Genomic DNA, 106,865 nt, shown 5'->3' on the forward strand with positions numbered 1-106,865 from the left:
CTGTACTGGCGTCTCTTCATTGGCTGCCCGTTAAATTTAGAATAATTTTTAAAACTCTTCTTTTGACCTACAAGGTCCTCAGAGGCCTAGCTCCATCCTACCTGGAGGAGCTAGTGACACCTTACCAGCCCAATAGACCGCTCCGCTCTCAGAATGCTAGTCTACTTGTGGTTCCCAGAGTCTTTAGGAGTAGAATGGGGGGCCGAGCATTTAGCTACCAGGCCCCCCTGCTATGGAACCAGCTCCCTGTCCAGGTACGGGAGGCTGACTCCATCGCTACTTTTAAGATCAAACTTAAAACCTACCTCTTTGAAAAAGCTTATTGTTACTAATTCTGTAGTTCCAGTTACTATCATAGACAGACAGATTATCATACCTAGGGGGTCGTCTAATCATTAGGTCACATCTTAGTTATGCTGGTATAGGCCAAGGCTGCCGGGGTCCGGAAACATGATCACCTGACAGGCCTCTGTCACCCCACTGGGTCATGGTTTCCTCTCCTTTCCTCTCCTTTCCTCCTCCTCATCAAGCCGACTAGTTATGCTGATTCTTGTGTCGTTTTTTTGCTTCTCCCCCCCCCCCCCCTCTATTTATTTACAGGTATCACCACCTTCGGAGCTGCATAATGACCTCTGGCCCCGCTGAAGTGATTGTATATCGTCTTTTTGTGTGTGTTTCTGTGCTCTGTGTCTCTCCTCTCCTCTCCTCTCCTCTCCTACCTATTCTATCCTCTACCTGTCCTCCCTCTCCTCTCCTCTCTTTACCCAGCCGGCCATCAGCAGGAGGGTCCCCCTACATGCGCCTTGAAACAATTTTGATTGTATAAGACGCTATATAAATAAAGATTGATTTGATTTGATTTAATAGGATATGTTTAAATTTGGAGTTAAATATTTGGAGTTATTATTTTAACAGTCATGTTAAATCAGATAGGGGCTTTTATTCGCTGCGTTGATTAACCAGCTACTTCTAATTTTAATTTAAACTCCCGTTATTTCTGCAGTGGAAAATGTAAATCCTCAAAGCACGAGTGTCTCTAAGGCAATAAACACAGAGGGAAATAAATCGCACCAAAAAACATTTTAATTCTATAAAAGAAGAAGGGAGAAAAGGGGGCAAATAATCACAACTGTACAGGGAGAAACTGACTTTTAAACACCATGAGTCACAGTATCAAAAAGCTCATTTTCCTCACTGATCTTTACACATTTGTTCTGCTGTACAATACAAAACAGAAAAATATTATTAATAACTGTAATATTCTGATAACTGCATTGCACTGAGTAAATATAGTACTGGCCCGTAAGTTACTGCATTCAATAGAAAAGAGCTGAACGTTGCAGAAGACGTGATTGGTTTTGAGTGGAGGCACGCGGACGAGGCTCGGAACGGGGCGTAAAAAACTGTCCGATCACAGGAGAAACACAGAATACCAAACACAAACCGCCAAAAGAACCACAGGAAGCAGGAAGGACGCATGCGTCGTCCTCCTCGGTGTGCTTGTGAAGCGAAGAGTTAGTTTCGGGTTCGGGTACGTGTGCTTTTGGGTCGAAGGTTTGGAAAAATGGAAAAGACGTCTGCAATATTCCCGACTTTCCAAAGTTTCGGAAAAGCGCTCACAGCCTGGAAAAACATTGGGAGGGAAATCGAGGCCCGGCTTCCTCCCAAAATGAAAGATTTTAATCGTAGGTTTTCTTAACTCATCGGTGTCGACGAGAACCCACCGTCTCACGCACACACACACGCGCACACACACACACACACACACACGGACATGCTCAACGACATCACGAGAAGGGTACTCTCCACATGCAACGAGTGTGCACAACACGAGTGGGACCAACTTTTTTTGTTATTTAAAGAAACTACCAAAACAAACGTGTATTATTTGATTTGATAAAAAGACCACGTGATGAAACACATTTCATTAAACCAACAGAGAAAAGAAGAAAAGGACATTTTTCACATTAACTAGTCAGTGTTAAAAATAGAAATTCACCCGTTACATTTACTCTGCACTTTCTGATTATATACAGCTATGTACATGGATTTATCTTAATTATTTTTCTTTAATGTCTTTATCAACAGTTTACAAAATCAAATCAAATGCATATAACTCTCCTAGAAAGATGTGCTTAGTAACTATGGTTGTTTTTTTTTCCGTTGAAGCAGAGGGGGATGTTGGAAAAGGGATCGTTGCATCGCTCAGGACTGGGGGGAAAGAAAAATCCCTCAAAAACTGAATTTAGTTGGATTCTTGGTTTAAAATGGGAACAAAAGCGTGAACGTCAACATCAAGGCAAATCTTTAAATAAAAAATATGTTCAAATGGAACAGCAACTCTGCTAAGACATATAGACTTTTACATTTTTTGCAGCGTGCAGATCAAACAAGAGTCTGCCTCGTTCGTGCACGTAGCTCAGCGCGTCCCGGGTACCACGGCAACGGAAGTCGGGTCTAACAAGGATTAGCCTTTAGAAATGGCAGCAACGGGAGCTCTAACTGGGGGGCGCGGGAGATCTGCCAGGATTACAGTGCAAAAAGCCAGATCTGGAGATGGAGAACGCCTCTGCAGAGCTTCACCGTTCTGTCAGAGGTTCTCGCTGCTCATCTGCAGCCCAACTACTGATCTACAACAGCGTCTGGAGCGAGGTCAGCGTTTTTGTTGCATAATCAAGTTCAGTCCAGAATCGGAGCTGGAAAACAGCCCACTTAAGACATGGACAGCGTCAGTTTAGGGGGGGGGGGGTCCTATTCCAGCTGAAAATGTGCTCATGAAATGAAAGAATTTTCCCATCTTGAATATTCGTCTCCAGGCAAACGCCCAAAGACTGACTTCTTTGAAAGTAAGCTGGGAGTTGGTTCTTTGGGCCCCCACCCTGATAGAAATGCTGGCAGGAGTTCCCCCATGACGTGAATGTTGGCACTGCGGAACCTCAAAGTGCCAGTTTTCTTCCAGAGCAGCTGACGGACAGCGTGGCCGCTGGACGCGCGTTAGCGGAGGCCACGTTGGCTCCTGCTGCCGATGCTCCTTCAGCTGGTAGCGAGGGTCTCCGGCCACCGTTGGTCCGTCAGCAGCTCCGGCGTCTTTCGCCCTTTCAGATTGACTTCGGTTATTAAGGCTCGACGGGCAGGAGATAAAAGAACAAGTGCCCGGAACGTAAAAATCCTGAATTCTGATTCCGTTTCTCCCCCACACTACGACAAGAAAAGCTCAGCCCTGTTCCCCGCACACCTGCTCTACCGCTAATCTCAAAACTATTTTGTCTCCTTGTTTATTTTCACAGCCTCAGAATACGACAAAATGATCTGAAATTACGGATGTGAGGGGGGGAGGAAAACCCCCGCCCGGTGAAACAACTGCAGTAACACGTAAAATAAATAAAATCAAATACTGTTTTAAAAAAGCAAGGAAAATGTGTGAAGGACATAAGCCTATGACAACGGCGTTATTCCTGAAACAAACGCAGCTGCAAGTTCACAGTCTGGTAGTTCCCTGTACCGGGGGGTGGGGGGGGGGATGTACTATCAGCTGCTGAGGACAGGTCACGCACTGGAGTGTTGGTGCGAGATTCCAACTCTTTAATTCACAATCTGGTGCTTCCAGAAGCGTCCGTGAGGAGGAAATTCCTCCAGATTAACCTCAGAGGGAGGATCACAAGTTTGGTCTTGGGCTTCAGAGCTGAAGCGACATCCTGCACACCACAACCTGCTCCTCCTCCTCGCCACCAGACCGAAGATGGATGGACAGACAGACGGATGGAGGGATGGGTGCGCCTCCATCCATCTGCTGAGGGTTGAGTGGGAGGGTGGACGGTTGATGGTGATGGTGATGATGGTGAAGAAACAGCAACATCTGCCCACTGTGCATTCCTGATATTCCCGTGACCTTCACAATCAGAGAGGAGGAGAGAGGAGTGCTTTCTATCTGCTGATGGAGGTCAAGGGGTCGGAGGTCGCAGGAGTCAAAGGGGTCCAAGTTGTGCTGCGAGGTCTGAGCTCACATCATGACGTGGCGGCGGCGGTGCAGGGACAGGTGGTCGGATCGGGAGAAGGAGCGGTCGCACTCGGTGCAGCGGAACGGCTTGATCCCCGTGTGCTTGCGGAAGTGTCGGGTCAGCTCATCGGAGCGGGCGAAGCGCCACGTGCAGCCCTCCCAGGTGCAGTGGTACGGCTTCTCACCTGGAGGGGGAGCAAGAGAACGGTGGTTAGGCCACCAACACACCAGCATGTTTGGGTTCTAGCTGTGGTGGTTAACGGCAGTGGTGGCCCGTATACTCTAGAACCGGACCTTCAAATGCCTTCAAGCCCGCAGGCGCATCGACCCAATAACGGCAAAAAAACAGAGAACTCCATAAAAGATGTAAATATAACTTATTTTACTCACCGAAATTTACTTGTAGACAAAATCTATGCTCCTTTCTTTCCCCGCGAAGCGCTCAATTACTCTGTCGTACAGCCACGCTCCTTTCAGCTCCGCTAATAAGTTCTTTTCAATCGCCATGGAGGCTAACGCCGGAACTCGCCTCTGTCCGGACGTTTGATTTGCGTACGATTTAATCCGTTGCAAAGCCGAGACTGTCCGCTCGGAGGCAGCCGACCCCGGGACGGTCACTGCCAAACATGCTAGTAAGTAAAGCTGCCCCATGCTCTCACCCAGAGCCTTCCGATGAAGGAAAGCCAGCAGCTCAGCGGGAACTTTCCCCTTAAAATGAGTCATGGAATACATCACCGTCAGCTCCGTTTTCAACCGGGGCAGGTCGAACAACGTCCCGTAACTCTGCCCTAGGCTGGAGAAGGCTGTCTGCGGGAATTTTTTCTGGTAATCTGGGAACTGCTGGGGGTCGAGGAGGGAGAGGAAGGTTAATTTGTCCTGGTCCTGGAACCTGTTCTGTATCTGGCACCTAACATTGTCCAGAACTTTTTTGTGGAGTTGTCGGTAATGTGCGCGAGCGTCTCCTTGAGGGTTTGGGGCAGAGGAGATGCGCGCGGTTGCCTCGTAGATCTCTTCAAACTGCTCCCGCTCTCGCTCGACGGCGTCACCGAACTCCTCCACTCGCGCCCGGCACGACCGAGCATCCACAGCTTTGCTCTGCAGCACTGAGGAGAGCACGTGGGAATTCTGGAAAATCCCATTAAACGTGTGCAGCAAAAAACAAAAGCCAAAATCCTCCAAACGGGCATGAAATCCATCAGCATGGCACAGGGAGTCCTGGTCATAGTCATCGTGACGCTCCAGGATGTGGCGGAACAGCTCTATCAGGGCCTCTCGCTCTTTAAAGACTGTTCTGACCAATTGGGACGTGTGTTGCCACCGCGATGGTGCGACATGAGGAAGTCGTTGCTTCAGGAGCTCCGAGCGCTTTGAAGATCTGGAGAAAAAGGCAGCCAGACCATTGAGGTGGGCGAAAAACAGCTTGCATTCTTTAAGCTTTGAGGCCCCTTGGCTCAGGACCAGATCGAGTCTGTGAGCGTAGCAGTGGAGGAACGAGGCCAAGGGTGCCCTCTCCTTAACCTTCGCCTCAACCTCATTGAGCCCAGAGGACACGACCGCCGCGCCATCAAAGCTTTGGGCCACAACCTTATCCAGACATTCATATTCCTCCAGAAATCGGACGACAAGAGCAGCTACGCTATCGGCATGCCTGTCGCTGGGAGCGTCTTCAAACCTGATGAAGCGCTCGGTGACGACGGCGTCCGTCACGTAACGCAGGACCAGCGACAGCTGCGCCGCCTCGTCGGCCGTCTCGTCCACCATGATGGCCACGGCGGGCGCTTTTTTGACCTCCACCTTTATCTTCTCTCCCATCACTTCAGCAATCGCGTTGACCAAGTCGGTCAGAAGCCTCCCTGATGCTCCACTGAACACCTGATTGGTGGTCAGGTGATAATGCAAGTCGGAGTCTGTTTCAGCCAAAAAACAAAGAAGCTCCTCATAGTTGCCTCTATTAGCAAATCCTCCATCGTGTCCACCTAATGCTAACTCTTGTTTAACCAAGAATATGAGGCAGTCTATCAGCCTTTGCAATATCTCCCTGTTCTTCTTCACCCTTGCGTTATGGAGCTCCTTGTTCTTGGGCACTTGGTCACTGGGCTTTAGATCCACTCGGGTTTCTCCGAAGGTTTTAACTAGTACCGTTGCATGGAGGTGCCCGGCCGTGTTTTGGTGTCTCAATGCTGCCTTAGTTAGACAACTCAAGTTTGCAAACCCAGTGTGGCTCCAAACACCGAGCTGATCGTTGGCTAATAATAAGCATTCCCAGCAGAACAGTTTACACTTCTCCTCGGAGCCCGTCAGCCAGGGGTAGCGCTCATAGTTGCTGACCTGAAAGCGGCGAACGCACGTTTTCCCTGGTTGGCTCAGGCTCGCTAGCTCTGGGGTCGGCCGGCCTTTTCTCACAATATCCAGCTTTTCCTTGAGGGTCCGGCTTGAAAATGGCTTTCTTAGAAGATCTGCGACCAAATCACTATCGTCTCCTCCTTCTGTCATTGAGGGTTAAAAGACAACTATTAAAACTTTACCAGAAACAACTAGCTAGTGCTGCTCGCAACAGTTATGAACCGCCAGGACTCCATAAAAGACCCCGTTTTTGCACGGGGGTGGGCAAACTCACAACAATGTGAGCCGCTAACTCTCTGAGCTGTTCCTCCAATCAGAGGACCGTGACACTACCGCACCGCAGCAAAGTGGCTCGGAACCTACTTACCATATTCTCTGGACTATAAGTCTTGTTTTTCATTGGTTTCTTTGTCCTGTGATGAATCTCTCAAACTGACTCATATGACAAATAACCTCCATATTGTATGTGGCCACAAGGTGGCGCCCTCTATGCTCGTAACACGGCAACACCTCTGGTGTGTACCCGAAGAAAACCAGAGGAAGAACACAAACAAAACGCTGCCAGAAAAACAAAGCTGCAGAATTTAAACTCCGGATTGGACCAGCTGAGGGAGGGTTTGGCTCGACAAAAAAAAAAAGCGCTCACTGACTGCTACGAGAAAGAAAGAAGGCGAACTGTGGATGGAAAGCTGATGCAGTTTTAGCCTCCAGTGAGACGTATAGTCCGGAAAATACGGCAGTCAGAACCCAATTGGATAAGGAAACTGAGTCACAGCGGATTTTTCTGGGAGCGGAGAGAAACTATGAGCAGAATATTGTGATGTCATTTAAAATGATGAAATGACATCACGATACTAAATGTGATTTAGTGACACTGATCGAGCAGAGAAGGCTTTGAAGGCCCTGACGGCACACCACTGGTTACCAGTAACCGGGCTCTGGACTCACCCGTGTGTATCCTCCTGTGCGCCTTGAGATGGGAACTTTTCGTGTAAACTTTTTTACAGCCTTCATAGTCGCACATGTGGATCCGCCTCCTCTTGACATCTGGTGAATCCGGATCTACGGGCTCCAGATCCATCACTGACCTGGAAACGATAAAAGCACGTTCTCATCCACACATGCGGAATATTGTGCGTCCATGTGTCACAAGGGGGCGCCAAAGAGTCGCCCCGCTTATCTGCCACACAATAGATGTTGATTTCGTTAGTTTAATCACACTTCCACAGCAACAACACCGAATCTCTATTATTAAACGTATATCATAAATAAATCTTCACGTCCTGGTGCCATTGTGTAGCATAAATGTATATTTTGATCACATTTTTAATGTGAATAGAGGCAGTGTTTAAGCAAGTGTGATGACCAAGCGTGTACGTTACACAATCATGTTTACACCTCTGTTCGGAACTGCACTGTTCTGCCCAAACGGCACGCACACACACACACATACACAGCAGATTACTGCACTAAGCTAACTGTCAACGCCCACGCCTTGGATTTCAGTTAAAAGTCTGGCGACCTCGCCTACTGGGTGTGGCGAAAGCTCTGTCGTTCCTGATTTATTAGAAAACACACAGGCGCACACACAAGTGTGAGTCTGTCTTTTCATTTAACAGCATTTAGGATTAGTGTGTGACACACATACACACACACACACACACACACAGGATACATGGGCTGTGTTTTGTTGTATAAGGGTTATGTAAGCTTTGACGTCCACTTGAGGCAGTGCTGCAGTATTACAATTATTCAAGGACCGCATTTCCCAGAACCCCTTGCTGTGTCTACTGAAGTAGTCTTTAAATTTAGGTCACTGGTAGATTCTTGTGTGATAAAGGTCAAAATCTACATGAATTGCTCTCCTTTCACCTTTACCCTTTGGGGTTCGGCCCACAGGCCCAAACACATGGTTCCAGGTCAAACCCAGCCTGGTCTGTTCTGACTGGCACCCTCGCAGACTAGAACTTACCCAGCGTCCAGACTCTGGGCACTGAGGGAAGCCGACCCAGACTCTGTGCCGCTCTCCGCATCGCTGTCACTCTGATACTCTGGCGACGTTGAACCCGGCTTGATGCGAACTGTGGAAATGGGGAAGAGAAGGAAAAGATGAGGAGGGGGGCGGGGTCAGGAGACAAGAGAACAGCAATAACTTCTCCACAGTGGTTCCAGGATTCCTGCAGCTTAAGTCTGACTTGATGTGTGGCGATGTGGGTGTGGTCTGCAGATTCAATGGATCAAACTGGGAGAATTCCATCTGGGATTTTTCTCTAGCTTTCCACTTTGCCATCACAGAACCAGCACAGTCTTGTCCTGCTCGGCTTTCTTCCCCTTTTCTTTTAACCATCTCAGCAGGAGGATGAACAGCTATTAACGAAGAGCCTCCCACTGGATACAAAGAACATGCTAATGAGCAAATTAGCAAAAAGGAAGCTGCAAAGTTTTCCAGTCCGAACCAGTCCGGGTTTCTGCAATTGAGCAGGAAAATAAATGAATGCAACAAGCTGGTGGGGAAAAAATGGGTGGAATCTTCATCCCAGAGCAGAAAACGACGGGGAACTTCAATTCCCATTCCCCTCGCTGACTCTTCCATCCACAGGAATGTGGCAGCCATACTGATCAAAGTCCAGCTCACAGAGAGCAAAGAGGGAGGGGTGGGTGGGTCAGTGGCTGGGGTGGGTGACAAGGAATTTGGGTGGAGTACTGGGGAAGAGGAGGAGGGGGGATGTCAGGCCCCAAAAAAGTGTTCTTTGTCCCTGGAGACAATTAAGCCACCTCATATTCAGCAGCAGCACCACCTTCATGACCCTGTGCCCCCCCTTCCTAACACCCCCCCACAGTTCATTCACACCCCTCCTCCACCCACCTATCCTCCCGTCACCAAACAGAACCAATTCCTTCCTGCTGTTGCTCACCAGGTACGATTCAGACTTCCAGTCTGGATTCATCTTTGGCTCCGCCCCTTCCCTGTCGCACAAACGGCGTAGCACCGTTCAGACCGTTTAGACACGTGGGGATGGGGGGTTACTGTCTAATCTGTAATCCATCCGGGTGATGAGGAAGCAGACGAACAAAGAATCATCTCCGACACCCAAGAAGGGTTAGCGCTAACGTTAGCATCCCGACTAGTGTCGCGGGAAAGGAACATTTCAAACGGTGAGACTTCTTCTCAAACGCCTGAACTACACTAAAAGTCCTGACTGCAGTTTGTGCACAGGGCCTCGCCCATTGCACAGACCTGCCAGAGCAAATGTCCACTTCCCCTCGTGTTTGTTTAGGATGGATTACGGCCTCCACGCCAGTCGACCTGACCGGCCTGCTGCGAAATCTGCTGAAAATGGGACAATTTATCTGGGGCAGTTTCCCTGGCCACAAGTCAATCTGTACTTGGGAAACTTGTGCTGCTTACTCAAACATTTTCAGCGTACGACAACTGCAAAAACATGACACGCCACACAGACATCCGTTTTTTCTACGCTTGCTAACATGGAGAGCTTATGACAGACCGGCATTCAGGGGGTGGGCGTTGGTTCTAATCTCAAACACGCTGGTGAGAGAGACCCGCTGATCATTAATCAATGTGGAGAATGGAAACATCTCCGCCTCACTGCCACGATAACATTTATTATTAAGATAATATTTCAATATTTGAAACAGCAGATAAAAGAATGAGTCACAGATACGGTGTGTCTCGGAGGGTGTTGATTTGGACGGAAGCTACTTCGCTACAAACACGTCAAGTATGCAGCTCTTAGCGCGATGATATGCTACAAGCCAACCTACTTTATAGTAGTGGGCTGATGCCGACAGCTGCTTTGCAGAAACTGGGGATATAAGCTTAGGAAAATGTTTATGTGTTGAGTTAAATAAGCAACTTGAAGCAGTCTGAGGTAGAAAAGTGAAAATAACAACCAGAAACAGGAAGTAGTGTTTCTGTTAGGCGTTGTTCACACTTACAGCGTTGTTCACAGATACACCTTTATCACTAATTTTATTATTAGCTGGGGATGGGATGAATTCTGGCGGAAAAAGAGTATTTTCTCTGTTAATGTTGGTTGTAATTGTTCACCTCTCCTAGCTAACATCTGACATGCGAACCCAGGATCTGCCACTGCCGGCTAATAGCTGCCACACATTTTCACTCCAGCAGGTGACTGAAGTGAGATCAGCCTGAAATGAGTGGAATTATTACCTACTGATACAATGCCAACATTGACCTGATAGCCTGGCAGCTGATACAGGTTGCGGTAATTCCCCCACCTGCCACTAGGGTGCGCAGCACTCACCTGATCCTTCGGAGCGTCCATCGCTGCCTATAAGCGGAACCGTGATGGCTGCTGTGGCGACGCCGTCGGTGGGCACGGTGGTGTACACGACGGGGAGCGACTGCACCACCACAGGGATGGTCTGCAGCTGGCCCACCTTACTGGGCATGCTGACCGAGGGGATCGTGTGGATCACGTGGAGGATCTGCTGGCCGCCGGCGCCCTGAGTGGCCAGGATCGACCCTGGAGAGAGAACCTGGAGGGGCGAGAGGAGGGTGGAGTTAATGCATGGTTCATTCATGGCACTTTCAGTGGGGAAGGAGGGGTTCCGTTACCATGGAGCCTATGGATTGTACTGTAGACGGGACCGGCGTGGCCGACAGGCTGGGCTGGGTACTGCTGGGCGCAGGGTTGACTGTGGCGCTCGACTTTGATACTTGAGCTGAGGAGGAACGCGGCTTGTTGAGCGACAGGTCAACGGGCTCCGTCTGATCCGGCTCCGGTGACGTGCGTTCCGTTTTGAAGTCCGGTTGCTCCAGTTTGACCTCCAGGTGCATCGGCTGGCCGTAGTCTTCGCCATCGTCGTCCTCCTGGAGCGCAAAGGTAGAGAAGTTAAATGGTGGCCTGGAGGAGGCTCCAGTGGCGGGAAGGCTCCAGCCTGTGTGGATGTTAACACGGTCGAAGGATCTGATCCCTCGAAGAGATCCGTGTCGTGTAAATGTGCGAAAGGTCGCCCGGCATGACGTGTCCGCCAGTGCTGGTCACGATCGGCCACCAATCCCACCAATCCCATCGATAACTCTGCAACGTCGGGAGAATTGTTGAGGACGTGCGAGTGTTTGAGACGGTGAACCGGCCCTCTGAAAACAGATGAACCCCGCGTCGCCCATTTAGGCCTTAAAGGCTTTGCACAGATGCATTCAGTTGCATCCGTTTTTCCCAGCCTCCTCAGGCGAGTCGGGCCGGGCGACGCAGCCACTCGAGCCTCAGCTGCCATGGAGCCGGACGGGAACAATGGTAGCTGTGTGAGAGTCTGGGGGAGGCGGAGGGGCGTCGGCGAGGAGGGTTGGGTATAGAAAGAGATGCTGGCACAGGAGGGAGCTCCCGTTCCAGCCGCTGGCCGCCTTCCAGGTCAGCTGAGCATGCTGGGCGAGGAGGTGGGCGGAGCCTCTGCAACGCCCCATGCTCGGGCCACGCCGAAACGCGGAGCCTCGGCGCAGTGGCGGCGAGACAGCATAAATACCGAGGCTGGTAAAACATCCCGCCTGGTGTCATGTGACATTATGATGCAAATGGACGCCGATCGGCGGTTCCGCACGATTCAGAACCTTCCAGAAGGGAAGCGTGGGGTCGTCTTCCAGAACCTTAGTTCATCATCCAGGTCATGCAAGAAATGGGCACAACTGTTCTTTAGAAAGTTCTAGCATCAGCAACAGTAGCATAGAAACCACAAAACAGGGCCACTAAATTGGTTTGGAGACAAAAAAGGGGGAACAAAGAGAAATAAAAAAATATGTGAAAGTGAAGGGAGTTGATGGTGGGCAGGGAAGGGAGAAAGAAAGCAGAGTGGGTGGGAAAAGCCTGGGGTTGCCAATGGAAACTGGGAGCTATCAGCTATCAGACTTTCCACTGCCCCCCCATCCTTTTCCAGTTCTTCCACTCTCTCCATCACTTCGTCCCACCCAGTCTTTTTTTCCCGCCTTATCTTTTCCGTTTTCCTCACGATCGTTCCACTTTTGTTCCCTCCGTTTACCTCGGCCACGCCCTCGTTTCTCTCTACCTCACCCTCTCATCCATCCGCTGGCTTCACTCCCACCCGCCCACCCCGCTCTCCCTCGCTCCCATCTTTAGGTGGCTCAGATTAAGTCCAAACTCCGATAAATCCCCAAAGGAAGAAGAAGTTTGAGAAGCCGGAATGCTGCGAATTCCCACGTTTCACTAGATTATTCCACCTTGAATCTCTGCCGGGATTCTGGGAGAGCCTCTGAAACCGGAGCCGCTGTGGAGCCAAAGACTCGTTTTTACAGAATCGGACAATAAAAGATCTACCCGAAAAATCTAAAAATAGAGCGTAAAGCAGAAAAATGTCAGTCGTGTCACAAATGTTTCATTCAACCAAACAAAAAGTTATTGAATTAGTGTGAGAGATGAGATGGCAGAAAGCGACAACTGGAGGAGAACCCCACACCCCCATCAACCACACCCCCACCCTGCTGTTATCTTATCTCTCTTGCTCACCCACCTGTTAGCGGGCTAATCCCAGCTCGGCGCTCCGGCTAATGTGACCTAGCACGCACTGCTCGCTTCTCCCTCATTTACAATTAGCTCAGCAAAAGCTGCAAAGAAAGCTCTAATATTTTTACATATGTAATGATTTTGTTAGAAAATAGCTTTTGCGACGCCTTAGCTAGTGTAAATCTTGTTTTTGGTAGAAACACATTTGCCGTGAACTGACAGGTTTCCTATTATGAGCTTAAATGTGGTGAATCTCCGACTAAGGGTTATTTCAGCAGACAGATTGACACAGACAGATTGATCTCCATGACATAAACACATCAATTAATCTTGTCAGCCATGTTCTCAAAGCCAACTAAAGCTCCAGGTCTCTGCTGCGTTGCCTTCACCAATGAATCAAAATCAAAGGCGCTTTAATTATTTCGGTGCAAGTTGTCAAACTTCTCGCTTCCCCTTATTGTTCCGTCAAACTCTTGGATTAATTTCCCCGAAGAATTCCCAGCATGCTCCTATTTAGCTTCGCAGGAATGCGCCTGAATTTGTATCCAGCTGTGGCTAACGCAGGGTAGAGAGCGTGTGGGCGGGGCTTGGAGCCCAGCGGTTCCTACTTAACCGAGCTCGCGACTCGTCGCCCATAGTTCCCTGCATCTGCAGAGAACATGTGTTCAGTGTCGCTCAGAGGACAGAGCACCTCTTCAGTGTTGAGGAATTTAGTCAGGATACTAAATCTGGAGCCTGAACAGATTTAGATACAGATTTAGGATCCGGCCCCCTGCTGGCCGGTCGCAGTATATATGGCTAATCTGGTTACAGCCCAGTCTGAAAACTCTTCTGTAGGTGACATGGAAAAAGGACCAGGAAACATCTCTCACTCACTCACACTCTCCCACACACACACTCACACTCTCTCTCTCACACACACACACACACAGCTGCTGCTCTTCAGCCAGGAGACAGGGACAGCCAACTATGACATCATCCTCTACCAGTAGAGGGAGCCGCATCTGTCTGCCTGCACAACATCATCATCATCATCATCATCATCATCGTCATCATCATCGTCATCATCATCGTCATCTTCATCTCTCTGTGGTCCAAAAATTTGCAAAAATTGCGTCATTTCATGGATGGGCTGATCAAAACACACAAACAAACATACACACAGTGACCAACACGCAAGGAAAACCCTCCTGGCAAAAGCACAGCTAATAGGCCTGTGTGTGTGTGTGTGTGTGTGTGTGTGTGTGTGTGTGTGTGTTGTGACCTGTCTTTGTGCATGAGTGCTCTTATTTACTGGAGGACAACAGTCTTGTTAATGTGCATACATCAATGACACACACTCATGCTCTCTCACACGCACAGAGGGAGTCATTGTGTGTGTGTGTGTGTTTGTGTTTGTATATGTGTGTATGAAAGAAAGAGATTACAGGGCTATTCAGTGTGTGTGTGCGTGTGAGTGTGCGCACGTGTGTGTTCGCCTTTGGCTGAAGCAGTGAGTTAGAGAGGCTGGTCTGGAAAGGTGGAGGAGGAAGGGGGGGGAGGGGTCAGGCTATACGGTCTTTTCGGCAACTCCCGCCAGAGCCATGGTTGCCATGGCGATGGGGCGAGCGGAAGCAGAGCCTCCCTCAACATATCCTATTAGAGCGAGAAAAAGAGATGAGAGAGAGAGTGAAGTGAGTGGATGAGAGAGGAAGAGAAGAAGGATGAGAGGAGAGGTGCAATGAGATAAAAGTGTGTGTGTGTGTGTGTCTCGGGAAAAAGAAAGGACAAATCTGAGGAAGTTGGCAACAAACTTTTGCCACAAACAAGCCTGACGAATGTTTCCAGCGTGCAGCTCTGCGTTCTGGCTCGTCTGTAAATCAGCTCCTGAGACGGTTCTCACAAATATTCCTGTTCTTCCGGGAAAACTCAAGACTCCCTGAGCATCACCTGATGGGAGGGGCTCACCTGCATCGGCCTATTGTTTCAGTCTCCGGAACGCCGTACAAATAAACAACAAAAGCATAACCACCGCCTGACTGGCCGCGTTTTATTATTCTGAGTTTATTCCGTTGCTCGTATTAACGCGATTTACGTTTGCAAACGGGAATAATTTGTCCCGAGTTCATCAAGGACAAACCTGCATCCCACCAGTGTCGTCGTTTATTAGTAGTGTTGAATGAGAGACAAATTCATTCCTGGGCGTCATGTGGATCTTTAAGGTGTGTGTGTGTGGGGGGGGGGGGGGGGGGGGCTGAATGTGTGTGTGGCTGACTGTGTGTGTGTGTGTGGAGAGAATACCAGCAGGATTTACTTCCTGCAGACTTTATCTTCAGGACAGGAAACTGAAGGCAGCTACACAGGGGGTGTGGTCACACGCACACACACACACACACACACACACACACACACACACCCCTGTGCCTAATGAACCCTTACGCAATACTACCCCACCCAGCCCCCACCCAGCACTAACCCAAACCATGCGGCCACACTCGGAGACCCCTCCCCCATCCCAGCCTCAGTGATCACACCTACACATCCCGGGCTTCTCTACGTGACTTTAAATCGACCATCAAGAGGTCATTGTGCCATCAGCAGGTGGTCCTCGCGTCTCCTTAAGTTCACCTGTGCAGTGGGGCCCCTCCCCCTCCCCACGCTCACAGTCACCCTCATGACTTTAGTGGAGTGGCGCCGTCGGGGGGGCGTGTCGGGTGTTTCCTGTTCCCGGCGTGCTACAGAAGTGTTTTTGATCTTCGCATCGAATTCCACTTTAACCCTTATCTCCTTGTCCAAACACGCCCCTCCCCGCCTGGCCACATTCTCACATACCATCACAAATGTAATATACAGTTTCTTTCATATCGGGGGGGTCACGGGTCCACCTGTGCCACAGGTGGATCAAACAGAAACGCACGCTCTGGGATTTTTTGAACATTCTTTCCAAAGGATGATTCTAATCTGAGCATCAAAAATGAAAAAACTCCTCGTTTTCGACTCCTTAATAGGCGCCAAGCGTGAGGAGGCTACGTCTTAAGATTTCTCTCGCCGGTAGCAGCTTTAGGACACGGTCAAGGTTGCGAGTAGCAGAGTTACGAAAGATAGCCTGCGTACGTGTTCGCAGCGCTGGATGACTCGGGATCATCCCGACCAGCAACACGGTCCTTTGATTTCTTTGTTCCCGTCTTTGTTCTGTATTGCAGACATCAAAGCAAATTTCTGTGCAATGACGCCCAGCGGAACCAGCGAAACGTTATCAAATCCTCTATTTTGGAAGAACGTGACTAAGATCCCGATAATTCCGGGCTGATGCTGAGCCGACTGTCCAGTTGAAAACATCGGCGTCAGATGGAGAATTAGCTCCGGGATTCTTTCCAAAGGAAAAAAACAGAGGGAAGCGTCTGAGTGTTCGTGTTGTTGCTGCCGGCTGTTCAGACAAACTGGGACAAAATGGATGGCACTCATAATCCTGCCTTTCCTTATCGGACTCTCCACACCCTCCACCCATCGCTCCTCTCTCCATCTGCACTCCTTCCTCATCTGTCTCCACCGCTCGTCGCCTACGTCGTCGTCTGCCACCTTTAGAACTGCATCCGAACCCCTGACTCAGCATAACTTTAGAAGCGTGGTACCATTCCTGCTAAAGTGATTATGTCTAAAAAAAGGTTCCCGAGCTCGCAGCAGTGGAACAGTCAGAACGTTGAGCACGTCAGAAAACGGACCGGCCGCCTTCTTTTTCCCAAAGTTCTGAAGTGAACAATGAAGCTGGCGGCCAAATATAGGCAGAGTATACAAAGAGGAACAGCCGTCCTGAGCAGGAACTAACCGATAAAGTTCCTGCAGACGTAAACGGTTTACGCAGAGTTCTACCAAAGAGCCCCATGAATTAGTTTTAAAGGCACGGTTCAGTTTAGGGGAACCGTTTCCTCCAGCATCAGGCTGGCAGGATGAGCGATCGGGGCTAACCGAGCTAACTGAGCTAGCTAATGTCGAGCAGCCAGCACCTCCTCCTTCCTCCTTTCATCATTTGCTGCAGTGCTATTGAGGTCATCCGCTTTCATTTCACTTCTACTGTGCCTCTGATTTTTGGGGTTTGGGGGGAAAATTTTGATATTTTCATTGGAATTTTGATGACGTTTGTGTTGACTGATGAATGTAAAAAGAAAAAGATGAACGCCCTGACCTAGCTGCGGCACACCCCATCGTCGGGTCTCCTTGAACGTTCTGCTACGCCACCCGCCTGTGACGTCAGGCGAACGATACCAGCGCTACTCTGCTACACACACCACGTAAATCACAAGGACGCTGCTCCCAATTAGTTAAATTTACGGCTAAATTTACAAGGAGACCACTGAGGAATATAAACACGAAGAGTGCGTTCCTGCCTTGATAAAGAACCAGCCGTCCCCGGCAGTGACCTTTGACCTCCATGAAGTTGCGTAGAGAGGTGTTCACAGAAGTGGCACAGACGCTAGCGCAGGGCTGGTAGTCAGAAGACCTCCAGCCACAATCACGTGGCTACGACGCTAATTGGTGTCAATCAACTGATTAACGAGGAAAAAATGCAAATTCACGTACAGACAGCGAAAGGTGGAGGTTGCTTCGTGTTTTATGCTGTAGGTGCTTTTTGGGGGATTTACTGCGATACTTTGACCCCTATAGAAACTCCGCCCACTAGCCCCTCCCACCGCCACACCTTCTGTCTCCTCAGTTGGTCCTGTTCTTCCCCTCCTCACCTTGGTCTTTGTCATGCACTCCATCTCCTCCGGCTCTGGTTTGATCTGCACGACAGGCATGTCTGGCTCCGCCTCTTCCTCTACCTCCTCCTTCTTCTTCACAGACTGTGACGCCACTTCCTGCTGCTCGTCACCAGCTTCGTCCTCCTCGCCCTCCGGCGGCGGCCGAGGCCTGGTGGCCGACAACTCCTCCTCCGGCAGCTCCTCCTTGGATGCGGGCAGCGGCGATGACGGTGGCATCTGCTGATGCGTCAGGGCGCTCTGTTTGGCCGGACTCCGCTGCTTCTTCTTCTGCTTCTGAGTTGACTGGCACTGAGGAGGAGAAGAAGAGGCAGATGAGAGGAGCGAAGAGACGGAGGAGCGGCTGGAAAAACGTCCAGGGATGAGGGAGCGATGGCGGGAGTAGGGGGGACGCTGACGAAGTTGAGGACGAAAGTGGGGTTAAGAGACAAGTAGGGACAGGAAGTGAGACAGGAAGTGAAAGTGAAAGAACATGACAACAGGAGTTACCTGTGAAAGTGGCAACAAAATAAACCCTCCCTAAAAGACTAGCCCAGAGTGAGGGAGGGAGTCACGCACACACACACACACACACGCACACACACACACACACACACACACACACTTGAACAAAACTTAAAACTAAAGTAATAAGCGAGGGGAGGCTGAGAAACAAAGGCCCAATCCTGAGGCTGCCAGTGAGGGAATGAGAGTGAAAGAGAATAACAGAGAGAGGGGGTGAGCAGGGAGGAGTCGCTGTGAACTGACCCCTCCCTCTCTTTCAGTGGAAGCTAGGCGGACACACCCTTTTCTGCAGGGCGACACACACACACGCACGCACACACACACACACACACAGGGTGAGGTGGGGAGGCAGAAACACTCCATTTTGTCTCTCAGTGCTGCCGTATGTCTTTGTCACATAGTTTTATTCTGCCAAAAACAGACACGATGGGCCGAGTTTCCGCCAAAACTTTAACGCACGATGTCAGAATTCGCTGGGCCGAACCGAAGCCTCTGCCGGGACCCTGACCATGCTGCACGTACAGGTTCTTCATGCGTGGAAAAGTTTGAAACAGGAAGTGATGGCAGAAGTGTGAAGTTATTCTAAAAATCATTCTCACGTCGAGGCCGAAACACATTTCTACTTCCTGTCGTGGTAGCAAGGCCGCCGTTCGTCACGTAGCGAAATGTCTTATTTGCAAAAGCAGCAGAACGCAGCAGAATAGAGAAGTTGTCGCACACCACAGTCTACATAAAAAACTCCCTTTACCAACAAACTCTCATCATGCTAGCAGTTTTTTTGAGCTCATACATGTTTAGTAGTAAAGACGGTTGTTCATGTGTTCAGCACCAACAAGAACTTTGGGTCCAGTCCGGTAGAAGGTCCAGAAGGCTCCTCTAAGGTTCCTAAGGTGCTTTGCGTCTGGATAGCGAAACAAAACCCCTTGATTTTCCAGCGGTTGGCTGGCAATGGTGGAGAGCAGAAAACAACAACGTTAAGGTGTGTGCCGGGTCACACCTGAGCAACCACGTATTCAACTGCACAACAGACACGAGAGAAGAAATAAGAGAAGAAGAAATGACGTCAGTCTGCCTTTATGCTGACGGCCAGATGCTCAGGCGTGACCCAGGGGACGAGGATTCCTGGGCGGGGTGTGGCCCCTACCAATCAGCCCGGGTGTGGCTGCGAGCACCCCTTCCCCCAACACACACACACACACATACACACACACACACACACACACACACACACACACACCACTCTCTCACACACACACACACACACACACACACACACACACACACAGGCCTCTCAGTGGCCTTTGTGGTGGGACAGAGCCCCTCTGTGCCCCCATACAAAGGTAAATCCCCCCACACACAGCATTAACACACATACATAAACACAAAAGTCACACAAAAGTCACATCAGGAAACACTTCCGAGATTTGATTTCCTTCTTATTACTCGCAGCAGCAGGGGTGCACGGAGGAGGGGTGGCCGGCCAAGGATCACCCCGAGTCCCAGTGCGAACACACCTTACTCATTCTCATGCTTAAAAAGGCAAAGTCATCCAGTCAGAGGTGGAATTATTTCATGACAAAAGGTTCCTGGCCTTGGCACCATAGCCCCGCCCCTTCAACCAGCTGCTGGTTAATTAAGTGTAAGTCTCACTTTAAATCGGAAGATCAAAAATTATTTTGATTTTGTCATGTTTTCACATACTTAGCATGTTAGCAATTAGCTCCACTATAGTTCAGCTGCATAAATAAAACTCCAAAGACAGATTTTGCTCTTTCTGCCAACACCAGTCATTAGCACAGTTAGCCTAGCTCACTTTCAGGCCTTTCTGGGTCTTGCATTAGCATCTGTGTGCTAACAGCACATGTGAGCACTTGGGATCAGCGTAACAAGATACTCAAGCCGAACGTGGATGAAAAAGGATTTCTAAATAAATTTCCCATCGTTCACAATAACCATAAGTGGAGCTCAAGTGAGGTGGGATTTAAGCGCCCTTAACACTAAATCAAAGTCGGGGGAGGAAGGGGGGGGAAAGAAACTTTTATTTGTTGTCTGAACTTTCTGCGTTGACACTTCGGCCACACCCACACTAATACGGCGAAACAGTGAAGCAAACATGGAGAATCTGCAGCAAATCCCATTTGAGCCACATCTGCTGGGAGAAGTGTGTGTGTGTGTGTGTGTGTGTGTGTGTGTGTGTGTGTGTGTGTGTGTGTGTGTGTGTGTGAGAGAGAGAGAGAGAGCAAGGAGGGGTCTTATTCAGTTCCTGGAATAAAAGGGGTGGAGTAGGTGTGACCCTGTCAGCCTCTGATGCCACCACAGGAAGCCGGTACGGGGGGATCGAGAGGGCTGAGACGTAAACAGAGACGGTATTTTATCACAAACCGAGGAAATGTGCAGCTAATCTGCACAAGGAACATTTTCAGCTACAACAATATGCACAATAATCAGAGTTCTGACTCAACACTGGCAGATTTGTGCCAGAAGAAAATGCTGATTTGGGGGGGGGGGGGGGGGTAACCGACTTTAGATCTTGTTATTTGCTCTTCATGGTGTCGACTCTTCGTCAGCCTTCGGTCCCGGCGTCACGGTCCCATCTGCATAAACGTCATGACATCAGCGGACACTCGTGTTTGACCTCTGTCTCGTCCTCACCTGTCCTCCTTCATGAAAACATCCTGCGGCTGCCGGTGCTCACAGACCCACACTCACGACCTGAGACGCACCGATAAAGTGAATTTAACAGAAGCAGAAGAAGACTGTACGGTTCGGACTTTTTACAGTGTGCTGAGAGAGAGAGGGGCGAGCGAGAGACACTATCTGGGTCAACACTGACACTGCTGCAAACCCCAAGGCCCTGTGTGTGTGTGTGTGTGTGTGTGTGGGTGTGTGTGTGGGTATGTGTGTGTGTGTGTGTGTGTTTTGGGTGGGGGTAGGGGATTGCCCCAGTCAGCCGCACTCTGATCACACTCAGTTCACATCTGGTTGTGCCCACAACCATGATGGACGTACACGCAGCCATTTTCCCAAGAACACACACACACACATACACATACATACCCACACACACACACACACACGTGCACAGACACACACACACTTATTTAATTTAAGCATCAGCAGGTTCATTCGAGGGCTGGCGGTCACGCGATCTCACTGAATCGACTTCGGTGTCTTCACACTTGAAAAGGAGGGAGAATTTAACGGAGGGCAGGAGGCTTTTTCTTCCCCCTTTTCCCAGCGACGGCTCATTCCGCTGTGGGTTCAGTCTCAGTTCACACCGTCGATGCCGTCTGCCTCTCAGAATCCGCCTGACAGACGATGATTTATTCTGAAACAGGTTGTGTCTGTTTCCATGGCATCTTCGGGTTCAGAGGGTGGGCTCCTGAGGGTGGGGCCGGTCCAGGAGATGCGACCCACCAGCTTCCTCTCAGAAGTTAGCCGCTACGTCGCCTGACCGAAATGACCGACCTTTCAGGGTGTCGCCTGGAACTTCCCCACCATGGGGAGGTTCCTGCAGGTCATCCCATGATCCCCTCAGAAGGTCCGAGGAAGGCGCCATAGACGCCACTGAACCGTTTGTCGGTTCCGCCATCGCAGCAGTTGCGCCCAGAATTTTCCATCGTTTGAATATTTACATTTGGAATTGTTTTTTTAGTCTGGGGAAACAGCCTGACTCCGCATCAGGCCAGGCAGAAAACTCAGACATGGAGGTTTTCCAAAGGTTCCACAGGGTGGGACTCCTTCCTGGGAAGCCTTTAATAGCTCCACACCTCCAAAAGGCCGCACGTTCCGCTCTTACAAGAACAGAGATGCTGTCAGACGTAGCAGGTTCAGCCCCGGACACGCCCTCGACCCAATAACTCAGCCCGGTTCTTCGAGATGTTTTCACACCTCCAACCAGCAAAACACCACCTGCTGCACCTCTAATAACTAAAATTTATCTGCGAGTTGACCTTCAACAAGAGATGAATTGAGCTGGTGCTGATTCTTGGACATGATGAGTTCAAGCACGGACTGGGGGGGGGTGGGGCGTGTGTGTGTGTGTGTGTGGGGGGGGGGGGGGGGGGGGGTGTCAGAGAAAGCTCCACCTCTGTAACTAATTATATGGACAACGGGGTGGAGCAGATGAGACAGAGGAGGAGAAGTCAGGTCCCATCGGTTTCCACTGGTGCTTCCAAAAGTTACACAACTCATGTAACAGGAGTCTCACACACACACACACACGCACACACACACACACACACACCACACACACACACACACCTTTCCACCCTTGCTCAGAAATAAAAGATGAAGTGATGAGGATATTTTGAAACAAAAAGATAACCTGCATCATTTTATTCTGCTCTCTATAGTTCCGTTCCGTTCTCCGTCATCAGACTCTTCGTCTTTCGCCTCCCAATGCGCCCAAAGACCATTAAAAAGACCCAGATGTCTCACTCTTATCTAAAACTGGATGGATGGAGTCAAAGGTAAGGGATGTTGGTTTTTTTAAAGACATTCTGACTTTTGAATGTTGAACTTCTCAACATAACATCCATCTTGATGACGTTCTTCAGAAAGTGAACGCCACCCCAGCTATGACCCCCCCCACCCGCCTCACACTCGACTTCTGGATCATCTCCTTTCTGATCAGTCCTCATTAATAATAAAGCTGTAAACAGACGCAGAGGTGAAGGTGGTCACATGATGCTGTAATGGAACACCCTCACGCGAAGCCAAAGAGACAAACTTATCTCCTTCCCCAACCACTCCCCGACAGCCCCCCCCCCCGACCACCACCACCCCCGCCTCAGTCGAGCACAGGCGGCCGCCTCTTAAAGGGCCAGGCTCCATCGGATCGCGAGGGGGGCTCACACAGATCCAAGAAGGACACAGTCGGCACTCACTAGCGCCACCCACCTGCAGGCTGAAGGTCAGAGGAGCAAAGAGTCTCTCGGGACAATGAGCTGAACCCAACAGGAAGTCGGCCATTTTAGAAGCAATTTTCATTCTTTGCAATTCTTCTTTCAGGGTTTCAGCCATCGTGCCGGCTGCCAGAGTTCAAAGGTCACAGCTGTTACACAACATGTCAACATGTCACGAGCATGAAAACACGTCACAGGAAAAAGACCTTTTATAACTTCTTGGTTTCATGTAGACAGTAGAATAAAGTCCAATTGATGATTGTTTGGATTTAGAGGAAGCCAACCCAGAAGCCCCGCCCACTTCCTTCTCCAAGGTGATGCTATTCATTATGCCTGAAACATGCGCTTCATCAACGTTTCCTCCTCTTTGAAGTTGCTCCTGCAGGTTTACGTTGGAAAATCTTCATTTGAGGAGAACAGAGGTGGGCCGGGCGTGTCTGCGTCTCACTGCTGACTGTTATCACACGCCGCCCTGCTGACGCACAGCTGGCTGACACTTCCCACCACGCCCTCTTATCTACACACACACACACACACACACACCAGACAAAGGTAGAGTGCTCTGCGGTGTGTTAAACACACGTTGCTCCAGTCTAAGCACAAACGTGCCAAAACCCCACTCACACGCAGATTAGATTCCTGTTGGAGCAGATCGCTCCGCTCCATCTTCTCGCTCACACCGGCGTCCCGGCCAGACTGGAGCACGTTTATACAGGAGCACGAACGCCAACAACGGCCTTTCAGATCCAGATGGACATCCTCTCCTTCTTCACCCTCAGGTATTTTGTGTTCGTCACGCCCGTTACGGCCCTCTACGCCCCAGCAGACTCCTGGATCCAAATATGTTTACAGACCATTTTCACACTGCAGGCAACAGGTTAATCTGGTTTAAAACAGTCGGGTCTACAACACGCGTGTGCCTGGGCTTTAAACTGGAGTCCCGAGTCCCCACGACTCTACAACATCTCACAAACATAACCAGAAACCTCCCAGAACTTACGGCATGTGCCGCTCAGGTGGAGAGGCCCAGCGCTGCCTGGACCCAGGTTGTGAGCCCTGGAACATGAATGTGAGCAGTACCCCCGCAGCTCCACTCTCATTCAGGTCAGACCTCAGCTGGCGCCTGACCTCTACTGACCTGGAAGAAGTACCCACCTAAGATTCAAGCTATCACGCTAACACGATTAGCAAGCCCTCTAATATTGATATAATAACGTTGGGTATCCTCCTGTTATTTCAGAGAAGCAGCCAGTGGCGACGTTTCTCCTGCTTCTATCAACACCACAAACCAAACAATTGCAAAGAAGAAGAAGCTTTTCCCTCCAAACAAGACGTCACCCCGAGCCAATCAGACGCGGCGAAGGTTCCCGTCTGTACTGGGAAATGTCTGTTTACAGAATCAGTGCAGAGGATTCCACAGATTGAAGTGGGGGAGGTCCACTCTCCGAAAAACCAGTCCGCTGACACCCGTCCGCAGGCGGTCATGTGACCATCAGCTGACCTGCACCACCTTCAACCCAATTCCAGTTACAATCCAGCCTCAATTGGCCTCACCAGGTAACACACACACACACACACACACACACACACACACACACACACACTGAACTCCCCCTCCTTCTACCCCCTCTCCTTCCTCCCAACTCCCACCCCACCCTCCCATTTCCCCTCAAACGTTCCCTTTTCTCTTCATTGTTGGCTGCCTTGGCAGCGTGGCCGTCGTTGCCATGACGACGAGATTCTTTCCCTCGCCACTAATGACTGTAGCATGATTGGTGGAGGTGGTGGCAATGGGGGGGGGGAGGGGGGTCACCCACGACCAGCATCACCCCAACCTCTCCCGGCATCATGGCCTAATCTGAGGTGACACCCCCCCCCCCCCCCACACACACACACACACATACACACACACACTTCCTGTCCTTTCCTCTCTTTACTAAAGACGCCCTTTATTAATGGAGTCAATAAAGTATTTTGAAGGTGTTTGTTGTTAACCGTTTGGTGGGCGTGGCACGCCGTAGATGCTAATAACAGGACCAGTTCTTCCAGCTCACCAGTAATCTTAAACTGGATGTGCGTTCCAATCCAGGGAAACACCACCAGTAAACAGCAGTGGTTGCTAACATAACAGCACACAAGCTTTTTAATGTTTGTTATGGTAATATTAATTGCCACTACTGTTAAATACAAATATTTTTTTTGTCAATTTGAACCTTTTTCCAGATTTCTTATAGCAGATAACGGATGAGGGTTGGTTTTTTTTTGTAAAAGGTCAACCAAAATTAAAAAAAAATGCTAAACACGTGATTCTCATCCGTCAATCTTTCACGGTTTCTGAGTGAAGGTCCGTTAAAAGTTACTCTGACGCTCACTGTAATGGAGGGGACCGCCACGTTAACATGCTAGCGTAGCCACAATGACGGCTACCAGCCTGAATGACTCGATCAGGTCCGTTCTCATGACCTAGAACCTTAACCTCACCACTTCCTCATCACCCCCACAGGGCATAAACAGTCAGTTACACCGCCAGACCCTGAACTGGTTCCCAGTGAAACTCACAGGAACACGGTGGAAACTCCGAGGACTCCAGTTCAGAGTCATAAAACACCCAGCAGCTGCCACAGAAGACGATTAATATTTGTTAACATGCAAATGCCATGTGTTGTTGTCAAAGATTAATTTATAGTCGAGGAACTGGGACTGGCAACACTTGGAACAGGCGTGCCAAAAGAAACAAACACTTTTGATCCGTTTTTTGGAATTAACAGCACACGACCCGTTACAGCCGGCTAATGGTGATGAATTAAAGAATGAATAATTGATGTCAGACACTTTTACCAACTCTATAGCCACTCTGCTTTTTATCATGGTTTTATCAGGCTTCTGTTGGTTATTTGTTGATTTGTTTGCTACGCTAAGATTTAGATTGCTGTCGGAACACCCAGTCAAACCGGCCAACAGGTGATGGAAAAGAGGCTTTTCTGGGGTTCTGTGCAGAGACAACATCCACCAGTGGGGACCAAAGCCTCACATATTTGAACCCTGTACTCATCGGGGGTGAATTTTGGTTCCACGGCAGGAGAATCAAGCAGCTCTACTCTGCTTTTACCATATAAACACTGTTGAGGCTCTAAAAATAGAGCTGAAGCCGTGGGGCAGGCCAGCCTGAGCGAGGCTGCCCAGCCCAGACAGGGGGAAAAAGCTACAGTGAGACGGCAACAGCTCCACGGGTCAACAGCTTTAACCCTCCTCTGGAGCCAGCAGCTAATTAGCAACCAGCTAACCTGATGTAACGATGCTTCTCTTCAGGTTTTCCCCCTGTTCTTTACCCTCCACCAAGTGTGGTGGTAAACCACCAACATTCTCCACCTTTGAGTCCTCAGTTTGTCTTTTCAGACTTTTTGAGCCTGGAAATGAGCCACACCGCGTCGGATGATGAGGCCTGGCTCGCGTTCAGGGTTCTTCTGGAAGGTCGCGGGGTCGAGGTCGAGGCCCTGCCAGTCACGTTCTTCCACACCAAACTGGGAGAAAAACCGGAGTTTACGGGTTTCAGGCGCTGAGATACTGAAACAGCTGACTGCCACAGAGGCGAGGTCACTTGAAAATATCGATGCTCGGCGTTAACCTCTTCGGAACGCGACGAGGACGTAGGTTTGACTCCACTTTAGTTCTGATGGAATCCAACTCTATTTACAGCTCCTGCCTAAAACTCTGTCAAACATCTGACAACCTGCTTCCTGTCAAACATCAGTGGTCTGAACATCTGACACTCAGAACAGTTCCAGGCTGTAACTGTAACTGTAACACACACACACACACACCCACACACACACGCGCACACACACACACACCCACACACACACACACATACACACACACACACCACAGCTCCATCAACTCTGCTCACAAAAGAGGTCTGAACATGTTTGAGGAAGCAAATAAATAAAGACCAAGTTCGAAAATTACTTCCAAATCCTTCAAGTGGAGACATGTAAGTGAAGAGTTGACGTTAAACTGTCAATATTAGCTCAGGTATAATTTGTCCTCCAGCGTCCGTTCATGTTCCGCACCTGTCAGGGCTGAAGTTCACACCTGCCCCCAGGTCAGCGACACTAACGACCTGGTTAATATCTGTGACCTATTTACGTCAGACAACACAGCGCTAACGTGCTAACAAAGCCAGACGAGCTACAGCCAAACCTCCATCAGACCCCCCAATCAGACCACCAAGGAGCCCATCAACTTTGAAGTCTATGGGACCGTCACACAGCGAGAGTCTCTTCACGTTTGTGTGTGATTTATCGTGGCAAAGGTCACATCAGAAAAGATAATTCTTTAAAAAAATCAGCATAAAGATAGAACAATAACATTCACTCTATATATGTGTATGTGTGTGTGTGCGTGTGCGTGTGTGTGATAGAGAGAGAGAGAGACTAATCATTAACTTGGCTGAACAAAGTTTGACCAAACTACTGAGATAGTGAATGTTTTCCATATTCATCTCTTTCACACACACACATTACACTTTCATCTTTGTGAGGACCTTCAGAGACATAAACCATCTCCTTCCTTCTGCCTCCAACCCCAACCATCCTAACTAACCTCAAGGCTCACTTCACCTTTGACCTTGACCTCTAACGTCAACCTTTACACACACCTTTACACACACCTTTACAATTGTGGGGATCAGACCAAATGTCCTAACTTTGTGAGTGAAATGCGCAACCTGGTCCTCACTTAGAAGCATCTACGACACACACACACTTCGGTCACTTAAGACTGGAAGTAAAATTTCTCTTCATTATTTAACACATGGAAAGGATAGAATGTTGGTTTTGGGTGTTTACGTTTCCAACCTGTAAAAAAAATCCAACTCAAAGGGGTCAAAGTTCAGGCTGATGCGCCTGCTGTTGCACACGATCCAGCCTTATATTCCACGTTTGGAAGTGTTCAAAGCACGGGGAATGTTTCGGATTTAATGGATCGAATCTTTTTACATGATTTTCCTCTGCACAGGAATCCTCCGGTCAGTCGCCCTGCTAACGAGCCAGTTAGCTGCGCTGCTCTGAGGAGGGCTCGTGTCCCCTGGTCTAGTGGACACCGTTGTCCTGAGTTAAAGTTCTCCTGGTGGCCAGAGCTGAAAGGTGACATCATCGTTGGCTTTAATTATTTCTGCTCAGCTCACACCCATTTCACTGTGGTAAAACGCTGCTGAGGATTATGGGGATTTTCTTACTTCCTTCAGATTCCTGTGGATTTGCTCCATTTGACTCGTGCGCATTTACCGCGTTACTGACGTGAGGCCGGGTCATAAATGCCGCCGTTGTAGGCCGGCTAATGGATTAATTGAGGCTAATTTTAATTATCCGAGGGTAACCATGGCAACGACTCTTTACATGCGCCGAGCACTCGAAGCTTGTGTGCTGTGGTTAGGCTACTACTTGCCAGATTATGCAGTTAGGCGAGCGTTGGGGTAAAAGTGGGCGTCTTCAGTCACAAGGCTGGGGACGGTGGCTACTGGTTTCCACTTGGTGCTAAAAGCCCCTTATTGAGTGGAGCGGTCACATGTTTCCCCCAAAGCGTAGGCCGACCCTTCATAGAACTTCAGGGTCCGCTAACTTGCTCCAAATTTCACTGGGAACATTTGGAAGAGCTCTGTGATTTTCTAGTTCTGAACGCACCTGTAAGAGGATAGATGGTCCTCCACAGAGGACCAAGTGGGGCCAAAATGAGAAACAACCTGGTGTAAGTTAGCATTTTAGCTGTTTTAGCTGTTTACCAGACTGCAGTGGAGATGTAGCCAACAAGGGCCACAAGAATCTTTATGTTATGGGTACAAAACAACGGGTCCATTTGATTAACAATGGCTTTTTCGTACCATTGCCGCGTCACCGATGATCATAGTTTTAAAATACTGATCCAAGACAACAAAACTGTCGGGTACTGGTCGCTGTAATCTAAGCCAGAATTCCATCCTATACACAAAAACCATCAGATGTTGCCGCTAGGTCGGGCACATCGGTGGGTCTTTCTGGGTGAACTGATCTCCATGGTCTCCTGCAAACACCACTCACACGGATTGATCACCTGCCAGACTGAGTCTGACTGGAGTCCCGGTTCAGGTGTATCTGAAGGCTGAGCACCTGGCTCTTCTCCCAGGCTTGTTGTGTTTGCAGCCCCGGTTGCCGCTGCTGCTGCTGGCCCTTTAAAAGCTAAGATGGTGTCCTACGAGCTGCAGTTTGTACCTTCCGTTTCCTCTCAGCCTCTCTGAGATCACACAGCATTTCCAATTGAACCCCAACTAACCTCCGACGCGCACACGGGGGAGAAGACACGTCCCTGCATGACGCGTCAACGCGCCCCGCGCCGTGTCCGTGCAAAGCTCCGCTGCAAAAACTCTGGCACTAATTGCAGAATAAAGCTGTGATACACCTTGAGTGTGACAGTGACATTCACATGACAGTGTCGGCTCTGCGCACAGGCATCCGCGCACGCTGACAGCCACCAGGGGAAAGTCAATAAGGTGCACTTACTTTCTTGTTACGGGTCTCCGTGTGCATCTCGGCTGCCGGAGCGGTGCAGCGGCGGAGGGGTGGAGCAGCAGGATCGGGAGGGGGGTCGGCCGGGTCTTTGGGTGTAGCTCTGTGAACAGTTGGGGGGAGAGAGAGAGGAGGGTTTGGGTGTTTTTACCCCCACCTTTACATGAAATTGCACGGGCTTTGGAGCGCGATCCCTGTCACTTCCAGCCTTGTCTTGGTCAGTTCATACCAGCGGCGTCGAAGGCTCCTTTCACGGCTTCCACACTTGGAGTCGGCCGGTCTCTCGGTGCGCCTCTCCTCTCTCTGTTGTTGCCGTGTATTCAAGGGCTGGGCTCTCTCTCTCTGCCTTTTCCTCCTCCGCCTCTCCCTACTTATGACCCCACCCTTCGTCCCCACCCCTCATCTCTCTGTCAGTCAGGAGCTGCGCAGCCCTGCAGAGGAGCCGGAGCGGCCGGCGACCCGACCCTCACCGGCTGCAGGCATGCGTGCAGGCAGCCTGGAAAATCGCAGTTGCAGGAGCAGCTATAATCCACGTCGTCCCCATCTATCCATGCCATGTTGCAGCGGTTGAAAGGTGGGAGGCACCCATGTCACCTTAATGACGTCACTCAGCAGGCTAATTGAGGACACTTGAGCTGGACGGGGAGGGGGCGACAATAAGAGGTTTACAGCGTGCATATATACGCACGGAGGAAGGCTTTGCAGCAAAACACTCTGTAAAATATCTCCCATTAACTCAAACATGCATCCTGAAAAATCGCACTTTCGTTACCACACCCTTTGTTAACAAACAGGGCGGGGTACAAACCAATAAATCTAGTATCTTTTTAGACGACATTGGATTAAAATATCCCCCATGGTATAAAACCATCTATTTTAGACATCTGTATTTTGAAAATTTGTATTTTGAGAATTTTTCCCGTTTTAAAACGCGAACATGTTAAAGTGCCCCAGATTAAGCGTGTCGCATCATTTTATTCGATTTATACAAATGGCGATTTTACTACATTTCCCATGATTCAATGTAACGGAAACAGGAAATACCAAGCGGAACTATGCGAAGGTAAACAAAGCTGTTAGCTTATTACGGTAGTTTGTAAAATATGTATTTTAAAGAAACACGTTTGTTTGTAAGTTTTGTAATAACAGAAAAAAATGAGAGGATTTAATTTGTGTAATATTTTTTCGCTTCACTAAAGTCCTGTTATCATGGAAATGAATATCGCTAAGAGCTAGCGTTAGCTCGCCTTCACAAATCGAATTCCATGTGCCATTAGATTTATAAGGCATTTAACTTGATTTAATAAATTAGACGCAGTTTATAGTTTAACACTGATTGTTGTCTTATTCGAGCAATTATTCTCTTTCACGTCCGACACTGACGTTTACTGGACCTTTTAATGTAACCATTAGAAATAGACTTTATATCTGGATTTACGCGTTGATGTTTAATTTAACGCGTGTGGAGCGTGTGAAATCCATTTTCAGCCTTTTCTACTGTTTTCAAACCCGAATTATTCCAATTAGTGCTGACATTGGTTGTTCCCTACAATTTTTTCTTTAATGATAATAGGACCTCATATTGCCACTAACTAACTCTTCATGTCGTGTTTATTTGTTTGTGTGGGAGTCAGAATTAATTACTGATAACAGTTTTTATTCTAGGAGTCCCCTTATGAGGACAGAATAATGTCCTGAGTCCCCTGAAAAGGTGTCACATCTCCTGCTGTGCCTGTCTTCCCTCTGTCCAGAGTGAGCCGGCAGCCCTGTGAGGAGGGCCCGCTGCTGGACGACCAGGAGACCGAAGGCCAGCGGCAGCTCCACAGCCTCCTGCTGCAGCAGCTCCACACTCAGGCTGACGTCGAACGGTCAGAAACTCCTTTGGATCTCCAGACGATGATTTGTTGTTGAGCTGCAACCGTATATCTTGTATTTAATTCCCAGAGCCTATTGCAGATGTACGATCATGAAAATCTCCAAATGAGCTGTTAGCGTTTTGTGTTTCCTTTTTTTCATTTCCTTCTTTTTCAGTCCACAATGATGCACAAATGATTGCATTTATTTCTGTTCCAGATGTGTAGCCAAGAAGCAGTGCTTCGCCCCGGCGACGCTCTATCGGCCATTTGGGGAGCAGGCGGCTGGAGTGAGAAGCCTGTCCCAGTTTCAGGCCCTGCAGGACGGGGAGCAGGAGCTAGTTAGTCTGCGGGAGCTGGGACTCACAGATGCTGAGATCCAGCTGTGGCTAAAGAGAGAAACATCAGAGCAGGATGAGAAGGTACAAACCTGCGCTTATTAAGGGTGCACAGCTGATCATCATGAATAATAAATACTAACGGTATCATCTAAGAAACAGCATTTCACTGTTGTCGGGAAGATTTAGACACCAGCAGACACTGGTCAGGTCCCAGTTAGAGTCCTGCATTGTAAATGTGTCAGTCTGGTTTGTGTTAACGGGATTTTTAAATGTGTTTATTTAACCACATGCTTTGTCACCACGCAGCCACACGGTGTTCATGCAGCTCCGGGTGTGAAACAACAACGTCTGCAGGTCATCAGGGACAAGATCGCAGCCCGGGCAGAGCTGCTGTCCCGCCCTCAGCGGTTTGCCACCAGCCAGCCACTATCACGCCGCGAGATGGAGATAGAACAGGCGCTTTTCCAGGGAAAGGATCGTCTCGGATTCCTCACAGCACTTTATCACAGAGGTTCAGAGTTGCCTCTATGCATGAATATTCAATAGCGTGGGTTACTATTTACACTCTTGGTGGAGCTTTTAATAAGAACATTACATATAATATCAAAAAATGAAGTCAGTGCACCTAAATTTATCCAGAGTCCAGCTCAGAAAAAGCAGATGGAAGTTTTGTCCTTCACAGATGGAGATCACCAGAGCGGCCAGCAGGGGGATCCACCTCCTGACCCAGTAGGGTGTCTCTACAGAGACGTCCTCACCAAAGACAGACAAAATTCACCTGAAGCATCACAGGAAGAAACTAGCAGAACTGAATCTGTCCAATCAGGAGACTCCCGGAGTAGTGAAGAGACCTTCATCTATCAGCCTGAACCACAGGAGCAGAATGAGACTGCGTCACTTTCGTCTGAGTCTCAGTCGGATGTAGTTCAGGCTGGATACGACAGACCACCTCCTCCTGTTCCACGCCAGCTTAATATAAACCAACCAATCAGGAGTCTGCACGGAGCGGTGAGGACGGGGTCAGATGGCCCGCTCACCATCACCGGGGCGATCGAGACGATCTTGGATGAAGAAATCCTAAAAAATCGTGAATCCGACGAAGGAATCCGAAGTATCCCAAGATTCCAAAAGTACCAGCCAGGAAAACCATCGAAGGTATCAACAGTTTTATCTTTTGTGTTCCCTTGTGTTCCCATGGAAACCGGGTTTTCATATTGAGCGACTGAGGTAAGTTTCCTGTCTGCAGGTCCTCTGTGTGAAGAACCTGAGCAGACAGGCCTCAGTGGCCCAGTTGGTGGCGCTCTTTTCACGGTTTGAGAGGGAGAACCGGCCCCCGGTGCTGTACCGGCTGCTGACCGGGAGGATGAGGGGCCAGGCCTTCATCACTCTACCAGGTCAGAATATGTTCCACCACAGATGAGGGGCGAGCGCAGAACGACCTTGCATCTGCGTCTGTTTGTTTTCCACAGATGTCGAAACGGCCCAGAATGCTTTGCAGATGGTCCACGGATATCGTGGCCTGGGGAAACCTTTGGTGGTGGAGTTTGGTCGTGAACGACAAGAAGAGGAGAAGCAGGTCAACAGATAACGTCTCCAATCATTATGTGCTGCCATTAATTTATTTTTCTACATTAAAATATGTCACATGACTTCAGTCTTCTTCCTCATTTTTTTCATATTTCAACTCATCGTTTTATGATTTTTTATTTAAAATCCACTTGATTGTTGACAGTAGTTTTAAACTGGCGTCCGAAACCAGGAAGTGACTCTCAGCTCGTTGAGCTTCCTGTTGTGGCCGCTAGATGGAGACATTTAGCAACATCAGCATTAATTTAGAAAAAGAAAATTAAGTTAATGTCACAGAAAAATGATGCAGGAATTGTAAATATACTAATATATATATATTTGTATACTAAATATACAAATATACTAATTAATCGTCTCAATTGATCTATGAAAAACAAAAAGCTACAGCACCCTGTAAACACACCACAGAGATATTTAAAGTTGTTGTGGGAGAAAAAGATAAGTACTGTGAATAAATATATGAAGTCAGTGTACTTTTCATTTGGGTCAACTGACCAAGTAAATCTGACCTTTGGCCTAGTGACCCCGTTGCATCAATTTAGCTTTTATTTGTTCAGTTGTGTTTGTGTTGATGTGGTGTTTGTCTTCGGTTCAGGACTCTGAACTCTCCAGTCTCCTCATAGAAGATTATTTTTGACCTGGTTTTCTCACCAGCATCATAAAAAATGTCTACTTTAGTGTTTATTGTCTGGAATTCACACAATTGTTCCATCAATTAGAGTTGAAATATCCCTTGAAATCAAATTAAAGAGCAAAGAAATGTGGAGAAAAAAATCAGCGTCAATGTTACCAACAAAGAATTTAATGTAAAGAATCTGAGAAAACAAACTTACTTCCTCGTTTTCCCCCTGATACAAACTGTAAATGAAAATCACCTAATTAAAAGGCGTTTTTCCTTCTGTTTTAATTTGTTTTGAGCCCATCTGATGATTTTAGTCCAATAAGAATAAAAACAAACACTAAATTCAGGATTTAACATGAAAACAGGATCTGAATCCAGTCAGGAACGCTGACGTCTGAATTTCTATGTTTTAAACACAATATAATCATATTAAACACATTTCTTTAATCTGCTCTTGATTTTTCACACATTTCTGAAGAATCGTTTGGTTTTTCTGATTCCAAAAAGTTATTTACAGGAACAGTTGAGAATCAAGTTCTTTCATTTTCCTCCAAACTTTCTTCCTTTGAATCAATCGAAGCTGGTCGACAAACGTCGTAAAACCCGTCGTAGCGGTTCTCCCATCGACGGATGATTCTGAACCGTGGCGTTCTCCGGGTGCTGATGTTCTCCCGTGGACGGTTCCGCACTGACTTGTCCTCCGTCAGGGTTTTGTCCTCACTTTTCTCTCTTTTTGTCTTTACGTCAAACAAATGGTGTCAACTTTGGGTTGAATAAAGATTATTTGCATACAAACTAGTTTCACGGTTAAAAGTCTCAGACGTATCCTGTGATGTCATATCCTGCCGCTGCAGGCTTCTTGCCTCCTTGGTTTCCATGGAGACTGGGGTGGGAGCTGTCGCTGATAGTGCGGACCACCGCGCGGCCCCTGTTGGCGGCGCCGATGCCTCCTACCTGCAGGGTGGGGTTCCGGTAGGTCTGCGATGTGGTCCGTACGTTAGCCCCCACCGGGTACGGATACCCGCGGCCGTTCCGCCGCCTGCCGTCGTTCTCCTCAGAGCAGGACACGCACAGCATCCCTCCTCCCAGCATGGACATGAGTGACGACGCCAGGCCGACGTACAGACACTCCCCCAGCTCAAACTTCAGGCTGGAGGGTAAGTCCGGCCGGTAGAAGGTCTGGACCACCTCGTGAGTGGTCCACGCCACCGGTATAAGCGACAGGAAGCCCGCAGTGAGGAATAAGCCCCCGCCGACGCCGGCCACGCGACCCTTCACTGCGCCCAAACCCTCCAGGCAGACGGTGCACTGCATCCCCAGGACAGCCAGAGCGATGGCGAGGATGGACAGCACCAGCGAGATGACCATAAGCGCCCTGGAAGCCTGCATGTCGGAGGGCAGGGCCAGCATGGAGTTGTAGGTCTCGCACTGGAAGGCGCCGGTGCTCTGGTACACACACTCCATCCACAGGCCCCTCATGTTGCCCACCGCCGTCACGATGTTGGAGCCGATGTGGGCAGAGATCTGCCAGTAGGGCAGCACGGTGGAGACCATCGTTCCCAGCAGCCCGAACAGACCCAGGAAGAATCCCATCAGCTCCAGAGCTGCTGATGCCATGGCAACTGCTGGGAGGGGAGTGCAGGTAAATGGTCAGCTTCCTTCAGGCTGGCATCATCTGAGCTTTGATGTCGCCAGGTTGTATCCCAGAATTCCAATTTAGGTCCGTTTTAATTTTAAATGTGAAACCCTAACGACTAACATGGAAAAGCAGCTCTTTGATTTCTTAAACTTCAAAGAGATCGTTCCGAAGTGCAGCGCAGCAGATGGTGAGTGAAGGGTTAACGTAACGCATCTGTAAGAACCTCAGAAACACCTTTGTGCCTCACCTGAGGGTGAAGTTGTGAGGTGGAGGTGGAGAAACTGTAGCGACGACACCAGCGTGGTTCCACTCAGCTGCTTCGCCACAACGGTTCTGGCTCAGGAACGTTTTCCTCGTGTTTTGTCTGAATCCGCGTCCTCAGACGTTAGCTTCTCCAGAACTCCTCTGACGCTCCGAAATCTTCATCAGGCTGTTGGAGATGAGAGCTGCTCCGGGTTTGTTCTGACAGGTTCTAGTCCAGGATCCTGCCCGCGTTGAGAGCGACGCCGTCGGGCGCGTGTGCATCGTCCAGCAGGTTAATCATTGTCTCGTCGGTCATTTCCCCCCGAAACAGCAGCAGAATCCTGCAAAGAGCAAACGGTGGGCGGAGGAAGAGCATGAATATTTCAGCATTGTTGTTATTACTCAGAGTGAAAATGTTTAATTCAGGAAGTGTCGTTTGAATACAAAGGGCCCCAAACAGCAGCTTTCCTTTCATGGTGCTGCTCAAGTGTGAAGCAATCCTGAAAAATCCCCTTTCTTGGTGATTTAATTAAAGCGGTCCGAAGAACCAATCAGGAAAGAAAAGAGTTCTGAGGTTTTTTTTTCCTTTCACAACCCAGATTTCACCAAAACGTTTTGCTGGCGTCTAAACTGAGACCTGAGATTTGGGTGGAAACAGCCAAAAACAGCTTGGGATTTCTAAACTTCATCCTAGTTCTGATCCATTCAATTTTTCTATGTTTCGGGTTTTCAGAGAGTAATGACGTTCAAGTCAGTGTTGCTTGAATAACTGATGTAGAAGAGATGGAACAACAGAACCTTCAATTCTGATTATGCAGAGCTGGAACCAGAACATCAGAACCACTGACGTTCCACCTGACCTGCTCTCAGAACCCGGGTCAAAGGCCACGTTTGACAGTAAACACGATGGGTTCGCACTGTCATCACGTCCTATCTTAAAAACCTGACCCCGTCCATACAAACGCCAAACCACAAACACATACCACGTGACTGCAGGTAGCCCCGCCCCCTGGTGTCATCACAGCCTCCCAGGGTGTCTCTGTGGGTGTCCGTCGTGTTCCGCCGCTTGTGCTCCCAAACCAGCGGCCTGCGGTTCCTAAAACCTTCCACCCAGCAGCGCCAGCTCCATAATGGGATTATGATGTAATCCGGCCATTTTCCAAACGAGAAGTGAAGTGAGAGGGCAACGTCCACGTTCCCAGAAACACTGAGCCATTATTAAATTCCACACTGAGCCTTTATCCACTGGGTCAGGCCAGCACAGACCCGCCGGCGCACCACAAGGCCAGCAGTACGTGGACATTTGGACTAATCTGGACAGAAAGGAAAGGAAAAGCTTCGGAAGTGTGACAGGAAGCATCTTATCAGCGGTCAACTGTTCCAGGCAACGAAGTTGCTGTAATTCTGCATCTGCTGATAGACAGGAGACCAAAAACAACCTACATTTGGATCGGCTGCTTCGTGTTTAATTATTACAGAAACAAATGAATTATTAAATCAAACCATCTGAAACAACTGAAGCTTTTTTTTTTTGTTGGTTTCTGAATAATAAAATCAAAAATTTAATCTGGGGCTCTAAGGAAGGTGTGATTCTCATCTTTGTCGATAGGTGGCAGTACAGAGGCGAGCTGACGCGTCTTCAGAAGACGTTTAATAAGTGATTTGAATCCTAATAAAGAAACTTTAGAGAGTTTGAATAAAGTTATTTGATCTTGTGTATTTTTTTTTTGGGGGGGGGGGGGGTTGTTTCTAAAATGCGCATTTGTATCAAGTTAACCGGTTACATCAGCTGGTCGGACGTCAATTATTCATTTCTGAGAGTACAGCGACCCCCCGCGTCAAGGACGTATAATTGCACCCTGTAACATAAAAACTGGTCTTTGTTGGGGATTTTTGTTATGGGAAGCGGAAAGATAAACATTTAAAAAGTGGAGGCCAGTTGTTCAGCTATGATCATAAATATTATTCAAAACAAATCATGTTCTTCCTGTGGTGCCCACATGTCCCAGCACTCAAACTGGACCTGACTGGTGTGACGCCATTTTTTCCCTGTGCACAATAAGCATCAACTGTACCAAAGTCAGTTTTTAAACTAAACCTAAAGTGCTGACAAAACAACTCTAGTGATTCTGACAGCTCTGATGCAGTTGTTGACCTGATATTTGTGTGTTTCGGGATGTCTGCTAGCTTCGCTTAGCTTAGCTCACATCAAATGTAGCCCGTATATTTATAGCCACGAGGTGTAGAGCGACGTTTTATGTGCGTTTAAGTTTATCTGGAAACTTGACATTTACTGGACCAGTTGTATTTCCTAGACTCTAGTTGGTCCCTGAATGCATCACTTTCGTGCTAGTTACAGTAAACTGGGACTCGTCCGGTCTCACACGAGGCGACCGGTCCGTCAACAAACCGGAAACTCGGAAAATATGGACGCTAGATATCTTCGTTGAATAAAACAGAATTGATTAATTTTGGTCCTCTCAGTCTGCTGTAGATTAAAACTCGTTTGGTTTAAAAGCTCTCCATTCTAGAATGTATATATTTTAAAATATTTCAAAAACTTTTTTTATATTAAATACAATTTATATTAATTTATTGGTAATTTAAAACATTGGCTGCCTTTTTTCATCCATTCGGCTATGTAAAAATTAAAATGTCCTTCCAATAATGCCCATTTTCCTCCTTAATTTCTCTGTTGGAGGCTTTTCCCTGCAGTGAATTCACTTTAGTGTTAAATGGCGTTTTAATGTTTAAAATACGTTTGTTAATTTAACTACTGGTGCCGAAGGTAAAAGCTTCCCAAATGTATCGTAAATGTTTTTGAGCCCCGGTGAGAAAGGTCAGCGTGTTGGCTAAAACTCTCAGTAAAACCTAAATCCGATGAAGTTTGGTGGGAGTCCGCCGCTGGGAGAGGCTCGTTGTCTCTCGTCGGTGCCCCTGGAGGCTGCGTCCCGACCCCTTTGTTCAGTCTCGCCGGTGGGTTGAGTCACGGGGAGGCTGAGCTTACCCGACAACCACACTGCTGTCTGCGGTGCAACACCGACAGCGCCGAGCTCAATCTTCCGCCTCTTTTAACCCAAAAACGCAGTTTCTTATGCGCGGCGGTTCCGCGTCGGACCCAGTCTGCCGCCGTCGGCGCTTCTGTTCGGACTCTCTGCGTCCGCGTCGCAGCTGCTCCGGTTATCTTCCTGTAAATGACCCGGCAGGCTAACAGTTAGCCGGCGCCGGTTGTTGCCATCCTCCTCCCGGATCCACGCTGCTGCTGCTGACTCTGCCTCCCAGCTTCTGCTCAGCATCCATATTTGCATCCAGGGAGTGGCAGCCGACAACCGCCCTGCTCTCCGCCGACAGACGCAAACTTGGCCGGCTGTCGGACACCCCTCGGGCGGCGGTGATTTTGCGTGAGTATCTCTCATTGATTGTTGAATATTTGGGGTTTTATGGGGGTTTGGAGGGGAGGACGGCGAGTGTGGAGCCACGCTGCCGCAGTCACTACAACAATGGACCAAACCGGCTGCTTCTGTCTGAGCTGCGCGTTTCTCGTCATTTCAGCCGCTTTTCTGGAAAAATACTGACAGAAACGACAAAAACGGACAGAAGAAAGAGCCGAGACTGGATTCTCAGGCCTGATTTCTCACTTCAGCTGCGGGGAAATCATCCCTGTCGACCTGCTGTTGCAGCTAAAACCCTATTTGATTTATTTCTTCTCCTTTTGCTGTGCAGATTGTGGCTGAAATCGGCCCGTTCGCGTAATCCAGCGGTTCCAAAGCCCCAGACAGATGTGCTGGTTATTGAATGCATGAGCGGAATTGTGTCTTCTGGGTGGTTTGGGGCCACGGTTTTGTAGGCCAGGCTCCACTTTGACAGTCTGTGTTGCCTTGTCATGATTTTCTCCATTAACCAGCTGAAATGAGGTGAACTCGCTGCAGCTGTGTTATTGACACACTTCTAGAGCTTCCTGTCCAGATGTTGGTCTTCTTCTACCCAGTCCTGAACCTCCAGTAACACTTAAGGCAACAAGATCCGATTTCGCACTTAAATGCTCCAATTTCACTTTGATCTTTAAAGTTCGAGAGATTTTTGGGAGCCACATTAATGTAAATGACAAGAGAAGAAGAGTTTGGGACGTTAAATTGCGTCCAACTGTTCACCAGGAAGAAATCCAGCTGCTTTATGACACCTTTCTACTCCTTAAGGTTTCCTTGTTGCTGGTTGAACTCTGTAATTTCCCTGACCAGCAGGTGACGTACAAACGCGTGACGTGGCCTCCGTCTCCGCTCTGTCCTCCTACTCTCAGGGTCATTATGGGATCTGTTTACAGCAACGTTCCCAGTTGAATCCGGCTACGTAGGAGAGAGACAACGGAAAAAAACGACCCTTTTTTAAACAGTTTCCAGATCAACGTGGCTGGTTTACTTGGTTTGGAGGTTTAGCCTCACCTGAGGACATCTGAGACACTGAAAACCAGGACAGTGCTACTCCACACCAGCAGGGGGCGATAGTTTGTGTATGTAGTCCACCACGATGCGAAGACCTGTGCACGTATTTATCATCTTATTGGATGTCAACGTATTTAAATATTTAAGCAAGCTGACGACAGTTACTCACTTGAGCGGAGGAGTTGTTAGCATTTAGCAACGACTTTTAACTTGTGAAGAGGATTTCAGCTGAGGAATTATCAGTGAAGGTTCAACAGTTTGGTAAAATATGGGTGATTTCATGTCGAGGTTAAAGTCCTCCGGTGGAGGAACATCACAGGACGGGCTGCGATCATACACGTTATTGATCTGTCATCCTTTAATATCCTGCTTTTATCCCTCCATTAGATGAACATGGAGATCGGGAGCCACCTCCTCCACGTCTAGTCTGTGATCTGTGATCTTCCGCTGGCCCTGGGCTCCGACCTCCTCCGTCCTGCTACTGTAGAAAAAAACATGCTGAAGTCCAGTGGACTGAAAATCCCCGGCCGGGGGCCCAAACATTCCAGCCCGATGGGGAGAACCTCCGCTGGTGGAACGTCCAGCCCCGTCGTCCCTAAAGACAGTAAGGACCCGAGGAGCTAATGTGACTGGTTTGTTCCGTGTCCTCAGCGGAGGTGGTTTCTTCCGTTTGTGTTGGTGACTCAGGAGAACGCAGCTGTGTCTAGTTACGCAGGACGTCTCCGCTACGACCAGTTAGCATCTGAAAAAACAAAGATGCCTCTGGGTGCGCTAACGAGGGTTCCTGTTGCGGCACGCACCGGGGATTGCGTTAGCATTGTTGCACCACTACCACCGCGCTTAGACGTGTGTTAAGACGTGTGCTCTTCTATCTGCATAGCGGCAGCGGTTTAAAAAAAAAAAAACCCTGCCTTTAACAGGCTGAAATCAGTTTAGACCCCGTTGTTGTTTATACGAAGAAATCAGTGAATTTCACTGATATGAGCTCTGATCTAGTGTTGCTGTCGGGACGTAAACAGGAAGTTGATAACTGCTAATGCTAGCTGCCGCCCGAGGACGACTGGCTGTGGTGTGAAATGCGACGCGGCGGCGCTCCGACTCCTCGCTATCAGGCGTCTGCCTTTGGAGATTAAACAGGAAGTGGTGAGATTGGTGAGCGCATGCGTGACTCAGCGTTTTCATCTCCGATCCTTGTGAGAAGGGTGGAAAAGGGCAGAAACTTCCCGGTCAAGCTACCGGGAATCCCGCCGTTAGCTAAAGCGCGCCAGCGTGAACACCTCTTAAATGACTCACAGCTGTTTGCTGGTCCGACTCCACGTGACGGCCTCGACCTCGTTAGTTCTGCTGAATTACATCAGAAGAATGGAGGCCTGTTAGCATCAGAGTGTCCGTGGAGGCTTTTATCTGAGGCAGCTGAAGTGTGTCATGGTTCACGTCCAGGGAGGAATTTGACAGGAGCAACGGGGGAGAGCCGGAACGCAGGAAGTGTTTCCGTTACTGGACCTGAGAGGCGCCGTCAGCAGCCACATTTCGCTGCATCCTCCCGCTGGATCGCCCCCCCCCCCTTTAATCTGAGCAGAAGCTCTTTTTTTCTCTCCACCTGTGACGCTGCAGATTCTGAAATGATCCTGAACTGCTCTGCTCAGCAGATTAACAGTTGATCTCCTCCGGTTGCTCGTGGGCCTGTGGGAATGCGTGTTTGTTGCTCTTCCCTGCTGATTTATGAGGTCATCCACTCACATCCTGTTTGGAGATCCACAGCGATGACGCTCACTTTTGCTTCCTGGTTCCTCTGACTGGCGGGATTATTTTCCCAACCCTCGTCACTTTTTTTTTTGCTCCGATCCACAAACAAACTCAGAATTTAACCTGGTTTTCTCCGCTCGCTGCGTAAAGCAGCCGACCGAGGGAGGAACCGGCTTCTCCAGAGGGTTATTTTCATCTGAACGGCCTCCTGACCTCAGAGCCTGACCTCAGGCTCCTGGTTGTTGGTTTTGGCTGGAAGGCTGGTGGTGGGAGGCCTCCGTGTCTGGAGCTTGGCAGAGTTTAGTGAATTAAAGGAGTGAAAACAACAAGGAGCCAGTTAGAAGAAGCTGCTGGAAGCTTCTTCTAGCTCCCGTCTGGTCCCACTGTGTTGCTGCCTCAGAGTTTCTGACTTTAATACTGTCTTTGCTGAGCTAATACGAGGCTAACTGCAGCTGTGCTAACAGAACTTAGTATGGGAAGATCTGTAAGTGCGTGCAGAACGTTGATGTAATCACAGCTGTCCTGCCGCCTGGGGGGGGGGGGGGGGGATCTTTACCTGGATCGTGATCTTTTAAAAACGACCCTCTGTTGTTCAGAGACACAGAATCAGCCTCACGATGGACCCTGCAAACATCATGAATGAACAGTCCAAACGGAGAGACGAGGGGTGAGACGAGGGGTGAGACGAGGGGTGACGGGGTGAGCTGGGGGGGGGGGGCAGCTCTGGAGGCCTCATTGTGCAGCCCTGATGAATGGTGGGATTCAGATGGTGGTGGGAGGTGTCCGTGCACAATAGTCCAAGTAAGGGTTGCGTGTTCCCCTCGCTCGACCGTTGCCCCGGCAACCCAAATCATGGGTCGGTTCAGGTTTTTTTTTAAAATACCTCCCCGCGTCCGCCGGCCAGGATCACAAGTTGCTGCGGCTGAGGCGGCGCTCTGCACAAAACGACGCTTGTTTTGTGTCTGAGCTCGCCGCTCCTGTAGCCGCTCCTGTAGCTGCGTATCAGAAAATACGGATTGCGGTTAAAAATAAGCACAAAGCACTGAAATAGTTCAAACGAGACATTTATCAAACCGGAGAGGCTCCTCCAGCTACATCAGACGCTGGCACAGTTTAAAACTAACCCAGATAAGCCTTCCACCCCCGGTGGCGATTCTAGGTACTGCATGACACCCTTAAACCAGAGTCAAATCGGCTTCAGACGTCTCGTTAGCGTGATTGTTCTGGGCTACATCTGCATTACTGCTGCTGTGGGTGGAAGTAATGATACAGCTGTGCATCCAGCTGCAGGGAGCATCGCAAACAGGTCAGAGCCAGACAAGGTTACCCGCGATGCTAATGCACCATGACAGCGCACCCCGGAGTTAACCAGTGACCCGTTTACTCCTGTTATGATTATCAATAGCTTTTTGACTGACCGATGCGACCACTTCCTCTTCCGATAAGTTGGCAGGGATAAAATCAGTTCCAGTTTTCATTTCAAAATAAAAGTTTTTACTCTCGGTGAAAACGCACGCCGGTGGAACCTGACAGTTAGCGTAATTAGCTTTAGCCAGCGCAAACAGTTCAGCCACCGCCGATGAGGCTGCGTCCTACGGAAAAACTCACATTTATTCCAAAACCTCATCTGCGAGGGCCCCAAAAATGAGCAGTTTTCTCTTGAAAAGCCCCTTCTGAAGCGGCATTTGCTGCCAAACGCGTCTCACATGGCAGCATATGGGAGCAATTGAGGCAGAAAGTCCGACCAATGAGGCCTGCGGCGCCCCGGGCGCTCTCCGAGGGTGTCGGCGAGCCGATCCTGGCATCCGCCGTCCCCGCACACAAACGCAGGCTTTTGCTGGCAGCACGGTGCAGCAGACCGCATGCTAATGCTGCCTGCTCCGTTTAGAGGCCGCGGCGGTGGAGGAAAACAAAGATCATCTATCGGGCTAACGGGCACCTTCACAGGCGGCGTGATCGCCGGCCCGTCTCTGACCCAGATGAAGAGGAATGGACGTGATGAACTGATGAGACTTTTCCCCCACCGTTATTTATTTATTTGTGTGTGTGTGTGTTTCTGCAGGTTGTCCCCTCAAACCCACAACTCCCACCAAACTCTCCGAAGAGGGCGACGACATTTTAGGGGATTACGCCGTCGGCGAGCAGGTCTGGGTCAACGGCGTCAAACCGGGGGTTATAGCGTACCTGGGGGAGACCCAGTTCGCCCCTGGACAGTGGGCGGGGGTGATACTCAACGACCTAGTTGGCAAAAATGACGGCTCAGTGGGAGGAGTGCGCTACTTTGAGTGCCAGCCCCTCCAGGGCATCTTCACCCGGCCCTCCAAGCTCACCCGGCAGCCCATCGGCGAGGGGAGCGACAGCCAGTCCACGGAATCATTGTCGGTTCAGAATCAGGCTCAACAGGGCGGCGGCGGCGGCGGCGTCCCCCCCGGCCAACGGGTGGTGGTGCCCCTCAGAGAGGGTCTGCTGAACAGCGCGGTGAAGACGGGAAACGAGTCGGGGTCCAACATGTCCGACAGCGGCTCGGTGAAGAAGGGTGGCGACAAAGACCTTCGTGTTGGAGATCGAGTTCTGGTGAGTCGAACAGCCCAAAATCTCTGGGATCAACGTAGAACGAACACGCCGGCATGACGTCGCCACCGGCCTCGAAGTTACAGGCGCTTCCCGCCATTGAGCTAAGCTGTTAGCGTTAGCTAACGATGCTCCCGAGGTTGGAACGCGACAGCGCCGCAGTTTAGCCGGCAGCGTCCCCAGATAATCACGTAGAAGCTTTAATCTTCGGCACACGGGATGATTTTACCTTCCCCCTGAATGTCCAGCGTCACCGTTTTTGTCCGCCAATCTCCCGCCGAGGGTCACGTTTCTGTCCATTACTGACGGACGCCGGGGACGGTTACATCAGATCCTCCTGGAGGGTCAATAAAATCACTCTGGGTCACTTTCAGCACTTAAGAGCCGAGACGCCGTCGCTGACACATTGATCTGTTTCCAAAAGCCGAGTCCCTGTGATCCATCTGTGCTCCTGCTGGCGGCGCCTCCGGAACAAACGCCGTCCCGTCTGTACGTTGGCTGTACGGTCACGCACGGAAGAACGGCGCCCTCGGGAGAGCGTTGGCGAGCAAGAGGAGGTTCTCAGAGGACGCTTGTTTGACCTTGGCACGCCTTTGACCTGGCGGCGTGGAAACTCCGCCCTGGCGTGCAACCGGAGGCGGTAATCAGAGAGCTGATGGCGTTTGGATCTGCTGTGAAAGCAGATCTCCTGTGGATCATAGTGTGAAGGATCCTGAGAGCTGGTTCAGCGGGTGGCAGACAGGGGGCGCCGTTCTGGGACAAACCTTCACCTCAGATCCATCAGGATCTTCCCCTCATATACACGATGTCATTCTTGAAGTTCTGTTCAGCACAGCGGAGCCACTGGTTCCACTGGTTCCACTGGTGCCAAGTGGATCAGCTGCCGTCCGTGAGATCATTATTTCAGTCCGGACCGGCGTCATCCAGCCAGCCGGAACGCCGTTTCTGCCTCCGAGGAAGATGGGACGGAGCCCAAACATCTGCGGATCAAAGGAGATTAAAGTCTCTCCTCACGTTAATGAACCTGAGCTCCAGACGGACTTTTGATCCCATTTTTAATCTGAATGTTTTAATCTGACTCAAATTTCCCCAGTAAACTGAAACACGAGTGTGTGTGTGTGTGTGTGTGTGTGTGTTCAGGTCGGCGGCTCCAAGATGGGAGTCATACGCTACATAGGGGAGACCGACTTCGCCAAGGGGGAGTGGTGCGGCGTGGAGCTGGACGAGCCGCTGGGCAAGAACGACGGGGCGGTCGCTGGGACCAGGTAAACACACGCCTGTTTTTCCACCTTTGTGAGGACTCCCGCTCCAGGACGACCTCCCGGAGCCGTTGCCGACCTCGATGAGCCTCAGCTTTTCCTCGCCGTCTCTCTCAGATACTTTCAGTGTCTTCCCAAGTTCGGCCTGTTCGCTCCCGTCCACAAGGTGATCCGCATCGGCTTCCCCTCCACCAGCCCGGCCAAGGCCAAGAAGAGCAAGAGGATGGCCATGGGGGTGTCGTCGCTGGCCCACAGCCCCAGCAGCTCGTCCATCAGCTCCGTCAGCTCGGTGGCGTCCTCCGTGAGCGGGCGGCCGAGCCGAGCCGGCCTGGTGAGAGAGCTTTTGTTCCTCAGCAACAATTATGAACCCTGAATGTTGTTTCTTCTTCTTTTAAACCAAACAAAGGCAGTTCTCCATACAAAACACAAAGATACGTACAGATGACGTACGAGTACGTAATATTCCTGAAACACTACCCGCCTACCAACATTTATTTCTTGATTCTGTCATTAAATCAAAGAGGAGACGCCGCAGATCAGAGCAAAGCTGTCAAATGCCGCCATCTAGTGGCCAAAGACGAGTGATGCGCCTGTTATGTGTGGACAGGGCAGATCACGTTTAGGCTGGATCTTTAAATATGTCTGACCGTGGAATCACCTCCACATCAACAAGAAATAATCACGTTTGACGTTTCTTCTTCTCAGCTGACGGAGACGTCGTCACGCTACGCTCGTAAGATCTCTGGCACCACGGCGCTGCAGGAAGCCCTGAAGGAGAAGCAGCAACACATCGAGCAGCTGCTGGTCGAGCGCGACCTGGAGCGGGCCGAGATGGCCAAGGCCACCAGCCGCATCGTGGAGGTGGAGAAGGACCTGAGCGTCCTGAAGACGCAGCACGTACAGGTGAAACAGAGAGGACGTGAAGGCGTGAGCGGCGGTGTCCTAAATGTAAACGCGTGTGTCCTCCACAGTACGTCGCAGAGAACGAGAACAACCTCCTGCAGGTCCGAGGTGTGTTGGCCAGCGCTCAGAAAGACAAGCAGGAACTGGCCAATCAGCTGGAAGAGGAGAAAAGGTGCGCGTGACATCACAGTGAAACTTTAAAGATCGCCTTGGGTGTGTTGTCTCCCCCTGGCGTTCACTCATGGTACTGCACTGTTCTCCAGGAAAGTGGAGGATCTGCAGTTCAGAGTGGAGGAGGAATCCATCACCAAAGGAGACCTGGAGGTACTGATCTTCATTATTGATCACTCAACAAGATCTATAGTGGAATAAAATGCCTTCAGTTCTCTCCTAAAGGTGCAGACGCTCAACGATCTTCACGGGTTTTTTTCAGTAAACCTGAATTTAAGATTTGTATCAAATGATGCTGCAGGTGTGATTTAACAAAACTAAAAGTTCTCCAACTGGACGGCGTCGGGGCTGTAATCTCCTGCGGCGCTCGTCCTCAAAACGAGGACGTTTGTATTCCCAGGTTAGGGCAGCGTAAATTGTGGAACGTTTGCAGTAAGATCTGCTTCTGCCAACAGGGACGAGGTTCTAATGAGGCGGGTTCCGTGAGGTGGGGTCAGAGAACCAAGGTGACCAAAGCAAACGGGTTTGATCTTGATGTGCTGACGACCTGTCCTTGACCTTGAGGACATTAACCTTGCATCCTCGCTCTTCTCTCTGGTGTGTCGTGCTCTTCGGGAGCCAGTGAGGAACTCTGGTGGATTCTTCTCCCAGAGGACTGAACTGATCACATGATCTCGCTCTCCTTCTCTTCTTCTCTGACTCGTCCATGAGTGTTTGGACTTTTAGCTTCTCAACGTTTGCTCTGCTTGTAGATGACCAGAGAATGACTCCTCTCCTCTCACTCCTCTGCACGTTCTGAGCGTCGCAGGTGTTTGGACAGTGACGCGCCAAACCGTCGCCTGGTTCTTTAGGTTATCCTCTCTGGCGCCGCCTGACCTGTGACCCCGTGACCACTACTTCCTGTTGCGCAGCAATGTCGTCTCCATCCCCCCCCCCACCCCCGATTGGCTGAACAGCGCAGCAGGAAGGTTGAAGGTTCAAACGTTTTCGGGCCGTTTCCCACCTGAGGTGTCGCAGGAACGAGGGCGTGAATGCTGCGGCGTTCCGGTGGGCGTGGCCTAGATCGCGCTGGACGCGAGGGCCGGGACGCTCCCGCAGGTGTGCGGTCCTCGGCTCTGGTGCGGGACGCGGCGCGGTCTCAGGCGTGAGGAGCCGGAGCGGGTCACTGTCCACATACGCGGCGCCGCGTTTAGACGTTCTCCGCCTTCCTCCTCTGCTTCCGCCTTCTGACGTCAGAATTGTTCTGCTCCGCCGGCCGTGTCCAACCTTCCATGACCACTCTTCTTCTCTCCTGAGCAGCAAACCACAGTGGAGGAGCAGAGCCGCATCATCCAGCTGGAGGAGGAGCTCGGCCTCCGTAAAGCCGAGATCCAGAAGCTTCAGGCCCGACTCGGAGGAGCCGACGCCCAGTCGGAGTCTGTCCGCCGTGAGCCGATGAAGGAGAGCGGCGAGCTTGGAGAACAGCGGGAGACGGCCCTGGCGAGCCAGCGGGAGGTGGAGGCGCTGAAGGTGACGGTGGAGAGCAAGAACCAGGAGATCAGTGACATGAAGCTGAAAATCCAGCAGGTCTCCAAGGAAAACATGGAAATGATGGACATGTGGAAGGTATCTGCTCTTCTTCTGCCTGATTTTAGGGAAAGATGGAGAAGAAAAGCATCTCCTCCGCCCCCTGCTGGCGGCTGCAGACTCAGTTTAGGCCAGACTTGGTTCTTCTCAACACTATTCCATCAGATCCACCTGGTTTACTCTGATAACCTTCTCCCTCCTCAGGGTAAATTTGAAACTTTGGTGAGCGACCATCAGCGATCCATGGAGGAGCTGAAGGTCACTCTGAACAGCAGCCCCACGACACCGGCTGGCCAGGAGCCGGACGCCCAGGAGCTGAAGGCCACCCTGGAGGCCCTCAAGATGGAACATCAGCTGGAGATGGAGAACCTGAAGGCCAAGCACAAGATTGAAGCGGCCCTGCTGACCAAAGAACGAGAAGACCTCAGCACTCGTCTTCAGGAGCTGAAGGAGCAGCTGGCTGATCCCAACCAGGCTCGGAGGTCCGAACCAGAAGCCAGGAGCGGGAACCAAGCCCTGGAGGAGGTCAGCGAGAAGCTTCAGAAGGCCGAGCGAAGAGCCGCGGAGGCGGAGCAAGTGGAGGCGGAGCTGCGGCAGAAGCTGGAGCTTTCAGAGAAGAAGATGGTGGACTACGGGTCCCTGCAGAAGGCCCAGAGGGAGAGCCAGGAGGAGATCCAGAAACTGGAAGAGAAGCTGAGGGTGACGGCAAACCAGCTGCAGGCCGTCCAGGCCGACCGCTACAGCTCCCAGGACGCTAACGTGAGAACCGACCAATCGGGAAGCGGCTTCGAGTGCGGCCGACCTTCTAACGGCTCGTCTCTTCTCCAGGTGATAGAGGACAACGAAGTCTCAGAGGAGAAGATGAAGCTCAAGCAGAGCGTAGAAGGTATTGTCATGGCTACCGGTACCAGGGAGGGGGCGGAGTCACCGGGGAGGCCGCGTCACCGCCGCCCTCGTTGATCATTTCTCTTGTCGCAGAAACGATGGAGAAGTTGCAGAAGCGGGAGAAGGAGGTCTCGGCTCTCACGTCTCAGGTTGAAGGCCTCAAATCCCAGCTGGCAGGTAAACGCCGTGATGTCATCGGTCACCTGACCTTCTGACAGGCCTCACCAACGCCGCTGTGCTTCTCAGTTCTGGAGGGGAAAGTTCGCTCTGGGGAGAAGAAGGCCGAAGCGCTGGCGAAGGAGAAGGTACGCATGGAGGCGGAGCTGGAATCCATGACCAGGAAGTCCCATGATGCCTCTGGGCAGCTGGTCCACATCAGCCAGGAGCTGCTGAAGAAAGAGAGGTACGGAGACGCTGGCTAGCGCTGGCTAACACGCTAACCTCTGCAGCTCTGATGGAACTTCTGGTTCTTCTGAAACCAGGAGTCTGAACGAGCTGAGGGTGCTGGTGATGGAGTCCAAGCGCCACTCGCGGGAGCTGGAGAAAGACCTGGCCAGAGACGTCCACAAGGCCGAGTGGAAGATGAAGGAGCAGAAGCTCGAGGACGACATCAAGACGCTGCGCGAGAAGCTGCTGCTGCTGGTGAGCGTCTGCATTTGTTCTCCGCTGTTCTTTTAGACCACGTTTGTGCCTCCGAACCAGAAGCCGAAACGCATCACTTCCTGCCTCCAGGATCGAGAGAGGTCTTCTCCTGACCACCGGCGCTACTCCATGTTGGAGCCGTCAGCGCTGGATTCGGAGATGAGCCGCCTGCGCCAGCGTCTGCTCAGCACCGAGGACGCCCTGAGGAACGCCTTAGAACACAACCAGCAGGTGGACCAGCTGGTCCAGGCCATGAGGAGACACCCAGAAAAGAGCCCGGTAACGCTGGCGGGTGGCTGGAAAAACACGGAAGGACGATCCACTCACATCCCATTCATGCTAAGCTAACACACGCTAGCTGTTTTTGCGTTTACAATGCTAATGTTTTCGCGTTTACAATGCTAATGTCGTCACACGGTTGATTGCAGCGCATTAAAACATTTGTTCACCGTTCCTGCATTGTAGCGTCGCTGCCATAATTGTGGCTAAATCCGGCTAACGCTTGTTTTCAGGTGCGCGGCGCGAACTCCGCTAACGGGATCCATCACCAGGAGACCGACGGTCCTCGTGAAGTTGGTATTTCACCGTCTTTGACCGCGTTTGGACGCTCTTCTTGAATGTCCGGACTAACGTCCTGGTTTTGTTTCTGGCGCAGGAGCAGCACTGATGTGAGCTTGAGCGAGGGGGCGGGGCCTGAGGCGCATGGAGGCGGAGCCTCCGGTGAGGAGGAGGCTTCAGTATAAAAACCAAAAGAGCCGATCTCAGCGAAGAACTATGTAAAGAATGTGGGAACGCTGGAACCTTCCTGAGAACGTTTCCGGACATCCAGCCTCCACGCTCTTGTTTTATTTATTGTGATTCTCAGCTTTTGTAAGGAACCGCAGTGACGGAACGCCGGCGCCGGCCTGGGAACGCCGCCACGCCACCATAGTAGTGTCTTTAGAGAGCAGCTGTCCAGTGTTCACTCTTCTGAGGTTCTGGAGTATTAAAGAACCGTTCTAACGTTGATGTTCTCCTGCAGGTTCTTTAGTTTTCACCTTTACTGACTTTTAAAAAAAAAAAATCAGAATTCTGAGGAGAAGAAATTTTAGACTTTATCCGCCAGGTTTGAGTGTCCAAATGTTCTGATCCGAGCCGTGGGACCGGATCTAACCACATCCTGTGTTTGTCCTGGCCTGGTTCGCTCATTCTGAGCAGGTCGGGTCAGAACCGTGTGCTCTGGTTCTGACCCGGGCCCTCTCGTTCTCGCTGATGATGAAACCAAGAAGGTGCATTAATGGATCTAAAACGGATCCAAAACTTCGCCCCTCCGCCTGCGGGATCCGATGGGTCCGGTTAGCCGCCGCTGATGCTCAACATTCCCTGAGACCCGGTTCAGGTCCCGGTTGTCCCGTCCGTGTCTTTGCACCACAACATCTGGCCACATCTGGATTTGCTGATGTTGGAACTGTAAAGTCTTCCACTCTGATCCGAGCTCCTTCTAGGTTGCTGTTGCTCTTTATTTTATTTTATTTGGGGGGTGAAGATGATGCGGGATTGACTCATTAAATATTAACGAGGCAGAAACATCTGGTGGTCTTTTATTTCATTCATCTCTGAGGACGGGGGTCCAGATTTTGGGTTTAAATCCCGAGCTTTCTTCTGGGTTTGGTTTCGAATCCACCCAGAACCGATTCAGGATCAAACAGATGTTTGTTGTTGGAGATTTGGGATTTTCAAACTCCGGATTTTCCTTTTTTCCCAAATCCAGGATGCGTCTGCAGAGCTTCCAAAACCCGGAGTGGAAATCTGGAGCGGAGTGGACCGAACCAGACTTTTGGGCTCTGACCTTTAGTCCAGATTGATCAGATTATTTTTAGATCGCCCGAGCGACGCACAATAACGCGCACGCACATTTGCCGCTATAGAACAGCTAAATAATTCCGGATTTCTTGATCCTTAAACCTCCATCTAGGAGATTACTGGAGATTAGAGGGGGGGCGGGGGGGTCCAAAAGTGTCGGCTTCTGACACGATTCTGCCAAATATTCTGCGTAAATGTTGCTTTTTGGGCTCAAATTGTTCCCAGAGGCCCTTTTTTTCCCAGAGGTTCTTCCCTTAATCCTGTATGTAAATGGCAGCCAATAGATGCTGTTGTTGAGCTGGGCTGGGATTAGCAGGAGGCGAATGAGTTTCAATTTTACTGGATTACAGAACAAAGAAAGGGGGAAAGGGACACCGGACCGAGTTAAGGGGGAAAAACAGGAATAAACTGACTTTAAACAGCGGGGCAACAGTGCGGGGAAGCAGCCGTTGGAGCCCACGTCGAGATGTTCCAGATTACGGTGGTTTAGCGGACGGCGCGGCGACATTGTGGATGGGAATTGCGACCGTTTCTGATGGATTAAAACGGGGAATAAACCTATTCCGGGATTGACAGCAGCAACAAGGCTATTTAATCGCTAATTAAGGTGGGACTTCGCAACCTCCTTCGGCGCACTCGGGCGCTTTAAACGCGTGCGTTAACGCGGCGCGCTGTTGTTTTTGGATCCGCGAATTCAGAAATTAGAGATTAGAAGCTAATTTCTGGTGGGGGGCGGCTGATGGCAGTGCTAGGGCTAGCCAGCTAAAGAGGCTAACACCGTGAAAAGCTAACGAGTTTACAGCTAGCCAGTTAGCTAGCTGAAGGCTGCAGACACCGTTAGCTAATTAGCAAAGGTTGACAAGCTGGAGAGGAACAGACGCGGCTATTGTCTGTTAGCCGCTGAATTAGCCCGCAGAGACGCTTCTGTAACCGTGTGTCCGCCCGATAAAACCCCCGTTTCTGCTCGGCGGACCGAGCCTGGTCGCTAAATGTGCTTCCCTGCGGTGATATCGGTGATTATATTAACGAGCTGGTTCAACAAAGACTGCTAACGTCGGCTAAAGTAGCCCCCAATAACCGGGGAGGACGCGGATGGTCTAAACTTGTAAAAGACCAAACTGCGATAAACCCCTCACAATTCAGCCCCAAACTCCCTTTATTTACTCCTGAAATAGAACTTGTCTGGTTCCAGTCTGTTACTGCGGTAAAAGTTATTGCAAACTTCATCTTTTCGTGACAGGAACCCAGAATCAGCACCAGATTTATTAGAATGTTCACATAAAATGAACAGCAGGTTTAGCTGCTTTTGTAAAAATATCCATCAAATCTTAAACGGAGCAAAAGTTTACACCACAAAAAAGGTTCGAACTCATCAGGAAAGTGAGAGTTTTTGTCTCATGAGCTGTGTCCAGAAGGATGTTTGTGCCTAAAGATATCTATTTTCTGCTGTAACTCATTAAAACAACCAAGAATTTGAAAATTACTTTGCATTTTTATTAATTCTTGCGTTCAAAAATAGATAAGTGGTGTCTGCAGCGTTATTTACATTATAGTAAAATTGACACCTGGTGTTAATCTGATTTTAAATGTTTTCAGTCCACATTCAGACAAACATCTAATCCAACTTCAATCAGAATATATTAATTTACAACTAACCAAATGTGAATAATGTAAATAAATGTGATCAGGTTATAAATGTTCAGTTTCCCCTTTTATTCAGATTATTAGTAGTGGCCTAAATATGTTGACATCACTCCGTTTGGAGTTGTAAATAAACTCAACGTTGTTTTGATCTGATTAATTTCCATTTATTGTTGATAGGAGATTGTTACTGCATCTCTCTCCAGGAAGTGTTTGATGGTGATGTCACAGGTTCTGACCCAGACGGGTCACCTGAAATCAGCTCCAGTTTAACTTTATCCAGAAAAGAAAAACACCATTTCGATTAGTTTAATCTGATTTAATCCAGAACACATCACTTGATCCGGTTTCCAAACTCTAAAAGAGGTGATCAGTGATGCTGGACTATTGATCAGTTATTGATCCTCCCCTTATTGATTGAACATTTATCTTCTGTTGTTGGTTTTTATCTGCTCTTCTGTTTTTCCCTCATTGTGCCCATTTTATTTGGTTTTCCCTTTATTGCTTTAAATATTTCTTTTAATCATTTACCACAGAGCCCACCCCACCCTCCACACACACACACACACACACACACACACTTCCTGTGCCTTCTAAACACGTGGGAGGACGTGCCGTCTATTTCCAGAGAGCAGGATGTGCCCCCACCATGAGGCAGATTTAGATTCAGATGACCAGAAGACCTTCAGACCCCCCCATACCTGTCTGTCTCTCTGTCTGTCTCTCTGTCTGACTGACTCCGTTTTCCTCTCTCCCTTTGACCCCGCCCCAACTCTCTCTCTTCCCCTCTTCCTGTCTTTCTTTGATCCTTTCATGCTTTCTCCCTCTCTCCTACCCCCCCACCTCACTGATTCCCCTTGTCCCCCCCCCATAATGGTTCCCAGTGTCTGGACAGATTAAAGGCCAGAGCTGCATTGTTCAAATGCCCTGAGATTAGTTTCCAGGGAGACGGGCTTCGGTTGCCATGAGAACATAGAGCCGGGCTTTAGCCAAGCATTTTTTCGTCCACACTTCCTGTTCCTGTTGTTCGCCTCTGACAAAAAGTTCCCGTTGAGATTATCAGTTCATGTATCTGAGCTGTGGAACCTTCAGAGCGTGTTCCGTCACAGCTGAGGTGGGTTTATTTAAGATCCGTGCGCACAGCTTTAGTTTACAGATTAGCTAACGACAAACAAAAACAAGCAAAAAAACACATCACGGCAGAGGGAGGAGGCGGGGCTAAAAGGGAGGTCATTTGCTGTCATGTGACTGGGAGGAGGCGTGGCCTGTACTGAGCTCTGAGCGTGAACTTTACGTTCGGGTGCATGTGACCTTTAACCTTTAAGCCCGAGTCCACCTGTGAATGAGGTCAAAGTTCATCCAATATTTCTGTTCGTTTTAATCAGGACGTCTTTGATGAAAGCATTAGCACTGTTAGCATTAGCGTCTGCATGCGTTTGACCTCTCAGGGTCATGGCTCAGATGAGGAAGCTCTCGTGCGACGGCGTGAGGGCGGGGTCTCGGGGCGAGGTCCCGCTGGTTTCGGCCCGACAGGAGATCCTGACCAGCCTGGTGTCGGCGCTGGACTCGGTGGTGAGTACCGCTATCAATAACCGTTATCAGATATGATTGGGCTTCAGCGAGTGACTGACGGCATCTCCCAGTGCACGGCGATGGCGAAGCTCAACGCCGAGGTGGCGTGCGTCACCATACACGAGGACAGCGTGATCGCGGTCGGCACGGAGAAGGGCCGAGTGTTCCTGAACTCCAGGAGGGAAATCCAGACCGACTTCTACAAGTTCTGTCGTGAGTCCATCCACACACAGTCCATCCCCCACCGCCCAAATCAGATTATTTCATCCAAAATAATCCAATTACCTGCAGAGGGGACAGCAGCGCTCTGTTGCTGAGGGAGAAACCAGAGATCAGATTACCAACGGAGGGGAAAGGTCCAGGATATACCCAGAACATCAGAACATAACCAGACATCAGAACATAACCAGAACATCAGAACATAACCAGAACATCAGAACATAACCAGAACATCAGAACATAACCAGACATCAGACTATACCCAGAACATAACCAGAACATCAGAACATAACCAGAACATCAGAACATAACCAGAACATCAGACTATAACCAGAACATCAGAACATAACCAGAACATCAGACTATAACCAGACATCAGAACATAACCAGAACATCAGACTATAACCAGACATCAGACTATAACCAGAACATCAGACTATAACCAGACATCAGACTATAACCAGAACATCAGACTATAGCCAGACATCAGACTATAACCAGAACATCAGACTATAGCCAGACATCAGACTATAACCAGAACGTCAGACTATAACCAGAACATTAGACTATAACCAGAACATCAGACTATAACCAGAACATCAGACTATAACCAGAACATCAGACTATAACCAGACATCAGACTATAACCAGAACATCAGACTATAACCAGACATCAGACTATAACCAGAACATCAGACTATAACCAGACATCAGACTATAACCAGAACATCAGACTATAACCAGACATCAGACTATAACCAGAACATCAGACTATAGCCAGACATCAGACTATAACCAGAACATCAGACTATAGCCAGACATCAGACTATAACCAGAACGTCAGACTATAACCAGACATCAGACTATAACCAGAACATCAGACTATAACCAGACATCAGACTATAACCAGAACATCAGACTATAGCCAGACATCAGACTATAACCAGAACATCAGACTATAGCCAGACATCAGACTATAACCAGAACGTCAGACTATAACCAGAACATCAGACTATAACCAGAACATCAGACTATAACCAGAACATCAGACTATAACCAGAACATCAGAACATAACCAGATCATCTGACTATAACCAGACATCAGACTATAACCAGACATCAGACTATAGCCAGATCATCAGACTATAGCCAGATCATCAGACTATAGCCAGATCATCAGACTATAGCCAGATCATCCGAATATAAATTAAAATATCTTCTCTGAGATCAACATTCCTCCATTTCTGAGCAATTAACTGTTTTTTAATCTGAATTAACCTCATGGTCCAGAACCTTTCCCCACCAGTGACCTCTCCTCAGACCAGTACATTTGGTGTCTGTGTAGATTCTCAATCATCCAGGTCATTGTATCCAAGGTAGTTTTCTCTGTCAACTGGGCTGGGTTTCTTCTCTTGAAGATGGCTTCTTCAGTTCTGAAATCGCTGGGGAGAGAGCTTGAAAAAAGAAGAAGCCTTCTGGATAGAAGGCGAAACGTCTTCAAGAGAAGAAACCCAGTCCAGTTGACAGAGAAAACTACCTTGGATACATTTGGTAGTTTGTATCCTGGTGGCTGTTTGCGGTACTGCAGCTGGAAAACTTGATCAGGGACCTCGGAGTGATTCCCCATTATGGAAATGTCTCCCAGTGGTCGCAGCACTGTCATAAATTCCCTTATATTTGGAATTTGGCTGATCTGGGTGATAATCTGTGCTTGGTGTTGGGATTGTGGTTCCAGGGGTTCCGTGTCTGCAGAATGTCACCACAGCAAACGCTCATACCAAAGACAAGGACGGCGACCTCAGCAAGCCCAGCAAGGACGGCGAGCACGGGAAAGCGAGAGCTTCCGATCCGCAGGCCAACGTCTTCGTCCTGAGGAAGATGGTGGAGGAAGTCTTCACTGTTCTGTACAGTAAGAACTAACGAGCTGCGCGTGTTGTGCTCGCCGCAGCGCCGCGGACGTCGCTCTGAAGCGCTTGTGTCCGTGTGCAGGCGAGGCGCTGGGGAAGAACAGCCTTCTCCCGGTGCCTTACGACTCCATCCTGAAGGAGCCGGGCTGCGTGGTGGCCCACGGTCTGCCCGACGGCGTCGGCCTGAAGAAGCCCTGCGAGTACGACACCAAGACGCTGATGAAGATCCTGGAGCAGAGCCACCGCATCCAGTTCTCTGTGAACAGGTGAGGCTGCTGCCCAGCGGACAGCTGGAGCATCCTGGATCCAGATGTGGACGCCGAAACTGGACGTTTGTGTCCCAGACGTCAACTCATACGAGAATAGAATGTTTTCCTCTATGCCAGCATCGTGATCAGGGATAATTATTGGTAGAAATCACTCTGATTAGATCAAAGCTCCCCGGCCAGCTCGGTTTTGATGTGGTGCTTCCTGTTTACAGGCCGGTGGAAGATCTGCCTCGAGACGCCAAGACCAGCACCGATGTCAACCACAACTCCGCCTCCGCTGCCGTCGTCACGGCGAGCGGCCACGGCCCAGCGAAGGCGGCTCTGCCGGCAGGTTCCACGTCGAGCTCCGCCACCCCCAGCAGCTCGGTTCTGTCCAGCTTCCTCTACGGCATGCCCATGTCCTCCAAACCTCACCCGGACGGGAAGCTGGACTTCAAAGCCATGTCCTTCCTCAGCCTGGGCAAAGACAGAGCCGCCAGCTGGACGTCGGGGACGGACAAGATGTCCGTCAAAGACTGCGCCGCCGCCGGTGAGCTGCGGGTCTTTTTAGTGTCTCCAGTCTTCTGACTTCTGAGGACTAAGCAGAACCTGCTTTCTTGCCTCTTCCAGAGGAGACCAGACCTGGAGACCACGCCCAGAGTCCTCCTGGCGTTCACATCTCCAAGAGGCTGCTCTTCTCCATAGTGCACGAAAAATCAGGTGAGAGAAGATCCGAGTGGTTATTTTAGTGAGGTTTTCTTTTAGTTCTGACTCCTGGGTGACTTCCCTGGGCCGTGATCTTCTGGGCGGACGCACGTCTGCAGAGAAATTAAGCTCCTTTCATTCCGAAAGGTAAAGCTCTGATTTTCTTCCAGAAAAATGGGATTCTTTCATCCGGGAAACCGAAGACATCAACACGCTGAGGGAATGTGTTCAAATCCTGTTCAACAGCAGATACGGTGAGAAGGGTCCCGCTCCGTAGCGGCGAATGTATGAGCGACGTGCGCGGCGGCACGCACGTGAAGCCGCGGGGTGGAGTCCTGTTCTATTAAGGCACGACTGTCGAAGTGTGTGAACGTCACAGGAGGTCTTCTGGGGAAACATCTGCATTGTTTCAGGAGACGTTTCCAGTCCAGCTGTTGCTAAATTCCACATTCACAGGATCTGTTGTCATCCGAGCCTCCAGCTCAGATTAAGGTTCTGTCTGAATTTAGCCTGAGTTATCTTTGACTTCCTGTGTGTGTGTGTGTGTGTGTGTGTGTGTGTGTGTGTGTGTGTGTGTGTGTGGGCATCCTGCTGCAGGCGGATTTATGCAAATTCATGTTTCTAGACTGAAAAATGCAGGAAATGGAATCAAGCACTTTGATTCCATTGAAGTCGTTTAGTCGTCGGTCCCCTGAGGTGATTGGCAGAAAGCTCACTTCCTGTTGGCTGACTTATGCCGCTCCGCCTGCGACGACGCACCCCGTGCGGCTCCGCAGCTCCTGCCTATACACCCAGCGCCAAGATGGCGGACTCTTCCGCTTTGATCTAAACTGGCTTCTCCTCCCCTTCCCACAGCCGAGGCGCTGGGGCTCGATCACATGGTGCCTGTCCCCTACCGTAAAATAGCATGTGACCCCGGGGCCGTGGAAATCATCGGTATTCCCGACCAGATCCCGTTCAAGAGGCCCTGCACCTATGGCGTTCCAAAGCTCAAGCGCATCCTGGACGAACGCCACGGGATCCGCTTCATTGTCAAACGGTTGGTAACCAGGGCAAAACTCGCCGCCGTGGCAGAAGGAGCCGCCACTAACAGCCTCTTTGTTTCCTCTCTTTCCTCCAGCATGTTTGATGAGAGGATTTTCACAGGTAAGACCTGGAACATCAGTTAAAATAAGAATTTCTGTTGATGAGCAGAAAAATCCATTTTTATTTTCCTGCTTAAATCTGGATCCTTGAAAACAAACGGTATTAAAAAAACCGAAAATGATTTGTTTGCATTCTCCTGAAGCTGCTGGGAAGTTGGTGCGGGAGGAGGGCAAACTGGACCTGGGCTCTTCTTCTGAAGACAACTTCCACGACAGCCTGGGCGTCCCGCCCACCGCCACCGCCGAGTTGCTCGGCAACGCCCACAGCAGCAGGTGGGATCGCAGTCAAATTCAGTTTTTATATCGCAGTTCAGAGAAAAGCAAATCAAAAGTTTGTCTTGTTCCAGGTCGACAAGTGCGTGTGTGAGCCCGCTGGCCGACACCGAAGCAGGTAACCTTTTTTATGACTTTAATAACTCCGATGTCTCCGAGACCAAATAATCAGATTAAAGCCTCCGAGTCGATGTCGTCCAGTTTAATGGGAGCTCATAAACTGTCTGTTCCCACAGGTCCTTCAGGAGACTGTGTTCCTGCCAAGAGGATTAAAACCGAGCCTCCGGACGGGGACATCATTCAGGTGACGGTTCCAGGTGAGTCTGGGAGCTGTTAGCGTGTCAGTTTGCTAGGGAAATGAAGCTTGATTTTGCTCAACTCGTTTCTGGAACGCGCCTCTTTGTGCAGAAGCTGGTGTGAGCGGTGAGGAGCCCGGTGAGTCGGTGCCTGAGCCTCCTGCGGTGTGCCGGGTCTCGACCACGCCCTCTGCTCCTGCTGCACCTCAGCACCCATTGGAGAATCACACAGGTAACCTCCTTTAGCCCCTCCCACCCTCACTTCCTCCTCCTGACTGCAGCTCCTGTAGCCCCGCCCCTTCACCACAAGCCCCACCTCTCTTAGGGTGTTCCTCCCACTATTCCCCAGTCAGACCCCCCCCTCACTGACTGTAGCTACACCCCTGGACCCCCCCCCCCCCCCCCCACACAGCTGTAGCTCCTCCCCTCAGCTCGTCTGTGACGGCGCCATGTGTCAGAAGTCAAGTTTGTCACTGTCCTGCCTCAGACTGATTAGATTTCCAGCAATTATCCATGGAGACACGCACACGCATACACACGTGCACACGCATACACACGTGCACACACTCGTGAGGAGACTCTGCGAGCACGCCTCATTTATCTGATCTTCATAATCATCCTCTTAAAGGCCAAATTCATGAATTCATCATTTACAAACATCCTAAAAAGTGTGAATTAGGAAAGGTTCGATTTGATGCTTAAATCGGAGTTGATTTAAGACATAAATGAGGCTTTTTAAAAATAACTCTGGAGTCTGCTCACTGTGACCCTCATTCAGGTTTTGTTTTATTTTGTTGATTTTTGATTTGTGCTCTGTTGAAGTTTTTCTTTCACAACTGACCACTAACGGAGCGAACATGAAGGTAAGAGCAGCAAACGCACCTCCAGCATCAGTCGCTCCTTCACTCTTTTTCTGTCTATTCCTGCTCTCTCAGGTGCAGAATATTGTGTGTTCACTGATTTTATTCGCAGTGTTTTGAGGTGGCCGACGTAAATATTCCTTTTTACTCGTTCAGATGAGGATGAAACGGAGAAACTTTGTCTGTTTTTGGAGCTAAATCCTTTATTTATGAATGATCCATCCTGAGTTTGGTGCTTTTGTCCATCAGCTGATAGAGAGATAACTGCAAATAAAGCATTTAGTGTTGCTGTTAAATGTTATTAGTGCTTTTATAATGACATGACATGGCTACGGCTGTTTTAAAGTGCTTTAAACAATGGATTGGAATATTCTGTGCTTTGTTTTTTCCCACGTTTGGTTTGGAAACAACCCTGTTGGCTCATCTCATTTTATTTCCTGTTCCAGCCGAAGCTCTGTCGCCCAATCCGACCTCGCACAGCATCAGAAGATCCTCTGAAGGTAAAACAATGTCAGATTGTTGAGAAATCAGCAAACTCAACCCCAGCGATGAGTAAACCTCCACAGATTTGAGTGTTTTCCTGGTTGACAACTCTCATCTGATGTCACTTCCTGCCATACATCCCGCCCTTTTCTCATCCCGCAGCTCCTCCAGCGGGCAGTTTGGTGGAGGACATTGGTGAAATGATTCTCCAGCTGCGCAGACAGGTGGAGAATCTCTTCAGCATCAAGTTTGGTACGTTAGCCTGCCGCGGCACAGCTCGATCCTCCATCAGGAAATGACGTCACCTCTGTTTGCACATTTACAAGCAAAGCGCCAGAGCACCGTTAAAATTTCTTCAGATGACTGAATATTAATGTAATGGGTAAATATTTCAGCAGGTTAGAGTCGGTTATCATCAGTTTAGCAGTGAAGAATCTGATTCTGAGGGTCAAATTTGGTGACTGTTGGCCTTAAATAGTGGTCATTCATGTCAAGTCTTTAATCTTAACTGTGTTTGTAATCCTCATCTGAGGTATTTGGTGAAGTAACCCTCGCTTTGCTTCCCAGCTGAAGCTCTGGGACTTCCAGAACCAGCCAAGGTTCCGTACTCAAAGTTCCAGATCTATCCAGAGGATCTGGTGGTCACTGGGCTGCCGGACGGAATCTCGCTACGCCGGCCGAACTGCTACGGAACCGCTAAACTGCGCAAGATCCTGGCAGCCAGCAGCCAGATCCAGTTTGTCATCAAGAGGTGAGCGCGAGCGAAGTTCAGGAGCTTTTAAACCAACGGGAGAATAAACCCTCCCTGTTTGTCTGCAGGCCTGAACTGTTGACCGAGCAGGTTAAACAAGAGATTCCTTCAAACAGCGTCTGCGAATCAGGTCGGTTTCCATCAGCTCTTTCAGTCTAACAATATGGGTGACCGGTTATCAATCAATATGTTGATCTGAGCATGTTTTCCTTTTCTTTGATCAACAATAACCATCCTGAATTGATGTGACTAAAGAACAGACCAGCACTACATTTACCATCATCCTTTGCAGTTCTAGCGGCAGCTTTTGATGAAATTCTCTTTCTATATAACTCGAGTATAAAGGTTCTGACCCACTATAGATTTTAAATGTGAGCAGTTGTATCACTTATATCTTCCACTGGAGGAGCAGATTCAGGTTAAAGTGTGAAATATGTGACAAATCCATTTCAGGTTCTTAAGTTCAAACCTCCTTTGAAGCGAGAAGTTCTGTTGGAATTTCCCAGTTTCAGTTTCTCTCTGCAGGAACAAAGAGAAGCTCTTAATGGGAACCTTCACAAACACGTTTAACCATTTCAAACTCATTTCCTAAAGAGCTGGACTCTAAGGACGCCACACCGGTAACGGAGGACGGCGCTGCTTTATCCAAGCGGCCCGGATTCACAGGTAGGCTCAACTTCCTGTTTCGCCTGCAGCGGAACAGCTGAGGCGGTCTGAATCATTCCTGTTGGTATAAGCCAGGGTTGGGTGGCGACTCGAACCAGCCTCATTGTAAACCGATTGTGTCCCGTCTCCAGAGTGTCTGGAGTCCAAACTGTCCAGGATCGACCTGGCCAACACGCTGCGAGAGCAGGTCCAGGATCTCTTCAACAGGAAGTACGGCGAGGCGTTGGGCATCAAGTACCCGGTCCAAGTGCCTTACAAGAGGATCAAGAACAACCCCGACTCGGTCATCATCGAGGGCCTTCCCCCTGGAATCCCCTTCAGGAAACCCTGCACCTTCGGCTCCCAGAACCTGGAGAGGATCCTGGCTGTTGCAGACAAGATCAGGTTCACCATCACCAGGTGAGATCAGTGGTCAGGTGATCGCCTGAACGCCACCGAGTTTGAGATTATACAGATTATAAATATAGGGATTTATAAAGACAATGAATCGACTCTTTTCACCCTGCAGACCTTTTCAAGGACTTATTCCAAAACCAGGTAAGAACTTAAAAGCTTTGACATAAAGTGGGTGGTGCTTTAATAACCATATTTGATTTTTTTAGCACCTCGGCGCGTCACTTTACTAAAGAAAGCTTATGCGTCCATTAATGGTGAGTAGATTTTTTTTTATTTATTTTTTTAAATAAGACGTTGCTCTTTCGCTTCATTAAAGACGATGTGATGCTTTTTCCCCGACAGATGAGGATGACATAAATCGTATGGGAGAGAAGGTGGTTCTCCGAGAGCAAGTCAAGGAGCTGTTTAACAGGAAATATGGTGAAGAGAATGAAGCTTTGATCTGTGCTTTAAACAGGAAGTGTGGATTTGGTTTAGCGAGGATAACTGTGGTTAACTGTTTAGGTGAAGCTCTGGGCTCCGACCATTCTGTCCTGGTTCCTTACAAGCTTATTCGCGGCAGCCCAGAGTCCGTAGAAGTCAGCGGCCTTCCGGAAGACATCCCGTTCCGAAACCCCAACACCTACGACATCGTGTGCCTGGAGAAAATCCTTCAAGCTGCAGATAAAATAGTGATCAGCGTGAAGAACCAGCTCCAGTGAGTGCCGACGCACCTGAATATTCAGCAGCCTGTTAGCCGTCACCGCTGTCTCCCACCGGGAATTTAGGGCTTCGCCTCTGGTGCTTAAGCTCATTATAGTTTTATTTACGCCCCGGATTTAAATCCAGCCCCTGAATGTTGTCAGAATAAATCCCGGTGAGCAGCGAGTGTAAATAAAGTGAAATCGTGAACAATAGTTTGACGCCGAAGCAGCTAAGCAGAGATGAAAGAAGGGGAGACTTCACATCAAACAGTTTTCCTTTTATGCTTTGAACACTAAATTCGTGCGAATCAGAGGGATCTGAACCATTCGCCTGTTGTGGCTCCTTTCTATTTGTGCTTTTCATGCAGACCGTTCGCAGAAATCTGTAGCCAAGCTTGCAACACAGGTGAGTGTCGAATTTCCAGGAGATATCAAAGCGCTGCAGCAGCAGCTAAACGTGTCTTATCTCCAGGAGGAACAAACGCCTCCATCAACAGGCGGAAACGAAAGAGAGTCCAGGAGAGCAGCAGAGTACCGACGTCCTCCGATCTGGAAATATCAAGCAATCAGATTCCAGTGATGGTAAGGCCGCGGAAACCTGGTCCCACGATCCCGAGACTTCCAAATCCTCGCGCGCGCCATTGAGCCGGAGATGCAGTTTAGGTGTTATGAAAGCGTGCCTTGACCTCCATCTCTGCTTCACGTTCCCACAGCAGTGGCCCATGTACATGGTGGACTACAGCGGCGTGAACATGCCGGTTCCAGGAAAAGTGAATTACTGAAGGACAAGCCTGCATCAAAGGGATGAAGGGGCACTTTGATGTGGGACTTCATCACGTGGTCCCGGGATCATCCGGAAGGAGAGCAGCTGTGTTCCAACTCAAACAGCTTGTGTGGAACTACAGAACGTGGGGTGAACGTTGTTCAGCCGCCCCTGTATTTAGCTATTCACCCAACGATGTATCGCTGACAGAACACGTCTTTTAAAACTATCTAGTTCCAGAATATTTGTACTTTTTATTTATTATATTTATTGAAAATAACATTATTTGCAGGGATGTAAAATACATTTTCCCCCAACAGCTGCTGGAGGAACTGTTGCAATGCTAACACTAACGCTAGCCGCTGCTCAGCTACTAAACCCTAACTAAAATGACATTTCAACGGCAGAGAAGAAGTGTCTTACCTGTGGAGGAGCCTCTTCTGTCAGCACCACGTCGCCGATTTGTAAAATAACTCATTTAAAGTCAGCCTGAATGTATCATAACAGGAAGAATGGTATGTTACTCTACGATGACTGTCTGGACTAACGATATTTAATACGCTGTACCTTAACGCCAATTAGGCCTTTGAAATAAAATGTGTTGCCTTGCACTTGAATTTGGTCCAACGTTATTTTGGAATTGTTCCAAAGTGAAGGTAAATAAAAAATTTGCTTGAATGCCTTAGCCTCTCGCTGTGCCCGATGTTTGCTGAATTAGCTACCCTGGATTAATCACAAAGAACCTGTCAATGGAACATGTTCTAATTAGGCTCTAATTGGATGGTCCTGTGGATTGAACGGTGCATAGTCGACACATAGTCAACTCTCGATGAGTATTTACAATACCGGTAACAAATTTATTCAAAGTGATCCTAAAACGGTCTGATATGTTTAATCATGTTGAGGAATCGTGCTAACTTTTAATACTTATATCCCTGACAACACTTGTCCAACCAGAATATTCCCATTTTAAAAGCGAAGTGTCAGCCCGTAAATATTGACGATCTTCACGTGGTGTGTTGGTCTGTAGCTCCGCCCATCACCGATCCAGCCAATCACAAGTCAGCAGCGTTTCGGCTTCCGGGTTGCCAGTTACCGCTGAACTGCAGCTCCGAACTATTGGGATAAAATAAAAATGTGACGTTTGTAAAGCTAAAAAAGCCTTGTTGTGGTTCCCAACAATATCAGGACAAAGGCAGAAACAAAACAATGATATGGAGAGGAGCTACCTTTGGAAGATGGAGAAGACTGAAACCGGAGAAGGATCTGAAGACCGACGCCGAAGTGGCTAATTGTCACATGAAAGTTTGGCCAACTTAATTCTAATTAATGTAGGCTCAGACATTTCAAATATTATAGGATAGAATGACGTTATGCGTGGTTGTTCATCGTCTGCAGGTGGGTCATAAAATGAACTAAGTATAGATAGATATATGGTTTGAGAGCTAAAAACGGTGACTTTTGGTTTCTAACATTAGCGTTTTTCTGACATAATGCTGTGGGAAAAGTTCCAAAATTATCACAACCATTATGGCAAAATGAAACGTTCTTGCTGGACCCGGGATCCTAACTGGCAACCTCTACCCTTGGTGGCGGAGGCGGAGGGATACCAGGCCCTATTTTGACTGTGGTCCACAAACGCTCGGATCGCGATATAACGCTCACCATGGCGACGCTGAAGCTCCGCCTCCGCGCTTTCCGCCCCGCCCCTCGGAATCTGATTGGTTACCACCTATAGCCGTATCTAAACATGTACATTCACTGCCCGAGCACACTTAAATCTTCGAAACAGGCAGCAGCACTTTGATGCAAAAGTGTGACAGTTTACGACTGTTATGCGCTTTAAATATAATCCAGCCACTTTCATGTACCATCACCATTTAAAACTGTTGTTCTTGGTTTTATGGTTGTCATATCAGCGTGTTAGTACTCTGTCAAATTCCCCTCCGTCTCAGTTGTGTTTTGTGCCATTGAGTTGATGCAATGGCGTCTTAACCCTGCAAAACTCTTGGGATTATAATAAAGTTGAGTACGTGTTAGGTCCATTATATTAAAGTTATCTCTTATTTGCTTTTACCTTGTTATATTCTTTATTCTTGTTATATTGATTCTCATTACTTAATGTTTCTTATTGTTTGCTAATGCTTAATGTTCATGATGCTTGATGTGTGAACTCAAACTTCTCTGGTCAAGGGCGACAGAAATGCAGCTGCTGTGGGGAAGTGGCATTGACCGGAGACAGAGCTGCAGAGCCTGACCCAGGAGGTGTTCCATTAATCTGTCTGATATGGAAGAATGTGCTGTGTGCGAGCTAAGCTAATCAAATCAGTGAAGACCTACGTATAATCTCACCATTATGATTTACAGTCTTTTGCTTTGTTTGGGACCTGCTATCTTGTGTTTTCCACCTCCCTTTAGGCACATTTGAATTCTGTGTAACTTGGAACCTCCTATTTTCAATAAAAGAAATTGTGCTTCGGGACACGGAAGTTGTGCTTCAGGACGTGTTGGAGATCTGTAACTGAGCACATCTCTCCGTTCTCCTTGCAAGTAAAATTCAAAACTGTTGTCTGCCTCATTTGTTTCTCTCATGTTTCAGGTCGTTTGAACCTAACAGCACGAGTGTTTTTGTTTTCAGGCAGCAATAATTTTGTTCGTATCCAAGAGTTCCTGGATTATTTCCATCCTCAAAACCATAAACCTAGTCAGCCTAGGAAAAGATAAGATTTCATTTTTCAGGAATGGAAAACAAATAAATGTTATTGCAGGATTTCTCGCTCAGAACCAAGTAGTCGCTTCACCTTAAAGACAACTCGGATATCAGTATGGTGTTTTTTTGGCATTTTCGTCCTTTATTGCAGACTTTAGCTCGTTTACATGTGGAGGTGCTGGAGTTCGTCTGGCTGTGATGATGTTCGTCCATCCGGCGGCCTTGATTGTCACACTGGAACATTCTGAAACATTCTCCCAGTCCAGGCTTAGGTGCTCAAAGTGTTCTGGATAAGCGGTGCGATCCAAACCTTTTCTGACGTGAACACAAGACAAAAACGATGCGCGCGGTCCAAACAGGACAGGAAATGTGAGTGCGTCAGACATCCGGTTATCAAATAGATGCTCCAATTAGTGTTAAAATACACACATTTATTTTCCTTACTAACAGGTGGACACATCCGTTTTTTTAACATGTTTTTAATATATATATGTATATATATATATTTACAGTCAAGTATTGCCTCTTCTCAGCAGATAGGCTAATATTTACTGGTGTTGCTACTGCAGTATCAGGTTGCCTCTACTGGGACCAAGATGATGCATTAAATACTGAAAGATGGAGCTTTTCAGTGGGCAAAGGCCTGATCATGGCTGAAGGACAGCAGCGTCCACACCGTCCAGCAGGGGGCTCCACCTGAGCTGACGGAGCAATATCACGTCACATCTAGTCGTGATTGCGTAACCTTACTTTGAAAACTGGCACGTTTGTTAAATCACGGATCTCGTCGGCTAATGCACTGAAGAATCTAAAGTGCTTGGTGAGGTTTTTATCCAGCTGAAGTCGAGGTCGAGACGCGCTTCACGACGGGGAAACAAAAACGTTTCTGCAAAACATCCGGAACAGTGATGAGAAACACAATGAGCAGGAACGCCGTGGAGCTCCGCGGTTGAGATTCCGACCCCCTTCACGTCTTTCACGATACTGGGATTTATTATCGAGGCGTGGGGGGGGCGTGGCCTAGCTGCTGGCGCCGCTGGGAGCTTTGAGGCAGTCCTCTGTGACGCCCTGAGAGGCCAACTCAGACAGAACATTGTCCAGGTAGTTGGGGTCGGGGTAGCCGTGTCCCGACAGGTTGGACATCATCTCCGTCTTGTGGTGGATGTTGTTCCACACCACAGTGTCGGGCTCGCCGGTGGTGCTGGACGTCCCCACGGTGAAGATGAGGCGCCGCATCCAGGCCACCTTCAGCAGCTCCAGCACCTGAAGAGACGGAGCGGAGCGTGAAGGTCTCCCACCGTTTCCGTGATGGGTCGGTGTTAAGTGATTGATCCGGGCTGCTCACCTTCCTGCCTTTGTGGTTGTCTGGGAGGAAGCAGAAGCGAGGGAAGCCTCTGCAGGTGAACGGCTGTCCTGGGTTGGGATGCTCTGGACCCTGGAGGAGGGTTCACAGATCACAGGAATGATGAAGCAACCATCCCGGATATTTGGGGCGTCTGGCAGACGTACCTGTATTCCAGGTGGAATGCTGTAGATGATATGGATGGTTCCACAGTCTGGGTGTCCCGGAAGTGACTGGCCGATGCTGTAGATCTCCATCTTGCCTTTGGGCTGCGTGCCGGTTTTCTCCCCGTAGATGGTTTTACAGGAGGGACACTGCAGACTTCCATCCTGCAGAGCAACACGTGTCATTTCCCCCCCCTCCAAAACATGAACATTTCAAATAAACCCGATTTGATTTATGACGCCACAACTGCCTGACGTGATTTGTCCAACGTGGACGTTCTGCCGCGCTGCTACCTTGGTTCCGTTGTTGTACATGGCCAACATGCAGAGCATGTGCAGAGTGTGGCCACACTTGACGAACTTCCCCACGGCGCTCGGCAGGATGCCCTGACCTCCGTCCTCGGACGACGGCGACTCGTAGCTGGACGGACTGGACAGCTGATCCATGCAGATGATGCAGTCCTGGACGCGAAATGGTTAAAGGGGACGTCAGCGGCGAGCAAAACATCGACTTTGACGCTAAAAGTCGGAGGTTAACGCGTCTGCGTGGCAGCCGCTAACAGGAAGTGACTCTCTCCGCAGGGCTGCTGTGCTCGGCCGCCGTGGGCCGCAGAGATTTTACCTCGTCGGGTGCTGCAGCCACCTCCTCCATGTAGCGCTGGATCACGTCCTCGGGTTTGTGACAGGAGCCTGGAACGGGAAGACAGAGTTTACGCTGTGGGACCAGCGGGTCGGACGACGGTCGATCTGTTATCTTGGCTCGGTTCTGTCATTTTAGATCTGCGTCTTTGACACCTGAGAGGGAACACGGGCGGGACAGGCGATCACGTGACCGTCGCCAGCGGACGCGGGGCACCAGCAGCGCCGGACAAGGATGACAGACACGCACACACAGAAAGGATGAGGGCGGGGACTGTGTTGCTAATAGCTACCTCTCCTGTGTTGCCTCTTTGCTCTCCTAACTGAACTGCTGCTGCTGGGGGGGTCACTGGGTCGGCTGGCAGGGGGGAGAAGAGGAGGCGGAGGAAGAGGAAGAGGGAAAGCAGCAGACTGCTGCTGCTGCTGCGGTGGGAGGGGGGCACTGGTGAAGTGAACTCCAAGTCCCACTGCTGACATCAGTATGGAGGCCATACCTGGAGGAGGGTGGGCGGGGTCAGGGAGGGGTGGGGAGAGGGGGGTGGGCGGGGGAGGGGTGGAGAGAGGAGGGTTGAGGGGAGGTGGAGGTGTGGAGGGGGAAAGAAGACACCACATTGATGAGAAATTTGTGTTTTTACAACTGCTCCCACATGCAGAGTCATCAATTAAAGTAACCGGTGGATGGATCTGGATCAGCCCAACACCAGGAACCTGTCCTCCGTCTGTACCCAGACGGGTCGCCCCGTTCTTTCAACGCCGGTCACACGGGCCTGAAACCAGTCACAGCGGACTCGTGTGCAGCCAGCTGATGATCGCAGCCCATCAGTGATCAATTAAAAGCGTCCATCAGGCCGAGAGGCCAGCAGAGAGCTCACGCCGAGTTCCTCCACTCCCCGATTAAAAAAGGGAATACGCACAATTGAATTATCGTAAATATGAGGACTGATTTAACCTTTATTGAAATGGGCGGGCTTTGAATCAGAACTGACATTCTGGTGTCAGGCTTGATTAAAAACAAGACTTTGAATGTCTTCCTGCTCCAGAACAGACTAAAAACAAGAGTGGGTGAGTTCAGACTGGATCAGGGGCCCGTTTACCTGCCAGAGCGGAGCTGACGCTGGTGGATCCGCTCAGCTGAACGGGGACAGACGGAACGCTGCAGGAAACAGGAAACAGATTTTCACTTTGTGGATTAAACTCACCACAAAAACTCTCTGGACCATTTCGTAACATTGATAAAAATGCTTTCACTGGTCCGCCGCCATTGTGTGGTGCGATGCAGTGCATTCTGGGTAATGTCTTGGGTAACTTTTGTGATGCCAAGTGTCATCATTCTCCCAGAATGCACTGCAAGTCAAGCTAATGGTGACCTCCATAGGTCTAAAACTGCATTTAAGATATGGAACTTTTACTTGTAACCAACTCTAAATTTTAATAAAAGAGGACAATATCGTATTCAGGGCGCCTGATAGAGTTGTTAATGTTGTTCTGCCTGTAATAAAGACTGTCGACACAATCACTTACTCTAATTACTCATTACTGTACCCAAACCAATATTTATCACCTTCTTCTGACATTCATACCAGAAAACATGTTTACCGCCCAAGAAAAAAGACTTCACTTGGGGAGCTTTCAGGCTCCTGATGAACCCTCAGGGTTTCACCAACTTAAGCGCTTTAATTTAAAGTGTGTTCACTAAGGTGAAGAGAGGGTGGCGGCTGGAGATGGCAAAACAAACAGCAGGGCAGCGCTGGAGCCACAGATCATTCGCCATTCCTGTTCTACGGGATGTGGGGGGACGGCAGGGCACACAAAGGAAACAATGCAACCTGCACTCACCTCAAACCTTTGGTGGCATTGGATCCAGCCAGAAGAGGGGCAGACAGCTGACTAGAGGATGGTGGCGGGGGCCACGGGTTCCCCCAGGACATCCCCCCAACAGAGAGGGGCCTCCTCGGGTACGGGGAGTAAACGGATGCAAGATGAGCTGCCACAGCCCTTCCCTGCCCCTGCAGGCTGGGCCGGTTCAGACTGTTTGAAGAAGAGGAATGTCGAAAACGGCTTGGCATGGGCCCCGTGGTGCTGTGATTCAAACACCGCAGACAGGAGCAGGCAGCGCTCGAGGGGACGGCCGGGGGCCCGGGCGAGGCCAAAGGGTAGGGGAAGTTACACTGGCGTCGAACCTGCCGCCTAAACCCCGAGGCTTTATTAACCTGGGTCAGCGAGGTGAGATCGACAATGTAATTGTACCCGTGCGGGCTCAAGTCTGCGGTGCCCTGTCGGGCCTGGTAGCTGTGCTCCAAAAGAATTGAGGTTCGGGTCTCATACGGAGTCCATCCTCCCTCATCATTAATCCACTCCCAAAGAACTCCACTGCCAAGCCCGGAGGACTGAGCAAACAGGGAGCAACGGACAGAACGTGTCTTTCCTGAGGGCAAAAGAGATTATCGTCGCTAAATAATCACACAACACACACCTTTTTATACCAGATACCTTCAGTGTCTTCATTTAAACCAATAAACGACCGCAGGATATGTAAACATAAACATGACCCCCATCAAGTCAAGGATCTAACCGTCATTGTTCCGGACAATAACAGGTCCTCGTCTTTAATCTAGTTTCAGACGTTAAGAATGACTTCAATACAGTTAACTGACTAATCTATTTAAGATATTCAAGTATTAGAAAAAAACGTAGGATCCTCGGGCTAATGCTAAGCTGCAGTTAGCTTGGCCAAATACCATTATGGTTTCGAGTGATAAACTGGATATATGTCAAAATTAATATGCACACTCACCTGTGTCCTGCCTGAACTGCTTCAAGCTTCGTATGTCAATGATATAAGGTAACAAGGTTGGATCCGATTGTCCGAGGTGTATGCTCGTCGAGCCGGATCCCCCTCCTCTGTGGCCCCGCGGTGCCAGACATTGCTCGATATAAGTGCTCACTTGGCCGCTGTATGGCCGCCAGTAGCCCAAATCGTCCTGCCACTCCCACACCGCAATCATGGGCTGAGACTGTCCCACGGATCCGGACTGCGTCGCTGACACCGACGGCCCATTTCTAGACCCGTTTATCCGCGCACAGGAGCCAGACACAATCGCCATGTTCACCAAGCTAAAGGCTCCAGCTAACAACAACAACCTGCCCGGATAGCTCGCTCTAACGATTGAAACTGCGACGAAGCAAAGAACGCCTGCGAGCTATGCTAGCTTGGCTCGATAAATAATCTCATTTTATAAGTTGTCGGCAAGGTTTTAGACGTTAGAGAACGGCGATAGACCCAAACAAGTACTTATGTACATGTTGACAAAGCTCCTGGGTTAATCTTAGCTTAGCACAAACAAGTATGCGAAACGGCTAACGTTTCTTCCTCCTCCGCGATACTTTCAGGGACTACCAGGGAAAGCAGTAATTTCCGTCTGTTTTGCACGACGACACGATAACGCATACCGATAAGCTTTGAAGCCTAATATCAATATGGGCTGCGGCGCAAGTGAAAACGCCTAACAAAAAATATAGTTAATTTTCAGACAAAAATAAATAGGCTGTCAATCCCATTTGGCTATTATTTCTCCTTTTATTTCAACGTAGGCGATACAAATTTACTTCATTAATTACTGTGTGTCCCTGAAGGTCTCATTCTTCCTTTACGTTTTTATTTTCCAGCTGCTCTACATGTCACTTTCAATACCATTACCGCCACCTATCGGGAATTATACAATATTACAGGCAACTCCAAAAAACTAAATAAGTTTTATTATTTATTCTCACTGCTGTGAAGTAAACATAGCAAACAACTAAATTGCATTCTGCCCACAAAAGCTACCACCCCTGAGGTTATATAAATATAAAACAATAACAGTGTACTCTGATCTCTGCCCAAATTGCTGCCCAAAAGAACAGTGAGGAAAGGAAATACTTGTTTTTTCTGGACAGGAGTTTATTACTATAGAAGTGCAGAGCTGTGACACCAGCCAACTCCCATAGGAGCTGAAACACCCTCCATTAATTTCTAATTTCTGGCATGTAATCAATAACCTGATGCTATGGTGTCTCAAAATGACCAGGGTAATAAAAGAAGGTAAAAGGAGCATCTTTTTTGCAGTAAATTACGTAATAATATTTAGTCACACTCTTGAAATATATATATGTATATATACACACCAGTTCACTTGGAACTTGTCTCTAGAAAATTCTTTAGCAATCTTAATTTTGACATTATTCTACCTTCAACCAATCAATTGTATGACCTCCACCAAGGAGGTTGACAGCTCACCGTTCTGTGACTGAACATTTGACAGTTAAACTTACACAGCAGAACCAGGACACATCAGTAAACCCGTGTTCAGCACTCAAAGCAACACTTCTCCTCTCATGTTCAAAAATGATCCTCCAATTCTCTAATCTTATTTCATCACACTTGAAAAGTGCTTTTTCCCTCTGCCATACAACTGTTTACAGAACTGCTTCCTGTAAACATGAAAATTCGATGACTCTGGTAATCAAACGGCACGTTTTCCTCGTTTGCCTCCGAAATACTGAGTTGAGGAATTTCAACAGCGAACTGACGAAGACTGCTGGCTGGAGGTCAACGCTCCGATAGAGGAGGTGCCGAGTGTCAGGAGGAGAGAGGAGCGAAAGAGGAGCTGGCTGGAGGACCTGAAAAAGCAATGGGAGGAGACCACCGAGCGTAAGAGGTGAGAGAAACAGCTGCAGACTCAGGTGCCATCAGAACCAGGTGCCATCAGAACCAGGTGCCATCAGAACCAGGCAGCAACGCTGTGCTTGACAAACATGTTTTCGATGTGCCGCCAGCTGGAGGACCACGAGCTCTGGGCCTCGCACTCTGACTCGATGTACAGAAAGCCTCCCGCAGCTCCAACAGCTCTGACAGCTCCTCCTCCTTCAATGGTAAAGGGTGTGTGCAGCGCGAGGGGGAGTCCACATCCAGGCGTCTCTCCTCTCGGAGTGGGGAGGAGAGGGTGACATAGGCGCCGCTGGAGATACACCCTCTGGGCAACCAAGAAGAACTATTTACTGGGGATCATGAAAGAGGGGGGGAAAACTCTTTTCATGGCTCTGAATCCAAAATCCTTCGTTTCCTGTTCTGTTTATCCATGGGAGGTCCACGATTTTCATCTGGGACCCGGTTAGAGGTCTGTCGGAGGAAAGTTCTCAGACAGTTGGAGCAGCGGGTGAGAGGACACAGAGAAACACGTTTTTTTGTTAAAGACTTCCAGGGCGTTTCATGATTCCTCAGGCGATGAAGAAGAAGAGGGAGGAGGGGCAGGAGCGGAGAGCGTCTCACGAGCTGAAAAACCTTCAGGAGAGACAGGTCGGGGGAACAAACCTCCTGTTGGGGACACATTTACATCTGACCTGTTTATATTTAGAATAGGGCAATATGCAAATTTAGCAGTTACATCACACGTTGCTCAGTCCTGCTGCACCTGTGCACTAAATAACTTTAAACATCTGCCCTTCAGGCACACCAAGACGTGCAGCCAAGCAACACCCCACGCTGACGACAACCCCGTCTCTGTCAGAGGGCGACATCGCTTCCTTACAAGAGGTCTTCCGCTGCCCGGTCTGCCGAGGTCGGTACCGTTAATCTGGGCTCGACGGTGCTCCGAGGGTTCGGGTTCTAGCTCCTCTCGGATGCGCTTGGTTGTTACCGCCTGATAATTTGAAGAAAAGCTCTTTTTTTTCTTATTGGCAGGTCACCTACAGAAGCCAATGTTTTCCACCTGCTGCAGGAGCTTAATCGGTGTAAATCCTGCATCCTGAGGTGGACCAAAAGGAGCAATCAGTGCCCCGAATGTCATGCTGCGAATCGAAAGGACAAGCTCTACCAAGTGACCGGACTCTACGAGGCGCTGCTGGCGCTGGAAAAGTTGTTCTTTTAGCACGTTGCTTCCTCAAACAGCCAGATGTGGGATTTGGCCCCGTCTAGCGGCGGGAATGGGTACTGCAACACCGGAGGTTTAAACATTCGCTCTGGAATTTAATGTCGTAGTTCTACACTGCAGAAATGATTTATTTTAACTGGCAAGTTATGAAAGTCGTTCCTCGGAAAAGTTCCCTAAATGAGCTTTGGAATGTGGTCCAAGGTCCGCTGATACTGTTGAGCTAACGAGACGCCTCCACAGAGACGCTGCAGAGCGCAGGACAATCTCCATTAACCTGCGGCTTGGAGCCATCGGGACCTGTCAAAGATCCCGTTCTTCATGCTCATTATTCCAGAACTGCCTGCTGGGAGCAGAACCTGCAGCCTCGAGCAAGACTCATCCCAAGTCAGCAGGCCGGCCTCCAAACACAGGAAAATAAAACAGTTTCGTCCTGAGAAAACAACCCGAAGCATTCCCAGAAGCCTGAGGGTCCAGAGGTCACCTATGAGTCCCCCCACCCCCAAATGCTGGCTGTAACAGTTTAGAGCAGAGGTGTCTAGACCCAGTCCCCGAGGGCCCCAATCCATCCGGGTGTTCTGTTGTATCCGGCTTTCCTTGGTGAAAGTGTTTGTCTACCAGGAACAGTCCGAGGAAACAGCCTTGTTTGCAGCAAAGCGAAGAAAAAAACACCCCCGGTCTTATTTTAGCGAAGCAAATATGATGCAACAATAAAGCAAACAAGCGCCTTTACAGCCGAGCCGTCACCATCGAGCCGTCACACCGGCGTTTTTGGCAGCTTCCCGTTCGTCAGCTCGTGTCTGATTTGCTCCTCTCACATATTTGATCCAGATGCTCGGCAGCGTGTGTTGTGATCCGCGCTCGTCTGCATTTTCACACGTTGACATCTTTGGAGACACTAATGTCGCCGCGGTGTTGGCCCCGGAGCAACGACGGGAACTCGCAGCTACACAGCTGTTCCTGATGGAGCCCACCTGATCCAAAACCAGCTCCCGTTACATTTTTAGTGCATTCGTTCCAAAAGTCCATTTCCCGGTTCATCAGGAACAACCGGTGTCCTCCAATGTTTACATGCTAAAATGAAACGACATCTAGTGGTTGTCCAGGTGATTAATTCCACCTCGCGACTTTCCCGGTGCTACTGACTCCATCTCAGTGGTTTTGATGGTGGATCGGTGCAGATCTGGAGCAGATGTTGAGCGGCCCGGCCACATGTTCCTGCAACAAACACCTCACTGCTAATTACATTTTTAATTGTCTCCATTTTAGCACGAGGCTCTTCTTCATGCAGCCACAACACCTCCAATGCCGCAAACATCAACAGCTGCCCGCCGTCCGCCGGCAGATTTCCGCCACAGGGGGCAGACGAACAGCCGGTAAACTTGTTTTTCATTTGGAGGAATTACCGACAACCCAACGTTGCACCTCAGGCTGCAGCAACTCTGAGAACCTTGTTGCTGCCGGAGCTGCAGAACTTTATTAAAGGCCACTTATCAAGCAGTGGCTCCGGTGTTGGGTCACTCCACTGAGCCAGACTGAAAAATCCACAGCAGATGTTGGTTGACCGTGGCAACGGGATCAATAACAGTTTACACCAGATTTTCCCATTTCTGAAGCATTAAAGCGAGAAAGAAAACAGCAGCTGGAGCTCAGCGGGCTCAGATGTTTTAAACGATTTCGGAATAAAAGACTTTAAACGAGTCCTGATGTCTCAGCTATGAGCAGGACTTCTTCTGGAGGACTGAACATTCAGAAAGCAGATGGTCCCTGAACCTTCAAAAAAAATCAAAGCTTTCCAGGCAGCTTCATAAACAGCCCTGTTGGTCTTTTGAGGTCCTTAAGCATGTTTATCTGAGCCTCTGATGATTCCACAGCATCATCATCTCCATGGAAACAAGACTTTTTCATGGTTCTCCTGTTGGTGTGCAGCTGGTTCCCGTGTCTCGCCAACACCGAAGGACCCGTGAAGGCCCAACAACCTGCAATCCCAGAATGCCTTGCTTTTATAAAAGTTGAGATGGCATCATCGTCGTCGGCTTCCTCATCGGCATCAGGACAGAAACCAGAATGTCACTTTTTACTACCACCAGGTGGCGATAGTCTTCTTTGGTTTTTACTTTGAAGGCGGCTCAATTCAATTTGAATTTCAACAATTTTGTGTTTGTCTAATAATAACAATCTTTATATTTGCCTGTTTGTCATGTGCGTGGTTGTCCAGTAGGGGGCAATACGGTCGGAATGAAAGGGGGAGGAGGGATAATGGAGGACTACAAATGCATTTGAACCTGAAGAACAGAGCAGGTCATGACCTGCGTTGTGGAACCCTCCAAGGCTTCTCAAGAAGTTATGACCACAATGAATCGTGGCATAGAAACATCCACCTGCTGGGCTCCCATAGGTCACCAGTGTGACAGACCCAGTGTGACCGCGGGCTCACGCTGAGATACAAGTCAGTAAGCGTCAGTCAGTCAGAGCCCATGCTGCGCCCAATGCTTTGAAATCCTTTCTTCTTTTAAAGAACCATCCGTCCAGCGAGGAGCCGCTGCGGCATGTGTGGAAATACAACTGTGAGGCTAAACTCAACTGGTACCATCAGGAGCCGAGACGGGTCAGATGTTCAGACTATTCAGGACTGAGTAAACAGCCTCGTCGCATAACAGCAGTAATCTGATTACGGGGAGTCAGCTCACTTATTAATTAACGACAACGGCGGTGGATTAGGACGCAGAGCTCTGCTTGTTTTCTGATGATGTGCAATTACAGACGGGTTGAATTCTCAGAGGAAGTGAACACACGCACGCGTAAATGTCAGAGATTAGTACCAGTCAGGCCCGTTTGCTCGCCAGGATCAGGTCCCATCATCGCCTTTTGTTTAGTGGTTGTGGCAGATTAAAGGTCAAATTCGTATCTTTTTGATTTCAGTGTTTGACCCTTCTGTTCTTCCGTACTCAGGAGCAGAGGAGTAGTGATTGATCAGGACTAAACCACCCAAACCAGCCTGTCAGGTGAACTGGTCACTAGCTGGGGGGTCCGCCCGCTGATGAGGAGGTAAACCTCACACGTGATTTCAGTTTTTTGGCCCGTGATGCCTTGCTGAATGTGTGTCAAGTTTACCACTGGCAGTAGAGACTGCACCGGAAGTGTAATGTGAAACAATAAAATCACAAGATCGCAATTTGCTGCTAAAATTCAGTTTCAACGTGTGAACCACTGAGTTCACCTTAAATTTAAATGGTCCATTTAATGAAGTAGACTGTTGGAGACAATACACTCCAGCAGCCTTTCCTTTCAGTGTTTCTCTGAAATGATTCCTGTATCGTTTATCGAATTATTCCTGTTCATTTATATTCTATTTTTAATTTATTCTATTTTACTCTATTTTTATTTGTATTATTTTTAATTTTTTAAACAGTGCTGTACGTTTCTTTGGGGAGATGCTAATTTCCCTAATGGACACCCCCTAAAGGGATCAATAAAGTACCCTGATTCTGATTCTGATCAGAAAATAAAAACTTTCAAATACATGCATCATTTCTTATAACAATTATGTATCATGTGTACTTTCTGTGCAATGTTAAAGGAAGTTTAACAAACTAACAAAAAGGTAAATGCAGGATTTGAAAAAGGTCCTTTATGTGAAAGCAAAACGGGCATTTAAATGTAAATTATTCTCCCATCTGTGAAGTTGATGCGACACTTTTTAAAATCAGTTATATTTTTAATAAGCTCTATAAATGAATCTTTTTCTTGTCTTTTTTCAAAAAACAAACTGACAGAAGAAAATAGAAGTGTAAATTGAAATGTGTGCAAAAATGAGCGTGGTCGTTGAGCGCCGATCTTCCCTTCCGAAAACCTGCTGCGTTGTTTTATTTTGAAAGCCGATACCGGAAGCGCGTTATTACTTTGCGGGGGGTCTTTACGCGCGTGAGCAACGGTTCCGTACCTTGGAGGTGAGCGGAGTTAAAAATCGGACCGAGACAGTCGCGTCGAGCTCGGATGGCGGCACGCGCTCTGGTGCGGTGAAATCTGCGGGAGGAAAACGCACCAGTGAAGAGTTGCCGCGACTTGGCTGCGTTTCGGACTGAGCCAAACCGGACCGACGACGCCGCTCTGGCTCCGAGAATCGAACAGCCTCATAAAGTGACGGAGTTTGCTTCTTTTTCAAGGATTTTCGACTCTGCTGCTTTTTGCGCAACTGTCGCCTGACGCGGCGGAAGAAGAAGTCCACAAAACCGGGATTCGGTCTGTCTATGCAGCCCGCCCGGACCTTTCTGCCTCCTTGACGGTTAGATCGTTTACGTCTCAGAATCAATTCTTTCCAATCTGGTTTGCGGATTTTGAAAAGCCCAGAGAAGTCGCTGGCAGCTGACGCGGCGCGGCGCGGACGCATCTTCACCTCATTTTGCGCAAAGACTTGGTTATTTAAAAAGAAGAAAGAAGAAAGAAAAAAGAAAACCCAAGAATGACTAATCACGCAGTGGAATTGCGCTGTTCTCCTGCCCTCCTCGCCTCAGCCTCCTAGTCTAGCCCGTGTTTTTATGGATCTCGGCACGCAGGAGGCGTCTGCAGCCAAGGCGCGCGTCATCCTCCCGCTGATGCCTGGCGATTTATGATTTTTGCGGGGCGTTTGCGGGGGTTCGCGCAGGGACTTGCTTTCAGGAGCACCGCGCTTCGGGATACTTGGAAGTTTGGTCTCCCATGTGGACGGAAACGCCGTCGTTGAGCTCGAGAAGACGCGGTTCGGCTGCGCTTCCCTGACAGACCCGCCGTCAGAAATCTCACCTTCAGCCGCCTGAGGTCCGAAACTGCAGCAACAGCGCGCGGAGCTCCGCAGCCTGATCCATTCAGCACCGGCAACTGGGACAACTGGGATTTACCGTCTGGGAATTCTACCATGTCAGGTGTACGGGACTGCAGATGGACTCTCCTCATCTGTGTGGCGGCGCTTTCATATGGTGAGTGCCCCCCCCCCATACACACACACACACACACACACACACACCGATTCTTTTAACATGTGTCTAATAAAAGTGGTAAAAAACCTCTGTGTATCTGATGGTATTGTTGAGTCTAGATGGCCCCGCTGGTTCTCTTGGTACTGACTGGGCCCTTTACCTTCTGCTCTCCTCCCTCATTTTAAATAACAAACCTCAGAACCTTAAATTTCCCCAAACATTGACGTTCAGACTTACGTTACCAGAACTTACCACCCCTGCTGGTTGGACCCCGCAGGGGTGGTAAAATCCTCCAGGTTTGGACCCCATAGATGCACTTTTTTCTCTTTGGTTCTGGTTTTGGTGTTTGGGGGTCAAACAGTAGCATCGCGGTACCGTCGGTACCGTGTGTGTGTGTGTGTGTGTGTGTGTTGGGGCGATGTTGATTTGCTGACATGTCCCAGTGATCTACTTGGACGTGGAAACGTTGATCCTCCTCAGATTTCAGACCACCTCGCAGTGATGCTGCGGCAGCAGAGTTTGGGGGGGGCAACTCGGCCCTCAGCTGGTCCAGATTTTGGGGATGTGTGTGTGTGTGGGGGGGGGGGGGGTTCTGTATCTCTGCCTTCGTGAAGCCTCCTCTGCTTCCTCTCTCTCCTCTTCCTCCTCTCTCCTCCTCTTTGCTCAAGTCTCGTTTCAGTTTCATTACCGCACAAAAGGAACGCCTACGTGCGCGCTGAAGAATATTCCCTCCCTCGATGGCGGCCGACAAAAACCTGGCAGCCCACACAGATCCTGCTGTAGCGTCTGTGGTCAGCGCTGCTCAGGGGCTTGGTTCCCCCCCCGCACACACAACCACCGCAGATTTGGCGCTCTGCCGGACGCTATGGAGGATGGATTTCAGCACTTGACCTCTCAGACCTCAGGGTTCTAAACACAGAAGCCGGGGTGTGTGTGTGTGTGTGTGTGTGTGTGTCTGCGCGGGGGGGGGGATCCAAGGCCCCGAGCAGTGCAGACCACAGGCGCTACAGCAGGATCTTGATTTTATAGGAATTGGTTTTTCGAAGCCTCGACAGGAATTTCTGTTGCCGTTTCTGGAGTTTTCCTCCCTTTTATATAGTAACGACCCAAAGTCGGGTCCAACAGAACCTTTGCTGGAACCATCAGGTTCCAACAAGCGCCTGAATCAGAATCCCTCCACCAGGGGGAGGTTACCGTGACGATGGCGGAGGGTGCCGCCGCAGGATCTGTAGCGGCGCTGCTTAAACACGCTCAATAATTTCTTTCCAACCACTTCCTGACCCCCCCCAGGATAAACTGTGAGTCTCTGACAGTGGAAAAATTCATCACTTTTCAGAGCGTCTTTAGAGACGAATCCCCAGGTGTGAAAAAGCAATATCGTGCATTTTAAAGAGCGCTCTGGGTGAAATCATTTTTATTATTACACCTTTTTCCTCCTCGGCTTAAAACCTGAATGCTTCGCCGTCTCCTGCAAACAGAACAGGGCCCCGGCTCCGTTACTCTAATCCTGCCCAACGCCTGGTTCTGAAATCAACGGGCTCGTTTACCGGCAGCGGGTTTCCTCAGAGGAGGGGTGGAGGGGCCAAAAGGGAAGGCTTCTGCCTGGAACAGCTGGAGAGCGAACCAGAAATATTGGCCCCCAGCATTGAGCCAGTGCACCGCCACACACCCACCTGAAGGGGGCGCCTCGGGCAGATTGAGTCAGAATTTCCGACATTTGTTCGTAAAGTTCTGGTTTTATTGCTGCTTTTTAACCGTCGCCCAAAGTTGCATAAACCCTCCAGCTCGTACTCGAGGGTCTGCCGGAGGCGATGGCCCCCCGCCCTGTCGGGGGTCTTTCGGTGGCAGCGTTCCCAGTGCCGCCCCCCCCCCCCTCCTCCTCCAAGCGGACAAAGCGGCAGTGTGACGCGGCAGCTCTCATGTTTCCAGCCTAATTGATTTACATGTGGTGAAATGAAGCCGCTGCTGCGTCTGAACCGCTTCTCTGTCCCGTCTGCTGCGTCGCTACAGACGCGATAACACGACTGCAAATGAGCCGTCTTGTTTCATGTCGCTGCCGTCGGGAGCCGGCGCCGTCGTGGGCGCACCTGCTACTGCGGTGCCGGTTTGTTTCTGTTTAATTTGAGGCCGAGCTGTTCTGTCCACATCAGAAGACCGAAGCTGTTTGTGGTCCAGCTCCCTGTTGTTCTTCAAACGTTCCTTGATGGAACCGAGGCCAAATGCAGGCTGCCTCCTGGAAACGGGAGGCGTTGCGTTCAGGTGCCTTCACAGAACCTTTGGTGTGATGATTGAGGCCCGTCGGGGCCGGTGACGCTGCTCTGACCCTTTCCAGGTTTGGCTTTTAGCTGAATTTCAGCATTTGGACCAGGACAACTCGAATTTACTGGTCAGAACAGACCCAGGTTCCTGTTTTCCATCTGCGTTCTTTTAAAAAAATGTTAATTAACAAAAACACTGACATAAAAGCGGAGGATTGTCAGTAAGTCAATGATTATTGAAATGGTGATGTGTTCATGAAAACTCTGAATTCCTAAATGCTGAGATTTTAGCTGGTGTTTTGGTGTTTTGATTCAACTCGCATGTGGAAAACGACCAGAACAGTGTGGGGTCCCAAGGACCAGTGGAGTAACCCATCTGTTGCCATGACAACACAATGGTTTGCTGTGTCATTTTGGAGAAATGTTTGGGTTTTCTTCGTATAATTAAGCCCATTGAAGCTCCGTTCAGTAAAAAGTACATTCAGAGGTTTAATTCATATAATTACCGTACGGGAAGAATATGTTGAATGAGCTTTAATTGTGTGATTATAGAGGGTTTTTTTTTTAATTTTACATCAGCTAAAACACAAATGTGAGATGAAATCCACCATTTTCTGAATAAAGGTGCAGTTTTACAGTGAAGTTTGAGTTAAAGCTTCTGGAAACTGTTTCCAGAAGCGGCTCAACTCAAAAGGGCCTTTTGGTGCCTTTATTTATGAGTTCTGGATTATAAATCCCTGGACTGAATAAACTGCAGGACTCCCGACAAATTGGATACAAACAAGTATCACCGTTGGGAATGGGATCGTTATGACGACCTGGAAATCCTTCAGTGCGGCAGATTCCAGCATCGGAATAAAACAAACAAAAAATAAAACATTAAAATGGGTCTCGGATGGCCGGAGTTCTGTGGAAAATAAGAGTACAGGATGATTCTGTGTCTTGGTTACTGTTGGTTTCCGTTATATTTGAGTGTTTTTACGCCTTTTGGTGCATTGTGGGTAATAAAGGCAGGTGTGAGATGAGCGACAGGGCGCCTTCACAAAAGCTGGGATGTGGTTTTTAGTTGTTGCCGCGTCGGTTGGGTTTTATGGAACGCCGTTGTACCGCTTGTGTCGGTCATGCAGGTGAGGTCACCGTGTGACGCACGCTTTAATCCGGGTGGTCATGAAACGGCGAGATATCTGTGTCTTAATGAGAGGTCGGGCCTGATGCGCCCTGGGAAAATGAGACGTCTCCCTGGAGGTGACCTTCTTAATTCCCCCAAGAGGACCACACGGAATACCAAGCAGACGGGAGGAGATGGTGGCGTGTCCACACACAAGACACCGTGTACACCTGCGGGGGGGGGGGGGGGGGGGGGGGGGCGGGCGACCTCTTGACCTGCTGCATTTCGAAACGGTTTATTTTGAAAATACTGGCTGGCTCCACTTGGCTGTTCTTTGCCAGCAGGTGTTTGTTCTCTTGGTTTCTGGTTCAGTTGTGATCAGGTGTGTGGGGTCAGGTGATCTGGGGACTAACCCCAACCACAGAACTGGAGACTCTTGGGGGGGTTGAACCCAGAACCTGCTAGCCTGCAGGAGCCTGAGCTCCTCTGGTCTCGCCTCAGCTGTGAGGTTTTATTTTTCCCGACCTTATTTCCATGAAGCGCGAGCGCTAATAATCTGAGTCTTTGATTCCTCGCACACGTCCAGGTCGAACAAATCAGCCAGGCAGGTCTCCGCAGATCGTTGGCTCCCATATGAAAGCTTTGTCTGCCATCAGCGCCGAGGAACTTGGAATAGAAGCAGATCTTTTTGCTTTCGGCACTGTTGCCTACAACAAACACACCCAGTCAAGTCCCGGTGCTCCCAGATCTGTGGGACTCAGACACAACTGCACCAGTCTGGCAGCTCGTCTGCAGACGAGCCAGTGATTAATTATCTCTCCCTACAACATTGTTTTCAGCTGAGGGATTCTTTTATTTATTTCTATCTATCTATCTGTGTGTGTGTGTGTGTGTGTGTGTTCTCCACATGGCAGACGTAGAAGAGCATTCATTTGTAGATTGGTCCCGGTGTCACGTCCAGTTGTGTCGGTCCTTCTGTACGTCTCTGCGGGTGGGGGGGGCAAGAGCCTGCAAACACTAAATCTACTGTTGTTTCAGGAGCAGTGGGCGAATTTCATCAACTCACTCGATAATTAATAATCTACGTAAATTGATTTTTTTGGTTTCCGCTGTCTGTTTCCTGGGAAACCATCAAAAAAAAAAAAAAAAAAAAACGGTTGTCAAACGATCGATTACAAGCTCTAATTAAATTAGATCGCCCTGTAATTAAGTTGGGCGCGTGCTTCCTGTCATCGCTGTCCTGTCAAAATAACGTTTTTTTCTGGCTCTTAATAATTCATCCATGCGAGACCTCAGCGTCTCGCCGCTCCTCCTCCACGTAAACACTGTTGTGGCAACATCTTTCTCACACATGTGATTAAGGGTGAACGCACAAACCCACGACGGCTGCTGCCTTTACTGTCGCTTGCTAACTACCAGGTTGCTCGCTATTAGCTAACGAGGCGGCGGTTAGCCGCGCGTCCAGGCCGAACGCTCAAAAACGCGCCTGGGTTATTTAAGAAATGAACGGCAGGAGGGACGAGCCAACACCCCGGCCCATTACTCATGCACTTTGGAAGATTATATCGACTGCCAGACAGAAGCAACTTGAATTGATGAAAGAGGTTGTTCAAGGTCGGGGCTGCAGTTGCGCAACTGGCTTTCATGACGCCCTGCAGGTTCATTCTGGATTTCAGTGAAGTTAGCCTGAAAGCAGGACCAGCACGAGGAACGTCCCTGCAAGCATCCTGTCCCCCCACTGACTAAAAACGTCCTGAATTCATCCTTCCTTTTGTGTACGGAAATAATTTTCTTGAGTGAAAATGTGGTTTTTTTGGAAGGAAAAAAACAAAGAAATCCAAAAGAAAACGTTAAAGCGACACCGCTGAAAACAGTTTAGATTATTTTTAGGTTTATTTGTCTTCAAAATAATCCTGAATGGGATCAATATTGCTGTCTGGGATGAGTGGGCACGTTTGCTGTTGAATCTTACGTGCATTGATTTTAACGGTGGGGGGGGGGACACGATGCTTTACGAGGCCACCGCAGCATCGACCGCGCTGCTTCTACCCGACTTTACTGATCCCATATTACTGTTTGATATTGTCGCTGTCGTCGTTGGCAACCTGATATCATCGACAAACAACGCCCACCCCCCCCACACCAGCCTGAGGACCTAATCTGAACCGCGTCAAAGGCAACTTCATCTTCCTGTGAAATCACAACTAATTAAATTTCCAATTAAACGGCGGAACATTAACCCAGTTTTCGTGGCACCGACTCTCTGAGGGAGGAAGAGTTCTCCAGAATCGTTCTTTAGTCGTCACATGCAGACGGAGAACCTGCAGATCTGCGAGCAGCCTGGTCCACGCTGGCTTCCAGCTCGCTCACATGTGGGGGTGCCGCGGGACCTCGGGCCTCTTCCTGTTTCTTGTGTCACAAATGCAAAGACACGAGCACATAAAGGTGCAGCTGGTGAATGGCGACCTCCTTGATGAGTGGGCGACCTCCTAAAAGCGTAATTGGCCCAATCTTGGCTCCTTTCAGCTAAAAATAAAACAACAATCTGCCGTTTTTGCAACCGAGCAGGTTGAAAAAAAAAAGAAATGTTGCTGCGCTGCGGCAGAATTAAGAGTTCTGGCCTTACGAGACCGCGTGCTCTATGAAAACATCATTTTTTTCCCTACCCCAGGGCCGACTGTCAGTTTGAGGAATGCCCGGTAAAATCAATTCTTTTATTAGGTTACATGGGAGAAAAGGGATCCCTGGCTGCTATTATGGCCCCCGCTATGCCGTATTAGTTCAAAAAGACACTCATAATTTCCCCATGAAGTCTATGAAACGGGATTTAATCCACATAAAGCCAAAGTAGAGCCCCCCCCCCCCCCGGCGCCCTGTTCTGGGCCGGACCACCGTCTCATTTGCTGCAGGATCCGGTAAAAGGCTGTTTCCAAAACCACCCCCTATACCCTACATAGTGCACTCAATAGTGTGGATACCATTTTGAAATAATGTCCAAGATGTTAGTGAGCATCGCTGTACCCTATGTAGTGCACTCAATGTATCCCACAATGCACTGCAAAAAGTAGTGCACAACCGATGCACCCTAACTCGGAAAATATATCCCATCAGCCTTTACGGTATCATGTGACAATCTATCAATGTAAACAAGGAGAGATAACTTACAAATGTATGTATTGTCTGCTGTTTGTTTCACATTTCATACTAAAGCGTCAAATTCTTTCACTTTAGCCGTAAATGACGCTGTTGCCCGGATACTAACTTTAAATTGAGTGCGCTACGTAGTTCACTCAATCCATGTCCCCCATGTAGTGAGTAGTGAATAGGCAACAAGTGTGTGGTTTCGGAAACAGCCAAAGTCTTCCACTCAGAAAAAGGTGTCGCGCTTAAATGAGTCCTCCGCCTGTGCTGTTAAATGTGAGAACACCCACTTTCCCACCAGGGTCCCAGGTGAATGCGTTCTTTGGCATTATGAGCGTCGTAGAGGCTGACCTGATCCTGTGGAACCACACTGGCGGGGTGCCTTGAGTGGTTTGTGTTGTTGTTGGGGGGGCTGACTCCAGTTTGCTCCGCCTCCGTCTGTCCGCTTCGTCTGGCGTCCGTCTGTCGGAGGCGCCTGTTGGCGGTGCTGACTGGCTGGCATATGTTTGTATGCGAGCATCCTAAAATCTCTTTATTTGCCTCAGAACTGAGGACAAATTTTCTTCTTCACTGTTCTCCAAACACGGCGGTTGTTTTCGGCGGTGCGTGCGCACTCGCTTCCTCTGATGTCTGTTTAAAAGACGAATCTGCTCCAGGCGGCGCTTCGTAATTAATGGCCGCCACAGTGTAAACGTCGTTTGGGTGGGGGGGGGGGAGAGGGTTGAAGTGGGTGGAGATGACACGAGCCTGCAGGGGGCGCCACTGCGGAGCCTGGACAGCACTAACCTGTCACCTGCTGTACCTGCGGTGCCATAACGGCGTTGCCCTTCTTCATTGCCCGCTCAACGTTTCTTATTCATTCATTTGTTCAAGAGCGGCAACATTAACGTGAGCAGAAACGTCCCCGGCCTGACGAGTTTGCCAGACAGTCTTTATTTTTGTGTGTGTGTGTGTGTGTGTGTGTGGGGGGGGGGGTTTAATGCCTGGTGGCAACCAGAAAGTGCGTTTTGAAAACGAGGGTTACAGGGAAGCAATTTAGAAACTGATTGTTTTGTTATTCAGCCATTACAAAAATCTGCTTTATTGCCACTTAAAGCAAACACGTTTTATTTACAGTTTAATCATGTTTAAAAGAATCCTGTCAGGAGAATAAATGTGTTGCTCACAACCTTCCGTTTCCACATTAGAGGAATGTCTTGGACCGCCGTCTGCTTGTCGGATAATAGAAATTTCCACTTCAGACTCCAGCGGCGCCGTTGCTAAGAGATGATCGTCCCGTTATAGTTGAGCTGCGCTGGTCAGAGTCTGATGGCGGCGACAAGCCCCGCCCCCTCGGGAAATCAAACCGGCCCAAACAGGAAGATGATTTCCACCTCGGCGTGACATTCAGCTGAGCCCAGGAAGTAGTTTACACCAGGACGGCTGCTGAGGGTGAAACGACAAGCCCGACGAGAAGAAGCGGTGGCTCGAGGATGGAAATATCGTCCCTCGGTTAATTTAGTGAACCAGCAGACTTTTAAATATGGAGTTGTTGTTGCTGCTGCTGTTGCTATGGTGATGGCGGTGGTGGTGTTTCTCATCTTTTCCATGAGAAGCTCTTGAACTATCATTCTAAGATCAGAGTTCCCGTCCATGGTTGCCATGGCGCTCCCATGAGGGACACTCACACCTGTTGCCTTCGCTGAAGGTCAACTTAAGGTCACCTGAACATGATTCTTCTTCTTCTGTTGTTTTGATTGATCGCTGACGGCTCCGTTCCGCTCTTGTTGTACTTACACACTCTGGACCAGTAATGAGCTTGGTTTACAGCCTGCCCTGAACCCCCCATCCCCCCCATCCTGGAGGTTTTTGTGGACTTTCTGAAGATGGAGAGCAGAACTCCCAAGAGGAACGCCATCCAGGAGTAAACTGGAATCATCAAAATGGAGAATGAATCAAATGTTTGTCCCGTTGGACTGAAAAGTCCTTCAACATTGATCTGGACCAAAGCCGCCTCATCGGAAGCCAACAGCTCCCCCTAAACTACAGTTCAAACGGAGGCTTTTTGGCTGGAGGCGTGTCCCAGACAACAGACCCTCGCGGCCGGACTGGTATCCATCGGCCCGGTTTACCAGCGCTCCGAGTCTCTGCTGGAGTGTCTTTGTGCTCTGCAGCCGGGCGAAGCTTCCAGATGGGTCCTGGAGCCGCCGGCGGAGTTCCGGGACGTGACTTTGCCGGGAAGCTGGGGGGTCGCCGGCTGACGCCCGCTCGGCTCCTGCGTGACGGCTGATGGCAGGTTGTCACGTATCATCACTGTTCCTCTGCGGCGCGCAAACCGGAACTGCCCCAATCGGCTGAAACCGGAACCCCCTGGAACCTCGATCAAACAGTGGCGCCCCCGGTTTGAAGCTCCTCCCACCTGCGCGCGGGCACCTGGTCATCTGCGACGCTATCGGGCGTATTTCCTGCTAATTGCTGCAGCTGGGTTGGCGTTTGCCAGCTGTAATGACCTCCCACAGGTCTCATAATTCTCTGTGAAAATGCGTAATTGGATTTAAGTGCCAGCTTTAAGGCTTCTCCAAGATGCTACCTGAGGATTAAATTGAGGTTGAGGCTTTGAAGTGTTCCCTGATTTCAATTACCATTTTCATAATCGCTCGAATTCCCCCCCCCCGCTTTCATGTCGGCGCGCTGTTGACACACAACACTCAAACGCTCGGTGCCCACAAGTTGGACGAGTCTGCTCGGATTTCCGCGACTGGCGGTGCAGCAGCAGCGATGAGGCAGGTTCCTGGAGGGGGTGGGGGTCACAACAAATCTGCATCGATGGCTGAAGGCGGCATTCGAGGGCCTGTGAAGAATGTCAGGCGTGTTCTGACAATGACGGGAGGGGGGGGGGGCGGTTCAGGGTCAGTCAGGGGGGAGGTAAACGTTTGATGGCTTGTGGAAAAATGTCTCCCGAGTGGAGGAATGGATTTATTCTTCTCTCCTGGTTCTTCAGCTGATGAAAATAATCCTGGAGATGTTTTAGTCCCTCCTCTGTATCCATGACAACTTGCTTCTCCAGACCCCCACCAAGGGCTGAAGTCTCGTCCAGTCCAGGTGACATTTCTTGTATTGACCTGTCTTTGTCTCCATGTCTGTCCCTGTCTCCTTATGTCCCACCCCTTCCTCTGTCCTGTCCTTGTCTCTTCTTCTCTCCTATTTCCGTCCCTCCCTCTGTCCCTCCCTCGTCTTCGTCCCACCTTGTGCTGCAGTAGTTCTGTGCGTCCTGTCCTCATCCATGTCCTCTATATTATATGTAATATTCCTATTTTTATCTGCCTGTTTACACTTTATTTAGATCCCGAACAGTTCTTGAGTGGGTGCGAGGCAGCAGAATCCTACAGGAGGGCCAACGTCCCCGTCCTGTCCCTCTTCACCTTCCTCTTTCTCAAACATGTGCGTTTGCGTCGCGTCCCGGCCCGTCCCGTCCCGAAAGTGACCAAATTCCCAGGCTGCATGTGACCGTGCGTCCAACAGCTGATCCACCGCGGCGCCATCTGGCTGTTAATCCAGCATAAATTGGTATTAGAGGGTTGAGTTTACACACCGCGGCTGTGAGCTCTGTTTAAAGATGCTTTTCACGGCGCTCCGCATTTAAAAGCTTGTTGCCGATGTTTAATCCAAAAGGCAACAGTTTGTTTTGGCTGCTATCTGCAGCACCTTCTTCCTGGGGTTCAGGGTCTTTTGGTTCAGGGTCGGGGTTCAGGGGTGGGATTCAGGGTCTTGGTTCAGGGTCGGGGTTCAGGTTCTTGGTTCAGGGTGTTGGTTCAGGGTCTTGGTTCAGGGTCGGGGTTCAGGGTCTTGGTTCAGGGTCGGGATTCAGGGTGTTGGTTCAGGGTCGGGGTTCAGGGTCTTGGTTCAGGGTCGGGATTCAGGGTCGGGGTTCAGGGGGCGGCGGTGCTTTCAGCACTTCAGTCGGTGGAGAGTGTTGACGTGTTTTAACTGTCTGTGTGGCGGCACCCGCGTCCACGGCGCAGGGACTCTCTCACCGCCACTTCCTGTCGCTGTACATGATTATTATTAATTAATGTTGCTGTTTGGAAGTGCCCCAAGAGGCAGCAGCAGCGGCTCACGTGTCTGCAGGGAGGTTGGCGACTGTGTGACTTTGTTTCCGCAGTTTTGATTAAAAAAAGAAAGAAAGAAGCAGATCTCGGTCCAGCAGTCGGGATAATCTGGGATTGGTTGTTTTGTTTGCTGCTCTGCTGATTTTCAGAACTTGTTATTCTACAGAATCGTCCTGGAAATCGGAGAGTTTGAATGGAACAAAATAAAAGTCGGAATATCCGTTGAAAATCTCACGTTGTCGTTTTTTTCCCCCCTCATTCAGGATTCAGTCAAAACAAAATGTGGGATTCTTCCAGGTTCTCGTACACTTAACTAGGATTACAGCTAACAAGCTCGTAATTACAATCCTCTCCTGCGCTTGATAAGATGTTTGTGCCGCAGCTACTGACTCAGCTTGACCACCTTCCCGTCTGTCCTCGCCGCCGCCGCCGCGTCTCTTTATTCTGACGTAGTTTCTGGATTATTAAAAGTTGGGCAGCTCGCTGGTACCGGTCCAGTACTCGGTATCCGGTGCTATGTAGCGGCCAGGTACCGGTTGGCTCATCTGTGACCTACATGGCTCCTGTTGATGACACGAACTCCTCAATAGTTGCTGTGCGTCGCCGCCATAAACTGTAATCCACATTTAATCAGATTTTAATCCCGACCAGCTCGCCGTCTTCATTTAATGTAGGTCAGAAGTTTCGGCTCCTCTTTGTCAGGATGATTGTTTCCAGAGCGATGGCTCTGAGATCCACCAACATCCTGGACTTGTGTCCACTTAGTTTCTCCGGATGCTGAACTGGGGAGGGTTTGGCCTAGAAAGGTCAGAGGTCAGCACAGAAGGGCTCCAGGATCCTTGGGATCAACGCGACCATCCTGGGAATTTTGTGGCGTTTATAACACAGTCGAGCATAATTCCAACCCTCTGAATAAGTACATTAAAAAACCCTCATTAATTCATTATTCATTCAAACGACACCCCCCCAAAAATGAAAAACGTCAGCCTGGGAACATTTTTCTCACCACTTTGATGTTCGTTCACTAATGTTCCTGATGCGCTAATTTTATGAAATATCAGGACAGATAATTTCGGATATTATTTTTTTCGTCGTGCAGCTGTTGCTTACTTCGTTACAAAACAGCTAAATTAATTGGCGTCTATAATAAAAATATAAGCAAAACCATGTGCAATAAATTACACCAGCCCTCAAGAAACCGGTTCAATTAAAACTGAAATCACATTGAAATCACCTGGGCAGCCTGTGTTCCATTAGGTGCTTTAATTAGAAAAGTATTCACTGCGGCTTCTGGTGGGACCGATCGGGACTCCGACGGAGGCTCTGGCATTTAGCCGCCTCATTAACATTCACATCGACTCTGAAAACATAATATAGTCTCTTCCTGGTGAACATCATATCAGTTATTGGGTTTATGATGGGCTGTTGGCCGACACTAATGCAAAAGAACAAAATTTTAACCCTCCGTCGGCACGCTGACGATGTTGAAAGCCCCGTTGCCCCCTGGTGGTCGTTTGTTGAATAGCTCAGCATTTTTGGGGTGAGCACAAATGTGTACTTTAATCAGGGATTTTACCTCGGTGGAGGTTTGTGATGTGAGGTTTTATTTTTAATCTGGTAATTAATTAATTCTTTAAACCTGAAAGAGCCAAAGCATTGAAACATTTTAACAGCTTGTGACTTCAACACGAGATCAGATCGCCTCAGTGTTGTTTCTGCTGGCTGCTCGGCTCCAGCTCAGCCATTAATTATAATGAAAGGCAGCAGCTGCTCCAGTGTAACCAACTGGACCGACATCAAGATGGTCTAATGAGACCGTGCTGATGGCTGGACTGAGCATCTGAAGATGGTTTCAGTTTTGGGATCGATCACAGGAGGGTGGAAACATCTAAACGGTGGCTCCAGAATCACTTGAGTGCGGAGGTTCGTCTCGCGCTCCGCTGGGTTTAACTCCAGGTTTTCATCCTTTTGTAGAGGAAACAAAATGTCGGCTTCTCCACCTTCGTGTCAGCTATAGTTGGGGGTTGACTGTGATGCTAACTGTTGACTAAGAGTTGCTTCAGTGATTCACGTTTGATTTTTGGCTTTTCGTGTTGTTTGTTAGCTAATTGCACGAAATTCCTGCAAACGTGATCCTTTTAAGTTTGACCTTTGCTTTACAAACTTAAATATTCTAACTTGTTAATATTTTTATCGGCGTTATTAGTGTATTAACTCACTTCCATCAAACAGTAATGACGCGGATGGTGCGTTGTACCTTAGCATATTGTTAGCCGTTATGCTAAATCCTGCTGCACAGTTGTCTGTTCTTTTTATCGTTCACTGCAGCCTTTTGGTGCAGAAAACTGCTAACAGAAACATTCTAAAGGAAAGAATTTGTCTGCCAGACCCCTGCTGAGGAGCAGAGGTGAAGGAGCAAAGGTGTGTTTTTGTTTTTAGCTACATTAACAGTGAAAACTGCAGTTTCCTTTCAAAAAAGAAAAGAAAGCTCTGACATCCGGTGCTGATGTTGGTTTTGGTTCCAGCTCAGGTGCGTGTGGACATGAAGGTGAGAATATTTCCTGCCAAGGAACCTCATGACCTCTGAAAAATGAATGCTCGGTGTAATTCAGCTGTCTGGAGGCAGCGGCCGAATGAGGAATACAAATCAAACCCGCTTCCCCACAACAAGAAGCTGCTGTCTGACTCTTCTTCTGCTTCTTCTCTCTGGAATCCTCCGTCTCTCCTGCCCCCTCACCCTGCAGACAGCGCCTGTCCTAGATTCCAACCCCCCCCCCCCCCCCCCATCTTCTCGCCCTCTGTGACGTTCATCCACTCTTGTTGTTCCCACACTCCTCATGTATGATACGCTGTGGTGATGTGGTTAAATCCCCGTCAGGCTCTGCTCTGGGATTACAGCAGGAGCTCTGCTAATGAAACCCTGAACATTGGAGTAATTAGTCGAGGTTAATCATGGACTTTCCCTGCAACATATGCTCACAGAACATCTGCACAGATGTAAAGATTTCTCAAGGTTGCTTCGGTTGTTCTGCTCATTCACCTCTCGTGTCATTTTTTGGTGTTTTCCTGGATGAAACATCTGCACACGTGCACGCAGGCGTCAGCCACTCGAACGTCGCTGCAGGAAGTCGAGCTGTGATCCTGACCAGGATGAACCAACAGCAGGGGGCAGCGTAGCTGGCAGTTATGTTGATACGGAGCCTCGTAACCTCCCAATGTATGGGTTTATTTCTTCATTTTTTGTTGTTGCACAAATCGGGCTGGAGCTCAGCAATTTCTCAAAATCGGGAAGGTGTGCTGGAACCCCAGGAGTGGTTCTCTCTATTCAGGACCAAAATAGAGAGAAATTGCAGCCATTTCCTGCAAACACTTTTGGCAACACAACAATTGACTGGAGGCAAAACGTTCCAGCTCTTCAAAACGAAACCCGCCGAGGCCTGAAGGCTGAGGCCAGAACAGCGAGAACCAGACGGGTTCTTTTTCTAAATCATGTCCCATTACTGATGAGAACATCTAAAGACTCGCTCGCCCTCCAAAGACCTCATATCTGCTGTGACAGGAGGGTTTTCACCACAAGGGGGAGCAGAACAAACCAGAAATCAATGATTGTAACATCGGATTCTTGATTTTTAAGGGTTCTTGCGAGCCAACGAACACGGAACACGTGACCGAGATGAAGCCCAGTGACTTCTGGGCTGCAGAATCCTGATTCCAAGTAGCACCTTATTGCTGAGATGATCAGGGTTTAAAGATGCAAAGGCTGCACGTAAAGGTGTTTTAATTCGTAAGGATCTGACCCGTTAATCCTCTTAAACATCTCACCACACGCTTCCTCACAATGTACTTAACCGTTAATGACACATTCAGGTTAATTACAACTGTCCACGCCGCCGCGAAGGGGCATCGGTGCCACTTCTATCATTCACACCGTCGTCTGGAAAACGTGTTTTAGTGAGGCCAGCTCTTGAATTCAAACTCTTTTATGGAAATCTGTTTTCCAAATTCTCTATTTAAGGTTGAGAGTATCTGAAGAGTTCACGTGCTGCTGGGAAATCCGAGCCAAGAATTGCAATTCCCACTTTGACACCACCAAAACCAACTTTTTTTTGTTGTATTCCTCGTTAATGTGACCAAAAAGAGACCAGAAGGTTCAGCGAGAGTCACCTTGAAGACCAGAACCTAGATGGGGTTTTTGGTGAAGTGCTGTAACTTTCTCAGCTTATAACTGGTTTGATTTGCTGGAGTCCAGACGTGACCTTCAGGACCAGCTTAATGTACTTCCAACATATGGTCCAAGTTATCAGCCAATCCTGGATGTCCCTGCTGTCACTGTTGTTGAAACACACACGCACACACGCACACACACACGCACACACACACGTACCAGAGCGGTTACTCACGATTTTGATTGTTATTGCTAATTTTGCAGTTTGAATGTTAAAAATATCAGCCCATAACCTTATTTGTCATCCAAAAACAAAAGAAACAACAACATTTCTCCTAAAGAAAAAAAAGTCATATCTTTGAGAGGCTAATGTATTACACCCTCCAGCTTTCTGTCTCCATGGAAACATTTCGTCATAAATGATGTAAACGGTACAGAGCAGGAGGTCTCCGCGGTGCGTTTACTGTCGGGTGGAATTTTCGGATGTTGGTTCTTGTGACGTCGTGCGTTTACACACACCAAACCGAGCCTGCACTTGTCGCTTGATTGCCGTCCATAATTTATTCAACCGGACTTTCTACCTACAAGGCAGTTAGCAGGAGCCAGATGCACACGAACCACCTCCCCCGTCCACTAGGTGGCGATTTTCACTGTTTTACTTTGTTGTTGTTGGGTGACAGCGATTGACCTTCGACCTCACACCACAGCAATCCGTTAACAAGCCAGTCAGCGAGGTCGATGGACGAGTTTACGCGTCAATATTTATATAAGTGTATGTAAATATATAAGGAAAATGTGCAGATCGCACACGGGCCCAATTCTAGTGCAGCTACGGCGTCCACGTGCACGTTACATCGTCCAACTATTGGCTTTCCTCGTGTGCATGTAAACAGACAAAGAAACCACAGCGACAAACTTGTTGGTGTCGTGGCGTGCGTGACTCTGAGATTAAGGTCGGCTGTATGAAGTTTGACAACCCAGACTGACGCGAAGCTCCACAGTCACACCTAATCTTCAGATAAACCAGCTTATTTTTCTCCCCCTATTTCAGTTGTTTATCAGTTTTGACTTCATTCTCTGCTGCATTCATTCTTTTCTTCTGACAGCAGTTTAATTGGAGAAGCTGGGAGGGGGGAAAGTGAATAATCCATGAAAACAACATCTGCAGCAGCCGAACCGTTTGTGACACTATAAAAAGATTGATGCTGTAAAGAGTATCCGCATGCATCATTTAGCGGAGGAAAGTGGCAAAAGTGGAACTCTGCAGCCACATTTACGTCTGCGAGCCGCAGAACTGCAGCTCGTGGCTCATTTTTCACTTTTAATCCAGAACGGTCATCAAAAATCAGCAAGTTCCAATCAAAGTTCTCGCTTTAAAGTCAGAGGGCTGGTGGATGGTAACCATGGTAACCCCCCCCTCTGGCTGCCCTCTCGTTTAGGTTAATTAAAGATGGAGTCATGCTTCAATCAAACCTGCGGGTCAGTCAGAAGAATCTGGTATGAACGGGGAGAAGATGAGTTGCGCTCACTCTTTTTGTGCATTATCTACAATAATCCATAATCCCCAGAGCGTCCCCACGGCAACGAAGTGGTGGCAACATGTTTGGAGCTGCACCCACTCGGGATCTGACCTCAGTTCTCCCAGATTACGCTGGATCCACCACAGGGAGTCACTTCAGTTTGGTTAGCATTGTCCCAGCTAGCTGCTCGGTGTCATTGCTCCTCCCCTCTGCTTTTGTCTCCTCCTCCTTCAACCAGCTGTCAATCATCAGAACCCCCCTCTTCCTTCCCCCCATTGAGCCTGGTTCTGCTCAAGGCTTCTCCCTGATGCTGTTGTTTATGTTTGTATGAATAAAGTTCAGTTCAAAAGGTCTGACCGTGGCCCACAGACCTGCTGGGCCACATGTGTCCCGCCGCAGATTACAACCACGGGGCTCAGGGCGGTCCAATCAGGGAGAGGGGCAGCTGATCCAGCAGCCGTCAGACTTTTCCTCTTTTTCCTCTTTTTTTTTCCTTTTGCCATTTGTTCATTCAGGACTCAGGCTTCTACCGCCATCAAACATACGTCTGACCACCATAAGCGCAGCTTTCACAGCTAACGCACTTGAAGTAAACAGGATCGCCAATTAACTCCGAGCCTTTTGCTGGGCCATGAAATGGTGGAGCGGCGTTAAATTGTACGAGACATCTGCCACACGGATAAATCCATATTAGCATGCTCTGGGTAGTGTATTTTACGGAAAACACAGTCTGTTTCCGAGAATGTGTTTATTGGTAATCCCATAAATTTGAGGAGATTATATTGGAAGCGTTGGCTGGTTCGTTGGGCTGCGAATATAACAGGTTTTTTTTCCGCTCAAACAGCCTCTTTTCGGGCACTTAAATCTTCTCCTGTGGGTCCTCTGAAGGTTTGAAGATCTAACGTGATTGTCATTGAACGTCGGGCCATAAATAGCGTGATTCCACAGCGCGCTGGGGTGAGCGTAACGCGACTGCCGAGGCTCTGACACAACCTCCAGACTGGTAATGGATTTGACGACTCTCATCTACATTGTGAGTGGGGGGGGGGGCAGACGGAATGCCGGGGGTGCTAATAGAGGCTTTTAAAGTTGGTCTGTTCTGGCCTCACTGGAGTGTTCTTCTTAGCTCGTCTTGTCATTCATGTTTGCAGCGACCATAGAGGTCAGGAAACATCAGGAGGTCCGGTTTGTGCAGCTGAAGACTCGCTGGTGCTCAATGAAGGGTCCAGTCTCCGTTGTTAGCGTTAGCTAGGTTAGTTAGCTGTGGTTGGACCCCTCATCTGATCAGCTTTTGTACCTTTTGGCCATTTCTCTGCTCTCTGTTTCGTCTCCGTTCGATCCACAAACATGTCGTTCCTGCGTCCGTCTCCTGCGGCCGCCGTGCCAGAACCCGACCAGGTCATCAAGTGGTTTTAGCTCCTCCCCTCGGTGCCGGTGTGGGCGCCAATCACAGGGCAGCACTTGTCACAGAAAGGCTGTTTAGAATTTTAAATGAGGATAAATGTTGGCGCCGCAGAATGCAGCGGCTGCGTGGGGAGATTTGGTGGAGGTGTCTGCAGCTGCTGTGGCCTACTTTCAGGACGTGAACTGTGAGGAACGTTCCTCCGCTCTGTCAGGTGGCAGCAGGCGGCGGCGGTGGCGTTTAGACACGCGTCTTGTGAACATGAAAATTATACATGAGTAAACACGTAGCTTCGGCGGCGTGGATGAGCTCATCAGATGTTGTGACTTTGCGCCGCTGCCTCGTCTGTCGACCGTGCGTTAGCTTCTGTTTGAGCGACATGTTGGAATAGAAGCTTTAATCTGCTTAATTAAGGACTCATTTGGAGGAGTTGCGATGCCGGCGGCGCCGGGTTGCAGGACACGGAGAAGGTCGGACAGTCGCAGCGTGAGCGACTGCAGAACCTGCAGCACGTAGAGTTTGGATGCTGCTGTTTGTTTTTAGCCTTTTAGGTAATGATTTTCCTAAACAACGAGATGAGTTTTTCATCATGAAATTCCTTATTAGAATCAGAGAGGATGTGTTCAGGAGGTTTGAAGGCCTGTTGTTGTCTCGGCCCATTCGACCGTCTGAAAAAAGTCTTTAAATGGAGACGCTTGAATCACTTCGGCAGAGACTCAAGCTGCTTCGCGAGGCACTCCTCTCATCGAGAATCGAAATCCTTCAAACAAGCATTTGTCACAGCGACGAATGTTCCATGAAAGGGACAAAAACACTCCTGTTCTCACCTCCTCGGTGGTGATTAGAAGTTAACGCCGGGTGCTGCCAAGTGCTGACACTGGGTCCTAATCTGTTGCTACCACACTCTTGTAATTGAGGGTTGGCGGCAGCGTCATTGACGGAGCGCCGCCTGATCGATCCCGGCAACTTTCTTGTTCTGTCGGCAGGTCCAAGCGGCCGCAGCAATGTTTTTCTGTTAAACCTCGGCAAAAATGTTCCAGTTTCCTGATTCCAGGCCAGGCTCCGGTACAACTGTCGCTGCTTTCTTTTTTATTATGTTTCAAGATGATCAACAGATTAAAAAACGAGTCTTGACGTGTTTTCGGTCCGCAGAGCCCCAACTTTGATTCGCTGTCGATCGCTGTGGATCGTGACAATACGCGAGGTCAGAGGTTATCAGGGGGTCGGGGCACGAAACTGTCAGTTTAAGGTAAACAAATGTGCACATCTCAAAATCGTTAACTTGCATTGCTAGGTGGGGGATGTAGCTCAGTGGTAGAGCGCTTGCTTTGCATGTAAGCGGTCCTGGGTTCAATCCCCAGCATCTCCATATGTTCAGAATTATTTTTCTCTGCGTGTTGTTGCGCTGTAAGTTTCCCTTTGTGGGACAATAAAGGACCTCAATCCTGAAGTGAAGCGAGCTATCTTAGCGTCACTGTGTGAACAATCATCCTACATATCTGGATTTTCGTGGTAGCTTATCGGGGGGGGGGGTTCAGTTCCGCCACGCTACGCATCTGTTTGTTGCTCCTGAGTCAAAGAAACTGCAAGGACGTGAGGCAGTAAAGCCGGGGAAAATTCAGGAGAGCAACATCTTAATATTGTCCGTCGCGCTCAAATATCCGTTCCGAGTTTTTAGCCCTCTGACCTCTGACATCATCCATCTGTCTGCCAGCTCCACGTTTCATTCATGCGTGAGCGTGAGGAGTCAATATTTACACATTCGTATTTGTCAAGTTAATAAAAGCTGTCAAAGTACACACAAACACACACACACACACACCCTGAGGCCTGTCGAGGCGGCTCAGTACCCACGTGTTAGTGCCAGTTAAATCTCTGCTGTCTCTTCGTTATGGATCTGCTCGTTAAACGACGTTTGTTCTCTTCACATCTGTTGGTTTGACCTTCTGGCAGCGGAATGATGAGGATGAATCCTGGTTCCATTCCGGTCCCGTGTTTGCAGTGGTTGGCGCAGCTCCGCAAACGTGATTCACCACAGCGGCATTAAACGAAGACGCACACATTCCAAAAAGGTGCCTGCCCTCCCGGGACCCCCTGGTGCAGGAGAACCTAAAGAATAAAGCTCAGAACGGATAAATAAAGAAAGCCAATCGTTTTTACAAGCCCATATCTGCCTTCCTCTCGCTTGTCGTCTCTTTTGAATTGATATCGAATTCAAGCGATTCAAAAGGGATCCTTCACCGCCTCACGCCACGGTCCATTTCCTATGCATCCTCCATCCCTCCACCTACTGAGGCTCTTCTCCTTCCTGGTCCATCAGTCATGAAATGAACTTCCAGCCGCCCAAGCCCTCAGAAGAAGCTGAAAATCCCCTCATCATCAAGTCCAGGACATCAGACCCGGATCGCTTCAGCGCGTCGCTGCGGGAAAACTGAAGCGTCGAAACTCTGCCGTCCATCCGTGGCGTGGAATTTTCCCGATATAGATAATCGTCAACTGTCTGGAAGCCACTTCTGTGTCTGAATAAAAGATATCTCCTGTTATCAGGCTAGAGTCAGTCGCTGCTAAAGCTTCCCTGGCATCCGGCTAGAGTCCGGTAGAAAAACCTGGCAGCCGGGTCACTTTTTGTTTGTTACGGACGAGAAAACGCGGTAGATTTTTGAAATGATTCCAGTATTTACAAGTGCGAATGCTGAAAAATGTTGCTGGAGTTTTAATTAGGACATGTGGGAGCCTTAGCCCGGAGCTAACGGACATCTGATCCCTTTGTTTTAACGACCGTTTGGAATCATCACTGTAAAACTCGGAGCCTTTTTTAAATGTTCCGGCCCGGCTTTAATGCTCCTCAGCTGTTTATTTCCGCAGTTTTTCCTCCGTTCGCTCGTATTTACACAACTTTCATAATCCACGTTGCAGTTTTAAGCCTGGCAGCTGTTTGTGTTTATTATCGCGGCCAATTCGACGGCGAACAGGTTGCAAATCCCCCCGAGGCAAATGTGGTTTTTGTGATACTGGGCTGTATAAATAACACTGACTTGCTTTGACTTCTCGCTCGTGTTAAATTTGGACCAAAGTGGCTCTTTAATGCTGCTGCATATTTCCTACAGATGACTTTGTTGCACAGAAAACGATCGGCTGATTTAACGAACTCATTAGCTGCCGCTGCGAGGAAACGCGCCGGCGGCGGCCTTCATCGCGCTAAAATCGATGAGGCTTTCGCACGCGAACCGCATCAGTTCAATATGAGACGACATCACATCCGTACGGGGGAACGGAGGCGATGTCGGCGCTAAACACACCCACTAAATATTTAACATTCCCCGCTTCATATTCCCATTTCTCATGTTCGGGAACGTGTTACAAGAGCTCGTCGTTCTCTGAGTAATTTCAGCGCATCCATATGGAAGCATATAAGAAGCTTCGTGATGATTCCGGGGGCACAAGCCGCCGTCGTTGGATCTGGTTCCAGAGGAAAACCTCTACTGGTGACTCTGGCATTTGCACCGACAACCAAAAAGATGGTTGAAAACAGTGTTTTATTCCACAAAGGAAAGTCCCCTAGTTTAAATGAGAAAATCTGGTTCGCTACCTTCAGTAGCGGCTAGCGTGCGGGAATGGCGGCTTTGATCAGACATAGCTGTTAGCATCGCAGGAAGCTGCAGGTCACCCCAGTGCGACATCCCAGGGAAACTCTGCTCCAAAGAATTAGTCAGCACTTATCTTTCATTTGCAGCCACATTGCTTAATCTTATCAGCAACGCCGCGGTGCTGAAGGAACGGCGGCTGGATGGCTCCTCTGTTTTTGTAGGTATGTGTTTGGAATGTGCAGCATTTGGGTGAGGAGGGGATTATGGATTGAGAGATCTCTCTTTGGTATTGTTCTCCACCCTCAAATGTCTTTTTTAAGCACTTGATTTCATTTTCCCTGGGAGTTTGTCAGGGTTACAGCAGAGAAAGGAGCCTGAAATGCTCAATTTTCCAACTGTGAGAGATGGAAGTGCTGTGTTTTTGAAGTTATTGTTCCAAGGCTGGTTTAAAAGTGTGTTTTCAGAGGCGTGCGAGCTGCGGCGTGAACATTAGGGAAACCCTCCAAATCACATTTCAAAGACCAGAGTTCAGGTAGAAACGCTCACCTCTCTGTAGTTCCTGGAATAGACGATGTCATTCATGGGCCAGCCTGAGCAGAATCAGGCTTGAATCATGAGTTTTTTAAAAAGAAAAAAAGAATTGTGTAACACAGATCCGCCATCAGGTCCAGATGTAACTTGAGGAACATGCAGATTACCAGATTAGAAACAAACTCAGTGGATTACTGACCAGATTAGAGGCCCCGGGGCGACATTCCAGAAGAGGGTCGTTGTGGGCGTGTCGATGTTGTCTCCTTCACTCCGGCTCAGATGAGAGGAGGCGGCGAGCTGAGTGGCGGCCATATTGGCCACGTGTGCGTCCTGGAACGGGAAAACACACCTTTTTTTAGCTTCCAGTGGAGCTTCAGCCTCTGATAGAATCTGGCAGCTCGTTTGCATCTCTCTCACCTGTGATTTGATGCCGTTTTCACTCTGTCTGGCACCTCACAGACAAACCAGCGCAGAGACGCAGTAAACTGTAAAGATGCGGCTTATTCTCCCCTTTATTAGATAAAGGGGCGCAAACATCAGCAGGCTGGATGCATCACGGTGACAAAGCGTTCCCTTGTTCTGGGCTGTCATTCAGGAGAACAGCATGTCGTGTTCCACTTAGCACTTTATCATTCATCGCTCCTGCCGAGAGCCTCTCTCGGTTCCCACAATGCACCTGGCAGCGCCGGCCTCTGTAAATATTGTCCTGGCTGACAGAGACGGAGCAGCAAATGGGCTCCTGAAGTGACTGCAGCTAATGCGACTGTCTGGATTTTGATGGGGATCCAATTAAACGCGGTGTCCGAGTGGAGCAGGGGAAGAGTGACGGCGACGCGGCGTGCTTGGAGATGGTATCAGCCAGCGGGGCGGCGTGCCGCAGGGCTGCTCCCCGTTGAGGATTATTGAATTATGACTCCATTTCATTGCACCAGTTTTGCTCGACGCATTTCTTTTCGAGCCCGCTCGTTAGTGCGTCCTCAGGTGAGCCAGAAAGGCAGTAAATCATCGCCAGCAACACTTAAACCGACTCTTTGAATCCACACCAACAACACGGAGGACAAACAAGGAAAAAGCAGATTTCCTTCACGAACATGACGAAGTTTCCCAGAAACGAGAACGGCAACGTCACGCCTGGCTGTCGGGTTTTAGCGGCTCCTGTAGCATCGGAGGGAGGACGAGAGAGGAGCGAGGAATGTCTCGGAGACTCGCGGCTTCACTTCGGTTTAACGAAACCTTAACCTTTCCTGTTTTCCCATCTTCAACCGCAGCCATCTTGCGAGTGTTCTCCTTCTGTCAGCGGTGTCGGACATCCTGGATGGATGATTCCGCTCCTAACACAACGGAAGCAGCACCCCCAGAATCCTGCCTCAATTATTCCTTCACCTTTATTCCGAGCGCTGACGTGCCACCAGATTTTCGCCAGATGGGATTTAAGAAGCGCTAATTCCGTTACTCTTCCTCTTAACTGCCACTTTTTTCCAAATGGTTGACCTCCGTGGGCTTGTGCGGCCGAAGCCACTTGGTTGCGTGACGACTAAGTGCACCAGAAGAAAACATCAGAAATCTTTTTTCCGCTGATTTTCCAGTTGCCTTCCTCACAAAAGGATTTTGACCAGCAGCTGCCCAGGTCCTTCAGCCTGTCCAGACCGGAGACATCGTGCTCTTTGTGTCTTCCTGTTTGTCCAGAGGAAGTGGAGCGTGGGACTGCACCCTCCGATAGACGGGAGTGGGTCTTAGGCTGATCTTCGTTCATTCCCAGCAGATGAAATGTTTTTTTTTAGATTCCAACAACGCGAAGCTGCTGCTTTTGCGGCGTGAGTTGATCCAGCTTATTTTCGCACCGATAATGAAATGAATCCATTTTAGCAATCAAAACAAAAGCAAAGTGAAAAGTTCCTTGGAGTTTGCGACCCGTCTGTTGGATGAAACTCCGTGAATAAAACTTTGCTCAAGTCGGCCGAGAGTAAACAAAACTTTGTTGGCTTTGCTAAATGTCAGCCGGCGTTTTTAATTTCTAATCATCCTCGCTTTAATTCCTCTGTTGTCGACGGATCTCGGCACAAAACCCTCTGAACGCTGATGCGACTGACAATGTGGGTTCAGCAGAATCCAGCCGGTCTGGAGCTGCTGTGTGGTGGAATCCCACTTTCTGCTGAACATGCCGGCCGTTATTGACAGTCCATCACGCGGAGCCCCTGGGCTCATATAAAAGCCCCTCCATCGCCATGGCTGCGCCCTATAAACCGCCGATCACGTCTCTGCTGATGAAGATCGATCAACAACGCCATCAGGTTTCAGTCAACGATGTTGGACGCGTCAGATCTGTGTCAGCACATCTGCTGCAGCCTCCTTCAAACGTCATGAATTTTTCAGAAGCTGCGTGTTCTCATGTTCTCCGTGATGTCTGAGCGGTGGCGTCGGACGGCTCCGGATCTTCTGGTTTCTGCTCCAGAGAGCTGAAATGTTAGAGAATCCCGCGAGACGTGATGGAGACTTTCTGTGAGGGGGAACCGGATATTCAGTCTTCTAAAGTCCCCAGGAATCATCGCTATTTTGTCCAATGTGGCCCTCAGAAGAATCCGTCCTGCCTTTTGCTGGTCTTAGTGTCTTTGAGTGTTTTTTATCAACCTCACTGAGGTTTTATTTTGGCTTTATTGTTGAAATTTCTCCCTTCAGGATTAGAGAAGAGGCCACATGTGTCGCTTTCTTTTATTTTTACCGTCTCTGTCACGCGTGCGGATAATTCATGGTTTTTTAATCCTTCATCTTTCAATACGGTCAGTAGGTTACGGACGTCAATAAACTTGAAATGGCACAAAATTGATACAAATGGCTCACTTTTAATGTTGAAGGCCTTCACATTAATAACAGTCTGCCAAATTAAATCGTCCAAAAGAGTCCTTGGCTAAGGACAAAAGTCTTGTTGTGTCTCTGAAATTGGACCACAGGTCAATTTGCAGATCAAGAGCCTGAAGACCAAGTCTGCTGCCGAGGTGGCGGCCATCTTACACGCATCCAAAGGTCAAAGGGAGAGGCTAGCAAGAAGAGTGAAGAAACCAAAGATGGCTGCTTGAGAGGACCACTGGTTTGCCAACAGGCCAGCGGAGCTACACGAGATCTGGACAACAGGAACAGTCTGACTGAGGCAGAATTAGTGCTCAGTAACCAGCGTGGAACAGAAGGAAGAATCACGGCTGGAGCTACAGCCAGTGTGAGGGTGAGCAAGAGATCTGCAGAGTGGGTGGCAACAGGCTGAAATATCCAGAAACGTGAACCAAGTCAAGGAGCTCCAGGCTCGGACATGAACATTATTGAGCACATCTGGGGTTAGAGGAAGGAGGAGGTTTGGAATATGAAACCTCAGAATCCTGGTGAGCCCTGGGGGGTCCTGCTAAACCACTTTCTTTACCATTCCAGAAGACTTTTCTCCTCAAGTGTAGACCTCAAAGCTCATGGGAGTCATACAAGATATTGATTCTGGGTGGTGATTCAAGGCACCACCACTTATTCTGGTTCTGGTGTTACGCTTGTGTATTCAAAGTAGACTCCAGGTTTAAGTCCTAATACAAACCATTTTATAATAATAATAGACTCTGGCTAAAGAGGTGAAAACGGCAGGGAAACGTTTTCCTCATGACATTCTGTATCCGGGCAAAACCAAATTGCAGCCCTGAGGTCGATGACGCCTGAACAGGTGCAGCACTCCGAGAGCCCGACCTCGAAGTGGCCTTGGAAAGATTTGCTGGAGAGGAGCAGCACTTGGAGCAGGATGAGGCTGAAGATCTGTAAGGATCCTCACGAAAGCCTCCAGTTTGTGCACATTAGCCTGAGAAGCACTCGGCAGAAGAGCAGCTGCTGAACGAGCCCTTTAGGACCCGTTTCTGAGGCGCTGCGGCAGGTGATGGCGGACGTGACTGAAGCCTTTCTGCGAACGTACCGACTGTTTTCATTTAAAGCGTCTAACGACCAAACCTGCGGTGGAATCGGCTGATTTCCTGGTTCCTGTGCTTGAACCTGTTGTGTCGATCCTCCCCAGACAGCCGGACGGGAATCGGCTCGGACCCGGGCCTGTTAGCCAGCTGCGGTTGACCTCGTGGCAGCGCTCACACGAACACGAAGCCCTTAAAGACAGGAAGTCTCTGCAGTGTTTGTTCTGATATGGAAATGTGTCTCCGCTCCCGAATCTAAACTCGGCTGAGTTCACGTCAGACGTTCTCTTTATTGTCTCACTCGTTAGCTTTCTTTCCTCCAGACGGCTCATCCTTCACTCCTCTTTGTTTTTCGCTCTCCTTCCTTTTATCTGTCTGACAGCCCCCCCCCGTCCTTTCTGACTGTTTCTCTCTGTAATATTCGAATCGTGACAGCACATCAGAAGTCAGAACTTGCGGTGTCGGCATAAATGTGCACCGCGGAGGTTCGCATTAGCATTGATGCTCCCGTTATGACAGCGTTGCATGGATGCAGCCTCATAAAGGTTTTTTCTACCCAGGATTGATCCCCCTGCACAGATTCTCCAGCGGAGTTTCCACATTATTCAAACGCTGCCTCATTGGATTAACGTGCACACCTCGGCGCCGCAGAAGGTCCCCGCTTTTATTGCGTTCGTGCAGACAACAAGGCGCCTCGTCCAGAATATGACCATGTGTTCCATTTCGGCGCGTGCTGCTCACTCAGCTGTTTCAGCGATAGCGACGGCGCTCCCCGGGTCAAACGCCAAGAGCCCCACCCCCCTTGGCGAGAATGGAAAAAGCACTGAACAGATGCTCCGCTGTCACTTCTGTCCGTCTGCCGCGGCATGTGATGGGCCGGCGTGCAGTCAGTGGGTCAGCCTCAGACTTTAAATGGGGCCCTGTCTTCTGACCGGCAACTGGAAATAAACATATATAGTCATGTCATTTCATTAAGA

General features: G+C 49.2%; 6 protein-coding genes and 1 non-coding gene across 16 annotated transcripts; 4 read left to right on the forward strand and 3 right to left on the reverse strand.

Annotated features, from left to right (window-relative positions):
- Positions 1 to 3,942: 3,942 nt before the first annotated feature.
- LOC115252570 (Krueppel-like factor 8) lies at positions 3,943 to 29,978 on the reverse strand. Of its 3 annotated transcripts, XM_029847886.1 has the most exons (9): positions 29,756 to 29,978; positions 29,521 to 29,629; positions 17,556 to 17,867; positions 10,941 to 11,195; positions 10,627 to 10,861; positions 8,313 to 8,421; positions 7,289 to 7,428; positions 4,388 to 6,483; positions 4,048 to 4,182 (listed from the first exon to the last, which is right to left on the reverse strand). In XM_029847886.1, exons 2-8 carry the CDS (start codon positions 29,545 to 29,547, stop codon positions 4,394 to 4,396), a joined length of 3,168 nt encoding a protein of 1,055 aa, XP_029703746.1. In that variant the 5' UTR covers positions 29,548 to 29,629; positions 29,756 to 29,978; the 3' UTR covers positions 4,048 to 4,182; positions 4,388 to 4,393. The 3 variants fall into 3 exon arrangements, with proteins under 3 accessions (XP_029703748.1, XP_029703746.1, XP_029703747.1); XM_029847888.1 differs by lacking the exon at positions 4,388 to 6,483 and having other exon boundaries at positions 3,943 to 4,182; positions 29,756 to 29,919; XM_029847887.1 differs by lacking the exons at positions 29,521 to 29,629; positions 29,756 to 29,978 and adding an exon at positions 18,066 to 18,274.
- A 461-nt stretch (positions 29,979 to 30,439) lies between these two features.
- LOC101066724 (RNA-binding protein 41) lies at positions 30,440 to 33,374 on the forward strand. Its single transcript, XM_011611226.2, has 7 exons — positions 30,440 to 30,589; positions 31,278 to 31,394; positions 31,600 to 31,801; positions 32,027 to 32,231; positions 32,403 to 32,875; positions 32,967 to 33,114; positions 33,190 to 33,374. Exons 1-7 carry the CDS (start codon positions 30,582 to 30,584, stop codon positions 33,306 to 33,308), a joined length of 1,272 nt encoding a protein of 423 aa, XP_011609528.2. The 5' UTR covers positions 30,440 to 30,581; the 3' UTR covers positions 33,309 to 33,374.
- A 601-nt stretch (positions 33,375 to 33,975) lies between these two features.
- Positions 33,976 to 37,247, reverse strand: LOC115246461 (claudin-14-like). Of its 3 annotated transcripts, none has more exons than XM_029847905.1 (3): positions 36,795 to 37,247; positions 35,803 to 36,152; positions 33,976 to 35,554 (listed from the first exon to the last, which is right to left on the reverse strand). In XM_029847905.1, the coding sequence occupies exon 3, from the start codon at positions 35,544 to 35,546 to the stop codon at positions 34,746 to 34,748; it is 801 nt and encodes a 266-aa protein (XP_029703765.1). In that variant the 5' UTR covers positions 35,547 to 35,554; positions 35,803 to 36,152; positions 36,795 to 37,247; the 3' UTR covers positions 33,976 to 34,745. The 3 variants fall into 3 exon arrangements, with proteins under 3 accessions (XP_029703765.1, XP_029703764.1, XP_029703763.1); XM_029847904.1 differs by having other exon boundaries at positions 33,976 to 35,551; positions 35,816 to 36,152; positions 36,795 to 37,240; XM_029847903.1 differs by having other exon boundaries at positions 35,816 to 36,152; positions 36,795 to 37,238.
- A 1,495-nt stretch (positions 37,248 to 38,742) lies between these two features.
- LOC101067176 (CAP-Gly domain-containing linker protein 2) lies at positions 38,743 to 51,559 on the forward strand. 3 transcript variants are annotated; one of them, XM_011611227.2, is made up of 18 exons: positions 38,743 to 39,212; positions 40,638 to 40,854; positions 44,059 to 44,570; positions 45,708 to 45,832; positions 45,944 to 46,157; positions 46,532 to 46,729; positions 46,798 to 46,901; positions 46,993 to 47,053; positions 47,356 to 47,406; positions 48,200 to 48,505; positions 48,671 to 49,225; positions 49,295 to 49,352; positions 49,445 to 49,528; positions 49,598 to 49,754; positions 49,834 to 49,993; positions 50,084 to 50,272; positions 50,506 to 50,569; positions 50,649 to 51,559. In XM_011611227.2, exons 2-18 carry the CDS (start codon positions 40,746 to 40,748, stop codon positions 50,663 to 50,665), a joined length of 2,964 nt encoding a protein of 987 aa, XP_011609529.2. In that variant the 5' UTR covers positions 38,743 to 39,212; positions 40,638 to 40,745; the 3' UTR covers positions 50,666 to 51,559. The 3 variants fall into 3 exon arrangements, with proteins under 3 accessions (XP_011609529.2, XP_003970946.3, XP_011609530.2); XM_003970897.3 differs by having other exon boundaries at positions 50,506 to 50,565; XM_011611228.2 differs by lacking the exon at positions 47,356 to 47,406 and having other exon boundaries at positions 38,744 to 39,212.
- A 420-nt stretch (positions 51,560 to 51,979) lies between these two features.
- On the forward strand, positions 51,980 to 65,057 carry LOC115252571 (general transcription factor II-I repeat domain-containing protein 1-like). 3 transcript variants are annotated; one of them, XM_029847891.1, is made up of 27 exons: positions 51,980 to 54,590; positions 54,925 to 55,048; positions 55,120 to 55,261; positions 57,003 to 57,176; positions 57,257 to 57,440; positions 57,656 to 57,972; positions 58,050 to 58,142; positions 58,298 to 58,381; positions 58,983 to 59,166; positions 59,248 to 59,273; positions 59,416 to 59,545; positions 59,620 to 59,663; positions 59,782 to 59,862; positions 59,954 to 60,073; positions 61,148 to 61,201; positions 61,347 to 61,436; positions 61,752 to 61,935; positions 62,004 to 62,065; positions 62,530 to 62,601; positions 62,733 to 63,000; positions 63,110 to 63,138; positions 63,204 to 63,251; positions 63,340 to 63,417; positions 63,502 to 63,694; positions 64,049 to 64,086; positions 64,153 to 64,262; positions 64,394 to 65,057. In XM_029847891.1, exons 2-27 carry the CDS (start codon positions 54,929 to 54,931, stop codon positions 64,460 to 64,462), a joined length of 2,994 nt encoding a protein of 997 aa, XP_029703751.1. In that variant the 5' UTR covers positions 51,980 to 54,590; positions 54,925 to 54,928; the 3' UTR covers positions 64,463 to 65,057. The 3 variants fall into 3 exon arrangements, with proteins under 3 accessions (XP_029703751.1, XP_029703750.1, XP_029703752.1); XM_029847890.1 differs by having other exon boundaries at positions 51,980 to 52,442; XM_029847892.1 differs by having other exon boundaries at positions 51,980 to 55,048; positions 58,053 to 58,142.
- A 2,212-nt stretch (positions 65,058 to 67,269) lies between these two features.
- Positions 67,270 to 72,792, reverse strand: LOC101067626 (probable E3 ubiquitin-protein ligase DTX2). Of its 2 annotated transcripts, XM_011611229.2 has the most exons (9): positions 72,093 to 72,787; positions 71,135 to 71,723; positions 70,393 to 70,451; positions 69,592 to 69,792; positions 69,282 to 69,349; positions 68,954 to 69,121; positions 68,663 to 68,824; positions 68,499 to 68,588; positions 67,270 to 68,416 (listed from the first exon to the last, which is right to left on the reverse strand). In XM_011611229.2, exons 1-9 carry the CDS (start codon positions 72,400 to 72,402, stop codon positions 68,174 to 68,176), a joined length of 1,890 nt encoding a protein of 629 aa, XP_011609531.1. In that variant the 5' UTR covers positions 72,403 to 72,787; the 3' UTR covers positions 67,270 to 68,173. The 2 variants fall into 2 exon arrangements, with proteins under 2 accessions (XP_011609531.1, XP_003970948.1); XM_003970899.3 differs by lacking the exon at positions 69,592 to 69,792 and having other exon boundaries at positions 72,093 to 72,792.
- A 26,346-nt stretch (positions 72,793 to 99,138) lies between these two features.
- trnaa-ugc (transfer RNA alanine (anticodon UGC)) lies at positions 99,139 to 99,210 on the forward strand. The gene has a single exon. It is a non-coding gene; the product is annotated as a tRNA-Ala (tRNA).
- Positions 99,211 to 106,865: the final 7,655 nt, after the last annotated feature.

This window comes from Takifugu rubripes, chromosome 15 (assembly GCF_901000725.2).
Source record: "Takifugu rubripes chromosome 15, fTakRub1.2, whole genome shotgun sequence".
NCBI lineage: Eukaryota > Metazoa > Chordata > Actinopteri > Tetraodontiformes > Tetraodontidae > Takifugu > Takifugu rubripes.

Bases quoted from the DNA above. Each gene is read 5' to 3' on its own strand.
- LOC101067176 (XM_011611227.2), top strand. From the start codon at position 40,746: ATGCTGAAGTCCAGTGGACTGAAAATCCCCGGCCGGGGGCCCAAACAT. The intron at 47,407-48,199 runs GTGACCAAAGCA...TCTCCTGAGCAG, and splicing joins GGTGGGGTCAGAGAACCAAG to CAAACCACAGTGGAGGAGCA. The intron at 49,994-50,083 runs GTGAGCGTCTGC...TCCTGCCTCCAG, and splicing joins GCGAGAAGCTGCTGCTGCTG to GATCGAGAGAGGTCTTCTCC.
- LOC101067626 (XM_011611229.2), bottom strand. From the start codon at position 72,402: ATGGCGATTGTGTCTGGCTCCTGTGCGCGGATAAACGGGTCTAGAAAT. The intron at 69,122-69,281 runs GTAAAATCTCTG...TTTCGCGTCCAG, and splicing joins TGGCTGCAGCACCCGACGAG to GACTGCATCATCTGCATGGA. The intron at 68,417-68,498 runs GTGAGCAGCCCG...CCGTCTCTTCAG, and splicing joins ACAACCACAAAGGCAGGAAG to GTGCTGGAGCTGCTGAAGGT.
- LOC115246461 (XM_029847905.1), bottom strand. From the start codon at position 35,546: ATGGCATCAGCAGCTCTGGAGCTGATGGGATTCTTCCTGGGTCTGTTC.
- LOC101066724 (XM_011611226.2), top strand. The intron at 31,395-31,599 runs GTCAGAAACTCC...TTTCTGTTCCAG, and splicing joins ACTCAGGCTGACGTCGAACG to ATGTGTAGCCAAGAAGCAGT. The intron at 31,802-32,026 runs GTACAAACCTGC...GTCACCACGCAG, and splicing joins CATCAGAGCAGGATGAGAAG to CCACACGGTGTTCATGCAGC.
- LOC115252571 (XM_029847891.1), top strand. From the start codon at position 54,929: ATGGCTCAGATGAGGAAGCTCTCGTGCGACGGCGTGAGGGCGGGGTCT. The intron at 59,167-59,247 runs GTTGGTAACCAG...TCTTTCCTCCAG, and splicing joins ATCCGCTTCATTGTCAAACG to CATGTTTGATGAGAGGATTT. The intron at 62,602-62,732 runs GTAGGCTCAACT...TCCCGTCTCCAG, and splicing joins CAAGCGGCCCGGATTCACAG to AGTGTCTGGAGTCCAAACTG.
- LOC115252570 (XM_029847886.1), bottom strand. From the start codon at position 29,547: ATGCACACGGAGACCCGTAACAAGAAA. The intron at 11,196-17,555 runs GTGAGGAGGGGA...TTTGCGCTCCAG, and splicing joins AGTGCATGACAAAGACCAAG to GAGGACGACGATGGCGAAGA. The intron at 6,484-7,288 runs GTGAGTCCAGAG...CCTCAATGACAG, and splicing joins GCACAGGAGGATACACACGG to AAGGAGGAGACGATAGTGAT.